General features: G+C 41.0%; 1 protein-coding gene across 1 annotated transcript; it reads left to right on the top strand.

Moving 5' to 3' along the window:
* Window positions 1–78161: 78161 nt before the first annotated feature.
* LOC134347036 (phospholipase DDHD1-like) lies at window positions 78162–143871 on the top strand. Its single transcript, XM_063049050.1, has 12 exons — window positions 78162–78766; window positions 91144–91317; window positions 105271–105399; window positions 107395–107542; window positions 113791–113903; window positions 115402–115508; window positions 125391–125650; window positions 128246–128321; window positions 129818–129967; window positions 131501–131774; window positions 138966–139154; window positions 143039–143871. Exons 1-12 carry the CDS (start codon window positions 78244–78246, stop codon window positions 143236–143238), a joined length of 2343 nt encoding a protein of 780 aa, XP_062905120.1. The 5' UTR covers window positions 78162–78243; the 3' UTR covers window positions 143239–143871.
* The last annotated feature ends 308 nt before the right edge of the window (window positions 143872–144179 follow it).

Raw genomic sequence — 144179 nt, 5'->3', positions numbered from 1 at the left:
GAGACCTGAGCCTTGGGGTCGACTCTCTGGGCACAGAGCTTGGAAAAAGCGACACAACAGACTTTTAACATCATAAATCAGCGAGTTGTTTGTTATGTCTCCACTCTCGCTGTGAAACTCTCCCTTATTAGGGAGAGAGAGAGCCTGTGGTATGTTAAATTACCGGGTGAACAAGTAGTCTTTAGGGTATTGCAAGCGTATGTCTTTGCTGCACGCTTGAGTGCTCGGTGGAGGGCATTGGTGCTTTTTTGCTAGTGGGGGAGGGAGGGGGGTCATTGCCTTGCTGCAGCTTGTGCATGGGAGGGGGGAGCTGGGTTGGCTTTGGGGTTCTCACATTTAACTGTCATTCATTCTTTGGGGCACTCCTCTGTTTTTGTAGATGTTTACAAAGAAAAAGAATTTCAGGATGTATATTGTATACATTTCTCTGACATTAATTGTGCCTATTGAAGCCTACCTATTGAATATTGGAATATCCTGAGGTCATAAAATGTCCGGCAGGAATATCAACTCTTCCTCTCCTAAAATAAAACAGAAACATGTCTAATTATGATAAATTCACATTACACTTGAAATAACTGTCCAATTTATGTCTATGATCAATCACTCTTAGGTTAATTTAACCACCCCTAAATGGTTAAATCACGTCTATGGAGTTCTTCACCAGCCCTGGTTTGTTCACGGACTGGTGATATATAGATCTATTGAAACATGAAATATTGAAATATATTGATGACGCTGGGTGGTAGCCTGCATGGACAAGTCTCAGATAGGAAGTTGACCCGAAAGGTTGGAGACCATGGGATACAAGATATTTTGGCAAAGTGGATTTAGAATTGGCTTGGTGATAGGACACAGGGTGATGGTGGAGAGTTGTTTCTTGTCATTGCAAGCTTGTGACCATTAGTGTGGCACAGGGATCTGTGTTGGAACTCTTACTGTGATATAGACTAATGATTTTGATATGAATGTAGAAGATTTGATTAGTAAGTTCACAGATGACAGGAAACTTGGTAAATTTGTTTATTATTATCACATGTACCAAAGTACAATGAATTTTTTTTACATGCCATCCATACAGATAATGTAATTACATCAGTATGTCAAGGCAGGAGAAGGGAAAAGCAATAACAGAATATAGATTATAGCGTTACAGCTACAGAGAAAGTATGGTGCAGGCAGACAATAAAGTGCAAGGTCATGAGTCCATCCTTTTGTAAAAGAGGTTCATTAAATAGCCTTATAATAACAGGATAAAGGCAGTCCTTCAGCCTGGTGGTACATCATTTCAGATATTTGTATCTTCTGCCTGATGTGGGGGGGTGGGGGGGCGGCGAGGAGAGAGAATGTCCCAGATGGATGGGGACTTTGATTATGTTGAATGCTTTACCAAGGAAGATGGAGAGGTGGCTGGTTTTCATGATGTTCTAAGCTGTGCACAACTCTCTGCAGTTTATTGTGGTCTTAAGCAGACCCATGATGCATCCGGATTGGATGCTTGCTATGGTGCAAGCCAATAGGGTACACCGTATTTCCTTAGCCTCCAGTGGAAGTAGAGGTACTGGTGCACTTTCTTACCCATAGCATTTATGTTGTGGGACTAGGATGGGATATTGGTGACATCTACATCTCGAAACCTGAAGCTCTCAAACATTTCTACCTCAGCACCATTGATGTAAACAAGAGGATGTACACAGCTCTAGTTTCTAAAGTCAATAGTTAGCTCTTTTGGGTCAGCTGACGTTGAGGGAAAGGTTATTGTCATGACAACACGTTAGTCAGTTCTCCATATCCTTTCTGTATTGCAACTCATCGTGATTTGAGATTTGTTATGAGATTTTTGAAATTGGATGTGTTGTTGACAATGAGAGGATTGTCATGGGCCACAGAATAAAACATAGACTTATCAAGTTTGGCCCATCGTCCATTCCAAGAAAGATGCCTACTTAAGCTAATCAAATTTCCCTGCATTTGCCCCATATCCCTTTAATCCTTTCTTCTCTATCTACCTGACCAAATGTCTTTTAAACATTATAACTGTACCTACTTCTACCAGCTCCTCTGGTGGGTCATTTCATATTACCCACCCTCTGTGCAACGTCTGCCCCTTGGATTCCCTTTAAGTCTTTCCACTCTCACCTTAAGCCAAATCTCTCTTGCCTTAGGCCTCTATCCTAGGAAAAAGACTGAGATGCCTATCATAAGAAATAGGAGCATAGTATCATAACTAGGCCTCTCAGCTTCCTTCTCTGCAGGGGTAACAGTTCCAGCATATCAGATCTCTGCTTATAACCCACACACTCCTGCCTGAACAACACCATTGTGTATCTTCTCTGCACTCCTTATCTTAATAATACCTTTCTTCTCATGTGGGGACTAGATATGTGCATAATACTCCATTCAACCTAAACAAAGTTATATACTACTTTATCATGACGTTCCAACTATGGCCAATGAAGGAAAGCACACCGTAACCCTTACTTACCATCATGTCCACATGTGTTGCCATGCTCACGAAACTGTATTCTTTTACCGTTACACTCGTCAAAGTTGCTGGTGAACGCAGCAGGCCAGGCAGAATCTCTAGGAAGAGGTGCAGTCGACATTTCAGGCCAAGACCCTTCATCCTTTGGAGACCCTTTGGAGCTCCAACTTTCAAATCTCTTACTCACCCTTCCTTTGGTTAGTCCTGACGAAGGGTCTCGGCCTGAAACGTCGACTGCACCTCTTTCTAGAGATGCTGCATGGCCTGCTGCGTTCACCAGCAACTTTGATGTGTGTTGCTTGAATTCCCAGCATCTGCAGAATTCCTGTTGTTTTCTTTTACCGTTAGATCCTTCTATTGTACAACACCCCCCCCCCCCGCCCAGTGCCCTGCCATTGACTGTGTATGTTGTGGTTTGGTTTAACTTCCCAAAATGCAATAGTTTACACTCGTCTAAGGTAAATTCCATCTGTCATTTCTTTGCCCACTTTTCCAGTTGTTCAATACCCTGTCGTAACTTGGAGCAACTCTATTCACTGTTCATTATGCCATCGGTTTTTGTGTCATCTGTAAACTTACTAATCTTTCCACATACATTCTCATCTCAACCATCTCAATGTTGCTAAGATGGGCAGTGAAGCAGCTGAATTTAATTCGGGTTGTTTGGTGTGAGGTGATGCACTCTGGGAGATCTACTAAGAGTAGACTATGCACAATGGCAGAGCCAAAGGGAATATTGAGGATAAAAGGAACCTTAGTTTACAGGAGCAGAGATCCCATAAGAGGAGAAAGAGTAGTAAAAAACCCCATGAGTAGAAAATGTAATAAGGAAAACAAATAGGACACTAGCTTTCATTAGCCAAGCAGAGCAGAGCACAGAGGTTATGGTACAACATCAGTCAGGCCACAGCAGGAGTCCTATACACAGTTCTGGTTGACAGTTTATAGGAGGACATGATTGTACTGGATTGGGTGCAGAGGAGATTCATTGGAATGGATTGTTTCGATTTAACGAGAGATTGAATGAGCCTGCTTTTAGTCCCCTTGCAGCAGATGAATTTGAAGGGAAATCTGTCTGTGGTATGCAAAATTATAAAAGAAACAAATAACGTAGATAGTAGGAAACTTTCCCAGAATAGGGATGTCTAAAATTAGGTTAAGGGTAATGGATAAGAGATATTGAGGGAATCTCAAGTGAAAATTTTAGCCAGGGATGGAACCTGGACTGCACTGTCTGTTTCTGGATTTCAGTTCAGCATTCAATACTATTGCCCCAGAAACCTTGGTTATCAAACTGTTGCTCCTTGGTCTAAATACATCACTGTGCAACAAGGTGTTGGACTTCCTAATGAACAGACCTGAGATAGTCAGGATGTACAACCGGTTTTCCCTCCTCATCATCCTCAACATGGGAGCCCCCCAGGGCTGTGTGCTGAGCCCACTGCCATACAGTCCGCTGGCACATGACTGCACCGCCAAACGTCCAAGTAATCACGTTGTATAGTTTGCTGATGACTCGACAGTGGTGGGGCTCATCACCTGTGACAACGAAACAGCCCACAGAAAAGAGGTGAGAGAGCTCGAGGCCTGCTGCCAAGCAAGTAACCTTTTCCTCAATATTAACAGGACAAAGGAGATGGTTATTGACTGCTGGAGAACTCGCACCCCTCACATCCGTTTTACATCGGTGGCACAGCAGTTGAAACTGCTGGCAGTTTCAATCTCTGGGTGTGTACATTTCACATAACATGTTATGGTCCCAGAAAATATCCTGCACAGTCAGGAAAGCTCACCAACATGTCTGCTTCATGAGGAGGCTGAAGAGAGCTGGACAATGCTCATCTGTACTCACATCCTTCTACAAATGTGCAGTAGAGAGCATCCTATCAAATCACATCACTGCATGCTATGGAAACTGCACTGCAGTGACGAGAAGGCTCTATAAACGGGTAGTCAAAACTGTCCAACACATCACCGGCATCAGCCTACACACCAGCAAGGACATACAGTGTATACAGAAAGGTGTCAGTAAAGGGTAACATAATCAGGTAGTTCAACCAGCTGGAACCCACTCACCTTGCTCATGGACTGTCTGTCCCACTCCCATCAGGGAGGAGGCTTTGAAGCATCCACGCTAGAAGCACCGGAACAGTAAATTCCCCAAGCAGTAAGGCTGAGCAAACTTCCACCCACTAACCCACCCCTCCATGCCTCCAAACCACCACTACATTATCACTAACAACAGGAATTCTGCAGATGCTGGAAATTCAAGCAACACACATCAAAGTTGCTGGTGAACGTAGCAAGCCAGGCAGCATCTCTAGGAAGAGGTACAGTCGACATTTCGGGCCAAGACCCTTCGTCAGGACTAACTGAAGGAAGAGTTAGTAAGAGATTTGAAAGTTGAAGGGGGAGGGGGAGATCCAAAATGATAGGAGAAGACAGGAGCGGGAGGGATGGAGCCAAGAGCCAAGAGCTGGACTACTTTATCACTTCCTGTCAGTCACCTTATGTACAGACACTCCTGCGCCTAGTGTCGTCGTCGTGGCTATCCCTCGAGGTCGAGGATGATGGCCGTTGTTCTGAAGAAGTGGCCCATAGAGCAAAGACACCTGTGCGTGTATTTATTTAACGTGTACTTGATGTTGCACTCCAAGAAGCACACGATACTTCACAAATCAACCAACTGATTCCAATGGCATGGAAACCACGACGATGGAGCTGATGGATTTGTTGCAGCCTTCATCCACCTTCACAGCCGTTGAGTTCGAAGTAACTTCATCCGCCTGTTCCACCGTTGAGGTCTTGGTTGGATTGTTCTTTGTCAGGGACCTCACCCTCGACCTTACTGCCATGGGTGACCCTACCAGGAGCATAGATCCAGACGGCATCGCTCTCGGGATCACAGGACCACACAACCTTCTCCACCGCGACAAGGTGACAATCCACGGAAAAGCCTGCGCCTAGCGTCTCTTTATGTACACACAATCATTCTATAAATACATAAAATCTATCTCATGCATTGATATTTATTGTGATGTACTATCATTATTATTATTATTATTATTATTATTATTATTATTATTATTATTATTATTGTGTTCTTTATCTTATTGTGTTTCTTCATGCTGCATCAGGTTTGGAGTAACAATCATTTCATTCTGTTCTGCACTTGTTTCAGGAAATGGTATTAAACAATCTTGGATCTTGAGTGTGTGGTGGTGGCAGGTACTCTCACGACATTTAAAAAGTTCCCAGACCAGCATTAGAAATGCCAAGGCATAGACAGGTACAGACCAAATGTCGGTCAATAAAAAAGGCATAGATAGGTACTTGGTCAGCATGGGGATGGAAGGCTGAACTCCGTATGTGACTCTGATACTGTGATAAATTTGATAGAGGGACTGTATAATATTGCATTTTCTTGCAAACTGGTATAAAGAAATCTTCCCAATTGCAGCAAGCATTCCTGCACTAAAATAAAGGTGAAAGAAAAATATACTGATGTTCCTTCTACAGAAAAAGGTGGGAAATAGGGTAGATACAGATCAAAGCTCCCTCTCACTGTCCCATCATGCATTCCCAGAAAAAATAGAAAAACTGGATCAGACACCAAATAGAGCACCCCTTACAAAAAAAAAAGAGAACTTCAAAAAAATCTGCTAGGGGATAAACAGCAGAAGAAATGCCCTCTTTTTTTTATTATTAACTTAAAACGTACAGTAGATGGAAGTACAGCAGCTCACTCTGAATATTAAAGTGGCCTCTGCTCACTGCATTAACTCTGCTTCCATACTCTTTTTTTTCATCTTTATTTCTCTCTTACCTGTCTTGCAAATGAGGTCAACCAGAATGTTTTGAATTTCTATATGTTGGCAAAATGCAGCTTAATCTAAAATGAATTCCTCTGACTGAATAATGGTCAGTAACTGTGTGGAAAATTGACTATTTCAGATGATTAAGTGCATCTTTGGCTGGAGCCATTAGGATTGGATCTAAATAGCTGGTCAACCATATGATTTCCTAACTCTGGGCAAGTGAGCCTGCTGGAAATGCCCGCATTGTTCCGGTTGTCTGCCTCTGGTAAGCCCACGTGGGTCAAGCAAATCTTTCTCCAGCACCATGATGACAGATGCTTGAGATCAGTTTGGGAAGCAGGTAAGTGAAGGACAAGGAGAACACAAAGCATTCACTAAAACGAAGAAATATGGCAGAAACTAGGAAAAGATCTGGAATATTTTGATCCCAAAACTGCTGCAAGTTTTTAATCAGGAAAAATTACATCTATTGACAGATAACTAAGGCCATTAATTTCTAGACATCACAGAAAGTTATGAAATATTTTTCCTGTGAACAGAATCTATCATAGCCTCTACAATGGAAGAGGATAAAGAGATTCAGAGTAGGCATAATTAATCACATATAATTCTACATTCTAGCATTCTATAACTTAGTAACCGAGGTTCCAAGTCAAATGATACATGAGCAAGTCCACTGACGAGACAGCTACAACTGGGAGGCAAGGAGTTTTGATGGATTCAAACTTATTAAATGAGGTGGATTTTGCTCAACTATGATTTAAAGCATTACAGAGACAATTATTTCACCAAGGTTAATGGGCGAAAGTTATAGATGAATTATGCATAAGTATGCAAACTGATAGCAGATCTGGAGATAAATCATTCAGATGAGACTAATGAAAGGAGCTGCCAACTTTAAGATGATCGTGGGGGAAATGGATGTAAGTCCATCGCTGACGTGCACAAAATCCAAACATTGACTTTGCATTTACTTAATTCTGCCAGTAACAGTAACATGTTAAGTGCAGATACACAGTTAAATGTTTCAACAGAGTTATTGAATTTTTTTGGCAGAATCATTGGAATACCATATGCTTTCCATCCCTTTGTAAAGTATTTGGGCTCTGTCATCATCTTGTCATTGTAATAGTCCTATAAGATTGGTGGCTCACATCTGGCTAGTTCATAATGTATGTTGTCAATTTAGAAATTTCATATAATTGATGTAAAAAGATATGGGACTGCAGTGAAAGATCTACAGATAACTGAAACAAAAGTATAGAGCAATATGGGGTCGATCTAAAGTTCCAGATTTAACTTGCAATAGAACACATACTGCTGGCAGAATGTTGTTTCTGAAAGACTTTAATATTTTCCAGATTTAGAGGAAAATGCAACCAAAATGACTGCCCCACTCTGCAGGATGACGGCAAGAAAACTGTGGTAACAGCACTTGATGAAACAATTTGTCCATCACTTCCAGAATGTAATCAGCAGTTAGGAAGTATGATTATAGGTATGTACACTCTAAAGGCACAAATGAATATGAAATTCATTGGAAAGACCAATAGAATAGTGAAAATCATGTTTGTCACTAAATGTATTTTCACTACATTTCAGTACATGCTATTTTCATTTAGAGATTAAAATAACATGGGAATATAGAAAAAAAGGTTGAGAAATGTGTAGAAATGTGGAGATATTTTAAACTGAGCTGTAGAAAAAATGATTAACTTGCACAGATAGAACTCATTTGGTGAACCATGATGCAATGTGTTCAGCAGAACAACCCTAGAAGGGATCCCAACTTCATATTTCAGTTTGTTCTCAGTAAAAAATATCAGAGAGGGGGTAGGTGAAGTTGTTGCTGTTGGGACAGTTAAAATTAGTTAAGTACCTACTATCATCAGTTGCTAGTCATCTTTATTTGATCCTCCTCTGTTACATTACACCACAAGGTTCACGGACCACCTTGGTAATGCAGAAAGACACAAACTCCTTTTACCTACTTATAACTACAAAACTTTGTTAGGGCAGAATAGCAAATATTAAAACATTTATCTAAGTGTGAGTGGGCCCTCTCACTGAAGCACACCTCCCACTCAATCCGTGGTGCAGTCCGCCACTAGCCCATCAGTGCGGCCTCGAAAATCTGCTTCCAACCACTCTACCTTTGTACCCATTCCACCGATATGAAATGCTGCAGTGTGCTCCCATACAATAGCACCGGCTCAAACCACTGAACCAGGTGTGTTGAATTCTCACGGCCCCAGTCACACACACTCAAGGCCACAGTGGTGAAGGTATTCGACAAGCACAAAGATTAGCCCTTTACAATAGATTCCACCCTTCGAATGTTGCAACCCCACTACATCTGCCCCAGAGGCTTTAATGCATCCCCCATGGATGCCCCACTTCATTACAACCAAAATGCAAAATTGCTAAACATAAAAGCAAAATGTCTACAGGAGCACCCCAGTGCACAACGGTAGCCCACTAGTCTCCAGGTGTTCCAAAAAGGCCACCAACTCCCTCTCAGGGTGTAATATTCTACATTACACATCTTATCTACTGACTGTTGGATATGGTCAGCCAAATTTGTTATATTCGCTGATTCATCAGGGATGTACATACAATGCTCCTGGCCCTATTATGGCACAGGTACCCAGGATATAATCCAATGCCATTGTATTCTCTCTGAGGCCATTAAGATGATCTCCCTATATAACAGGGCAATACCATATGGGGGAAAAGACAACATCCATAATCAGTTGGCCATTGTGATACCCTTTTTCTGATGTTTCGATTTGTGGGTTGGGTGGTCGACCAGATCATCAATGTGATACCCATAGAGCACAGCAAACCAGGTAGCAACAGCAAGACCAACCCGTGGGGAGCCAAAGGTAAGGACCAGAGCCACACACCCAGAGCGTGCCATTCAATGTGGGAAACAAATGTGTCTCAAAGCAGTATCTTCTCACAGTAGTAGTGCCACACTGCTTTGTACCATTAAGGTGCATAAAGGTACAAGAGCTACTTCCCATCAGAACCAGCCCTTCATAATGACAATCGCAATTATTCCTGGATTGCAGTAGTACATTCAACGTTGGTACATAGAACATAGAAATCTATAGCACATTACATTGTGCCGACCATGTAACCTACTCTAGAAGCTACCTAGAATTTCCTTGCTGCAGAGCCCTCTATTTTTCTAAGCTCCATGTACCTATCTAAGAATCTCTTAAAAGACTCTATTGTACCTGCCTCTACCACCGTCACTGGCAGTGCATTCCACACACCCACCACTCTCTGAGTGAAAAACTTACCTCTGACATCCCTCTTGTACTTACTTCTATGCACCTTAAAACTTTGACCCCTTGTGTTAACCATTCAGCCCTGGGAAAAAGCCTCTGGCTATCCACTCGATCAATGCATCTCATCATCTTATACACCTCCATCGGGTCACCTCTCATCCTCCATCACTCCATGGAGAAAAGGCCAAGTTCACTCAACCTATTCTCATAAGACATGCTCTACAATCCAGGCAATATCCTTGTAAATCTCCTCTGCACTGTAAGCTATCCACATCCTTCCTCTAGAGAGGTGACCAGAACTCCAGTGCTCCAAATGGGATCTAACTAAGGTCTTGTATAGCTGTAAAATTACTTGAACTCAGTCCCACAGTTGATGAAGGCTAACACACCATACGCCTTCTTAACAACACTGTCAACACCGTTGGCACCTTGGTCTTCGTCTGTTCAGATGCCAGTACATACCATTCCTAAAACAAGCTCATGGTGGATTTATTCCGTGCCCTGCAACTCTCAAGCTATAAGGTCATGGCACAAGTTTGGGTTGTGCACATATCCCTGGGGAAGATGACAAAAGGTATACTGTCTCCCTTCCCATGTAAAGGCAAACTGGTCTTGCAACCAGGGACTCAAGAGAATGGAAAAGAAAACATTGGCCAAATCTACTACAAAGTACCAATGTTTCCCGTCCCTACCTCCTATGTCCTGTGCAATGGTCACTACACCTAGGACGGCTGCTGTGAGGGGCGGGCGTGCTTATTCAATTGCCTAAAGTCTATCGTCACTCACCAGGTTCCATCCCCCTTCCGCACTGGCCACATGGGACTAATATAGGGGAACATTGCCAGCCGAATAAACTTCCCCCCCTCCTTCAACGTGTTTCTCCGATCTCCTTGATGCCACCTGGGATGGGGTACTGATGCCACCTGGGATGGGGTACTGCCTGATGTTCAGCACCTTGGTCAAGAGGCAGGTTATGAGAGGCTCCCACTTGGCCAGTCCCACCAGCACCGTCACTCCAGCCACCCCAAAAGTAAACTTTGCAGAACAAAAAATTGTTTTGCAGGGACCTATCTTTCAGCACATTCATAGGCAAAATACAATCGGGAATGCCACAACCAGCACAGACATAGGTCCTGGTTGTTCTGATGGCTGCGCTTACTGTAACTATCCAGGCTGAAATGAGTAACCCTCCCAGCCCTTCTATCATCACCTGGGGCTCTGGGATAATCGTGTGTTCAGCCTCATTATCAATGTGCCAACCGTCATTGTGCATTTCCCCTTCCAGTGGACCACAATAGATAGGTAAGGCCTCAGGCCTCCCGGCTGAGAAAGAGTCACTGAATATATACACTAGGAGCCCTGGCCATACTCCCATAGGAGCAGAGTGCCAGGTGTTGGGGAGCTATCTGCAATGCCTCAAGGGAGGTGTATCAGGAGCTGGAGATCAGCAGAGGTCTCCTTCTCTCCTGCAGCTCCTCTCCCTTCCTATTTTAACAATAAAGCACACAAAGCAGTAGCAGGTATCACGTCCTTCTGTTCCTTCAGGATGCCTGTCTTGAGCAGAGCTAAAAGCATCTCCATACCGGTCAGGTGGGAGCACCCCCCCCCCTTTCTACTTCTTTATCTTTCTTTGTCTTCCTCACCCGGCTACAAGCCCTGCTTACATGTACCAACCTCTCCAAGAGTTCGGTAGCCAAACCTACTGTCCTCCCTTCCACCGGCCCTGAAAGAGGCAGCATCTTTCCCTTCAAATGGAGGGCTGCCATTTTTACCAGGTACCCTACCACGGTCAGGGAGAACTTCTGATCCTCCAGCGGGTCATCCCCACCCCCATAAGCCCCAGTGATCAGGGCCCACTGACGAAGAGCCTCAGTCCCCTCCTCCACTGTGTTCCACAGTTCTTGACAGTCTAAATCCCAGTCTAACAGGGAGGGATGCTTACCCTTTACTGCAGCTGCTGCTCTCTACCACAAAGACTTATACTCTCTGACCATTCCCCCATAGGATATTGCTTGCCCCATGGTTTGATGGCAATCCTCCCAGGGCACCCATTTCTCCACCTCCTCTCACGGCTCGTATCCTTAACAAGTACTCTGCTAATGGTTCCTGCAATTACTGTCTGGTCCGATCCTCCAACTCCATCAATTCCTTGGAGGAGTAGTTCTTAGTCAACCACTGCGGTGGCCAAAATTTCGGATCTCCACTCTTGCACTTTCTCTAGCTGGATGACACATTGGCCCGGTGTATCAGGCTGCCCCACAGGATGACAGGGGCTTGGAGAGGGAGGTTGGTCAGGCCCGGTTTCTGTGGACATAATAACCCTAGTTAGTTGTGTTCTTAAGGACTTGGGGGGCAGAGGAAGGAAAGTGACTTTTCACCCTATAATCCCAATCCTCACCATCAAACCAAATATCTGTATCCTTGAGTATCTAGGTCATCGCCCCATAAAATAAGAGCTCAGATCTTCACTGGGTCCAATTGCTAATTGGCCCTTCGACCCATTTCCTGCTTCTGGATCTTGGTCAGGTAACAGGTGATATCGATACTCTTTTTCTCCATCTCTTTAATGCAGATCTGTGGTCATGCTGCACTGATTCAATCTCCCCACCTTGTGTTCAAGAATCTCTATCTCCTCCTCTTTCCAAGAGATTGGTTTATGATGGATGCCAGCAGCTCTCTCTGGCTGCCCTTCTTGTCCAGGCACCTTAACCCCTTTAGTATGGATATGAGATGGTGTCCCATCTTTACCCTTGTATGTCCAGCTTGTCTGTCCAGTCCACTAGCACATCATGTTCTGCGAGCAAACTGGCCAGGTTGCCAAACCCATGGTTTGATGGCAATCCTCACACAGCTCCCATTTCCCAGTCGGATAAGATCACTCCACCTTCTCCCAGAGCTCATATCCTTAAGCTCTCTGCTAATGGCTCCCAGTTATCAGTCCACCCTGGTACTCGGTATTCTTCACCAAGGGGGTCTTCCTTCTTACTCTTACTCCTAAACATTTTTTGCAAGCATATTTGCTTTCTCTCACACCTGCCAGATCCTTAGCCGACAAAGCCAAAATATTACGTTACACCAAAAGGTTCACAGAATGGCTCGGTAAGGTGGAAAGATACAAACTCCAATTATCTACTCAGAGCTACAAAACGTTGCTTATTAGGACAGAACAGCAAACATCAAAACATTTATCCAGGTGTGCATATGCTCTTGTCACTGTAGCATACCTCCCACTTGATCCACAGTGCCATTCACAACCAGCCCATAAGTGAGGCCTTGACAACCTACCCTCAACCACTCTACTTTTATACCCATTCCACTAATATGAAATGCTTCAGAAGCGGGCCAGTACATTAGTACCAACTCAAACCACCAATCCATAACCAATCGTCACTTGTCACCACAACTCACTAATCTTGCCCCTGTGTTCACCTGATTTTCATGTTCTAGTGGTTGTATTCCCACAGTAGTATTGAATTCTCATGGTGTAACACATTTTCATGTACACTCAAGGCCATAGCGATGAAGACATTCACCAAGCACAAAGGTGAACCCTTTACAATACACCCTTATGCATCAAGATTGGGGAAGGATTGAGCGTGACTGTTAGGCAGCATTCCAAAATTCACCATTTGTAGGGCAACTAACACTGGGAAGTTTGATGAGATATCTGAAAACCACTGTGCCTGTGAAACGTTTCTTGCCCAGTATCAGTGTTTCTTGAAAAGAAAGAGGAGAAATATGTTGTGCAAGGGACCAGAAATATTAGTTTCTAGTTACTTCAGAAACCAATTAGACCTTTTCAACTTGCCTTTCCCCATGTCACTGTTTTACCTTCTGTAATCACTCTTTCAGTCACCATACTCTAATCTGAAGCTTTATCCCTGAATCTCATACTTTCTAACTTCAAAACCTTCCAAAGTACTCTCTTGCACTATGTTTTTGACCTCACCCTTTTCTTATTTATCTCCTCTTCCCAGCTGTTTGTAAAGTACCTTTGCCGAGGAGTTCACCCAAGTCAACTATATGTGCTATATAATAATATAGACTCTGAGATTTTCCTTCATCATTAGCTGTTACTATTCATTATCACTGAATAGGGGTAATAATCTGGGCATTTCAGTCTACCTAAGGGCCATAAAAATATAAATACATTTATTCATTTGAAATACTAGCAAAACCCGCCTGGCAATGTTCATTGTCACAATGTGCACTGCCAAGTGTGGTGGAAAGACAGACTCCCCATGTAGAGACAGCAGAGTTAATACATAAGAATTCCAACAGAGCATCGGTTGCTCGACCAAGCGACACCAACGAGACAAATACCCTCCAAACTAAGACACAGCGATAAACCCTAAGGAATGACCACTTAATTAGAACAGGTGACCCAGAAACCCCAAGCCTATCAAAATAAAGTTAACAAGGTTAAACAATTAATGACAAACAAGATAAAATCTGCAGATGCTGGAAATCCAAGCAACACACACAAAATGCAGGAGGAACTCAGCAGGCCAGGCAGCGTCTATGGAAAAGAATACAGTCGACGTTTCGGGCCGAGACCCTTCATCATGAGTTTCAAGAGGATGATCTAACAGAGGAAAGTCACAGTGGTCAGGTCTGTGATACTGAATCTGACTCTGTGATTCAGAAAGGAAGGGGGTAGAAGAGGTATGCTGTGGTGATTAGTTAGGAATCAAAAGGTTGAGCATGGTGCAACTTGTGTCCTGGGCTGTCTATATTTAAATGCAAGAAGTAACATAGGAAAAGAGGATAATAGTACTGAAGATGGGGTAGCAGGTTTACATACAGAAGCAATTTGTAGTGAAGGGAGGCTGTAGATAGGGCAAAATTGCAGTCAACAGGATGAGTTGCAATGTGAAAGGCAGACAACATCGAAAAGAGTGAATACAGGGCTGAAGGTGTTGTATCTGAATACGTGCAGTACGCAGAATAAGGTTGATGAAATTGTAGCACAGTTGCAGATTGGCAGGTATGATGTTGTAGGCATAACTGAACCATGGCTGAAAGATTATAACTAAGAGTTTAATGTCCAAGGATACACATTGTGTCAAAAGAATAGGCAGGAAGGCATAGGGTGTGGCATTGCTCTGTTGGTAAAAGTTGAAATCAAATCATTCGAAAGAGGTGACATAGAGTCCGAAGATGTTGAATCATTGTGAATAGAGCTAAGGAACTGTAAAGGTAAAAAGACACTGATGGGAGTTGTATACAGACCCCCAAACAGTACTAAGGACGTGTCCTAAAAATTACAACAGGAGATAGAAATGCATGCCAAAAGGGCAATGTTACAATCGTCATGGGGGACTTCAATATGCAGATAAATTGGTAAAATCAGGTTGGTGTTGAATTACAGGAGGGGGAATTTCTAGAGGGCTTACATGATGACTTTCAGAGCAGCTCATGGCCGAGCCTACTAGCGAATCAGCTATTCTGGATTAGGTGATGTGCAATGAACCGGAATTGATTAGAGTCCTTAAGATAAAAGAACCCTTAGGGGAAAGTGATCATAATATGATTGAACTCACCCTGAAATTTGAGAAGGAGAAGCTAAAGTCAGATCATAGTCATAGTCATAGTCATACTTTATTGATCCCGGGGGAAACTGGTTTTCGTTACAGTTGCACCATAAATAATAAATAGTAATAAAACCATAAATAGTTAAATAGTAATATGTAAATTATGCCAGGAAATAAGTCCAGGACCAGCCTATTGGCTCAGGGTGTCTGACCCTCCAAGGGAGGAGTCGTAAAGTTTGATGGCCACAGGCAGGAATGACTTCCTATGACGCTCTGTGTTGCATCTCGGTGGAATGAGTCTCTGGCTGAATGTACTCCTGTGCCCACCCAATACATTATGTAGTGGATGGGAGACATTGTCCAAGATGGTAGCAACTTGGACAGCATCCTCTTTTCAGACACCACCGTCAGAGAGTCCAGTTCCATCCCCACAACATCACTGGCCTTACGAATGAGTTTGTTGATTCTGTTGGTGTCTGCTACCCTCAGCCTGCTGCCCCAGCACACAACAGCAAACATGATAGCACTGGCCACCACAGATGTATTAGTATTACAGTGGAGTAAAGGGAATTATGGAAGCATGAGAGAGGAGATGGCCAGAATTGATTGGAAAAGAACACTGGCAGGGATGATGGCAGAGAAGCAATGGCTGGAATTTCTGGAAGCAATTCAGAAGTCACAAGATATATACATCCCAAAGAGGAAGAAGTATTCTAAAGGCAAAATGAAACAACTGAGGCTAATAAGAGAAGTCAAAGCCAACATAAAATCAAAAGAGAGGGCATATAATAGAGCAAATCCTAGTGGGAATTTCAAGGATTGGGAAGCTTTTAAAAACCAACAGAAGGCAACTAAAAAAGGCATTGAAAAGGTAAAGATATAATATGAAAATAAGCCAGCCAACAATATTAAAGAAGAGAGCAAAAGTTTCTTCAGATACACAAAATGTAAAAGAGAGGCAAGAGTAGATATTGGACTTCTAGAAAACAATGCTGAAAGATAATAATGGGGGACAACAAAATGGCAGACAAACTGAATAAGTATTTTGTATCATTCTACACTGTGGAAGACACTCGCAGTATGATGGGATGTTCCAGGTGTCAGGTGGTATGAAGTTTGTGAAGTTACCATAACTAGAGAGAAGGTTCTTGAGAAACTGAAAGGTCCAAAGATAGATAAGTCACCTGGACCAGATGGTGTACACCACAGAGTTCTGAAAGAGGTAGCTGAAGAGATCATGGAGGTATTAGTAATGATCATTCAAGAATCAGTAGATTCCGGAATGGTTCCAGAAGACTGAAAAATTGTGAATGTCATTCTACTCTTCAAGAAGGAAGAGAGGCAGAAAAAAGCCCAAGTTATTCTGACCTCAGTGGTTGGGAAGATGTTGGAGTCAATTATTAAGAATGAGGTCTCGGGGTAGTTGGAGGCACGTGATAAAATAGCTGCAGAAGGCATGGTACCCTTGCCTGAGAAAGTCTTGCCTGACAAATTCGTTGGAATTCTTTGAAGAAATAACAGGCAGGATAGACAAAGGTGAATCAGTTAATGTTGTGTAGTTGGATTTTCAGAAGCCATTGACAAGGTGCCACACATGAGGCTGCTTAAAAAACTACCAGCCCATGGTATTACAGGAAAGAAGCAGTGGTTGATTGGTAGGAGGCAAAGAGTGAGAATAAAGGGAGCCCTTTCTGGCTAGCTGCCGGTGACTGTGGTGCTCCTCAGAGGTCTGTGTTGGGACTGATTCTTTTTACATTATATGTCAATGATTTGGATGACGTAACTGATGGCTTTGTTCCAAAGTTTGCAGACAATGTGGAGATAGGTAGAGGGGCAGATAGTTTTGAGAAAGTAGAGAGGCTACAGAAGGCCTTAGACAGATTAGGATGATGGGCAATGAAATGGCAGATGGAATACAGTGTTGGAAATTGTATGGTCACGCACTTTAGTAGAAGAAATGAAATGAAACCCTTTGGCAGGACTCAAAGGGTTTTGGCCCGAAATTTCAACTGTACTCTTTTCCTAGATGCTGTCTGGCCTACTGAGTTCCTCCAGCATTTTTTGTGTGCTGCCAGGATTGAATGGCTTGTAATATGAAGAGTGTTTAATAGCTCTGGGCCTGTATTCGCTCGAATTCAGAAGAATGAGGGGTGACCTCACTGAAATCTATTCAATACTGAAAGCCCTTGATAGAGTGGATATGGAGAGGATGCTTCCTATGGTGGGAGAGTCTAAGACCAGAGGACGCAGCCTCAGAATAGAGGAGCGTCCTTTTAGAATGGAGTTGAGGAGGAATTTCTTTAGCCAGAGAGTGGTGAATCTGTGGAATTCTTTGCCATGGACAGCAGTAGAGGCCAAGTCTTCATGTATATTTAAAACAGAGGTTAATAGATTCTTGATTGGTCAGGGCATGAAGGGATATGAGGAGAAGGCAGGAGATTGGGGCTGAGAGGAAAATTGGATCAGCCATGATGAAATGGCGGAGCAGATTTGATGGGCCAAATGGCCTAATTCTGCTCCATATCTTATGGTCTTATGGTCCTATAAATGAAAAAAAAAAGTTAAAGGGAAAAAGCAGAACAGCTTGGTAGCTCCTTCAGAGATCTGATAGGCATGGTCTCATTTTGTGCTATATTATTCTATGTACTTAACAGTTTTGAGCACAAATGAAGATATGTCAGACTGACTATTGTGAAGCAATTTGGTTATAATTGTATTACAATTGCTCCAATATTCCATCATTTTTATTGTTGCACACAAGAGCATAAATTGCGATAGTTGAGAAGTTACTGTTGTATGATGTGAGTTTGCAAGAAGTACAATCCAGAATGTTGTGAATTTTTGCACCTGATTTGTCACATTGACTGGTACTTCACAGGCTACTGTGATTGTGATTTCAATCATAAGAAAATAAATTTAGGCATGTAAAATACATTTGTTTCTGAGCTTGAGATAGGCAACAGGAATTGTAAAATTAAATTTTCTGCATATTCACACAACGGTACATCAGGTGTACCTCAACAACATATACAACTCCGAACAACCCAAAATAAATCACTATTAATCAGCTATCTCTTAAAAATCTTATTCTGAAGAAAGTGATTTCAGAATCTGCATTTTAGCATTCCTTTTTAAATAGCATTTCCTTCTGGAAAATGCTACTGGGATGATTTCTGATAAGTTCTTCAGATACTAAGGAGCCTCTGAAGGAGTTCAAACTTAGTCCCTGTGCCTTTCTCCCCTTTCCCTGGATCTTACTGGTTCTATATCTAACTACTTATTTAATGTATTTAGCAGTTTAGGCCCTTCTGCCTTCTTTAGGAGTGAATTCTGAAGGTGCACTACTCTTTGGGTGAAGTTATTTGTCCTCATCTCATTGTCTTAGGCTGTGAATCTTTGTTGTGGACCTTTGTTCCCCATGATCAGGAGAATCTTTCTTGCATCTAGTCTGTCAAGTCTCATCAGAATTTTATAATTTTCCAGGACATATTTTCTTCTTCTTCTAAACTAAAGAGAATATAATACCAATCATCCCAATCTCTCATCTAAATTTGTTAAATATTGTGAAAAGTTGTGGTGCAAGCACTGATCCCTGCAGTAGCCCAATAATCACCGTATGCTGTTTACTCATGTTCTTTATTTCCTGTCTGCCTCCCAATTCTCTATCTATGTCTGTGTATTACCTCCGGTCCTATGTACTGCACACTAATCTCTCATGTGAATCTTAACAGAAACCTTCTGAAAGTCCAAATACACCATATCTACTGGTTTCCCCAACCACTCTATGAGCTACAGCTTCAAATCATTCCTATAAACTTGTCAAATAGTACTTCTCCTTCATAATTCCATGCTTATTTTGATGGATCCTACACTTTACCAAATACTCATCTTCATCATCATTATGTTTCGTGTCATATGACGTGGGTGATGATCTTGACCAAGATTATTCTTGGCAAATTTTTCTATTGAAGTGGTTTGCCATTGCCTTCATCTGGGCAGTGTCTTTACAAGATGGGTAACTCCAGTCACTATCAATACTCTTCAGAGATTGTCTGGCTTCAGAGGTCACATAACCAGGACTTGTGATATACACCAGCTGCTCATATGACCATCCACCACCTACTTCCATGGCTGCAAGTGACCCTGGACAGGAGACTAAGCAGGTTACACCTTGAGCAAGGTTGACCCAGAGGAAGAGCATCTTATGTCTCCTTTGGAAGAGATGCATTACATCTCAATTACATCTGCTACTACATCTTTAACAATGTACTCTAGTATTTTTCCATTACTGACACTTAGCTAATTGGCCTACTATTCCCCTTTACTTTCTATGTTTTAATAATTATATTACATTAGCTGCGCTTCAAGCCATAAGAACTGATTTAAAGTCTAAAGAATGCTCACAATTTTTTGGACCATTTCCTTCAGCATTCTGGGATGTAATAGTAATTTTTTTTTAAAGCTAGAGAATTTGTAGCAATGATTAAACAATACACGTTTTTGTCTATAATTTTTCACATGGACAAGACACAGCATAAGAGCAGTACTAAATTAAAAGAAAAAATATATAATGCTTATATATTAAATCTTGAATTTAAAGATTAGGAGAATTTTAGAAATGAGGATAGGATTATCAGCAAAAAAGAGGTCAGCCTGTTCTAGAATTCTCAGACTATAAGTGGCGGGGAATTAATGCAATTTTACAATCCAGATCCAGTGAGTATGAGGGAACAGTGATATATAGTTGTCATCACATTTAATAGCATTACAGGAGGGAATACTGGCAGTTATCAAAACCTGGAACGTTATGATTTATCGGCGTAAACCTGTTCTTTTGTAATGAAGAGAAAATTGTCTGACAGTTATCATTTTTGAGGTTCAATCTAGTCTTCTGTTACGGAAATATGACTCAGATGAAGGGAGAGAATGCACTGTAGCCTAGTTAGTAACCAATGATACAAAACTAGATCAGACGCTAACCTGTGGTAGAAGTAAAGAATTTGTAAAGGGAAAGGAAGTGGCAGATGAGGTATGAAGTGGATGAGAGCGAGGCTACCCTCTTCAAGGCAGAATAGAAAAATGGAATATTTATCAAATGGTGAGAAACTGGTTGATATTGGTTTACAGTGTGACCTTCATGGATCATAAAATGCAGCAAGCTAACACTCAGATACAATAATCTGTTGGAAAGAAAATAGTATAAGTGTATTGAAGTACAAGAATAAGATTCAAGATTCAAGATTCTAGATTGCTTAATGACATTTCATGTACACAAGTGTAAAGAAGAACAAAATAATAATTAAACAACATAGTACATATAAATAAGACAGCTTATATTTTTTCACATAGATTGATTCTACAAAGTGCTACTCGGCTGTAAATAAGGTGACTGACAGGAAATAATAAAGTGGAGTTGGAGTTAATGGGTGAGGTGCTGATCAGCCTTATTGCTTGGGGAAAGAAACTGTTTCTGAGCTGGTGGCCCTGGTGTAGATGCTATGTAGCCTCTTCCCTGATGGAAGTGGAACAAACAGTCCATGAGTAGGATGGGCAAGATCCTTCATGATGTTACTGGACCTTTTCTGGCACATTCCTGTATATATATCCTTGATTGCAGGTAGGCTGGTGCCGTTGATGTGTTGGGCAGTTTGGACTACCCTTTATAGAGCCTTGTCCAGTCGGTTTTGGGCCAAAACCCTTTGGCAGTCAAGAGTAGATCTACGCCTCAGCTTTTTTTCTCCAGCCCTGCCAAAGGGGTTTGGCCTGAAATGTCGACTGTACTTTTTTCCATAGATACTGCCTGGCCTTCTGAGTTCCTCCGGCATTTTGTGTGTGTTGCCTGGATTTCCAGCATCTGCAGATATTCTCTTGTTTGTTATAGAGTCTTCCCGTCCAACACAGTGCAGTTTCTGTACCATGCCATGATACAGCATGTTAGGAGCATTGTAAGAAAGGTGGATGAGCTTAGAACATGGATTGATACCTGGAAATATGATGTTGTAGCTATTAGTGAAACATGGTTGCAGGAGGGGTGTGATTAGCAACTAACTATTCCTGGAATTCGTTGCTTCAGGTGCGATAGAATCGGAGGGGCAAGAGGGGGAGGTGTTGTATTGCTTGTCAGAGAAAATATTACAGCGGTGCTTTGGCAGGATAGATTAGAGGGCTCGTCTAGGGAGGCTATTTGGGTGGAATTGAGAAATGGGAAAGGTGTAGTAATGCTTATAGGGGTGTATTATAGACCACCTAATGGGGAGCGAGAATTGGAGGAGCAAATTTGTAAGGAGGTAGCAGATATTTGTAGTAAGCACAAGGTTGTCATTGTGGGAGATTTTAATTTTCCACACATAGACTGGGAAACCCATTCTGTAAAAGGGCCGGATGGTTTGGAGTTTGTAAAATGTGCGCAAGATAGCTTTTTGCAGCAATACATAGAGGTACCAACTAGCGAGGGGGAAGTGTTGGATCTCTTGTTAGGGAATGAGATAGGACAGGTGACGTAGGTATGTGTTGGGGAGCACTTCGGATCCAGTGATCACAATGCCATTAGTTTCAATATAATTATGGAGAAGGATAGGACTGGACCCAGGTTTGAGATTTTTGATTGGAGAAAGGCTAACTTTGAGGAGATGAGAAAGGATTTAGAAAGAGTGGATTGGGACAATTTGTTTTATGGGAAGGATGTAATAAAGAAATGGAGCTCATTTAAAGGTGAAATTTTGAGGGTACAGAATCTTTATGTTCCTGTTAGGTTGAAAGGAAAGGTTAAATTTTGAGAGAGCCATGGTTTTCAAGGGATATTGGAAACTTGGTTTGGAAAAAGAGAGAGTTCTACAATAAATATAGGGAGCTTGGAGTAAATGAGGTGCTCGAGGAATATAAAGAATGTAAAAAGAATCCTAAGAGAGAAATTAGAAAAGCTAAAAGAAGATATGAGGTTGCTTTGGCAAGTAAGGTGAAAATAAATCCAAAGGGTTTCTACAGTTATATTAATAGCAAAAGGATAGTGAGGGACAAAATTGGTCCCTTAGAGAATCAGAGCGGATGGCTATGTGCGGAGCCAAAAGAGATGGGGGAGATTTTGAACAATTTCTTTTCTTCGGTTCACTAAGGAGAAGGATATTGAATTGTGTTGTCATAAGGAGATGGCTGGGAATGGACCCAAGTGTAAGACACAGACACTAAAGTACTAGGGACAGGACTAGGATACAGGCTGAGGGCAAGGACATGGACACAAAAACCAGGAACCCGGAACAGGACTGAACAAGAGATCTAGGAGCCCGGGCTTGGATTCCGAGCCAGAGACTGAACAAGGACCCAGTACCTGGGTCTTGCCTCTGGCTCGGACCCCAGAACTAGGCAAGGACGACGCTTGGCAGGCAGGCAGGCAGGACGAGGCTGAAGTCTTAGAGACTTGAGACGAGGCTTGGCAGGAGGCAGGAGACTTGAATCTTCAGGCTTGAGGCTAGAGACTTGAGGTGAGGCTTGGCGAGAGGCAGGAGGCTGGAGTCTTCAGGCTTGAGGCTGGGCAGGCTCCTCTTGGGCAGGGTGCGGTACTCCTGGGCAGGGCGCGGATCACCACCCGACGGAGGCATGGGACAGGAAGGGACAGAACCAACCGCAGGTAATGGCAAGACGGCCTGACTTACCTGGGCGGAGGCAAGGGACAGGAAGGGAGCTAGGTACAGGGTGGCTCCAGGACAAGACTACAGGCAAGACAAGGCGAGAGTTACCAGCAAGACAAGGCAAGGCTTCAGGCAATGCAAGGCGAGACGAGAACTTCAGGTGAGGCAAGAGTTACCAGCAAGACAAGGCAAGGCTTCTGGCAAGGCGAGACTAGACGAGAACTTCAGGTGAGGCGAAAGTTACTGGCAAGGCAAGGCAGGGCTTCAGGCAAGAAAGCAGAAGGCAGGGAAAGGGATACAAGGAGTAAGGACAAGAACAATCCAGCAGTGACACCCTGGTCTCTGAAGGTATTTATGCAGCCAGCCCCAATGAGCATCAGCTGACTCAATTAGAGCTCAACAGGACCAGAAACAGGGTAGACAGGAAAAGCTGGAGCAAGGGTCGATGGACCGGACCGTGAACCGGAATGTGGACTTCACGGACCGGACCATGTCATGTGTAAGGTAAGGGAAACAAGTAGGGTAGTTATGGAAACTATGATGATTAAAGAGGAAGTACTGGGACTTTTAAAGAATATGAAAGTGGATAAGTCTCCAGGTCCTGACAGGATATTCCCTAGGACCTTCAGGGAAGTTAGTGTGGAAATAGCAGGGGCTCTGACAGAAATATTTCAAATGTCATTAGAAACAGGGATGGTACTGGAGGATTGGCATATTGCTCATGTTGTTCCATTGTTTAAAAAGGGTTCTAAGAGTAAACCTAGCAATTATCGGCCTGTCAGTTTGATGTCAGTGGTGGGTAACTTGATGGAAAGTATTCTTAGAGATGGCATATATAATTATCTGGATAGACAGGGTCTGATTAGGAACAGTCAACATGGATTTGTACGTGAAAGGTCATGTTTGGCAAATCTTATTGAATTTTTTGAAGAGGTTACCAGGAAAGTTGACAAGGGTAAAGCAGTGGATGTTGTCTATATGGACTTCAGTAAGGCCTTTGACAAGGTTCCACACGGAAGATTAGTTAGGAAGGTTCAATCGTTAGGTATTAATATTGAAGTAGTAAAATAGATTCAGCAGTGGCTGGATGGGAGACACCAGAGAGTAATGGTGGATAGTGCTTGTCAGATTGGAGGCCGGTGTCTAGTGGTGTGCCTCAGGGATCTGTACTGGGTCCAATGTTGTTTGTCATATATATTAATGATCTGGATGATGGGGTGGTAAATTCGATTAGTAAGTATGCAGATGATACTAAGATAGGTGGAGTTGTGGATAATGAAGTAGGTTTTCAAAGCTTGCAGAGAGATTTAGGCCAGTTAGAAGCATGGGCTGAAAGATGGCAGATAGAGTTTAATGCTGATAAATGTGAGGTGCTACATTTTGGTAGGACTAATCAAAATAGGACATACATGGTAAGTGGTAGGGCATTGAAGAATGCAGTAGAACAGAGGGATCTAGGAATAATGGTGTATAGTTCCCTGAAGGTGGAATCTCGTGTGGATAGAGTGGTGAAGAAAGCTTTTGGTATGCTGGCCTTTAGAAATCAGAGCATTGAGTATAGGAGTTGGGATGTAATGTTGAAATTGTACAAGGCATTGGTAAGGTCAAATTTGGAGTATTGTGTACAGTTCCGGTCACTGAATTGTGGGAAAGATGTCAACAAAATTGAGAGAGTACAGAGAAGATTTACTGGAATGTTATCTGGGTTTCATCTCCTAAGTTACAAAGAAAGGTTGAACAAGTTGGGTCTTTATTCTTTGGAGCATAGAAGGTTGAGGGAGGACTTGATAGAGATACTTAAAATTATGAGGGGGATAGATAGAGTTGACGTGGATAGGCTTTTTCCATTGAGAGTAGGGGAAATTCAAACAAGAGGACATGTTGAGAGTTAAAGGGCAAAAGTTTAGGGGTAACATGAGAGGGAACTTCTTTACTCAGAGAGTGGTAGCTGTGTGGAATGAGCTTCCAGCAGAAATGGTTGAGGCAGGTTCAATGTTGTTGTTTAAATTTAAATTGGATAGCTATATGGACCGGAAAGGAATGGAGGGTTATGGGCTGAGTGCAGGTCGGTGAGACTAGGTGAGAGTAAGAGTTCGGAACGGACTAGAAGGGTCGAGACGGCCTGTTTCTGTGCTGTAATTGTTATATGGTTATACGGGATGCTCTCTACTGTACAACTGTAGAATGATGTGAGTATGGATGTGCCCAGTCCAGCTCTCTTCAACCTCCTCGGGAAGTAGAAGCATTGGTGAGCTTTCCTGACTGTGAAGGATGTGTTCTGGGACCACGAAAGGTTGTGTATGATGTGCACTCCCACTCCACTGCTGTACCATCGACATAAAGCAGGTGTGAGTGGTGCGAGCTCTCCTGAAGTCAATAACCATCTCCCTTCTCATATTGAAATTAAGCAAAAGGTTATTTATATGGCACCAGGCCTCGAGCTCTTCCATCTCCTCAATGTATGCTGTCTCATCATTGATGGTGATGAGCCCCACCACCGTCGTGATATCAGTGAACTTGACAATGTGAGTACTTGGGCATTTGGCCGTGCAGTCATGTGTGAGCAGAGAGTACAGCAGTGGGCTCAGCACACACCCTGAGGGTACCCGTGTTGAGGATGATGGGGAGGGAGGAGTGTTTGCACAACCTGACTATCTTAGATTCAAGGTCCAAAATTGTTCACAATATTCTGAATGTGTCTGACCAGTTCAGCCTCCCCAGAAAGTAGAGGCGTTGATAAGCTTTCTTGACTGTGTAGGATGTTGTCTGGGACTATGAGACATTGTGTATGATGGGCACTCAGGAGTTTGAAACTTCTTGCTGCTGTGCCACCGATATAAAGCGTAGTGTGAGTGGTGCAAGTTGATGACCGTTTCCATTGTCTTGTTGACATTAAGGAAGGGGTTGGCACCGGGGTGCGAGCTCTTTCCCCTCCTCTCTATAGGCCATCTGATCATTGCTGGTGATGAGACCCACCAATGGTAAACCTGAAGATGAGGTTGCTCAGGTGTCTGTCCGTGCAGTCACGTGTGAGCAGACTACTCAGCAATGACAGGCTCAGCACATGGCCCTGGGGGGCACCCGTGTTGAGGACGATGGGGAGGGAGGAATGGTTGAAAATTCTGACAATCTGAGGTCGGTTTGTTGGGAAGTCCAACACCCAGTTGCACAGTGGTTCTTTTAGACTGAGGAGTAGGAATTTGTTCACCAGGTCTGTGGGACAACAGTACTGAATGCTGAAATGAAATCCAGAAACAGCAGTCTGACATAAGTGACCTTGTTTTCCAGGTGTGTCAGGGCCAGGTGCATGACAAATGCTGTTGTTCTGTTGATAATAAGAAAATTTTCCTACAATTGATCAGGATTTTGCCCCTATTTAGTACTACTCTAAGGATTTAGTTCTGTCTAAAACTAAAATAAATATTAATTAAAATAGCAAATACATATTCTTAAGATCACCAACATAAATTTATAACATGCTTCGCAGTTGCAGTGTGAGCTTTTATTTAGTGTCAAATCTAGTATAATTGAGTTTTTGCAAAGGATTACCATAACACCTACAGAAGTTGTCAGTAAGTTTCCTTTCAGAAATACTGCAGACATTGTCCTAGTGTCTGAGTCTACTAAGCAAGTGGTGCTGCTGGAGGTGACAGTCCCATGGGAAGATAGCTTGGAAGAGGCCTTTGAAAGGAAGCTCTCCAAGTACACAGGACTGGCCAGCAACTGTCAGCAGGCTGGATGGAGAGCGAGGTGTCTCCCAGTGGAGGTTGGTTGTAGGGGATTCGTAGCCCATTCTTTAGTTAGAGCATTCAGCATTTTAGGCATCGAGGGAGAGAGGAAGAGGAGAGCCATCCGCAGTACCACCGATGCGGCAGAGAGGGCCTCAAGATGGCTGTGGCTCAAAGGAGGGGAGCCATGGAGTCATAAGTAGCTAGCCATCTGGACACAAGCTGGGGTCTGATCAGCCCCGGCTGGGTCACCTGGAGGAGGTTGTATGATGTTGGAAGACCCGAAACACCCGATGATTCCAGGAACTTCACTGAAGATGTGTCCAGAAGCATCAATAGATGTATGTACACAGTAGATGCATTGGCCATTGGATTGTAAATATACAAGAGTGGAGGATGGCATAGATAGTACTTAACTCACTTTATTCATTCTTGTTTACGTAATCAGCTATCAAAGCATGACAGAGAAATAACGCAGAGGGAATAATACTGGTGATTCAGACTCACTAGAGACTCTAGAACTGATAACTGCAACCTGTTGTGAGAGCTGGCAAACTTCTGCCAATAATTAGCTAACACATGAAAGTCACTACTGTCCTCAATTGAACACAATAACATACTGTGTAAAAACTTTAAAAGTACAATGGGCAAACTATGATCAGACTTTGTTAGATTTGATAGACTATGGCCAAGAAAATGCACCAGTGCCTCTAGTTCCTCTCGGGACAAAGAAATTCATCATGTTCCATTGTCCTTCACTAATTTTTACAGATGCACCATAGAAAGCATCTTATCTGGATGCATTGCAGCTCAGTATGACAATTGCTCTGCCCACAAGCGCAAGCAACTGCAGGGAGTTGCGGAAACATCTCAGTACATAACTTGGCTACCTAAAACTTGACTACCATCCATAGCCTCTGTCTGCATTTCTTACTGCCTCAGTAAAGCAGTCAGCATAATCAAGCCACCCCAACATCCCCAGATACTTTCCCTTCTTCCCCCTTCCATCAGACAGAAAATACAAAAGCCTGAAAGATTGTGTCAGCAGGCTCAAGGACAGCTTCTATCCTACTGTTATAAGATTATTAAATGGTCCCCTTGTATGATGAGATGGGATGTTCTCTTGACCCTACAACCTACTTTGTTATGGTCTTGAAACTTATTTTCTGAATGTACTGCATTTCTCTGTAACTGTAACTCTTCATTCTGCTTTGTGCTATTGTTTTCCCTTGTACTCAATGTACTGATGTCATGAAATGATCTGTATGGATGGTATGCAGTTTTCCACTGTACCTCACTACATGTGACAATAATAACCAATTTACCAATCTACCAATTTTCCAACTTAGCTATTAAGATTATCGGTATAAATGCATATTTGAAATTTGTGGTGGGAGAAGTTAAATTTCCCATATAGTTTTATTACTTAGAAAACATTTTAACATGAAATTAATAGTTTACTTATTCCTACAGTAACACATACTTTGTGTGCACTTTGGAGACAGAGTTCACTGACTCCCAATCCTATTTGACAGAATGGGTATTATACTGTCCTGCTGGAAAATACTACAGACATGATGTATCATTGTATCATTTGAAAGCATTTCCTTTGTAAAGTCCGAATGCTTCTATTAACATTTTACCATCCTACAAGCTAAGTAACAATTTCTATATTTACCATTTCTATTGACATCCTCCACCCTCATGCTTATTATAATCACAGCCATATAAAATGAAAGTTTATCATTATATCCTCCATATTACACAACTGACTAGTAGGTCATATACTAAAACTCTTTTCCTCCTCTGAATTCATTACACATAAATGAAATTGAAAACAGTTTGAACCAATTTTTCAATATTATAGTGTTAAAAAGTAATCCACAAATCTGTGCAGGTTTTTTAAAAATTCTATTTAATTGATAACATTTCATTTGTTGTAAGAGGAATATAGCTGGTTTTCACATAGTTCTAACAGACTAAATCAAAATTCAGTGCATTTGTTACTTTGATGAATAGTTCTGATTGTGTCTTAGAAACATAGAAAACCTATAGCACAATACAGGCCCTTCAGCCCACAATGCTGTGCCGAACATGTACTTACTTTAGAAATTACCTAGGGTTACCCACAGCCGTCTATTTTTCTAAGCTCTATGTACCTCTCCAGGAACCTCTTAAAAGACCCTATCATATGCGCCTCCACCACCATTGCCGGGAGACCATTCCACGCTCTCACCACTCTCTGCGTAAAAAAACTTACCCCTGACGTCTCCTCTGTACCTGCTTCCAAGCACCTTAAAACTGTGCCTTCTCGTGCTAGCCATTTTAGCCCTGGGAAAGAGCCTCTGACTATCCACACAATTAATGCCTCTTATCATCTTATACACCTCTATCAGGTCACCTCTCATCCTCCATCGCTCCAAGGAGAAAAGGCCAAGTTCACTCAACCTATTCTCATAAGGCATGCTCCCCAATCCAGGCAACATCCTTGGAAATCCCCTCTGCACCCTTTCTATAGTTTCCACATCCTTCCTGTAGTGAGGTAGCCAGAACTGACCACAGTACTCCAAGTGGGGTCTGACCAGGGTCCTATATAGCTGCAACATTACCTCACAGCTCTTGAACTCAATCCAGCAGTTGATGAAGTCCAATACACCATACGCCTTCTTAACCACGGAGTCAATCTGCGCAGCAGCTTTGAGTGTCCTAAGAACTCGGACCCCAAGATCCCTCTGATCCTCCACACTGCCAAGAGTCTTACCATTAATACTATATTCTGCCATCATATTTGACCTACCAAAGTGAATCACTTCACACTTATCTGGGTTAAACTCCACCTGCCACTTCTCAGCCCAGTTTTGCATCCTATCAATGTCCTGCTGTAACCTCTGACAGCCCTCCACACTATCCACAATACCCCCAACCTTTGTGTCATCAGCAAATTTACTAACCCATCCCTCTACTTCCTCATCCAGGTTATTTATAAAAATCACGAAGAGAAGGGGTCCCAGAACAGATCCCTGAGGTACACCATTGGTCACCAACCTCCATGCAGGATCTGACCTGTCAACAACCACTGTGGGCAAGCCAATTCTGGATCCACAAAGCAAGGTCCCCATGGATCCCATACTTCCTTACTTTCTCAATAAGCCTTGCATGGGGTACCTTATCAAATGCCTTGCTGAAATCCATATACACTACATCTACAGCTCTACCTTCATCAATGTGTGTAGTCACATCCTCCAAAACTTCAATCAGGCTCGCAAGGCACGACCTGCCTTTGACAAAGCCATGCTGACTATTCCTATTCATATTATGCCTCTCGAAATGTTTATAAATCCTGTCTCTCAGGATCTTCTCCATCAACTTGCTCAGCACTGAAGTAAGTCTCACTGGTCTATAATTTCCTGGGCTATCTCTACTCCCTTTCTTGAATAAGGGAAAAACATCTGCAACCCTCTAATCCTCTGGAACCTCTCCCATCCCCATTTATGATGCAAAGATCATTGCCAGAGGCTCAGCAATCTCTTCCTTCACCTCCCACAGTTGCCTGGGGTACACCTCATCCAGTCCCGGTGACTTATCCAACTTGATGCTTTCTTGTATGTAAAACCTATTGGCTTTCCAGTTCTCTATCCATGTGCAAATATCTTCTTCTTCTTCTTCTTCTTCTTCTTCTTCTTCTTCTTCTTCTTCTTCTTCTTCTTCTTCTTCTTCTTCTTCTTCTTCTTCTTCTTCTTCTTCTTCTTCTTCTTCTTCTTCTTCTTCTTCTTCTTCTTCTTCTTCTTCTTCTTCTTCTTCTTCTTCTTCTTCTTCTTCTCATGCCTACTGGGGCATAGGCCACCAACAGTGGCTCGCCAGAGACTTCTGTCCTGGGCCAGTCCAGATGTGGCCCATCTTCTCGGTGTATCCTTCCACTCCCAGGGATGAGATATTTGGAGCTTCTGTTGGTGTTTCAGTAGTACTGGGTTTATATGGGATGGTGTTGCTAGCCCATGCCCAATCCTGCTCCATTTACAGCAAGGATTAGCACCATCCATGGCAGAGTTTAAATAATTTATTCTACTTGTAAATATTTTTATCATAAATATTTTTATCATAAATATTTTTTTCTTCAGCCTCCTGGTATTACAACTGCTTCTGTTCCTCCCTCTAAATAAAACCCAAATACAAAGGAGCAGATTAGGCCATTCAGTCCATTGAGTCTGCTCCACCATTCCATCATGGCTGATTTATTATCCCTCTCAATCCCATTGTCCTGCCCTCTCCCCAAAACCTTTGGCGCCCCGACTAATCAAGACCTTATCAACCTCTGCTTTAAATATACCCATTGACGGCCTCCACAGCCGTCTGTGGTAATGAATTCTACAGATTCACTGCCCTCTGGCTGAAGAAATTCCTCCTCATCTCTGTTCTAACAGGACTTCTTTCTGTTGTGAGGCTGTGTCCTCTGGTCCTAGATTCACCCCTAAAGGAAACATCCTCTCCAAGACCACGGTCTCTCGGCCTTTCAATGTTTATTTATTTGCTGAGATACAGAGCAGAACAGACCCTCCCAGCCCTTTGAGCCTCGTCACCCAACAACCCATGATTTAATCCTATCCTAATCACATGACAATTTATAAATGACCAGTTATACTACCATCCAGTACATCTTTGGACTGTGGGAGGAAACTGGAGCATCCGGAGGAAGGCCACACAATCATGGGGAGAATGTACAGACAGTGGCAGGAATTGAACCCGAGTTGCCTGTGCTGTGAAGCGTTGTGCTAACCACTGCAATACTGTGCTGCCCTATCTGATAGATTTCAATAGGCTCTCCCCTCGTTCTTCTAAACTCCAGCAAGTACAGTCCCAGAGCCATCAAACTCTCCTCATTCACCCTTTTGTTCCTGGGATCATTTTCTTGTACCTCCTCTGGACCCTCTCCAACGCCAACACATCCTTTCTTAGAATAAAGAGCCTGGTAAAGCAATTATTTGACTCCTACCACACTTTTCTTCAAGTATGACCCTTTACAGTAAGTGTACAAAATAATGTTTGTTTTCACTTGGTAAGCAGGGGTAGAGGGTTGATGGTGATGGGTGGTGCAGGTTAGAGATCAGAATGATTCTTTGGTTGAATCTTCCTCATATTGGCACTCACTGCAGACCAATCTATTTAGAACAGAGATGAGGGGGAATTTCTTTAGCCAGAGGGTGGTGAATCTGTGGAATTCATTGCCACAGACAGCTGTGGAGGCCAAGTCATTATTTAAACTGGAGGTTGTAGATTCTTGGTCAATAGATTCCTGGGTGTCAAAGGTTATGGAAAGAAAACAGGAGGATGGGTTGAGAGGGATAATAAATCAGCCATGATGGAATAGTGGACCAGACACTATGAGCTTAATGGCCTAATTCTGCTCCTTTGTCTTATGGTCTTTTTCACAATGACAAAATATGTGCTTTCTACAGGCATATACTTACAACAGAAAGGAAGTCGCAAAAACCTGCACAGAATGCAAGAGGACACTAGAAAGGGGAAAGTTTGCAGATCTGTATCTTCAGGAACTAACTATCATACCTGGAATTCCCAGGGCAACAGTGCAAGTAATGGGGCTGCATCTTGGGGTGCCGCAGTAGTGTAGAGGTTAGCGTGACACTATTATAGCATGGGGCAGGGGAGTGCAGAGTTCATTTCCGGCATCCTCTGTAAGAAGGTTTGTATGTATGTTCTTCCCATGTGCATGTGGGTTTCCTCCACAGTCCAAAGACGTACCGGTTAGCAGGTTAATTGGTCATTGTGATTAGATGGGTTGCTGAGCAGTGCAGCTTGGTGAGCCAGAAGGGCCAGTTTTGCGCAGGATCTATCAATAAAATAAAATAAATTTCAGTAGGAAGACCGTCATATGCACGTGTCCTGTGTCACAGTAAATATTGGAATCCATTACTGGGCCTGTGCACCTTTGCTTTGGCATTGAGATCACCATGACCATTAACGTTTAGACCTCTAGCTCCTCCTGAACTACCAGTCACAAATTCAGTTTACAATACACACAACCATCCAGCAGGTTTTGATGCATCATTTGTGAAACTGTAGTAGACTATTACCCTCCCCAGGAAGAAAGGCAAGCAGATTCATTGCAATCGAGAGCATCATAGGCTACATGCTCCTGGCTATGAGTTTGATCAATCCATTCACTCGTTGTAGAAATTCTGAGAAGTAAACCAACTTCTTTTGTTTGAGTTACCAAGCTGCAGAAACTTAGGGTTCCTCTTTGAGGAATTTTCATTCTTCATATTTAGTTTCTACTGATAGAATTATAAAGCATGGATGGCCCATCCAGCCTCATAAACCTGTGCCGACAACCAGCTGATCATTTACTCAAATCCTACATTAATCCCATCTTTTACCTCTCCCCACATTCCCATCATTTCCCCCAATCCTACTACTCACCTATACATTGGCTTAATTAACCTACTGACCTGTGTGTCTTTGGGATGTCAGAGGAAACACATGCAAACTCTGTGCAGAGTCTACCTGAAGTCTGGATTAAATTGAGCTTTCTGGCACTGAAAAGCATTGACTCTTCTTGCTGAGTCAACGCACTCTGATGCACGGTCTGTGAGAATTCTTAAAGGACCTATCAGTGAGATTCTAGATATGAAAGTAGAAATTCAGCCTAAATTCAATTCATTTTAAATTATTTTATGTTCATAAGGTTTAATCCAGTTTTTCCAATGTTAAATGTATATTGATAAATTTAGCTTATTTTTAACGTTAACTGAATTCATTTATGACAGATCAGTGAGCCAAACTCACACACTGCACACTAGATTATGCTTTGCATTTATACAGGCAGTTAATCATGACAGACAAAGGTTACGAATGAAGAGAATGACAACTTTCTGAATTTTCAAAGGTACAAAACAGTACAAACCCGTTGGCCTACAATGTTGTGCTGACCCATTAACCCACTCTAAAATCAATCTAACCTCCCACATAGCCCTCCATTTTTCTTTCATTCATGTGTCAGTTTGTTTGATTTGTTCTTTTGGATGAGACGGAGGGAGAACAGCAGCTGAAATATGGGAAAGGGGGTCCTCTACTGGCTGCAAATTAAAATTACAGAACAAAAATGGATTTTGTATAGGATCAGACTCTGAAAATGAATGCATAAGTACAAATTCTTGTTAAATGAAGCTATGATTATTGAAAGCATTGATATTTACTTCCATTAATCCATTCTGTATAAAATGAAGGACCTTTTTAATTTAAAAATTGTTAAAATTGATTAAATGTAGTGGTATAATGCAGCATTACTAAGGGCATGCTATATAATATAATTGAAAGAATACTATAATAAACTCAATTGACTTTACCGAATTATATGAATTACTTAGAGTGATACATGTTAAAATACACACATGATGATGCAACAAAATTTTGGTTGAATGTAATGTGCCATTGAATGGAAGCATGCAGTTGCCATCTCGTGATGCTTCGTGCTTACTAGAGACAGAGGCCCAAATGGTGGATCATTTCTTTTCTTGTCTGATGGATTATGATGAAGAGGAGGATTAGGATGTCTGCCTGTGCTAGTCAACGTATTGAGTAGTAAAAGGCAAGAGGCCCAAAAGATGGAAGTTTAAGAAATTGATCAGTTAGCAGTTTTATAGTTTAAAGTCCACAGAGGCTGAAGAACACCCAAAATAAAGAAGGTTTGGTGAAAAGGATATGTTCTCCATGACAGCCTATAGTTTGATTAAATTGCCTTGCATCATTGTGCATATGCATACGATGGATACCTCCATTACTCTGCCAAACGACACAGCTTATTGGTATACATCAAGTAGCTGAACAAACAACCAGACTAAAACTATTCATTAGCATTTCTAGACAATTTTATGAAGGTGGGATGCCTGGGACCAGCAACTGATTGTCTATTCAACAATTCCCCAACGTGACGTTTTTTTCTTTCCTTCAATGAATGTTCTATTCTTTAATTTGCTTTGTGAATCCTGCAGTAGAAATCTCTGTGCTATCACAGGAGGGTGCTCTTTCAACCTGGTTCATGTTAATCATTGTCTAAGGAATCTCTCTATCTTGTGTGAGAAGGAGATTATATTATAATGATTGCAATAAGATAAAACTGAGCCGTGCAGGACGGGATAGTTTAATATAATGCAGTGTATTTAGATAAATGTATGTATAAGGAAGTAACAAATGTTAAAGCAAGAATGAGCCTGGCTTTGTCATACATTTTTACTATAATGTTAGCATTCATTTCGAACAGGATATAATACTGATGCTTTATAAGTCAGAACAGATTTGGCGAATTGTGAGCAGTTTTGGGTCTCATATCTAAGAAGGGATGTGCTGGAGAGAGTTTAGGGGAAATTCTTGAGAATGATTTTATTTCGAGATCCCGCGTGGAGTAGGCCTTCTTCTGGCCCTTTGAGCCGCACCACCCAGCAACCCCCACAGCCCCAATTTAACCCTAACCTAATCACCGGACAATTAACAATGAACAGTTAGCCTGTCCTGTAAATCTTTGAACTGTGGGAGGAGACCCGACGACCCGGATAAAACCCATAAAACCCGAATAAAATCCGGATAAAACCTAGATAAAGCCCATGCATTCTACAGGGAGGACGTGCGAAGATGCCTTTCAGAGGACACCGAGATTGAACTCTGAACTCCAACACCCTGAGCTGTAATAGCGTCTCGCCTATCCACTATACCACCAGGGCCAAAACTGCTCACAATACTCCAAATGTCTGTTTCTTGGCAATAGCATCTGAAAACAAATGATACCTTTTCACTTGCATCCTGATAACATACAACACTACTTCACTATAATCTGACCTGACTCTTCCACTGTCTGTGGACTGCCTGTCTTTGATATTCATTACTGGATTTGCAAGTAACTTTTAACCCCAACAAAATACCAGGAAGCTCAAAGCCATTGTCTTCATTTGCATCACAAACCCCATTTCCATTCTGCCCTTGTCCTTCACCTGGGCATTTGTATAAAATTTATCCAGATTATTCACAGCACTAGTGTTCTTTCTAACCCCAGCAGAACCTATAGACCACCTATCTATGCTATCACTAAGGCCATCAATTTCCACGTCTGTAATGTATGGTCCTGCTTCAGCTTGCGTATATTGAAATCGATAAACTTGTCAACGTCACCACTGGATTTACTATTCAATATACCTTTGCATGTTCTACCCTCCACTGATCAACAAAAAATCATCTAAAGCTCTGCTCTGTCTGCCCTACTTCCTACCTTTCCATTCACCTTTGTGCTTACTGACCCATATTTAATCCTGGTTAAGGAATGCCTCAATTCTAAAATTGTCAAAAAATAAACCCTAAAAACAAATTGTAGGAGAGTCCAGGAACAGAGATCACAACCTCAGAGTAAAAGGATGTCCCTTTAGAGCAGAAATTTCTAAAATTTCTTTAACCAGAGGTGGTAAAACTGTGGAATTCCTTGCCAAAGATGACTGTGGGGGCCAGGTCCTTAGGGATATTTAAAGTGAATTACCAGGTTACCAGAATGGCTGATGACGGAAAGGCATTGGATATTCTCTGCATCGATTTTAGCAAGGCCTTCAATATGGTCCCGCGTCGGAGATGTGTCATAAAGGGTCAGATGCTTGGCCCTCAGGATGAGGAAGTAAATTGCATTCAACATTTGCTTTACGAGAGAAGCCAGAGAGTGATAATAGATGGTTGCCTCTCTGACTGGAGGCCTATAACTAGTGGTGTGCCACAGGGATCAATGCTGGGTCCAGTGTTGCTTGTCATCTATATTGATGATCCGGATGATAGACCTGTTCCAGAGGGGTTAATCTAATTTAGAAGGGAGATGGGAACTGGAGTGAAAGTGCTGAGGATGAGGTAGTTGGTTTTACAAACAAAGACGGTGTATAGTAAGACAGGCTGATGAAAGGGCAAAATTGCAGTCAACAGGATGAATTGCAATGTAAAAGGCAGACAAAATCGAAAAGGATGAATACAGGACTGAATGTGCACAGAATAGGGAATAAGGTAGATGAATGCAGCACAGTTATAGATTGGCATGTATGACACTGTGGGCATCACTGAATCGTGGCTGAAGGAAGATTATAGCTGGGAGCTTAACGTCCAAGAATAAACACTGTATTGAAAGGACAAGTAGGTAGGCAGAGGGGTTTGTGTGGCTCTGATGATAAATATCAAAATCAAATTAGAAAGAGGTGACATAGGGTCAGAAGATATTGAATCATTGTGGGTAGAGATAATGAACTGCAAGGTTAGACGATGGAAGTTATATACAGACCCCAAACAGTAGTAAAGAAGTTGTCTACAAATTACAATGAAATTACAATGGGAGAAGGAAAACACATGTCGAAAAGGCAATGTTAAGATAGTCATGGGCAATTTCAATATGCAGGTAGATTGGGAAAATCATATTGGTGCTGGATCCCAAGAGGAGGAATTTTTAGAATGACTGTGAGATGGCTTTATAGCACAGCTCATGGTTGAGCCCATTAGGGGATCAGCTATTCTGGATTGGGCATTGTACGAAAAAAAAAACAGAATTGATGAGAAAGCTTGAGATAAAGAAACCCTTAGAGGCTAGTGATCATGGTATGAAAGAATTCACCATGGAATTTGAGAAGAAGAGGCTAAAGTCAGATGTGGCGGTAAGAAGATTATAGCTGGGAGCTTAACATCCAAGAATAAACATTGTGTCGAATGTGATGTAACAGGGATGTGATGTTGAGGCTCTATAAGGCACTCATGAGACCACACTCAGAGTATTGTGTGTAGTTTTGGGCTCCTTATTTTAGAAAGGATATACTGACATTGGAGAGGGTTCGGAGAAGATTCACAAGAATGATTCCAGGAGTGAAAGGGTTACCGTATGAGGAACGTCTGGCAGCTTTTGGGCTGTATTCCCTGGAGATCAGGAGGATGAGGAAGGATCTTATAGAAACATTCCAAATATTAAAAGGCCTGAACAGATTAGACATGGCAAAGTTATTTCCCATGGTAGTGGATTCTAGGACAAGAAGGCATGACTTCAGAATTGAAAGACGTCCATTTAGAACTGAGATGCGAAGAAATTACTTTACTCAGAGGGTGGTAAATCTGTGGAATTTGTTGCCATGAGCGGCTGTGGAGGCCAAGTCATTGGGTGTATTTAAGGCAGAGATAGATAGGTTCTTGATTAGCCAGGGCATCTAAGTATATGGGGTGAAGGCAGGGGAGTGGGGATGACTGGAAGAATTGCATCAGCCCATGATTGAATGGTGAAGCAGATTTGATGGGCTAAATGGCCTACTTCTGCTCCTATATTTTAAGGTCTTATGTATCAATATTACAGTGGAGTAAAGGGAATTACAGAGGCATGAGAGAGCAGCTGGCCAAAGTTGATTGAAAGGGTAACTAATGGTGTTTCAAAGGGGTCTGTGCTGGGACTGCTTCTTTTGACATTATATGGCAATGACTTGGATGACAATGGCTATGTGGCCAAGTTTACAGATGATCTGAAGATAGGTGGAGGGGCAGGTAGTTTTCAGGAAGTAGGGAGGTTACAGAAGGACTTAGATATATTCAGAGAATGGGCAAAGGAGTGACAGATGGAATAGAGTGTCCAGAAGAGTATAGTTGTGCACCTTGTTAGAATAAATAAAAATATAGACAATTTTCTAAATAGAGAGAAAATTCAAATGTCAAAGGAGCAAAGGGACTTGGGAGTCCTCATGCAGGATCCCTTAAAGATTATTTTGCAGAATGAGTCTGTGGGGAGAATGGCAAATGCAATATTAGCATTCATTTCAAGAGGACTAGAATGTACAAACAAGGAATTAATGTTGAGGCTTCATAAAGCAGTGATGAGGCCTCACTTGGAGTATTGTGAGCAGTTTTGGGCCCCCTACCTAAGGAAGGATGTGCTGACATTGGAGGGATTCAAAGGACTTTCACAAGAATGATTTCAGGATTGAAAGGCTTGTCATATGAGGAGCATTTGATGGCTCTGGGCCTCTTCTCTCTGGAATTCATTGGAATGAGGGTGACCTCATTGAACCTTATTGAATGTTGAAAGGCCTCAATAGAGTGGATGTAGAGAGGATGCCTCCTATTGTGGATAAGTCTAAGACAAAAGGACACATCCTTTTAGAACAGAGATGAGGAGGAATTTCTTCAGCCGGAGAGTGGTGCATCTGTGGAATTCACTACCGCAGATGGCAGTGGAGGCCAAGTTTTTATGTATATTTAAGGCAGAGTTTGATAGATTCATGATTGGTCAGGACATGAAGGGATGAGGGGAGAAGGCAGGAGATTGGGGCTGACAGCAAAAATGGATGAGCAAAGAGAGCAGACTCGATGGGCCAAATGGTCTACTTCTGCTCCTATATCTTATGGTCTATTCAGTGTGCAATCAATAAAAAGAAGTGGAGGATGATGATGGATGTCTGTGTACAAACGTAGTTCTGGTCATCACACTATAGAGAAGGTGTGGTAGAGAACCCTACAGGATCACTTCACTCCAGGGAAGAGAGTCCCAGCCGATCCAGCCTCTGCTCATAACCCAAATCTGCCAGTACCAACAACGTCCCTGTAAATCTTTTTTGCACCCTTACTAGCCTGACACCGATTGGGGCATAGTAGACGGCGAGGAAGTCTATCAAAGCTTGCAACAGGATCAGGACCAGCTGGAAAAATGGGCTGAAAAGTGGCAGATGGAACTTAATGCAGATAAATACGAAGTGTTGCACTTTGGGAAGACCTACATGGTGCGCAATATAGGGCACTGAGGAATGTGGTAGAACAGAGGAATCTGTGAATACAGATCCATAATTCCTTAAAAGTGGTGTCACAGGTTGTAAGGAGAGCTTTTGGCACATTGGCCTTCATATAACAAAGTATTGAATACAGGAGTTGGGTATGTTATGTTGACATCGTACAAGACATTGGTGAGGCCTAAGTTGGCATATTGTGTGCAGTTCTGGTCACTAACATACAGGAAAGATATCAATAAGATTTAAAGAATGCCAAGAAGAGTTACAAGGATGTTGCTGGCTCTTGAGGACCTCAGTGAAAGGCCAAATAGGTGAAGTCTTTACTCCCTCGAGCATAGGGGAATGAAGTGAGATTTGATACAGGTATATAAAATTATGAGAGGTATCGATGGGACAAATGCAATCAAGATTTTTCTACTGAGGTTTTGTGAGACTAGAACTGGAGGTCATGTGTTAAGTGTGAAAGATGATATGTTTAAGGGGAATATGTGGGAGGACTTTTTCACTCAGAAGGTGGTGAGAATGGGGAACAAGCTGCCAGCAGGAATGGTGAATCTGGGTTTGATTTCAACATTTAAGAGATGTTTGGAATAGCACTTTAATGGGATGGGAATGGAAGGTTATGGTCCAGATGCAGGTCAATGGGACGAAGCAGAATAATAGTTCAGTAAGGAACGGATGGACTAAGGGGCTTGGTTCTGTGCTGCATTTATCTGTGTCTCTGACTCTTTGACTCTGGAAATAAAAACTGGTGACTTTTCATCACATGGGTTCTCATAATTTATCTAATTCTCAGTTTGACCCAATGGTTTAGAGAACATTCACTGCATTTTTTACAGTGATGAGCTTTTGCATTGCCTGAACAGATCGAAATAACACTGTTCAGATGCCAAATGGGTGTTTTTTTTTCATTCCCATTCAATTAGGATAGTTCTGAGCTGTCAGGACCTATGCTGAATAACTGCAGGACAACATCTCTTTCTGAGTCTCCCCAAGACCTGCCTGACACTATTCCAAGTTGCTCAGTATGACTAAGGGACCAACAGAGGCTGTGGTGGGGGCAGGAACAGAAACATGCTATTAACTGGAGCAGTGATAATGGGAAGCCAAGGCAACAATGACAGGGAATGGGAGTGCAAGATGCTTTATTGGCCTGAATCCAGCTGGGAACACATCGTATTTTGATTGAGTGCCCTGTCTGAAATGTCACAGGGACAGGCTGGTAGCCTGTTGCAACCTGTGCTCACAGGAACTGCCTTACCACCCCCAGGGATCTGGCTCATGCTTTGATGATGTTGAGTCTCTCACATTTGCAGAACCATGCTCAGCCAGAGTGCTAAGTGGATGATCCATTCTGGCTTCCTCCTCAGGTCTTAACTATCACAGGAGCCTGTCTTTAACTAATTCTATGTATATCATGGCAACAGGAAATAGCTGAGGATTCTGGATACGGCAAAGGTCACTCTCCCATGGTTTAGAGTTATACCTTGCTCAAAGGAAGATGGGCATGCTTGTTGGAGCTCAATCATTCCCATGCAGGACATCACTGTAGGGGTTCCTATGGACAGTGTCCTAGGCCCAACCATCTTCAGCTTCTTCATCAAACACCTTCTTTCTATTTTGAGATTAATATATTGGAAATTGGAATGTTCTCTGAAGATTGCATAACGTTCTGCTTCATTTGTAGCTTCACACTTGGACAGACTAAGACCAAGGCAACATTAAGGCATGAGCTGGCTCATATCAAAGTACTAGAAAACAACCACCTCAATAGAAGAGGGAACCTTTAACATTATCATCATCAAGTCTCAGTCAGTTGACCTCCTGGTGAATACCATTGAACACCAACTTACTATAGCAGCCACATAAATATAACAGCAAATCATAGGCTGGGCGTTCCATGATGAATAATTCACATCCTGACAGTCCAATCTCCTTATGCCAGCTATAAGGCACAAAGTCAAATATGTGATGGAATATTGTCCACGTGCTTGATTGAGTATTCTCCAACAGCATTCAAGAAGCCCAATGCTGTCTAGCATAAAGCAATGCACTTGATTGTCACCCTATCCTTCAGCCTAAAAATGTTCAATTCCCCCTTGTGATGTGAAGAAAGTCACCGGAGAGACACAGAAGCTAGTGGAAATGGAAATGTTTTATTCAACAAAAACGAGCAACAGGCATCATATTGAGACACTCTTGGAAGAAGAGGCCCATTCAACTCAATATTACATGACATTTTTATATATTAAATATTAAAGGTAACCGCAGGACAATTCTATAGTTACAATGCATCTACAATGCTTCCTTTGAATTACATATAGTTTTCAAACACTTCCTTCTTCACACCCAACCTGAATGGTAATTGTCACTGACTCTAGGCCACGTTCATAGAACCATTGAACACTACAGCACAGGAAACAGGCCATTCGGCCTTTCTAGTCTGTGCCGAAACTTTATTCCGCTAGTCCCATTGACCTGCACCCAGTCCGTAACCCTCCAGACCTCTCCCATCCATGTATCTATCCAATTTATTCTTAAAACTTAAGAGTGAGCCAGCATTTACCATGTCAGATGGCAGCTCATTCCACACTCCCACCACTCTCTGAGTAAAGAAGTTCCTCCTAATGATCCCCCTAAACCTTTCCCCTTTCACCCTAAAGCCATGTCTTCTCATATTTATCTCTCCTAATCTAAGTGGAAAGAGCCTATTCACATTTACTCTGTCTATACCCCTCATAATTTTGTAGATCTTTATCAAATCTCCCTTCATTCTTCTATACTCCAAGGAATAAAGTCCTAACCTGTTCAATCTTTCCCTGTAACTCAACTCCTGAAGACCCAGGCAACATCCTAGTGAATCTTCTCTGCACTCTTTCAATCTTATTGATATCCTTCCTATAGTTAGGTGACCAGAACTGCACACAATACTCCAAATTTGGCCTCACCAATGTCTTATACAACCTCGCCATAACATCCCAACTCCTGTACTCAATACTTTGATTTATGAATGCCAGGATGCCGAAAGCCTCCTTTACCACCCTGTCCACCTGTGATGCCACTTTCAGGGAATTATGTTTCTGAACTCCCAGATCGCTTTGTTCCTCTGCACTCCTCAGTGCCCTACCATTTACTGTGCACGTCCTGCCTTGATTTGTCCTTCCAAAATGCAACACCTCACACTTATCTGCATCAAATTCCATCTGCCATTTTCTGGCCCACTTTTCCATTTGGTCCAGATCCCTCTGCAAGCTTTGAAAGCCTTCCTCGCTGTCCACAATGCCTCCAATCTTAGTGTCATCAGCAAACTTGCTGATCCAATTTACCACATTATCATCTAGATCATTGATATAGACAACAAACAACAACGGTCCCAGCACAGATCCCTGAGGCACACCACTAGTCACAGGCCTCCAGTTTGAGAAGCAATCATCCACTACCACTCTCTGTCTTCTCCCACACAGCCAATTTCGAATCCAGTTTACAATCTCTCCATGGATACCTAGTGACTGAATCTTTTGAACTAACCTCCCAAGTGGGACCTTGTCAAAGGCCGTACTAAAGTCCATGTAGACAACATCCACAGCCTTTCCTTCATCTACTTTCTTGGTAACCTCCTCAGAAAACTCTACAAGATTTGTTGAACACGATCTACCACACACAAAGCCATGCTAACTATCCTTAATCAGCCCTTGGCTGTCCAATACTTGTATATCCGATCTCTCAGAACACCTTCCAATAATTTACCTACTATTGGTGTCAAGCTCACTGGCCTGGTTTACTTTTGGAGCCTTTTTTAAACAACAGAACAACATGAGCTACCTTCCAATCCTCCAGCACCGCACCTGTGGCTAAGGACATTTTAAATATTTCTGGCAGGGCCCCTGCAATTTCTACACTAGTCTCTCTCGAGGTCCGAGGAAATATCATGTCAGACCCAGGGGATTTATCTACCTTTATTCCCTGTAAAGCCGCAAGCACCTCCTCCTCTTTAATCTCTATATGTTCCATGACACTACTGCTTGTTTCCCTTCCTTCCATATATGCTATGCCAGTTTCCAGAGTAAATACTGATGCAAAAAACTGTTTAAGATCTCCCACATCTCGTGAGGCCCCACACATAGGTGACACACTGATCTTCTAGGGGACCAATTTTGTCCCTTCCTATCCTTTTACTCTTAACATACTTGTAGAAACCCTTCGGGTTTACCTTCACATTATCTGCCAAAGCAACCTCATTTCTTTTTTTGCCTTCCTGATTTCCTTCTTTACTATTTTCTTACATTTTCTATACTCTTCAAGTACCTCATTTGTTCCTTGTTGCCTAAACCTGCTATACACCTCTCTCTTTTTCTTAACCAGATCGCCAATATCCCTTGAAAACCAAGGTTCCCTATGCCTGTTAACTTTGCCTTTAACCCTGGCAGGAACATGCAAACTCTGCACTCTCAAAATTTCACCTTTGAAGGCCTTCCACTTACTGAACACATCCTTGCCGGAAAACAACTTATCCTAATCCACTCTTCCTAGCTCCTTTCTCATTTCCACAAAATTGGCTCTTCTCCAATTTAGAACCTCAGCTCGAGGACCAGACCTATCTTTATCCATAATTAACTTGAAACTAATGACATTATGATCACTGGACCCAAAATGTTCACCTACACATACTTCTGTCACCTGACCTGTCAGGTTCCTTAATAGGAGATCAAGTATTGCATCCTCTCTCGTTGGTACCTCTGTATATTGATTTAGAAAACTTTCCTGAACACATTTGACAAACTCCAAGCCATCCAGCCCTTTCACAGTGTGGGAGTCCCAGTCAATATGTGGAAAGTTAAAATCCCCTGCTATTACAACTTTCTGTTGCTTACATCGGTCTGCTATCTCTCTACAGATTTGCTCCTCCAATTCTCTCTGACTATTAGGCAGTCTGTAATACAACCCTATTAGTGTGGTCACACCTTTCCCGTTCCTCAGCTCCACCCATATGGCCTCTGTAGACGAGCCCTCCAGGCTGTCCTGTTTACGCACAGCTGTGATATTTTCCCTGACTAGTAATGCCACTCCTCCCCCTTTCATCCCTCCCCCCCCATCACGTCTGAAACGACAGAACCCTGGAACACTAAGCTGCCAGTCCTGCCCTTCCTGCAACTAAGTCTCATTAATAGCAATAATGTCATAATCCCCTGTGCCAATCCACGCCCTAAGCTCATCTGCCTTACCTACAATACTCCTTGCATTGATATAGATGCACCTGAGAACATTTCTATCACGTACAAACCTTTGACTTCTGTCTTCATATACAGTCCTCGCATGACCTTTATCCTCCTCCACCTCACTATCTGCTCTAACACTCTGGTTCCCCTCCCCCAGCAAATCTAGTTTAAACTCCCCGAAGCAGCACTAGCTAACCTACCTGCAAGGATGTTAGTCCCCCTCCAGTTCAGGTGCAAACCCTCCCATCGGAACAGGTCCCACCTTCCCTGAAACAAAGCCCAACTGTCCAGAAACATGAAGCCCTCCCTCCTGATTTGCAGGCATCTGAAGTATAATTGGTTTGCACTGTGTTTTAAATTCAAATTCAATCTGAAGATTGTTTGCTGATGGAATTAATATTTGGTGGATAGCCTAACTACAGAATACACCCTCACACCCTCCACCATCATCTGACTGCTCCATGTGCCATCTGCCAAGAATACTGTAGCTATTTTGACTCTACCTTCCAAACTAGTCTTTACTTCCAAGGACAAGAGCAGCAGGTACATATGAATACCACTACTAAGACACACCTTCCCAGATTTGAAATAAATCATTATCCGTTACTGTAGCTGGTCCTAAATTCTGGAACTTGCAACCCAGCAGCAATGGTTAAGATGTTGGCTCACCATCACCTTATCAGGTACATTTAGGGATCAGCAGTAAATAATCTGGCCTTCCCAGCAACGTCCACATTTTGAAAGAAGAATTTAAAAACCAAATAAAAATAATTTCCACCATTCAATTTTTTCCCTATCTGCCGTTATTCGCTTATTATGCTTGAACCATCAGGTAAAAGCCTAAATCTTGTTGTTGAAGAATGAACAAAGTGTCAATATCTGAACGGGGCTTGAATCCTGAGCCACAGTGTATGACCTATATGAGAGATTAAAGTTTTGTAGGAGGCTAGAACTGTTAAGATAAGAATTTTGACATTTTTAAAGGAGCTTATTTACGTAAATTTCATTAGATTATTCCCAAATTAAACTATTTTTCTCAAGATACACTCCAGGATTATGACATTAGGCATGCAGTCATTTTTGATGACTGTAATTTTAATGGGTATTGAATGCCGTGTGTCAGGGTTATATCAAAACCTGCCCTCTTCTACCCATCTCAGAAGAAAATAGCTTCCAACATGCTCCTTATCTCTGGGAACATATTCTGCAATCATCAAGTATGAGGTAACTAGAAAGCCACCTCTGGATTTCCCTCTCTTTCTGGAGTTCTGTGCCTTCTTCTGCAAGGATGAAAAGAAGGAAGCTGAATAAAGAAATATGACTTATGCAGAATGGGTGGGTGGAAAACATTTGATAACAGTTATTATAAGGGAGGCACATTGTGTAAAGTCAAAACTGGCCAAACAATATATGAAAATACAAAAGAGAATTGGTTTATGAACCATTTACTGAAGAAAACAAATTGTCATATTGAAAGGCTGGAATGACATGCATAGGAAGATTAGATAAATTACCTTCCTTTCTGAAAAGCTTATTAAAATATTTACCATCCAATTAAGGTGCTGAGGATTGCTTTTCTGTTACTCAATCTGGCAACCTTCAGCTATGTCGCCTTATTGTTACCAACAGACCAACTATCTGCAAAGTACATAATGTCAGCCCAAGCAGCAATGATTACAAGTACTTTGGGTACATCTGCAGACTATTCTCAATATTTACTGCTTATTTATTTATTATTATTATTTCTTTCATTTTGTATTTACACAGTTTGTGGTCTTTTGCATGCCAGTTGAAAGCTCAAGTTGGTGTGGTCTTCCATCAATTCTATTTGGTTGTTATCCTATTATGGAATTATTGAGTATGCCCGCAAGAAATTGAATCTTGGGGTTGTATATGATCACATATATGTACTTTGAAAATAAATTAACTTTGAATTATTTTCTCATATCGAGCAGCCACAATTCATCAAATTTCATGCTTGCAATGTGCCTTAACATAGCAGACTTGAAAATAGTGTCATGTGAGCTGAATATTAACCTTAATTGCTTCAGAGAGCTAAACTGCTGTCAAGCTTTAAAAATTTAGTTTCTTTCAAAGCTTTTAAATATATTTTTAAAATTCTAAAATGATGAGCCATATTTTATAAGCTTGAAAAGATAATCAGAAGTATTTTTGAATTAATATGCTGCAAGAAATATGTTAAAGGCTATCTTTTACTGAGAAAGTTTCTGTCAGAAGTTCTGCTTCCTCTGTTCTCTGACTAACTTGGCTTTGTTTGTTGTGAGCCAGACATATATCTCTGAAAATGGCAAGATGGTGAAGAAGGTATTTAGCATGCTTGCTCCAGAGGTGGAAGCATTGAATATAAGAGTTGGGACATCTTTCACATCTGTACAAAACAGTCGTGAGGCAAGACATGGAGTTTTGTGTACAGTTCAGTTACAAAGTGCTAGGACCACTACTGTTTTTCAGAGAGTCATAGAGAAGTACAGCACAGAAACAGGCCCATTGGCCCATCTATATACCAGTGCCTCAGAAGGATAATGTGGGATGCCTTAATGACTATTGCCCAGTATCACTCACACCAACAGTGATGAAATGCTTTGAGAGGTTGGTCATGACTAGACTGAACTCCTGCCTCAGCAAGGACCTTGACCCATTGCAATTTGCCTATCGCTACAATAGGTCAATGGCAGACCAAATCTCAACGGCTCTCCACTCGGCTTTAGACCCCTGGACAACACAAACACCTACGTCAGAATGCTGATCATCGACTATAGCTCAACATTTAATACCATCATTCCCACAATCCTGATTGAGAAGTTGCAGAACCTGGGCCTTTGTACCTTCCTCTGCAATTGGATCCTCGACTTCCTAACTGGAAGACCACAATCTGTGCAGATTAGTAATAACATCTCCTCCTCGCTGACGATCAACACTGGTGCACCTCAGGGGTGTGTGCTTAGCCCACTGCTCTACTCTCTGTATACACATGACTGTGTGGCTAGGCATAGCTCAAACACCATCTATAAATTTGCTGACAATACAACCATTGTTGGTAGAATGTCAGGTGGTGACGGGAGGGTGTACAGGAGTGAGATAAGCCAACTAGTGGAATGGTGCCACAGCAACAGCCTGGCACTCAATGTCAGTAAGATGGAAGAGCTGATTGGGGACTTCAGGAAGTGTAAGATGAAGGAACACATACCAATCCTCATAGAGGGATCAGAAATAGAGAGAGTGAGCAGTTCCAAGTTCTTGGGTGTCAAGATCTCTGAGGATCTAACCTGGTCCCAACAAATCAATGTAGTTATAAAGAAGGCAACACAGCGGCTATACTTTATTAGGTGTTTGAAGAGATTTGGCATGTCAACAAATACACTGAAAAACTTCTATAGTTGTACCGTGGAGAGCATTCTGACAGGCTGCATCACTGTCTGGTATGGAGGGACTGAAAGAAGCTGCAGAAGGTTGTAAATCTAGTCAGCTCCATCTTGGGCACTAGCCTACAAAGTACCCAGGACTTCTTCAGGGAGCGGTGTTTCAGAAAGGCAGCGTCCATTATTAAGGACCTCCAGCACCCAGGGCATGCCCCTTTCTCACTGTTACCATCAAGTAGGAGGTACAGAGGCCTGAAGGCACACACTCAGCAATTCCGGAACAACTTTTATCCCCTCTGACATCCAATTCCTAAACGGACATTGAATCTTTGGACACTACCTCACTCTTTTTTTAACATACATTATTTCTGTTTTTGCACATTTTTTAATCTATTCATTATACATAATTGATTTACTTGTTTATTTACAAACGTATTATTCTTATTAATTTTTTATTTTATTTATTATTTTTTTCTCTCTGCTAGATTATGTATTGCATTGAACTGCTGCTGCTAAGTTAACAAAATCCACGTCACATGCCAATGATAATAAACCTGATTCTGATTCTGATTCTAGTCTTTGGCAAAACCATTTGTAATGCCCTGAAACAATATGTTTTATTGTATTACTACTGTTGTGCTTTTAAGTGTTTATTTTCTGCAGCTTTCCTGTAAAACACAGTGTGTTCTTTAAAATTTATTTCACAGTTCACTATTTTGGCTCCTGCTAACATAAGGGTCCATTTGCTCAGGTTAGGAATGCTGTGTCAGGAATCAGGTTTGGCTTGGTAACATTCTGTCCAGTGGGATGCCATGGAATATTCAAGAGAGCTGGGTGGGATCAGATTTCTGAGGGACAGTGGGTTGGTTTGGGTTTTTTTTAGTTGGCAGGGTTGGAGAAGAAGGAGCTGCAAGGAGAACACAAGGGAAGATGATCGCAGAATCCCACCCAAAGCAAAGACCCCATTGTAAGAAGCACTTTGTGCAGATGAATGGTTCCAAAGATGAAGTGCCAATACTCCTGAGATAGCCAGTTCATTCGTATTGGTCTTCAAGAGAAGTTTGAAATGTGGCTAGTGTTTTTAATGCAGAACGTGGGTTCAGCGCATGAGTAATCAAAGCGAGGCACCCAACTGCTCCAGAAATGAGCTCCAGTGTTTATGTGCACGTTTAGACTGGCATTTAACAGTACTGGGCTCCTTTTTCCCTATTAACTGTTGGATAAAGTTGAAATACCTGTAAAAATATATATACTTCCACTTTAATTTTTTGCCAGTGTAAGGTCTGTTATTTCCTGGTGAATGACAACTTTGCATGGGGCAGTATTGCTAGAGCATTCACCACAATTTTCATTCCTTCAACGGAACATTCCAACTTTCCTATTTGGTTGAACCTGAATCATACCAATCCTAGAGATGGGTTGCTTATTGACAATGACTTTCTCACCATTACCCATGCAATACTGAGTCATGTGGTTGTTGGCCAGAGTTAGCTAACAAGCCTAGTTTGTTATGAGCCTCAGTAAGAGTGCTACAATTTTGGGGGGCTCATCTGGGATAAAATACTGCATAAGAATTGATTAAGCAGTTTATTTGTGTGTTTGAGCCAGAGTTCTGTGGAAAATAAGGTACATCACTATTAATGTTCTTTATTATGGATGTTGCAGAGGTTAAGCTCTGCTGCAATACGACTACCAATGACATGACTGAAGGCACACTGCTCAATAGGATGGGGTACCTGGAGAGACAGGGCCCTGTCCTGTTCTTATCTTTAGAGTTGATGGGAATGTAGCTAAGGGTGAAGATTTTAAAGGCAAATTGTTCTCTTTTCTGTGGAGTGAGGGAAAGACTTTATCTGATGTGATAAGTCTAATAGGTCCTTCAGCTTTTGATTTAAATTCTGAGATGGTCTAGGCTATTAAATCACTGGTCAATAAATGCCAAGTGTACCTGCAGAAGGCCAAAGTTATTGTAGGCTGAGGATGTTCTCTGGAGTCAAGCCCACACCCAAAGGGGAAGAAGAATATGAGGCTTCATCTGAGCCGACAGCTCATTTACTGGATGAATGGCAGTGCTCAGACAATATGAAGAACAGAGACTGGTAGAGAGTTTAATGGGTCCAGAGGCTGATAAAGTGAGGTTCTTAAAGGCAGAAAATCCTTTAGCCAGGAGAGCTAACTAAATGCAAGCTCTGGAAAATGCTTTTGGCACTACTGAAAGTTCAGCCGATCTTATGATGAAGTTTAGGCACACATTCCAGAAGGAAGGAGAGAAGCTTTCTGCCTAACTTTTCAGGTTGGAGAAAGTACTGCACTGCCTGCAAGAAATTGCTTGAGGGTGGAGTAAGTTGCGAAGGGCATGCTGTTACGTGATGTGATTGCTGTACATATTAGAATGACCTGCAAGATGCGTCCTCCTCCGTCTTTCACTGAGTTACTCAGAGAAATTAGAGAGGAGGAAAATATGATTGAGGAGTGGAATGTTTCCAAAAGCTGAGTAATGTCTTCAGTGGTAGCCTCTGTTGCTAAAATGATCCCTGATGCAACAGAGATAGAGCTTTTGAGGAATGAGCCGAAAAACCTTCGAGCTAAACTGACTCATTAGATGTCTGCTCACATTTCAGCTGAACATGACGTCAGTTAAGAAACTAAACCCACGTACAGGACTTACTAAACAGAGGAACACTGTTGAAAAAGGTCTTTTGACTGGGAGACAACTGGTATTCTCTGTTACAACTGTGGAGAAGCGAAACTGTGAGGGGCAAGAAAATCTTCAAAAAGTAAGTCAGCAGTTAATCAAACAGAGAAAAACAGAAGCAAAACCACAGAGGGACCCAGTAAAGGAACAGCCTAACTTCCTGTAGCAAACACATCCCAATCTGTGTATCACCAGAAATACTCAAGTGCAAAACACTATTCCTGAAAGCTTAGTGGGACCAAGCTCTGATGTATCCATACGGATTGAAGCTATTTATGCTACAGCCACATTTGACACAGGTTCTCAAATTACATTACTAGTGTTGTTCTGCCCAGATCCGGTCGAAAAAGGTGAAGCTTCCATTCTTGTGGGAATAAATACTCCCATTCTGAGAAGGTTTGTGGGAGCATGCAAAGTGAGGAATAGAGAGAATTTTTTTGAAAACCTTGTCCATTCATCCGATGCTCAGAGCTGCTTTTGAGAAGGTACAAGTTGCTCCTAAGCAGGATGATGAGCAGGAAATATGTGGTACTAACAGTCTAAACCTGTCCTGTTATGTACTGGAGGAGTAGCTAGAGTGACAGAGGGCACCCCTTTCTGAGAGAGGCCCTGCCAGTCAGCACCAGCAGAGGTTGAAGATGTTTGGCAGCTCCTGCTTAAACTGAAGGAAGCTCATTCGGGGGCAGGAGGAACTGAGTTGCCAGATTGTGTGGGTGATAGACAGCGTGAGGCATCCCCAAGTAAACCAGAAGAGTCACAAGCAGTGTGACTTAAGAAGCTGAAAATGGGATAAGGAGGTCTCAGAGAGTCAGGAAACCCCCAGATAAACTGGCATATGCTGCACATGGTAAACAGAGTGTTGTGTCAGTCCCAATGGTGAGATAAGTTACTTCCATTTACAAATGGATTGGGGATCCTGAAATCATGAAAACTATTTAATGCTGTTTTATTAATAATGTATTAACAAGTTCCGTTTTTGAAGGGGGGAAAATGTAATGCCCTGTGAGAATATGTTTTATTGTATTACTACTGTTGTGCTATTAAATGTCTATTTTCTGCAGCTTTCCTGTAAAACACAGTGTATTCTGCTAATCAAGTTTCACAGTTCAGTACTTTGGTTTCTGCTAAAATAAGGAACCATTTGCTCAGCTTAGGAATGTTGTGTCAGCCAATCAGGTTTGTCTTGTTAACATTCTGTCCGGTGGGATGCCATGGAACATTTGAGAGAGCTAGGCAGGATCAGATTTCTGAGGGACAGTGGGCTGGTTTAGGGTTTTTTTTAGTTGGCAGGGGTTGGAGAAGAAGGATCTGTGAGGAGAACACAAGGGAAGATGCTCACACAATCCCACCCAAAGCAGAGACCCCATTGTAAGAAGCACTTTGTGCAGATTGTTACCTGTCCCGTGAGTATCTTGTAAGTATGATGTAATTGTCTTATGCTATTGGAATGATGGAGTTGTCTTGTGATAGTAGGGTGACGTGATGTCATGTGACAGCATGTTCCGACTGGTATATAAGGGGAATCCACAGTTGTTGCGTAATTTGCTTTGTTGGGAGTCCACCGTTGGTACTTACGCCATCAGAGAAGAAAGAGTGAGAGTGAAGAATCCCCAGCTCCAAACAAACCCCAAAAGGATTGGGGTTAACCAGCGCCATTCGGTGCATTATGGGTGTGACTGACATTTGGAACCGTCCATACGTGGCATGCACGTTTTGTTATCCCTGACACGGTTTGGGTTGTGCGATGATCACTTTGTTGAAAGGTCAGTTACTTTGAGAAATCGTATTCTGCGTCATAACTTCAGACAAGGCATTTCGGCTGGGAGCTGCATCAGCAGTGACATCTTTACTTCGGGGACTGGTGAAGTCTCTCCCCTCGAATATTTCAGGAATCATTTGGACTTATTAAATTACCACCTTAAGACTGTGCTTAATTAAGATCTGTTAAGAATTATCTTTAAGTTCAACTGTTTGATAACTATAGATGCATAACGCTGTTAACATCCATTTAAGTTAATCGTTCATTTACTGTTCCATGATAATTTGAGTAGAGGTTAATATTGTTGTTTATTTTAAACATAGAAAATAGGTGCAGGAGTAGGCCATTTGGCCCTTCAAGCCTGCACCGCCATTCAGTATGATCATGGCTGATCATTCAACTCAGAACCCTGTACCTGCCTTCTCTCCATACCCCCTGATCCCTTTAACCACAAGGGCCATATCTAGCTCCCTCTTAAATATAGCCAATGAACTGGCCTCAACTGTTTCCTGTGGCAGAGAATTCCACAGATTCACTACTCTCTGTGTAAAGAAGTTTTTCCTAATCTCGGTCCTAAAAGGCTTCCCTTTTATCCTCAAACTGTGACCCCTCGTTCTGGACTTCCACAACATCGGGAATAATCTTCCTGCATCTAGCCTGTCCAATCCCTTTAGGATTTTATATGTTTCAATAAGATCCCCCCTCAATCTTCTAAATTCCAGTGAGTATAAGCGTAGTCAATCCAGTCTTTCATCATATGAAAGTCCTGCCATCCCAGGAATCAATCTGGTGAACCTTCTTTGTACTCCCTCTATGGCAAAAATATCTTTCCTCAGATTAGGGGACCAAAACTGCACACAATACTCCAGGCATGGTCTCACCAAGGCCTTGTACAACTGCAGTAGTACCTCCCTGCTCCTGTACTCGAATCCTCTTGCTATGAATGCCAGCATACCATTAGCCTTTTTCACCGCCTGCTGTACCTGCATGCCCACTTTCAATGACTGGTCTATAATGACATCCAGGTCTCGTTGCACCTCCCCTTTTCCTAATCAGCCACCATTCAGATAATAATCTGTTTTCCTGTTTTTGCCACCAAAGTGGATAACCTCACATTTATCCACATTAAATTGCATCTGTCATGAATTTGCCCACTCACCTAACCTATCCAAGTCAGCCTGCATCCTTTTATAAAAACTCAACTCAAATTCATCTCTGTTGCTGCTGGTTCATAACAAGATGAATGGTTCCCAGGAGGAAATGCCACTGCTCCTGAGTTAGCCAGTTTGTTCATAATGATCTTCAAGGGAAGTTTGAATTGTGACTGGTGTTCTTAACACAGAGCATGGGTTCAGCATGTGAGTAATCAAAGTGAAGCACCCGACTACTTCAGAAATGAGCTCCAGTGTTTATGTGCACATTTAGACTAGTTTAACTGTAATGGACCCTTTTCTTGTTCTATTAACTGTTGTTAAAATTGAAATACCTTTAAATATACTTCCACTTTAATTTTATTCCAGCGTAATCAATGTTATTTCCTGGCGAATGATAACTTTGCATGGGGCAGCATTTACACAGCATTCGCCACAATATTCGTTCCCTCATCGGAACCTTACAACTTTCCTGTTTGGTTGAACTTGAATCAAACCGACCCAAGATGTGTGTTGCTTATTGAACGTGGCTTTCTCACTGTTACCCATGAAATGCTGAGCCATGTGGCTGATAGCCAGAGTAAGCTAACAAAACTAGATTGTCACGAGCATCGGTGAGAGGGTTACACATTTAAACTGCCTACTCCCATTGACATACACCAGGACCATAGCCCTCCATACCCCTATCTATCCAAACTTCCTTGCAACATTGAAATTGAGCTCACATGCATCACTTGCACTGGCAACTCATTCCACATTCTCACAATCCTTGGAGTGAAGGAGCTTCCCCTCATGTTCCCCTCAAGCTTCTTATCTTTCACCCTTAACCCATGACCTCTGCTTGTAGTCCCACCCAACCTCAGTGAAAAAAGTCTTCTTAAATTTACCCTATCTATATGCCTCAAAACTTGGTATAACTTTGTCAAATCTCCTCTCAATCTTCTACATTCTAAAGTATACAGTCATACCCTATTCAACCTTTCCTTATAACTCAGGTCCTCCAGACCCAAAAACATCCTTGTAAATTTTTCTCTGTACTCTTTTAACCTTCTTTATATCTTCCCTGTAGGAGGATGACCAAAACTGCGCACAGTACTCCAAATTAGACCTCACCAGCATCTTATACAACTTTAACATAACATCCCATCTCTTGTACTTAATACATTGATTTATGAAGGCCAATGTGCCAAAAGTTTTCTTTACAACCCTATCTATTGTGACACCACTTTCAATGAATTATGGGCCTGTATTCCCAGATCCCTTTGTTCTACTACACTCCTCAGTGTGCTACCATTCACTGTATAAGACCTACCCTTTTGGTCCTCTCAAAGTGCAAAAACTCGCTCTTGTCTGCATTAAATTCCATCTGCCATTTTTCAGCCCATTTTTCCAGCTGAAGCAGATCCTTCTGAAGTTAGCCTTCCCCGCTATCCACTACACCCCTGTCTTGGTGTCATCCACAAATCTGCTGATCCAGTTAACCGCATTATCATCCAGATCATTGATATAGGTGACAAACAGGGGCATACCACTATTCACAGGCATCCAGTCAGAGAGGCAACCCTCTACTACAAACCTCTGGTTTCTCCCACAAAACCAATGTCTAATTCAATTTACTACCTCATCTTGAATGCTGAGTGACTGAACCTTCTTGACCAGTCTCCCTTGCAGGACCTTGTCAAAAGCCTTACTAAAGTTGGTTAAACATGACCTACCACGCACAAAGCCATGTGAACTATATTGAATCAGTCTGTGTCTATCCAAATACTTCCAAATCCAGTCCCTTAGAATACCTTCTAATATCTTTCCCGCAACTGATGTTAGACTCACTGGCCTATAATTTCCTGGTTTATGTTTAGAGCCTTTTTTTAAACAATGGAACAACATTGGCTATCCACCATTCCTCTGGTACCTCTTCTGTCGCCAAGGATGTTTTAAATATCTCTGCTAGGGCCTCATCAGTTTCTGCAATTGCCTCCCGTAGGGTCCGAGGGAACACCTTGTCAGGCCCTGGTGATTTATCCACCTTGATTTGCCTCAGGGTAGCAAACACCTCCTCCTCCGTAATCTGTATAGGGCCCATGAAGTTGATGCTGCTTTGCCTCACTTCTATAGACTCTGTATCTGTCTCCCAAGTAAAGACAGATGCAAAGAATTCATTTTCGAACTCCCCTATTTCTTTTGGCTCCCCACATGGATTACCATTCTGGTCTTCCAGAGGATCAATTTTGTCCCTTGCAATCCTTTTGCTCAGCATATCTGTAGAATCCCTTAGGATTCGCATTCACCTTGTCTGCTAGAAGCAACCTCATGCCTTCTTTTAGCCTTTCTGATTTCTTTCTTAAGTATTCTCTTGCATTTCTTGTACTCCATAAGCACCTCATTTGTTCCTACTTGCCTAAACCTGCTCTGCATCTCCCTTTTTCTCTTAACCAGGGCCTCAGTATCGCTTGAAAAACAAGATTCCCTACTTTGCTATCTTTACCTTTTATTCTGACAGGCAATCTTTGTACTCTCAAAATTTTGTATTTGAAGGCCTCCCACTTTCCAAGTACACCTCTGCCACAAAATAGCCTGTCCCAATCCACAGTGCCAAATCATTTCTGATTTCTCCAATTTACAATTTCAACCTGCGGAGCAGACCTACCTTTTTGCATATTTTGAAACTAATGGCATTGTGGTCACTGGATGCAAAGTGTTCTCCTACACTAACTTCTGTCACCTGCCCTGTCTCACTCCCTAATAGCAGATCCAGTATCACAGTCTCTTTCGTTAAGACTGCTACGTACTGATGAAGGAAACTTTCCTGAGCACATTTGACAAACTCTATCCCATCTAGACCTTTTACAATGTGGGATTCCCAGTGAATATGTGGAAAGTTAAAATCACCTACTACAACAACCTTATGTTTCTTGCAACAGTCTACAACCTCTTTACAAATTTCTTCCTCTAAATCTCTAGGAACTGTTGGGTAGCCTGTATTATAGTCCTAATACTGTGGTCATATCTTTTTCATTTCTCAGTTCCACCCATAACACCTCACTCATCAAGTTTTCCTGTCTGTCCTGATGGAATGCTGCCATGACATTTTCCCTGACTAGTAATGCCACCCCTCCTTCTTCAATCCCTCCCGCTCTGTCATGTCTAAAACAACGGAACCTCAGAATATTGAGCTGCCAGTCCTGCCCCTCCTGCAACCAAGTCTCACTAATGGCCAGAACATCATATTTCCAGGTGTTGATCCATGCCCTGAGCACACCCTCCTTCCTATGATACTTCTTGCATTGAAATATAGGCAGCTCAGGACACTGGTATGGGTTGCAGGAGGGAGGTTCAGTAAGCTTGTGGATGGCATGGATATTGTTGGAGTTGTAAATAATGTGGAAAGTACTCTTGGACTGCTGCAGAGAGATATCAATGTGTTGGTTAAATGAGCTGATAAATGACAGACTGAGTTCAATACAGACAAATGTGGCAAGATTCATTTTGGGAGCACTAATACAGTAGAGTGATGCACCATGACTGGTAAGGTCTTACAGAGTATTGTGTATCAGTGGGACCTTGGTTTTCAAGGTCATATATTCTTGAAGGTGACAATGCAGGTGAATAACCTGGTTAGGAAGGCATTTGAGATTCCGGCCTTAATGAGTCAAGGCATTGACTGCAGAAGTAGGAGTGTTATGCTCCAACTTTATAAAATCTTCGTCAGATCTCAGCTGGAGTACTGAGTGCAATTCCCACTGCAGATAAGATGCGATTGTGCTGGAGAGGGTGCAGAGGAGATTCAGAAGGGTATTGCCTGAGGAGGAGTGCTTCAGTTATGAGGAGAGACTGTGGAGAAGCACAGTTGTCCCTGGAGCAGAAGAAGTTAAGAGGGGACGTAATTAAAGATGCAGCTTAGAAGATAAGTGCACCTTCGGGGTTCCTGCATGTCACAACCCTGTGAATGTGCTGATTCTATGCCAGTGCTGCTGAATGAAGCATTGCGGGAGAAAAGCGGAACATCAGGAGCAGTGGATCGCTGTTGATGGCCCTGTACTCAGCGAATCGCACGCTCGCTCTCTCTCGTTAGTGGGGGAGAATTTGTTACTGATTCTCAAGTTGGAGAACTTGGAAAGAAGTGACATGACAGATGTTATTATCACAAATCAGTGAGTTGTTTTGTTATGTCTCCCCTCCCTCTGTAAAAGGAGATAAAGTCTGTGTATGTTGAAATGTGAGGTGAATGATTATTTTTTGTTGTACTGCAGATCATGGTCTTTCTTGGGGGCTTTGCTATTGCTTGCTTAATGTGTGGAGGGTGCTGATGCTTCTTTTGTGGAAGTGGGTGGGGGTGGGGGAGGGTCATTAGTTTGCTGCTGCTTGTGCGTGAGGGGAGTAGGGGGGCTTCAGGGTTATCATTCATTCTTTGGGGCACTCTTCTGTTTTTGTGGATGTCTGTAAAGAACAAGAATTTCAGGATGTATATTGCATACATTTCTCTGATGTTATATGGAACTATTGAACTATAAAATTATGAGGAGTATCAATAAGGAAGACTGCAATCAATTTCATGACTCAGGTGTAGATAAAATGAGAGAACATGGGTTTAGGGCAAGGGCATAGTGATTTAAAGGGGATATGAGGGAGACCCACTTCACTCAGAGAGTGATAAGTACTGGCATGCAATATCCAAGAAGATTGTTGAAGCTGGGACCCCCAACAACATTTTAGAAGTGTTTTGATGAGCACTTGAATTGATTACACAAGGAAACTTAACTGTGTGGATTCCAAATTGGCTTGACCACAGAAGGCAGAGGGTGGCAGTAGATGGAGCGAATCCTGTCTGAAGATCCATGACTATTGGTGTTAACAGGGATCTGTTCTGTGACCCTTGCTCTTTGTGATTTTTATAAGTGCCTCCAATGAGGAAGTGGAAGGGTGAGTTTGTAAGTTTGCAGGAGACACAAACGTCGGTACTGTTGTAGACAGAGTAGAAGATTGTTGTAGGTAATAATGGGTCAACGGATGCAGAGCTGGGTCGAGAAGTAGCAGGTGGAGTTCAATACAGGAAAATTTAAAGTGATTTATTTTGGAAGGTCAAATTTCAAGCCGGAAAACAGGGTTATTGGTAGGATTCTTAACTATGTGGACAAACAGAAGAATTTCCAGCTCCACGACCAAAGATCAAAGATTGAAGTTGCAGAACAAGTTGATAGGATGGTTAAGAAGGCATATGGTGCGTTGGCCTTTATTAGACAGGGCACTGGGCTCAAGAGTCATGAGATAATGTTCTAGCTCTATAAAGCTCTGGTTAGGTTACACTTGAAATATTGTCTTCATTTCTAGTCGCTCATTATGGGAATGATATGGAAGCTTTGGAGAGAGTGCAAAAGAGATTTGCCAGGATGCTGTGGATTAGAAGGCATGTCTTGTGAAGAAAGGCTGAGTGAACTAGGGCTTTTCTCTTTGGAGCAGAGGGTGAGAGGTGACTGGATAGATGTGTACAAGATGAGGCATTGATCAAGTTGACAACCAGAGACTGTTTCCCTGGGCAAAAATCATTAATACAAGGAGATACAACTTCAGGTTGTCTGGAGGAAGATATAGGGAGGATAGCAGAGGTATATTTTTTGCACAGACACACAGCCAGGGGTGATGGTAAAGGCAGATACATCAGGGCCATCATTGTTGAGACTAATCTCAAACATCTTTGCACAGTAAAATGGCATGCTCAGAAATGAGTTGTCTGACAGCATCTCATTGGGAATGCTGTGCTCCAGTCTGGGGCAAGTGACTGAAGAAAGAAGGAAGCAATTGGTGCCTTTAACAGCAGCTGTTATAGCTGCTGTTCAGGGATGATGGCAGCTGGCAGTTCACCGTGCATAAAGGAGCACACCAAATTTTTTATAAGTTTGGAAGATGCAAATTATAGGTTGCTGTAGAGTCTTTTATTGTATCAGGAAATTGTGGAATCCCTTAACAGATCAGGCAGCATCTGGAGAGAGAAATACGATTAATGTTTCATGACCGTGACCCTTAACTGTAATCCTCTGTATTTATACTTCTTGAACGAATGTATCTTTCAATTACAGTAACCGTAGTATTTTTCTTTAATTTCTATTTTATCTTTTGCATACACAACATGTGGGAATATTCATGTAACAAAGTTATATATGTTCTCTCTTCTACACATTAGTCTAAATACATCAAACTGTAGGAACGTGATTGAATCCCCACATATATCACTGAAATGCAAGCAATTTGCTGCAGGCCTGAATATTGAATAAAGGCAAAAGGTTTACCAAAATTTCACATTATAGCATGGCTTGGAAGTTGCTTCAGTTTACATTTTGCTTGTTTTTCCTTCTTACATTCATAGTCAACACGAAGTGTTCACTACAAATGTACAAAACATCACATCATTTGATTTATGGTAACATTTAAAGTTCATGTGATCGCATAAATTTAAGAGACTACTAGACAGGTATATGGAGGAATTTAAGGTGGGGGATTATATGGGAGGCAGGGCTTGAGGGTCGGCACAACAATGTGGGCTGAAGGGCCTGTACTGTGCTGTACTATTCTACATTCTATAACTGTTAGGTTATAGAACTAGCAGTTAGTGTTCTTGGCCTTTTGACTCAGACACATGGGTATTTATCCCACAATTAATTTTAAGTAATTTAATGAACTGGAATTTACATAATTTACATAAATTGTCTCAGACTGGTAACCATGAACCTGCTTAATTGATGGGAAGGCCTATAGCTTTGAAATGTGCATCCTTACACAATTTGATCTATATGTGGCACCTAGCACACTGATCTACTTGATTGATAACCACCTCAATTCATGGTCAAATGTTAATGGTTTGCCGGTGACATTCATCCCTTGAACTAAATAATAAAAAGAAAATCTATCTATAAAATATCAAAGAAGACCATGGGTGACTTGGAACATAAAATAATTTTTTTGTGAAGAAATAATGCACAACTGAGATATCTAAGAACTTTGCTTTGTTCTTCACAGGGAAATAGGACGAAGGTATTGAAGCATAGAAGAAGAGTATAGATACGTATATTGCATAAAACGTATTGTATAAATAGAGGGAAAGGAGAAGCAAATTAGCAAGTTACAGTACAGAAGGAGAACATTCTTGAAATCTGAGGGAAGAAAAGAGGACAAAATGAGTAACTATCTTTCATTGCAAAAGAACTGAAATATTGCATGTTTTATTCCTGTTCAAAACATCTGGCTTGTGGTTACCAAAGTGAGGCATGCATCTTGGGTAAACTAGCAAAGATCATAGAATATGAAAAAAAAATCTTATTTGGAGAATGGTTTGCAACAGCCATTGTGGATTTGTTAAGGTTGCACATTCAGATGGAGACATACATAAAGCTTTTTACTCCTCAAGTTGTGAAGGATGTAAGAAATAAAGTCAATTCAATTCAATTGAATTCATGCCTGAGTAATCTGATTGGGGTCTTGATTTAAATAGTGCAAATGGTGGGTAGATGATGACCAAACAGACTTCTAAAAGGCATTGGATAAAATGTGATGTAACAGGTTTATTCAGAAAAAAATATATATACACATCTTATTAAAGGGTGGTAATAACTTGGGTATCAAGTTGTTGGCTAAAGGATGGGAAAGAGAGTAGAGATAAGTACTTTTCTGACCAGAGAGCTGGTCCTCAGGCACAGTATTGGGACTGATTCCCTATCGTCATTTAAATCACCTTAAGTGTCATTTTTAAGGTTATGAGTGGTGGAAAACTTGCCTGTGTAGTGGGTTAGATTATGGCAGAGTTAATGAAGATGGAATTGGGCAAAACCGTGGTCAAATGATAAATGCACTTTAAAATTGGTAATAGTGATTTGATAGAATTTGAGAGAAACAGCTTGGAGAGGGAACGTAACCTAAATGATACTATTCTGAGAAGTATGCAAGATCCGTGGGTCCATTAGTAGATATAAACAAATCTTTTGCAAATGCAAAACAGGGTTAAAAAAGCACATTATCCGTGTAAATAGTAGCATTGATTAGAAAAACAAATCAGATATTTTACAAATCGTCCTTAAGCTTCAGGTTACGGATGGTGCCAAGTTCTAGATATGACATTCTAGGAATGATAACAACTGGTGCATAGCTTTTACGGTAATTAATTAGAGGTATCTAAACTTTATTGATTGAAAAGTTAGTGGAGGTAGGAACACTATTACAAAAGTACTTAGATGAATCTTTGGTGTGTCATAAGTTATAAGAGTATTAACTGAAAGTTAGAAAGTGGTAAGGATAGGGCTTTTTTTTAACTAATATGAGCACAACAGGGCGAATGACTTCTCACTGCTGTAAATTTCTATGATTCTACGTAGGATGTCAGAGCCTTTGGTTATATTATGGATGAAGAGCTAGTTATGTGAAGTGATTGGAATAGTTGGAATTTTTGTCCTTTGAACATAGGTTAAAGAAAGGCATAAGAAGGACATTGAAAAATTGAACAAACAAAGAGAAGTGGTTTCTGCTGGTAAGTGGATTAGTATCCAGATGTCATAAAATAATTGGCAAACGATCTAGAAAAACAAAGTGAATAACTGTTTACACAAGAGCTGTTAACATCAAAGACAGTCTTCCGCATTGGTGGTGAAATTAGATTTGTGCTTTTTTTAATAAAAGATAATTGGACATATACTTTAAGAGAACTGACTTAGGGTTGGTGGGAGGGGGAGGTGAAGAACTTGGGTGCATTTATTCTGTCTTGAGCAATTAAGATTCAGTGGTCAAATAGCCTTCTCTCTTCTGTATTCTATGACTCTCGTCATATTGTGCATGTGGTTTATTCATAATGCTCCTCACTAAAATTTGTCATGTGACATTTTTATTAATTGCTGTCAAAAGCAGTACTTATTGGATGCCAGGGTGGTGTACTAATTTTGCATTAGTATCTCCAGTGATTTTCTTCTGTACTGTCACTTAAGACAGATTCTATGCAAATACGTAACTGCCAGGACCATCAGAAATTATTTCAGAATTGTTCTCATTTTCCTCCTGCAATGTGTGCACTGGCTATTGCTTGACAATCCACAGGGGTATAACAGATAGTGGGCTCTAAACAACTGGTAAAAATAGGATATTAGGATATAAAGTTGTGGCAATATAGCAAGCCAGTCAATAGAGAGCTGTAACTGGGGTAAGGAATGGAGGGCGGTAGGAGTTTCATTGTAGTGCATGATACAGATAGTTGATCAGGCTATAAAGACTTTGGTGCAGAGATTCTGATCTGCAACCCAGATAATGGGGAAATGTCAAAGAAGATGCAGCAATGTTTCTATTTGATTTAACAAATTCATACCATGTTTGAGAGTCAGGAAAAGCAGCAATTTAAAATCAGTATGTGGATTACAAATTCCATATAGATGTCACTGGTGAACTCACTCTGAAATGCAATCCTTTGTGTAGAGGGTCCCGCAGCGTGAACTTGCACATGTGTTGTCTTTACTTGACTGCTGAGACCTTGACTGGTTTGGGACCTCATTGTCAACAGTTTCACTAAAATACATTGACAGCTGGTTTTGCTATGGTCCCTGATTTAAAGAAACTGAATGATTCTGAAGTCCCTCACATTCCAAAGCATTCAAAGGTTATTAAAAATTAGACATATCCAAGTTAACATTTGATAAAGTCAGATGCAGTTAATTCCCCTATCTCCATTGAAGTGAAAAGGATTACAAACCCGTACCTGTGGGAATTTGTGTAAGTGTTGAAAATCTGCAGATGCCCCTGATAACACAGGTACAGCAGGTTCAATAAGGATTCTAATGTTGCAGCATTTTTTGAATGCTTGAGAGGGGTGATCCGGACTTTATATATTTACGAGACAGCACAAAATTTCCACACAGTGTTAGAAGTTATTAGCTACCTGCTGAAATGTCAGGTCTTTAGCAGAAATGTGGGTCCAAAGGTTGGACTTTGAGAGTTATCATAGAGTTACTTTGAAACAAAATAGCCATGTGACTAAAAGATAGAACAACCATATTAAAATTTCTAATTTCTAATTTCAATGATACTCTTATTTATTATTGACATATAGCGCAGAGTAGGCCCTTCCTGCCCTTCGAACTGTACCGCCCAATTCAATCCTAGCCCAATCACGGGAAAGTTTACAACAACCAATTAACCTACCAACCAGTATGTCTTTGGAATGTGGGGGGGGGGGGTGGAACCAGAGCACCCAGAGGAAACCCACACAGTCACAGGGAGAACATCCAAACTCTTTACAGGCAGTGGTAGGAATTGTACTGCAAAGAGTTGTACTAACCACTCCGCTACCGTGGTTCTAGGTTTGATTATTTTTATTCTAACTCCACTTGCACTTTTCTTGATTTCACTATCAGGTACTCATGACGAAAGGTGCAAGGCTGCAAATAAGTGGAAGAGCATTACACGAGGAAATCTGCAGATGCTGGAAATTCAAGCAACACACACAAAAAATGCTGGCGAACGCAGCAGGTCAGGCAGTATCTATAGGAAGAAGTACAGTCAATGTTTCGGGCCCGAAACATCGACTGAACTTCTTCCTATTGATGCTGTCTGGCCTGCTGCATTCACCAGCATTTTTTGTGGAAGAGCATTACCGTAGGTTTGTGCTTTCCAGACATCCAATTCCAAGAATGAAGCTTAACGTTGTAAATGCCTGATCAGAGGATCATTCCTTATATTCTTTACGCAAATTAATTATCAGCTTTTATTGCATCTGTAGTAACTATTTTTCAGTCTGTTTGTCAGCCTTTGCAAGGTTCATATTTGACATAAATGTTGTTATGAGGTTCTTTTAGTTAAAACAAGGAGTCAAGTACAATGAAAAAAGCATAATCATTTTGGAGAATTGGAAACCCACAAATCTCAGGAATTTCCAGATACAAGGGTAAGAATTTGACTCTGAGAACAGATTACACTGACTGTGCTGTGGAATACCATCCTCATTAGCTGAGAGAATAGAATTGCTCAAAACGAGATTGCGCCACTACTCCAGTCCGTGCAAAACAGATATTTACAATGGATGTGGGATGGCTTAATTAAAAATAAATAAACAAATAAAAATTCCCATATTTACAGGCAGCAAGTAACTTCGATAGTCCATAACACTCAAAGGCCACTGTCAAGCTGGGGTGCAGCATTATTCAGCTTCACAATTGCCCTCAGGAAGAAGCTGTTTTTTGGTCTTGCAGTCCTAGTTTCTGTATCTCCTACAAGATGCAGGAGATTGAACAGACAAAGACAACAGTTGCAGTACCATAAAATACGAACATCATTACATTTAAGAAGTACCTATAATAAATGAAATAAAGTGACTAACAAGCAGCAGGATACTTAAGATTTGACAGCTTGTGATCGTGGTCCTCTTCATCATGTTTGAGTTGACCAACAGTATTGAGCAAAAGTCTTTAAGCACATGTAAAAAAAATTAGAACAAACATAGAACATAGAATAGTACAGCACATTACAGGCCCTTCAGCCCACAATGTTGTGCCGACCCTCAAACCCTGCCTCCCATATAACCCCCCACCTTAAATTCCTCCATATACCTGTCTAGTAGTCTCTTAAACTTCACTAGTGTATCTGCCTCCACCACTGACTCAGGCAGTGCATTCCACACACCAACCACTCTCTGAGTAAAAAACCTTCCTCTAATATCCCCCTTGAACTTCCCACCCCTTACCTTAAAGCCATGTCCTCTTGTATTGAGCAGTGGTGCCCTGGGGAAGAGGCGCTGGCTATCCAGTCTATCTATACCTCTTATTATCTTGTACACCTCTATCATGTCTCCTCTCATCCTCCTTCTCTCCAAAGAGTAAAGCCCTAGCTCCCTTAATCTCTGATCATAATGCATACTCTCTAAACCAGGCAGCATCCTGGTAAATCTCCTCTGTACCCTTTCCAATGCTTCCACATCCTTCCTACAGTGAGGAGACCAGAAATGGACACAGTACTCCGAGGGTGGCCTAACCAGAGTTCTATAGAGCTGCATCATTACATCGCGACTCTTAAACTCTATCCCTCGATTTATGATAGCTAACACCCCATAAGCTTTCTTAACTACCCTATCCACCTGTGAGGCAACTTTCAGGGATCTGTGGACATGTACCCCCAGATCCCTCTGCTCCTCCACACTACCAAGTATCCTGCCATTCACTTTGTACTCAGCCTTGTCCTTCCAAAGTGTACCACCTCAGATTTCTCTGGGTTGAACTCCATCTGCCACTTCTCAGCCCACTCCTGCATCCTATCAATGTCTATAAAGCAAATTCTATAAAGCAAAGATGTTTTCAAAAATAATGGAAAGTTTCTAAATACTAAAAAATACCACAAAGAGCAGTAAATGGTAAAAAAAAATTAATCAAATCAATATATGGTGTGACCAACCTTTGTCTTTAAAAGTGCATCAATTGTCTTAGGTGCACTGTCCTGTAGGTTTATAAGAAATTTGGCTGGTAGATTGTTCCAAGCATCTTGGAGAACTTGCCACAGTTCTTCTGCAGACTTTGGTTGTCTCACTTGTTTCTGTCTCTCCAGGAAATCCCAGACAGCCTCGATGATGTTGAGATCAGGGCTCTGTGGAGGCCATACCATCTGAAATCCTATTAAAAAAATCTAGCATACCTAAGACTTTTGAGTTTTAACTCAAGGTTTTTCTTTGGGATCCATCTCAAAGCTTTGGATTGTCTGCTGCCCTCTTACTCCTCACTCACAACACTTAAATACCCATTCTGAGTAGATGGTAAATATTTCCTGTCCATCATTCTAATTAGGTCACTCCTGTATAAACCAATCATTGATCTACAGATATCCTAATGAGCTTTTCTATGATGAGCAAATAAACCATCAGTGATTCCCTTATGCATGGCCTTTCTCGTCTCATGTCTTAATTAGTGACTTCCCAATTCATTATCAAGGCACTAATTAATTAGATTATTTTCCTTATTAGTTTTCTAGTTTCTCCCTTTCATTTGCAACAAGCTAAAAGGCTTTAAAATATGATTTTTTGCTAAAGCCCACAAAAGGGGGCAATATTTGCTTAAGCTGAAAGTATTTCCTTGGTTATTTTCCCTTCACCCTTCCAGAATTTATATGATTATAAAGCACTTTAGCTCATTGTCTTCCCTAGAGGAGCCTGCTGAAGGTGTCAATAGTTTTGCACTACAGAAATGATCATCTATTATGATTGGACTGACAAGGACTGAAAAAGTGAATGATAGGAATGGAAAAAGTGAGTGATGGTATCGTACTTGCTCTGGTAATTGAAAATGCTGTATGTGGAGTGGGTAAGCTCTTTCTGTTCCATCTTTGGGCATCTAGAAGGAAAAAGGAAATGCCGCTTGCATGGTTTACCAAAAAAGCAGAATTCAAGAGCAAACTTCACTAACAACCCTGTGAGTGTAGCATGCTAACAAGTAAAGGGGGTTGGGCTATAGTAGGATGTGAACAAGGCAGTACGAAGCTATTGAACTCAATATCTAGAACTATAAGGGATGCAGACTCAGTTGCTCAAACCCTGTTAATTCAATCTTGCTTTTAACTAACATCATTTTGTCTTTAATGTTATGTTTGCACTTTATCCTACTATAAAGCACTTTGAACTACATCATTTATATGAAAAGTGCTCTATCAATAAGTTATTATTATTATCATCATCATCCCCAGTTTTAATTTGAAGATCCACATTATCTTAAGGGCATCTTTCTTTAAAGTGGTGTAGACCCTGGATTTGATAGTTTCTCTATCACTGCCAAGTAACAATATATGTGATGATGGGTTTAGCCTGCCATAGGTATATCAAAACCAAATAAGCAGAATGTAATGGATCTCAGCTCAGGAACAACTACTCAGACTTTTGTTGGAATTTAAGATAGTGATTGAAGAAACACATTGAATGGAGGTTAAGTGACTAAGAGATGCTGTGTGACTTGTCTATTGTTGATGGTAAGCAATTCAAACACTTATTAAGTATGCAAGGAAAACACCATTTCCTTTTAGCTCCTAGATGTGCTTAAGAAGAATCAGGAATACGTTTGCCGCTGCATATCACCTTTTCAGAGCTAACAAGATAATTAAACCAAAAACGAGGAACACACATAAAAGTTGCTGGTGAATGCAGCAGGCCAGGCAGCATCTCTAGGAAGAGGTACAGTTGACGTTTCGGACCGAGACCCTTCGTCAGGACCAACTGAAAGAAGAGCTAGTAAGAGATTTGAAAGTGGGAGGGGGAGGGGGAGTTCCAAAATGATAGGAGAAGACAGGAGGGGGAGGGATGGAGCCAAGAGCTGGAAAGTTGATTGGCAAAAGGGATATGAGAGGATCATGGGACAGGAGGCCTACGGAGAAAGAAAAGGGGAAGGGGGGAAAAACCAGAGGATGGGCAAGGGGTATGGTGAGGGGGGCAGAGGGAGAAAAAGGAGAGAGAGAAAAAGAATGTGTGTATATAAATAAATAACGGATGGGGTACAAGGGGGAGGTGGGGCATTAGCGTCTGAGAAGTCAATGTTCAAGATAACTAAACCTTCCAACACCAAGTTTCCAATTTAGTTGACTGCCTTCTGCCACTGTTACTATGCTCTCTTCTTTTGTGTGATGGGACAACCTTGAGCTACACAATGCTCACTCAATCACAGTACAACCTAACAAATTGCTTCCACAATTGCCCCCTTGAGCCTGGGACCACTGGGACTTGACCAATGACACATAGCTAGAAGGAAACATACTTTATTATTCTGCATCGATATTTTGTGTCGTGCACCTTCCAAACCATGACAGGCTTGTACATGCTTTCTTCATCTGATCCTCAAAAGGTAGCCTTCTATTGGTTGTCACTCTAGTGCTTGTGGATGAGTGGAGAGAGGGAGTCATGGGAAAACTGCAGAAACTGGTGAGTAGGGTTCATTTCATCATGTGGACATGAACCATTCTGCAGCATTTTCCGTTTGGAAATTCATTTATGTAGTAAGGAAGGATGAAGTATGGCAAATCCCACTAAAAATTTACCACAGACAGAAATTTTGCCTGGGCTTTTGTCACATCCAGACTCAATTTTGTCAGTGGACTCATATCCTCCCAGCCTCAAAGCCTACAGTCATACAGAAAAGAAATAGGCTCTTAGGCTCACTGACTCCATACCAGCCATCAAGCATTCATTTACACTAATCTCATTTTATCCTCCCCATATTCCCATCAATTGAAACCCCTCCCAATGATTCCACAACTCACTGACACATTGATGGCTATTTAACTTAATGTCTACCCCCAGACATTTTTGAGAAGTGAAAAGGAACAGCAGCATCCAGAGAAAACCCATGAGAGAACTTGCAAACTCCACACAGACTACACCTATAATTTTAAAAAGGGATTAACGGAGGATTAGAGTAACTGGGTTGCTGATCATTCAATGGGCCAGAAGTCCTGTTTCTGTGTTGTATCTCTCTATAAACACCAGAGGTCAGTATTGAGCGTGTGCTGCTGGCGCTGTGAGAGTGGCTCGACTCGCTCTGCCACTTTACTGTTCATCATTCAAAACTCTACTGCTCATGCCCAGTTCTGCAAGTGTTGCTCATCCGCCTGCTCTGTCCCTGCTGATGAACACTGAGGTACTTTCGGGTAAAGAATCATTGATATTTACCTCCTTTCCTCCCTCACAAACATTCTCCTCAGACAGCGCTTTCCTGTGCCTTTGTTTGCATTGTGTCACCACTGGCACAAATGTCTCCAATTGCTCAATTCCATGCTGTAGGATCCATTTGGTGAGCCCTTCTGCTGCTCCACGTCCCTCTTTTCCTTTTAAAATGCTCAAAACTCACCTCAATCACCACTTGTTCTCTGCATGTATTTTTAAATCCTAAGCAAAAGTTAAAAACCTTCTGATTTCCTATGCTTACTGTCTGACTATCCATTTTCAATTTACTGTGACTACGTCTCTGTGAGGTATGGTGCATCTTTTTCTATATTAGAAGTGCTATCAATATAAATGCAAATTTTTAGTGGTGACTGCGTCCCCAAGAGCATGGTTAAATAGAAAAAGAATAGACAATGTATTGCAAAGCACTGATTAAAATAGCAGTATGGGGGGGATAGAAATCACAAACCAATCTAATAATGGTGATGAGCTTGGTTTATGTGTTTATTATGAACCAACAAGTTCATTGTATGTACATTGGATTCAACTTAATTGGGACACATCGGGACCAGTACATTTTGACCCAAATAAACGGCCACCCCAATTAGCCAGTTTCATGGAAATAGTTAAAAAGGTATAAAAAAGACAAAGTACTGTTTAACCGAGTAGCAAATTATGAAATAAAGAACAAATTAGGAGACTATCAATACTATTACAGTACTATAAAACTGTGTATTAGTTCTGCATAATTATCGACAAAGGAATTCATCCAGTGTATGCTGCCGTGTATGAGTGTCCAGGAAGGGGTAGCGCCTTTAGTGAGGGGGCCTGTCTAGTCTACTCTGCAGCAGCTCACTCACCTTTGGTCCCCACTGGACACCTCAGCTGTTGCTCCAAATAGCTGCTCGCATGTGACAGTGGCCACACCCTGGAACACCAGGTGAGGGTAGCTGGTGGGCCTCATACCCCAGTGAAATAGGGACATGCCTGTCCTAGCAGGTGAAGTCAGCTCCGGTGAACTGGGTGGATGAGATCAGCTGTGAGACCCAACAGCCAAGAGGGCTGTTCTGCAATGCTCTGTGGAGAGTGAAGAACATGATAAGGCAAAGAAGAAGTCATAGTTATCCACTGCAACCATGGGAGAACCCAGTTTGTGATGATTATTCATACCACCAGACCTGGACTTCCAAGGTCAAGAGAGTAAACCTATCCCAGCTTTTCCAGTTTAAAAATTCTCCCAAACAGATTTCACTGTCATTGTCAGATATGACAGACACCTAGTGTAGATAATGGACTGCCTTCATACATTGCTATCGACAATTGCATCCTCCAAATTCTCACTTACATTATAACATTCAAGATGATTGTAGATACCTTCAAAGTCTTTATAGTTGCTACCTTGTTAAAGTGCTGAAATAGTTTCTTTTATACACCTGGCCATTTCTGGCATTTCCAAGCCTGATTGCTTGAAACCATAGTGAGCTAAACTATTCTAAATTGGCTTACTACTTATTTCTCACCAACTGTCAGTGACAAATCATGCGTTTTGAACACAGACACATACAACTGACACTATTTAAAAACTGTTCACTCTAAGCATCGTGTAATGTCTAATAGCTACACGTTTATGTGACTAACACTAGTTAGAAACTGTTCAATGATGGTCTCCAGTCCCAATTAAGCGGCAGAGTGTCCCAAATAAATGATGGAAATCCTGACTACTTTCTCAATTTGTTGTTGATCTTTAAGAGTTGTCCCAAATAAGTGGCTTTCCTGATTCACTGATGGACCAATTAACCGAAATCCACAGTACTTAAAATTCCAAATTTCACAACAAGTGCCAGTAATATTAAACCTGATTCTGATTCCGGAATATTTATCTAAAGAAGAATAATTCTAAATATTGTAAAAATGAAATGTAATCCATTAATTTGGCTATGAAATAATGGCTTGCTCTTGATTAAATAGATTACTAGTATTTGTAACTCCAAAACATTAAACTAATTAAAAGTAAAACACCTGTTTGTGTTTTTACTTTAAGCGAGACATGCACACATCACACGGTAGCATGATTGTAATGTTTTGTTACTTCAAAACATAAAAACTAATTGCAATAAAAAGATGAGAGTCCAAACTGATGCAAGTATGCAACTCCTACCTTTCCTGACTGGGGGTGAGGGGCAGGTCACTCTGCTCGGCAGGTGAGACCTGTGGCTGTAAAGACAATCTCAGGTTCTGGGTCCTCCTCTGTGGTGGTTGTAGGAGTTCATTCTGAGACTGCAGGAAATTCTCCTGACAGCTCTGGACACTTTTCTTCTCCTTCCTTTTCCATCTTCGAGCTGGTGCATCAAGGTCTTGGGAGGGTGCATTTAGTTCACTGGAGAATTCACTTGTTGATCCTACCATTACTCCCTTTATGATCTGATTCCCCCACCCCCCACTTGGTTTGCTCATTCACAACATCATCCGATGAATCCTCTGTTTTCACATCTTCATTGACTCCTTTCTTTTTGGCCTTCCATTCATCCAGCTGGGCTTTGGTCTTTGTAACTACTTTTACAGGCAGTTCCACTTGAAGTTCATGCAATAATCTTAATGCAAGCTTGGTAAATTCTGGTTCCTTATACTCAGAAAAGATGAATGCTTGCAACTTTCCTGAACCTTCTTGAACTCTCTTCCAGCTTAAAACCAAGCCACATTTCGCAAGCAACTGCCTGATTAACATATCAGGAGCATTTTTTTGGATATGTTGCCTACAAAAACTGTTGTAGTTACACCACTGCTTTCGTCACTTTCATGATTCCTCTGAGCAGCGTGGTCCTTCCTTGGTTCAATGTGCTTTCCAACCAGAGGCACAGGGGTTGGCGCCAACACCCATTTACCATCTGTTGGGCAACGGTTCATGGTGTACAGGATGGAGATAGTTGATGGATCTCCAATCAAGTTGGAGTCTCAGCTACTCAAGTCCCCCCATTGCTGGCCCTCCTGTTTTTTATCCATATACAAGCCCAATATGGTTTGTTGGTTGTTATATTTCACTGTTATGAATGTCATTCCCACAGGAGTTATCTTTTCTCCAGTTTAAGTTTTTAGTTGGGTATCTACAGGCTTCAGTTCAGTATCATTGAAGTCCATTCAAACTAATTTTGTGAAATGGTTGAAAGAGCTGAGCCAATATACAATTCCATTTTAATTAATTTGCCATTCATCTCTGGTGTAAGCCATGTTGCTTGACTATAGTTACTTTTCACATTGTAAATCTCAAGGCTATACAGCCCTGTGTTACTCTCATCATTATCAACTTTTTCATCACCAGCATGCAGATTTGAGCTCTTTTTGAAACTGCAACTTTACGTTTTAGCTTTTTCTATGCCTTCCGTTTATTTTTGTCTGCCTGCAATGCCTTTGTATGTGTCCTACTTTATTGCATTTTCTACAAGTTTTACCTTTAAATCTGCATTGGTATAGTGTATGTGAGCTTCTGCCGCAATGGTAATACAATTAGCTCAGCCAGGCCGGTTTCTGTTTAGACATTGCAATTTTGTTCATGCTCACTTTCATTCCTGACTGCAACTCAATTGCATCTCTCGCTGTGGTTTCCATTGATAAAGCTATTTCAGCTGCTCTTTTAAATTTAAGTTGTGCTTCAGTTAGGAGCTGTTTTTGAATGCTTTCTTTTAAGATTCTACGAACTACATGATCTCTGGGTGCATCATTACTGTACTGACAATGCTTAGATAGCTCTTCTATTCAGCCATGTATGCTCAATGGACTTCCATTCCTTTTGATTCCATTTATGAAACCTAAAGCATTCTGCAATCAACAACGGTTTTGGTCTAAATGTTGCTGCAGTACTTTCACAATATAGGCAAGGCTCACTTCGGCTGGTTTGGTTGGAGCAGTTAAACTTCAAAGCAAACTGTAAACCTTTAAACCTAATGCACTCAGCAAAATTAGTACTTGTTTTATATTGCTATTCCATTTGCTTTAAAATACTGTTCAATTCGTTCAGTACATAAAATCCAGTTATCTGGTGTGTAACAAGTCGATCTTCCCAATGTCGCCAGCCATTTCTGTTTTTTTTAATGATTATTATCACCCAGTACTCACAAAATTCTGGAGGAACTCAGCAGACCAGGCAGCATCTACGGAAAAGAGTAAACAGTCGACTTTTCGGGCTGGCCCAAAATGTTCACTGTTTACTCTTTTCCATAGATGCTGCCTGGGCTGCTGCGTTTCTCCCGCATTTCGTGTGTGTTGCTTTGGATTTCCAGGATCTGCAGATTTTCTCCTGTACTCACTGTTCATAAACCTGTAAATTTTTACGTTTTTTGTCTTTTTTTTACCTGACTGATTCTGCACATAGTGCGCTACGTTTTTAAATTCGAACATGTCGTTGTGCTTTTTTAAATTCGGATGTCTCATAGGTAGGTAGTTGCCTCGGGTTCATTTTTAAAATATCTCATTGCCACTGTTATGTTTTGTAACTCCAAAACATTAAACTAATTAAAAGGAAAAGATGGGAATCGTAAATGTGATTCTAACTTCGTGTTTTTACAAATGGTACCGCAGCATTAAAGCCAGGACCCACAGGCTATGGAACACCTTCTTTCTACAAGCCATTAGACTTATAAAATCACATGTCCGTACATTGCGATGGAGTCAAAAGGCAAAGATTTTTACTCCCTTGCGTTGTGGAATGGATGTAAAATTTAAATAAATTCAAATTCAAAATTACTTTACGCAAGGCACGCATGTATGTCATGATGTATGCAATTCTCTTATTTTTTATATATAACCCATAATTATTTAAACAAATAATGTTTCATCAATAACATATTAAGAATATTACACAAATATTACTGAAGCATTAAATATTAAATATGCAACAGTATTCATTATTATTGATTATACATGAAGAGAAGATTTTGGAAGAAACACCCAAAAGCCATGAAGGCCTGAGGAGCTCTAACCTACTCCATGACAAATTTTAAAGTGTCCATAGTTTTAAACATATTGGACATCTATAATGCTGAGAAGACTTCAGAGATCTGATGTTATCCAATAAAAGCTGCAAAACCTTATAAAGAAGGCAAGATTTTTATAAATAGGTGATAGGAGAACGAGTTGGTTCAGCACACGATGAAGGTTAGCTCAAAATTACCATTTCAAAATTATGGTGTCTTTGACTTCAAAGTGAATCTGAAGGAGATACAGAAACAAGATTTATCAGAAACTAATAGCATGTAAGTATTAAATAAGTTCAGTAAACTTTTCTAAAGTAGGAAATTTGTTGTTATGGAATAAGATGAATCCCAGGGCTTTGAGGGAAGTGCAGGTGGAAACTGCAGGGACACTAACAATATTTCAGTGCTCTTTGAATACGGGATGCTGCCAGAAGCCTGCAGTATGGTGAATATTATTTGTTTCCCCTTAAAATATTGTTAAAAAAACTTCTAGAAACTTTGCTCTGCAATAAAACTGGAGAAAAAGTTTAATTAAGGCAAGCCAGCATAGAGTTATAACGGGTAAACTATGTTTAACCAATATAAATTTTTATGTATAACATAGTTGGTAAGCATAATGCAAACTCTGTATGTTATACAGGAGGCCTCTAATAAGGTGTAACTTATTAGCAAAGTTGAAGCGCTTGGGATAAAAGGGACATTGAAGCATGGATTCAATGGAAACTCAAGAGAGACTGCAGATTCCGGAAATCTGGAACAACAAATAAATGGAAAAACTCAGCAGCATCTATGAAGGGAAATGGGCAGTCAATGCTTTAGGTCAAGACCCTTCTTCAGAACGCAATACAATATCATCAATATAACATTGGCTAAGTAATAGATAGGAGAGGGTGGTCCTGAATGGTTAATTTTCCCAATGTGGAAGAAGGTGAAGAGCCACATTTCCCCAGGTATCAGTGTAAAGTCTGTTACTTTCTTTCATGTATATCCATAATCCAGCCATGGGTTGCAATCTACAATTTCAACGGCAAGGAAGCGTAAAATTGCAGCAATATCCAAAGCAGTTTATAGAATAGAATGACATCTCACAGATTAAGTTTAATGAAGAGAAAGATGAAGTGTTACATTTTGATAGAATAAGCTATAATATAGATATGGGGGAAGAGAGACCTGGGGTTAAAGAATAGACAGGCAAAGTTGAGTAAGTGTTCAATAAGGCATACACATTCTTGTACTTGATCAACAGTGCTGTGCGTGTAAATACAGGAAAGCAATGCTGAACCTTTATAAGACCTAGCCCAGCCTCGAGTGCCGTATTACATTCACTTCTGGTTGCCTCTCAAACTCTTTCATGGACTTCCATAGAAAGAATGAGGGAGCCCTTGGGGATAGTCCAGCGTAAATGAGTGACTACAATTACACGGACAGACTGAAGGGCTGAGACTGTTTTCTTTTGAGATGTGTTGCCAGGACTTAAGGGGCCAAGTTATAGGCAGTGGTTGGTTAGGCTAGCACTTTCTTTTCACCTGGAGCATGAGGTGATCTTACAGAGGTGTACAAAGTCATGAGGCACATAATAATGAGAATGCGCTCAGTCTTTTCCCCCATGGTTGGGGAATCAGTTCAAAGTAAATTTATTTTCAAAGTACATATATGTCAACATATACAACCCTGAGATTCATTTCCTTGTGGGCATACTCAATAACTCCATAATAGAATAATAACTATAATAGAATCAATGCAAGACTAAACCAACTTGGGCGAAAAACTAGTGTGCAAAAAACAAACTGTGCAAATACAAAAAGAAAGAAATAATAAAAAAAATAATAAACAAGAAATATTGAGAACATGAGATGAAGAGTCATTGAAGGTTGTGGGAACATTTCAGTGATTGAGCAAGTTGTGTGAAGTTATCTCCTCTGATGACTGAGGGTAATAACTGTTCCTGAACCTAGTGGTGCAAGATCTGAGGCTCTTGTACTTTTTTCCTGTTAGCAGCAGCGAGAAGAGAGCATGACATGGGTGGTGGGCATCCCTGATAATGGATGCTGCTTTCTTGCAACAACGTTTTGTGTAGATATGCTCAATGGTGGGGAGGGCTTTACTCATGAAGGTCTGGGCCATATCCACTACTTTTGTAGGACCTTCCATTCAAGGGTATTGGTGGTTCCAAACCTGGCTGTGATGCAGCCTGTCAATATTCTCTGCACTACATATTTATAGAGGTTTGTCAAAGTTTTAGATGCTATGCTGAATCTTCGCAAACTCCTAAAGAAGTGGAGGTGCTGCTATGCTTTCTTTTTAATTGCGCTTACATGCTGGGCCCAGGTCAGGTCCTCCAAAATAGATTCTCCTTCCCTTCACTTTTTTACTCTGGCATTTTACAAGAGGGCATCGGTTTAAGGTGAAGGGAAATGATTTAATAAGAACTTAAGGGCAACTCTTTTTTAAACACAATGGTGGTTTGTAAATGGAATGAACTTCAGGTGAAAGTTGAGACAGGTATATTAACAACTTTTAAAGGACAAGGATAGGAAAGGCTTATAAGGATATGGGAACAATACTGGCAAATAACACCACCTTAGATGGGCTTCTTGGCCAGCATGGACCAGTTGGGCAGAAGCTACTGTTTATGTGCTGTAACACATTATAACTGAGGGGAAGATCCGACAGGTTGATAATGGGAGGCTGTCCCCGTTGCTAAAGGGGCCGAGGATTAGAAGTCACAAGTGCAAAATAAAGAGGGGAATTAAAAGTGACTTAAACAAAACCCTACAATACATATTTGTTAGGTACACTCCTGCAGATGTGGTGGAGACAGGTTTCATTGTGGTCATCCTGTGAGTAAATGGCATCTGAGAGAGAATAGGCTGGGGAATGGGATTGATTTGATGGGCTAAATGGCCTCTATGTCATAGCGAAATAAAGAAAATAATATGGTGAGAAAAGATCGCGAGGTAATGGGCAGCATGAAAGAGTGTCGCTTGGTCAAGAGCTAGCATGTCACAACGGGCCAAATGGCTTCCTTTCTACTGTAACCATACTATGATAAAGAGTCATTACTTTTCCAGTTATTTAATAAAGGCATGGGTCTGTCAATTTAAGATTGTTAACCAATTAACTGTCCAATAATAATATTTTTGCAGAATTTACTTATTTTCTGCATTTTACGTGGAAATGTCTTGATAAAGACCATCGTCAGCAGTTTTGCTGGTAACATCAGCAGTCAAAATGCCAAAACTGCAGCAATGTGCCAGACCCATCCCTAAACTCGTTCTAACAGCATGTTGGTTCATAAAAATTGAAAGGGCGCAACATATTCCCTTCGTAAAGTGCTTTCTAATACTGTAATAAGGAGAATGACCCAAAAAATTGACAGTCACAGAAGGATATAGGGTTGATGACCAAAAGCAGCAAGTTTCCGGGAACCTGTCAAGAGCAGAAGGGTAGAGGAATTTCAGAGATGCGATTTGCGCTGTTGACAATGAAGACATAATTCGTGGATGCACATTAGGTATAATTTCAGAGAGGTGGATGAGATAACACAGATAAAGGGTTTTGAAAACAGGGTAGAAATTTTAAATGTAGACGGTGGGAAAACGGGAGCCAGCGCCGGTCAGAACGCACGGGCGAGTTAAGTCAGCAGGAATTCTGGAGAAGGTGTGTGCTGGAGGTCCCCCTGCGCCCCAATTCATCCACTGCGGGCCGGACCGGCCTCACAGCGGCATAACCGACACTAGTTCGGCCGTTACCCCCAGCCCAGCCACGGCCTCACGGCGAGTCGGGCCCGGGAGCCTCGGCCCGCTTGTCCGCGCCGTTTGTGGTCTCCAGGCACTGACGTTCGGCGCGTTGTGACGCGGGCAGGAGCGGGGGTATGATGGAGCTGGGGCGGTTTCTGCAGGCGCAGGCGGAGGCGGGCTGAGCGCACAGGAAGCCCAAGCAGAGGAGCGGTGTCAGCCTCCGAGTGGGAAAGCCGGACGGGCAGGGCAGGGCAGGGCAGGGCAGGGCGGCGCAGTGCACTCCTCCCACCCCGGGCTACTCGGCTCTGCCCCTCCCACCCCACCCCGGCACGGCACGGCACCGCCACCGCCTTCATGACGGGCAGCGAGGTAGGCTAGGGCTCAGCCTCCGCACGTCGCTTAGTGTCTGAGGAGCAGGATGGAGCCGCCGCCGCCACCACCACCACCCCAGCACGGCGACAAGCCGCCGTCTCCGCACATGTCGTCCGGTTCACCTCGGCCTCATCAGCGCCGGCGCTCGGGTCGTCTCGGCCTGGAAATGTATCACTCGCTGAGCGGCACCAACTTCGACCTGTTCACGGCCGACTCGGCGGCGTCGCTGCCCTACCTGGACAGCGGGGAGGTGGACTTCAGCGAGAGCGACATCTCGGTCACCCACAAGCGCAGTCACTCGGGCAGTATCCGGCACCGCTACGACGTGGTGGGGGAGCTGGGCTCCGAGGAGGTGCGCTGGTTTTACAAGGAGGATCGCAAGACCTGGAAACCCTTCATCGGCTACGACTCGCTGCGCATCGAGCTCATGTACAGAGAATACACCGAATTTGTCGCCAAGACTGGCTCGTCAGATCCAGCCAGACCCGCTCTCGACACCGTGTGTGTCCGCGGCGGTCTCTATGAAGTCAACGTGATAGACAAGGAATGTTATCCCGTGTATTGGCTTCGTAAGTATTGCTTCTCCTTATGAACTCCACTTGCTTGTTACAGAAAAATGTGCCTCTCAAATGTGCAGTAAGCAGTACATGGCCTCCGTTAAACCTGCCGATGCTGAACTCCGGAGCAATTTTTAAAAACTGATTTAGGTCTATCTCTTTGCCCCCACTGATACTGCTTGGCCGGCTTAGTACTTGTCTTTTTTTGCTTAATGCGATAACTCGCCTGCTTGACTCTAAGGGTACCTGAATTACAAATGTAACATTTAAGGCATTCAATCAGAGTTGTTATAATTTCTGGAATGTATTTCATCGAGGGTTTGGGACTAAACTCTCCAGTCAATCTTGAATCAATCTAACTCCCTGGATTCCATGGACCTAACATTACAGACCAGTCTGTCATTCAGGACTTTGTTAAAGGCCTTGCTAAATAGACAACATCCACTGTAATACCCCTTAGGTTACCACCTCAAAAAAAATCTCTACAAGGTTTGTCAAGCAAGATTTTCCACTCTCAAATCCATACCAACTCATTTTAATCACACTCCATCTATCCAAATAATGGTAGATCTTGGAATTTTTTTCCAGTAATTTCCCCACTACTGACATCGAGCTGACTGAGCTGTAGTTCCCTGGTCTGTCCTTGATACCTTTCTTAAAAACAAAGCATTGGACACCATCTACTTTTCAGGAACTAGTTTTCAGGAGTTTAGGACCAGAAGACACAGCCTCAGAATAGAGGGATGTTGGATTAGAACAGAGATGAAGAGGTATTTCTTTAGTCAGATGGTGGTGAATCTGGAATTCATTTCCTTAGATGGCTCTGGAGGCCAAATACCGGGCATATTTAAAGTTGAGGTTCATAGGTTCTTGATTAGTAAGGATGTCAACTGTTACGGGGAGAGGATGAGAATGGAGATGAGAGGGAAAATAAATCAGCCATGATTGAATGGTGGATCAGACTTGATGGGCTGAATGGCCTACTTCTGCTCCTGTGCCTTATGGTCTTTCTTCCAGGAATCATCACCTTGTCGTGGTGGGGAGGCTTGTGAGATCCTGAGAGCAATGCTGTCTGGAATTTGGGCATCTGGCACTTGGCTCCTGGTAGGGTTACCTGCGACAGTAAGGTCAAGGAGGAGGTTTCAGACGGAGTGATCTAACCAAACCCTCAACAGTGGAGCTGGCGGGAGATGATGACACATCACGACGGCAGCAAAGGCAGTGGAAGGGGCAGTAGCAGTGAAGAGTCCTCAGTTGTCTTGCATTCCATGCCACTGGACCCTGGTCCCAGTCTGTCAAGGACCAGGAGGTGACTGCCTGTGGATCAGCCTCTCCACCTTAAAGTCACGCACAGATGTTCTCCATTAACATCCCCGTTACGTGGGTCCCAGATCGACTTCCACAACCACCGATAGACAACCCCTCAGGAGAATATCATACTTGACTCCGATAAACACGCTACTGCTAGGTCTAAGTGCAATTACTTGCCATATTGTAAAAGTATAACTTCTGTTTTATTTTGGAAATACAAGACTGCAGATACTGAAATCTGGAGTAAAAATACAAACTGCTGAGGGAACAGTTCTCCAGCAAGTTTTTTTTGTTGTTCATCTTTGGTGGAAAGGTTTGAAAACAGCTGCATTGCATGCTTCAAACTGGAGGAAACAATCATGCATGGAGATGGGGAAATTTTGCTTAATCTAAAGAAAAGGAACAGAAACTTAAATACTGTGATTAAAGGTAACAAATAGTTTGGTGAAAGAAACCCAGTGATCAGCAGTTTTGGTGCAGGTGATGTGCGAGGACAACAAACACCTACGTAGAGCACACTTCAGTGGTGGTCTTTAAGCATCCTTAAGGCTTTGTAGAAGATTTGCTGAATTTCACAGATGATTGGTGGACTTGTTGGATGTGAGAAGTCAATGAAAGGGGAACTGGGAAAAACAATCAATTTTGGTTGCAATGTTCCATAGGCCACGGTGACAACAACTCAAGGGATTAACAAAATAATCCTTGGATCAACTTCTGATTGAGAAACACATGTCTTAATCTTAAAAGATTCCTTTAATCCTTAAAGGAATCTGATTGTAAGCACATTAACAGTGGGAGGAGGCTGAAGGATTGCTTTGACTGGAGATGCAATGAGGTGTAGTGACATGAGCTAAAGAGTCAAAGTCAACACATCCAGTCCCTTGGATTTGTGGCAGCAGTGATGGGCATTCAAAGTGAGACTATTCATTTCAATGGCTTTACAGGCACTGGTTTTCAAAAGGAGTTTTATTTAATTTTTATTTTACTTTAACTCACTATTTCTTGATTAATTTCTAGTTTGAGTCACATTTAAGTACATTTTTACAAAATAAGTGTATTTAAATTTTTTAAATCTAGTGATGAAAGATATTCTCTGTTTCCTGGTCCTGAGCCAGTGCTCACACTTGCAGGATGGTCGTGGCATCGCGACCTTTTTCCTGGTCCTGCATCAGTGCTCATGCCTCTTGCAGGATGGTCGTGGCAGCCAGGTCTTGATTGGAGCCATGCTGCTGCAACTGGTAATTGTGGCCACAGGAAAAGAAGAGGGATGGGCATTTTCAGGAAGCAAGCCTATTAATTTTCCAACCAAAGGCATCAGGCTAGCTTATCCTTCCATCTTTTTCTGCTCACTGTTTCTTAATCCAGCCTTTTCCTCTTTATTTATGTTTGAATTTTACCATTATATTCCATTCTAAGCCCATGATCAATTAATTTGCTCTTGATTAAATGAGATGTACTCTTGCTTTTCCTGTTGAGTCAAATCCTAGATTAATTTTTCTTCTGTTACTATTCTATTCCAAATTTGCACCTTCAGCTGTTGCCATGCTTTTTAAAACAGAATCTAAAGAAGATCAAGTATAATTGGTAAAAGACACCATTATACATTACTTGTTAGTGTGAAATCTGACTTAAAATGCATAAGTACAGTACTTGTACACGGAGACTAAGATGGCAAATGTGGATGGGAAGGGGGTAGTTTAATTGTGATTAAAGATTTTGTACAGCCATCCCAGATACTTTCAAATTTGGGAATAAGAAGCCACCTGCCATCTACAGGGGAGATTAAGATTTTGCCATTGTCAGGATGGGTGCATGTTAGAGATGTTTCAGATGAGTTGAAATATGAGAATGGAGACGATTAAGGGTGGATAAGATGTGTAAGAGATAAGAGATAGAAAATAATGCTGGAAACCCATTAGTGAGAAATTGATGTGGGTGTGTATAGTCACAATTAATCTGAATCTGAAGAAAATTATGGACCACTATGAAGATAACCAAGAGAGCGTCGTATTTTTTAAAAAAAGCACACTGGCCGTGATGCAACTAGAATTTTTCTTTAATATGCTTGTTGTCTGACAATGGAGTAAATGTTCTTCAATGATTTTTACTTCTGACTTCAAAACCATTTTTGTTTTCATGATTTGTTAAATATTGCAAAATATGAATACATTGTGTTAGTACGTAAATAACTAATTTTTAAACTATTTTTGTTTAACAAAATGGAGTGTCTTCTATGTGAAGGCACTCCATTCTGTTTTAATAGGGAATTGAACTGTTTCTTTCATTTTGAGCCAGAAGACATGACAATTTTGAAAATGTCACTGTCAGTGTATACAATATGAGTTATTCTATCCATTGTAATTTATACAAATGATTGTTTTTATCTGCCCCACAACAGCTGCACTATGTAACTGGTTTTGCAATGTTCATTGTCCTGTATAACATTTGTTAAAATTAGTAAAGAGGTAGACAAAGTAATGCATCCATGAGATGGTGTCATGCTTCAATGACTACATTCAGCAGAAGAAATTTGCAACAGTTAAATAAATAATTGAAGCATATGCATGGTAAAATTGTTGTCATCCAGTATACTGTACAGCTATTTAAACAGAATGGCTCGCCCCAAACTGGTCTCTGTAACATCAGTGTGCTTGCAGGTCAGATATTAATGGTGATTTATTTGGCACAGTAGATAACCTTTCAATACCCTTAATATTTAAATTATCATCCCATTTTAAATGTAAATAAGTGTTAACACATTTTAGTAAGTGTGCTGAAGACTCCTGTGGAAGCGCATCAGATTTTTGTTTGCTCTTTTGACTCGTTAATCAACCCATTTATGCTGTGGTAATGCCTTTGATGTAGTAACTGTTAAGAGTCTAACAGCAGTGCATGGTGTTCAAAATTGCTTGTAACTCTGGCTGTAAATTCATTGAGGCTTTTGGAAATTGCTACTTTTGTTACAGCCTTATAATGCTTTCAAAATTATTTCATTCATTTTATTGTGCTGTACAAAATTGGTGTCAAGTGAAGGTTGCAATATTGGTGTCGGCTGAAAAATTCATTCAATGAGTCATTGTAAAATCACATTTCATAATTCTGCAGAGGCTCATTTTTGATACAACCCAAGTTTGGCGGAAGCATTTCTTCTTGAATTGCTGTTTTGGAGTAATTTTCCTCCTAATTGTGAATTTATACTAGCAACACACATCAAAATTGCTGGTGAACGCAGCAGGCTAAGCAGCTGCTTGGCCTGCTGCGTTCACCAGCAACTTTGATGTGTGTTGCTTGAATTTCCAGCATCTGCAGAATTCCTGTTGTTTGTGTGAATTTATACTGTATGTTTTTTATTATATCTTGTTATTTATCATTTCAGGGTTTAGAGTTGTACAGCATAGAAATGGGCCTTTTAGCCCACTATGGCAGTGTAGATCTGTTTGGCCATCTACACTCATCCCATTTGCCCTGCATCCTCCAATGCTTTGCCTATTCAAGTGTCTGACTAAATGCCTCTTAAACTTAGCAATTATTTCCAGTGGCAGCACAATCCAAATACCAACTAGTCTATATGGGGTGGGGGGGGGGGAGTGGAAGAAGAGAAAGAAAATTATCCCTCATTCCATTTAGATCTCCTACCTTATGTTTAAAACTATCTTGCCTATTTATACCTCTCATAATCTTATACATTTTTATCAGTCACCCTTCAATCTCATTCACTACAGGGAAAATGAGCATAGCCAATCTAATCCCTCTCCATCCTGTCAATCACCTTGGAACTTCCTGCAGTCACACTCTTCATGTAGTGTGTCGACTACAACTGCACAGAAAACTCTAAGTACGGTGTAATCAGTGTGTTTGTAAAGTTACAACTCTTTAAGTTCTATGCCCTGCTCTTTTAAGGTTAGTATTTCTTCATCACCCTCTCTTCCTGTGCAGCCATTTTTAGGCAAAAATGAACTTAGGACTCCTGGATCCCTCTGTACATCAACATGACTGAGTGGCCTGCCATTAATGACATGTGCCATACCCTTATTTGTCTTTCCAACGTCGATCACTTTGTACTTGTTGGGATTAAATCCCATCTACCAATATTCCATCCAGCTTTCCAACTACAAGGCTGTATCCTGCTGTAGCCTTAGACAACTTCCTTTCTATCCACAACTTCACCAGTTTCTGTGTCATTCCTCCTACATTCACATCCAAGTCATTAATGTTCAAGGTTGAAAGTTCAAGATAAATTTATTAACGAAGTACATGTATGTCACTACATACTACTGTTGCGTACCCCGTAACTGGGTTGCCAAACCAGCAGAAATGGATCACTCAGTTGGAGTCTGGATTACTAGAACTAAGAAAGTTTTATTAAAGAAACAAGCAACACAGTACTCTAACCAAAAGGATAATGAATGCAACAGTTCGGCAATGATAAACATACATGTACAGAGAATTCAGATAACAGGATCAATCAAGCTCTATCGTTGTCTAGGGGCAAATGACCAGTTTCAAAGTGACGCAAGGTTCAGTTCAGTTCGCAGTAATCGCTGCCGTGGGAGTTGGACAGTGTGGGGGAAGGAGAGAGAGAGCAAAAACGAATGAATATTCAAACGGCTTCCACACACAGACCTTCGCAGTCAGCTGTCGGGCGAGTCCTTTGTGATGTCATCTGAGGTCACCGACCGTGACCCCTCCGTTTCCAGATACGATTGTTTCCCTGCACTGAACCTGGCACCCAGGCAAGGGTGGACACACACCAGGTTCCCGCCAATCGTGCCTTTCCACCCTGTGCATTTATGGCCCAGTATTTTCCACCGACTTGTGAGAGACGCACCGCTTCCAGGGTCTTGTTACCTCGGGTGTCGTGTGTGTCCTGCCTTAGCGAACCTGTCCCTTTTTATCCCCCTGCTGGGGTATCGCCTGTCCATCACTTCAGACAGTTCAGGGTTCAAAGGGGGAGCCGCTCTCGACAGCTCCCGCCTTCTGTTACTCTCTCTCTCCCCCCCCCCCCCCCCGTCCCTTCATTACACATCTCCAAATGCTGCTCCATTGTTTTCCTTATCTCTCTCTCTCTCCTGAAGACAGGTGGCAGACCAACTGCTGATCACACAGGACAGCTAACATCTTAATCTATGTGTATTCTTGTCACACTACCCTGAGATTCTTTTTCTTCCAGGAAATCCACAGTAAATACATAGAAACACAATATAATCAATGAAACACCACACACAACAAGACAGGCAAACAACTAACGTGCAAAAGATAACAAATGGTGCAAATACAGAAGAAAAAAAGAACAGTAAATAGCACTTTCACTCCTTGAAAGTGAGTCCACAGGTTGTGGGAACAGTTTAGTAACGGGGTGAGTGAAGGTATCCCCTCTCTTTCAAGAGCCTGATGGTTTAGGGGTAATAACTGTTCCTGAACCTCATGGTGTGGGTCCTGAGGCTCCTGTACCTTCTTCCTGATGGTAGCAGTGAAAAGGGTGCGTGGAGGTCTTTGGGTGCTGCTTTCCTACGACAGCGCTCCTTGTAGATGGATCTGCTCAACAGTGGGAGGGCTTTACCTATGATAGATTGGGCTGTATCATTACTTTTTGTAGGATTTTCCGTTTAAGGCCATTAGTGTTTCCACACCGTGCTGTGATGCAACCAGTCAACATACTCTCCACTATAGAAGTTTGTCAAAAAGTTTTAGATGACATGCCGAATCTTTGCAAACATCTAAGAAAATACAGATGCTCCTGCCCTTTCTTTGTAATTGCACTTATGTAATGGACCCAAGAAAGATCCTCTGAAATGATAAAAATGATTGCATCTCCCACCTCTGATCCCTTGATGAGGACTGGCTCACGGACCTCCAATTTCCTCCTCCTCTGCTCAATAATGAGCTTTTTCACTTTGCTGACATTGAGTAAGAGGTTGTTGTCGTGGCAATACTTGGCTAGATTTTCAATCTCCCTCCTATATGCTGACTTATCACACAACCTTTGATTCAGCCTAAGACAGTGGTGTCATCAGCAAACTTAAATATAGCATTGGAGATGTTCTTAGCTTCACAGTCATAAGTATAAAGTGAGTAGAGCAGGAGGCTAAACACACAGCATCGGATGCACCTGTACTGATGGTGATTGTGAAGGAGATGTTGTTGCCAATTCAAACTGATTGGTATCTGCAAGTAAGGAAATCAGGGATCCAGTTACGCAAGGTGGTACTGAGGCCTATAAGGTCTTGAAGCTTATTGATACATTTTGAGGTGATGATGGTGTTGCATGCAGAGCTGTAGTCAATGATGAGCATCCTGATGTAGGCATCTTCACTGCTGAGGTGCTCCGAGGTTGAGTGAAGAGCTAATGAAATGGCATCTGCTGTCGACCTGTTGTAATCATAGGCAAATAAGAGCAGATCAAAGCCATTCCTCAGGCAGGAGTTGGTATGTTTTATCCCCAACCTCTGAAAGCATTTCATCACTGTAGATGTAACTGTAATTGGACGATAGTCATTGAGACAGTTTACTACCTCCTTGGGTGCGAGTATAATTGAGACCTGCTTGAAGCAGGTGGGTACTTCAGACTGCTGAAGTGAGAGGTTGTAGATATCAGTGCACACTCCAACCAGATGATCAACAGAGGTCTTTAATACTCGACCTGGTACCCTATCTGGACCAGATGTTTTCCATGAGTTCACCCTCCCGAAGGATGCTCTCACATCAGCCTCAGAGACTGAAATTACAGGGTACTCAGGAGCTGTGGGAGTTCATGAAGGTGCCTCCATGTTTTGTTGGGCAAAGCAAGCATAAAAGGCATTGAGCTCATCCAGGAATGAAAACCTGTTTTCATGTATGTCTCTTGGTTTTACTTCATAGGAAAAGATGGCATTCGGCCTTGTCACAATATCGAGCATCTTTCTGTGATTCCATGCCACTCTGCATGTGAAATGGCTTTCCAGAGGTCAAAGCTCTGGACCTCTTGTTTTTGATTTGGTCGCTAGACCTGAACGCCACTAATATGGCCCTTAGCAGATTACAGATCGCTTGGTTCATTCAGGGCTTCTGGTTGGGAAAGACTCATAAGTTTTACAATGAGTAAAGGAACCAGCAATAATTTTTATGTTAACCACTGGTCATGGGCTTTTAATCAGAAAATTATCCTTCCACCACTACTCCCTGCTTCCAAGCCAACTTTCAATCCAATTAACTAGCTCACCTTGGATTTCTAACTTTAAGGCAAATAAGAAAAATTGTACCAAATTTTCTTGTCCTGTTTTTTACCAAACGTGTGTTAGTTTAATCTTCTGGGGTGTGGGGAAAGCAGAATCCATTTTCACTGTTAGAGCATAAAAAAAGTTGAGCATAATGACTGAGAAATAACGGTGTATGAATGTTATTAATTCAAAGTCAAGTTAGCATAGAAGGAAATGCATATTCAGTGAAAGTTTATTTTATAAAGTACAGTCAGAAATGGCATTTTAAAAGTGTTCAAGAACAATACTTCAAGAGTACCCACACATATAAAAGTTAGTTTACACTGGCGCTGGGATTGGTAGTAATCTATATTTTTTGTTAAACTGGTATGCACATGAAAAGGTGAAGATTAAGACCTTTTAATGGCAAGTTTAATTCTCATTCACCAGATGGATACTGCAACTTAACAAAAGTAAATGTGCATTTGTTACCAATGTCTGAATTTATTTCAGTCAGACAGCATGGGAGCTGCCCCTTTGGCCCATCTGTTCCATGCTGACCAAATGCTTATCCATTCTTGTCTCACTTTGAAACCATTCCTATCTGTGTACCCAACCGTCTTAGAAATTGTTTTTGGAAGTAAAAAGGAAAGAAGGAAAATTTCTTAAATATCAAACTATATTGAAAGCTTTTCTATTTTAGCAAGGTATTTCTCAATAGTGGTTCATTTCGGTAGGTCATATTTGAAGACAGAATATAATATTAATAGTAAGACTCTTGGCAGTGTGGAGAATCAGTGAGATCTTGGGGTCACCTCATTACAGAAAGGACGTGGATACTATAGAGAGAGTGCAGAGGAGATTTACAAGGATGTTGCCTGGATTGGAGAGCATGTTTTATGAGAATAGTTTGAGTGAATTTGGCTTTTTCTCCTTGGAGCAACGGATGGTGAGAGGTAACTTGATAGAGGTATATAAGGTGATGAGAGGCATTGATCACGTGGATAGCCAGAGGCTTTTTCCCAGGGTTGAAATGGCTAACACGAGAAGTCATAGTTTTAAGGTGCTTGGAAGTAGGGGGCTTTTACAAGGGGGATGTCAGGGGTAAGTTTTTCACACAGAGAGTGCACTGCCAGCGAAAGTGGTAGAGGCAGATACAATAGGGTCTTTTAAGAGTCTCTTAGAAAGGTAAGTGGAGCTTAGAAAAATAGAGGGTAGGGAAATTCTAGGCAATTTCTAGAGAAGGTTACATGGTCGGCACAATATTGTGGGCCGGAGGGCCTGTAATGTGCTGTAGATTTGTGTTTCTATGTTTCACACATTTTTACATAACTATTCATTCATGGTTGATTAATTTGCAAATCTAATTGTCTTCTCGCAGAACCCCTTTCAAATTGGGCTAAGGAGAAATTCTCATTTTGCTATAAATAACGAGATATTCAAAAGCAAAATATAAATTTGTAAATATTTTGTTAATATGTAAAGAGACTGGCACAGATCATAGCCATTGATTTGATGTACCTGGTAGGGCACTGAAAACCTGTGCCAACCAACTATCAGGAGTGTTCAAGGACATCTTCCACCTCTCACTGCTGCTGTCAAAGGTTCCCATCTGCTTCAAAAAGGGTCCAGGAAGAGCAGGCTGAGCTGCCTCAATGACTATTGCCCAGTGGAACTCTCATCTACTGTGATGAAGTGATTCAAGAGGTTGGTCATGGCTGGAATCAACTCCTGCCTAAGCAAGGAACTGGACCCTCACAGTTTGCCTATTGGCACAACAGGTCTAAAGTGGATGCAATCTCGCTGGCTCTCCACTCTGTCTTGGGTTACCTGGTCAATAACAATGCCAACATCAGGCTGCTGTTCTTTGGTCACACCTCAGTGTTCAATACCACCATACCCTCAGTACTAATCAACAAGTTCCAGAACTTAGTCCTCTGTACTTCCCTCTGTAACTGGACCCTTAACTTCCTCATCGGGAGACCACAATCGGTGCAAATCAAAAATAACATCTCTTGCTGAGAATCAGCCTCAAGGATGTGTGCTTAGCTCACTGCTCTACTTTCTCTACACCCATAACTGTGTGGCTTGCCACAGCTCAAATGCCATATATAAATTTGCCATCTATTGTTGCCGGGATTTCATTTGGTAACGGGGAAACGTACAGGAGTGAGATTGATCAGCTGGTTGAATGGTATTGCAACAACAACCTTGCCCTCAACATCAGTAAGACCAAGGAATTGATTGTGGACTTCAGAACGGGGAAGTCAAGGGAACACACAGCAGTCCTTATTAAGAGATCAGTAGTGGAAAGGGTGTGCAGTTTCAAGTTCCTGAGTGTCAGCATATCTGATGAACTATCCTAGGCCCAGCATATTGATGGGATTACAAAGAAGGCACGACAGCAGCTATATTTCATTAGGAGTTTGAGGAGACTTGGTATGTCAGCAAAGACTCTTGCAAATTTTTACAGATGTAACGTAGAGAGCATTCTAACTGGTTGGATCACTGACTGGCATGGAGGGGCCTCTGCACAGGACTTGGAAAAAGCTGCAGGAGGTTGCAAACTAAGCCAGCTCCATCAAGGGTGCTAGTCTCCCCAGTATCAAAGACCTCTTCGAAAGGTGATGCTACTAAAAGGCAAGGTCTGTCATCAAGGACTTCCATCACCCGAGAGATGCCCTCTTTTCATTGCTATGTCAAGGAGGACCTACAGGGCCTGAAGACACACACACTCAAAATTTTAGAAATAGCTTCCTCCCCACTGCAATCGGGTTTCTGTATGGACAATGAACCCATGTACTTTTCTTTTTGCTGTCTTTTTGCACTACTTATTTACTTCTCCTATTTGGAACATTCACATTTTTTTTTGTTATGTTGCTCCTGCTGCTAATTCCTTTTCTGTCTTTGCCATTAATATGTAATTTTTGCAAGTATTTCGTCAGCCTCAATTTGATTCCAAATTTAGTGATTGTTTTACTTGCGTCTTTGTGATTTTTAATATTCACAATTTTTGAGTATTTGTATACTCCTTTAATGCACTTTATAATACAGTATTGTGAGTTTCTTTGCATTTCTCTGTTACTGATCTTTCTCCACCAAAATTTAAAATTCTACTGTAAAAGACAATATGGGCATTCGTTTATTATTGTCACATGTACCAAGATGCAGAATCTTACAGCATACTGTTCATTACAAAGCATCTGCAAACTGAGTTCTGAAGCTCACTCTTTCAAATTTCCCCATGCTACATATTGAGGAAAAGATCTGAAGATGACATTTTTTGCATTGGTTGATGAAAGATAGCTCATCCACACATGGTATATATAGTTTAAAATCCTCTTATCAGGAAACAATGTTTTGGAAGATTATTCTTCAAAGGATCGCCAGTTTGCACTTTTATATATGGAAAAGTCATTTCTTACCCTTATATTTAAAATAATATACCTTGTCATGAACATAGGAAGAAATTTTAATGATAAATTGAAGCAGTGCAGCTTTAGGCCTCTTGCTATAGTTTGTGGAAATATTACAAACACATTAAAATCAAAATGGAATGATTAGAACAGAAAGGTTATTTGTACTGACTATTCTGCTATTTTTTGAAATACACAGTGCAGTTTGGTTGGTGATTCCCCTTCGATCGCTTTCCTTTTTTACTTTTCTTTCTTCCATTGTCCTTTTAGCATGAAAGATGCAGGAAATCAAGGAGATGTCATTCAGATCAAACAGCCATGTAAAGACATCTGTAATAATTTGCAGCTTGTTCCGGTACAACTAAGGAAAAAAAATGTTAAGTTTGTTTTGTGGCATGCAAAATTTGTATCTTTTTTTCTTTAACTTTGTTGACCATGTTTCTATTGAAATTTTTATTAATTATATCTGTACTGTTTGATTTTGTAGAACCAGATAAAATTTTAGTCATGCGTGGCCAATGGTTTATTGATGGTACCTGGCAGCCTTTGGAAGAGGAAGACAGTGATCTGATAGAAGCTGAACACCTAAAGCGATTTAGGGGTCAACAGATCCAGGATATATTTGAGCTGGATGTAGCTAAATCTATGGACAGTAAAGATGGTAAGGCAAAGCCTATAATCCTATTTCCTGTTTCATAATCCATTCTGAAGGAAATGGAGAGAGATTTTTCATTTATGCTTGCTATTTGACTATACAAATCATTCAATCTTTATAAATTACTGTATTTAAGTTGTTGTCCTGACCTTTGAATATTCCATGAGGTTAGACGTTTTCTGTAAAACTTTAAAAGCCACACAGGGCAACAAATGTGAATTGTAGCTTAGTATAATCCACTAGTGAAATAGAATTTATTTTCTTTTTTTAATGTGGCTTTATATAACCCGCATTGATTTTTAACCAAAAATAACTTTACTTTCTTGCCTTGTTTTATTAACTGACAAAATATTGTTAAGAAATAGGAAAATCATAATCTCTATGTCCTAACATCCTTTCCAGTTTGTTTCTCTCCCCCCCCCCCCCCCACCAGTGCAAACAAATGGATTGCAGACTTCCAGACTTCATTACCCTATTGGGCCAGTAATTTGGCCGGCTTCTCTTGATTCACTAATTTAGTTTACTGGTTTCTCAGCTAAAGCTCCCTTGCCACTCAAAGCCCTAGGACAATGGTAGAAATATAACAAGTTTGTAGTTCAATAATTTTATAAATCTGAAAGTAGAGATGAGAAATTCTTGAATTTCTTTAGAAATTTATATTAATCCATTGATTTGCCATTTTAAAAAAAAAGACCAATTCACAAATCATTGCAATCTTTGTGTACTGTGCTGGATTGGGGTGTACTGAAGACATGTATGCTTAATGGTGTTAACTTTCACGCACTATGTTAAATGGCTTCCTAACCCAGCTCTCAACAAATTAGTTCCTCTTCTTCAACCTGAAATTGTTGTCAAGAAGACTATTCACATGAGTTGATCCTCTGGGTCGAAAGTGCCTAGGTTACGGTATCAATTAGTAGTATTCTTGCTTTAACTGTCACTAGTAGCAATTACACTTTAATTATCAATTCATGATCATAAATTAGCATAACATTAAATTCTAGTTTTACACTTGATGCAAGGAATCTTTGTTTTAGGATTTATATTGAACTGGTTGGCTCTCTATATAGAAGGAAATCGACAAAATTAAAGTGTCTGAAAGTTTGAACTTGTGTTATCTAAGCACATGTTTATGGCAATGCATCTTAATATAAGAACATGGAAGTTGACTCACCTATCCATCCAGTAAGCTTGATGGATTTTGTGGAGACAGAACTGGTAGCATTATTCCAGTATCTTTACTTGCCTGATGTATGGTTCATGTGTCAGACCATATAAGAGATGGGGATCACTGCTGCCGGGGAGATAGAACAGTGCAGGCCCTTCAGCTCATGATGTTGTGCTGACCCTTTAGCCTACTCCTTGATCAACCTAACCCTTCTCTCCTATGTGACCTTCCATTTTTCTTACATGCTTGTGCCTATCTAAGAGTCTCTTAAATGTCCCTACCGTATCTGCCTCTACCACCACCCTGGCAGCACATTCCATGCAATCACCTCTCTCTGCAAAAGGAAACCCTATCTCTGACATTCCCCCATACTTTCCTCCTTTATGCCCCCTTGTATTAGCCATTTTGCTCTGTGAATAAGTCTTTGTACACTCTATCTACACCTCCTATTTATCTTGTACACCTCTATCAAGTAACCTCTCATTCTCCTTTGGTCCAAAGAGAAAAACCCTAGCTCACTCAATCTTTTCTCATAAATCATGCTCTGTAGTCCAGTTGTACTTACATCCTCAGTGATGAAGTGTTTTGAGAAGTTGTTGATGAAACATATCAACTCCTGACTGAGAGGTGACTTAGATCCATTCCAATTTGCCTACCAGCGCGACAGGTCGGCAACAGACATCATCTCATTGGCTCTTCACTCAACCTTGGAACATCTGGACAGCAATGATGCATATATCAGAATGTTTTTTATCAATTACTGCTCAGCATTCAATACTATCATCCCTACAAAACTATCAATAATCTTCAAGACCTTGGCCTCAGTACCTCCTTGTACAATTGGATCCTTGATTTCCTTACTTGCAGACCTCAGAGAGTTCGGATTAGCAACAACATCTCCTCCATAATTTCCGTGGGCACAAGTGCACCTTAAGACTGTGTACTTAGCCCTTGCCTTACTCATTTTACACTTATGACTGTATGGCTAAGCACAGCTCTAATGCCATATTCAAGTTTGTTGATGACACCCCTGCCTTAAGCCAAATCAAAGGCAATAACAAATCAGCATATAGAAGGAAGAGTGAAAATTTGCTTGAATGGTGCCCTCTCACTCAGTATCAGCAAGACCAAGAAGCTGATTATTGAGTTCAGGAGGAGGAAACCAGAAAATCCTACAAAAAGTAGTGGATGCAGCCCAGTCCATCACGGATAAAGCTCTCCCCCACCACTGATCGTCCATGTCATACGACACGACAGCACATGATCAGAGATAGATGATGATTGTTTCTTTCTTTGTGTATTTGCACAGTTCATTGTCTTTTGCACACTGGTTGAATCCCCCATTTGGTGCAGTCTTCCAGTGATTCTATTATGATTATTATTTTGTGGATTTATTGAGTATGCCCACAAGAATCTCAGGGTTGTATATGTGACATATATGTACTTTGGTAATAAATTTACTTTGAACTTTGACCCATGAAAACAATTGAATTTCAGGAAGGTCAGGGAAAGGCTGAGAATGAGACTCCAAGTTCCTTGGAGTGAACATCACAAATAGTCTGTCCTGCTCCAACCATATTAACATCAACCGGCATAAAACCTCGTCAATGGTTCTGTTTGGTTAAGAATTTTGAGAAATTCAACGTCCCCATCCACTGTTACTAATTTTTGTCGATGCACCATAGAAAGCGTCCTATCTGGGTGCTTCACAGCTTGGTAAGGCAACTGCTCGACCAGTAATCGCAAAAAAACCACAGAGAGTTGTGAACACAACTCAGCAGATCATGGAAACCGGCTGCCCTCTGTGGGCTCTGTTTATACTCCTCACTGCTTCAGTAAAGCAGCAAAGTAATCAAAATCCCCACCTATCTTGAACATTCTTCTCCAATCAGGCATAAGATGCAAAAGCTCGAAAGCAGGTACCACCTGGCTCTAGAACACCTACCCCTCTGTTATGACGACTGAATTGGCTCCTCAGTACGATAAGATAGAGTCTTTGTCTTACAATCTACTTTATTATCTTGTACCTTGTGTCCCTGACTGCAATTTCTCTGTACCTGTTGCACTTCACTCTGCTTTCTGCAATTGTTTTACCTTGTACTACCTCAATGCAGGCTTTTTCACTGTACATTAGTAGTCATAGTCATACTTTATTGATCCCAGGGGGAAATTGGTTTTCGTTACAGTTGCACCATAAATAATAAATAGTAATAAAACCGTAAATAGTTAAATAGTAATATGTAAATTATGCCAGTAAATTATGAAATAAGTCCAGGACCAGCCTATCGGCACAGGGTGTCTGACCCTCCAAGGGAGGAGTTGTAAAGTTTGATGGCCACAGGCAGGAATGACTTCCTATGACGCTCTGTGCTGCATCTTGGAGGAATGAGTCTCTGGCTGAATGTACTCCTGTGCCCACCCAGTACATTATGTAGTGGATGGGAGATATTGACCAAGATGGCATGCAACTTAGACAGCATCCTCTTTTCAGACACCGCTGTGAGAGAGTCCAGTTCCATCCCCACAACATCACTGGCCTTTTGAATAAGTTTGTTGATTCCGTTGGTGTCTGCCACCCTCAGCCTGCTGCCCCAGCACACAACAGCAAACATGATAGCACTGGCCACCACAGACTCGTAGAACATCCTCAGCATCGTCCGGCAGATGTTAAAGGACCTCAGTCTCCTCAGGAAATAGAGACAGCTCTGACCCTTCTTGTAGACAGCCTCAGTGTTCTTTGACCAGTCCAGTTTATTGTCAATTCGTATCCCCAGGTATTTGTAATCCTCCACTATGTCCACACTGACCCCCTGGATGGAAACAGGGGTCACCGGTACCTTAGCTGTCCTCAGGTCTACCACCAGCTCCTTAGTCTTTTTCACATTAAGCTGCAGATAATTCTGCTCACACCATGTGACAATGTTTCCTACAGTAGCCCTGTACTCGACCTCATCTCCCTTGCTGATGTGTGACAATAAAAAAAACAGTTCTAACTCCAATGAAATAGAGAATAGTGACTATATTTGTGCTTCAGAATTGAAAGATATTTGTACAGTCATAATGGATAGAATCAATCTGTTAGGCACAGCTTGTTAATGCTGACCCAGCTACCTACCTCTGAGTTACTCCCATTTACCTGTGTTTGGTCCATATCCCTCTCAGCCTCTATCCATCGGAATGAGAATGAGGTTTATTATCACTAACTTATCTAACTTGAAACTTGGTATTTTGCATCAACAGAACAGTGCAAAGATATTAAAATTACTCTAAATTACAAACTAAATTGTGCAAACAAAAAGGAATAACTGATGTTAATGAGTTTGTGGACCATTCAAAATTTGATGGCAAAAGGGAAGAAGCTGTTCCTAAAATATTGAGTGTGGGTCTCGGGTTCCTGCACCTCTTACCTGATGGTAGTAATGAAAAGAGGGCATGTCCTGCATGGTGAGAGTCCTTGGTGGTGGGTGGCAGCTCCTCTTGAAGATGTCCTCAATGATGTGTTATTCTCCTTTTCAAAGTGTGCATGAAAGTAGTTAAGCTTATTACAAAGTGAAGCATCACTACTATTTGTACTGTTCGGTTTTGCCTTGTTGGAAGTAATGTCATGCAAACCATGACACTAGCTATCATGCATTTGATTATGCCTCTAACTTCACACGGAATTACCTTTTGCTTCTCACAGTGGTCTTCCACAGGTTGTGCCTGAATATCTTGTAGATTCTGGTTTACCAGTCTTGAACGCCATGCGTCTTGCCCTCAGCAGATTGCAAATTTCCTGGTCCATCCAGAGCCTCTGGATTGGAAACCTTGGTATGCTTTCAAAGGCACTCGTTCATCCTCGCGGGTCTTGATGAAATTGGTGACAGCTGTGGCGTATTCATTCAGATCTGAAGGTAAATTCCTGAATATGGTCCAATCTGCCAATTCAAAGCAGTCTTATAAATGCTACTCTGCTTCTCGACCATACGTTTGCAGTCCTCAGCCAGGAGTTGAATGGCAGCCAGTGATCAGACTTGCCAACGTGTAAGTATGGGATGGTACAGTAAACATTCTTGGTGGTGTAAAAGTGATCTGGTTCTGCATCATGTTGATGGTAGTTGGTAAGAGAATGGGTGTATAAAATCCACCTTTCTTAGCAGTACTTCACATAACTATTGGTTTCTCTTGTTGATGAGTATTATATCATACTTCACCAAGCACATTGGTACAGAAGTCCTCTTTCAAAGTTCTCAAAAGTCTGAGGTCATTGAATATGGAATAAGTTGAGCAAGATATTTTGCTGCAGTGCTATGGGTGTTCATTCAGCTAGCACACAGACCATAAACAAATCTTCCAAATAATAATCACAGTAATCCTAAGGGGCAAACCAAGACAGGAAATAAATCAAACCTAGTTTCTTGTATTTTTCTGCCCCCTGCATTTAGTTCCTTTTGAATAATATTGTTAGCCTACAAAACGAAAATTGCATTAGAAAATTCTAATGTAATCCTGTAGAAGGGTCTCGACCCGAAAGGTCAACTGTTTATTCCTCTCCATAGGTGCTGCCTGACATGCTGAGTTCCCCCAGCATTTTGTGTGCGTTAGTTTGGATTTCCAGCAGCTGCAGATTTTCTTGTGTTTTGGAAATTGAAAGTTATCAAAGATATAACATTAGTCTCCCTTGAAGGTGGTATTCCATCTTTCCAACAAGTGCTGTAAACCTTTAAGTTGTCATATACACTCAGTGGCCACATTATTAGGTACACCTGTACACCGCTGTAATGCAAATATCTAATCAGCCAATCATGTGGTAGCAAATCAATGCATAAAAGCATGCAGACATGGTCAGGAGGTTCATTTATTGTTCAGACCAAACAACAGAATGGGGGAGAAATGTGATCTAAGTGAGTTTGTCCGTGGAATGATGGTTGGTGCCAGGTAGGGTGTTTCAATATCTGAGAAAATGCAAATGTTCTGGAATTGGTGTGCACAACAATCTCGAGAGTTTATAGAGAATGGTAGGAAAACTCCAGTTAGCGGCAGTCTGTGGCCAGAAATGCTTTGTTAATGAGAGGTCAGACGAGAATGGCCAGGCTAGTTGAAGAAGACATGAAGGTGACAACACAAATAACCATGTGTTCTGGTAAGACGGCGTGTTTGGTCGCAGCAGCCTCTCCAGGTCCAAACAAAGGTGTGATTGTTCGTCCTTTGTGTCTTTTGTGTTATCTTAAGACACTCCCTAGATATTGAGAACTTCAGTTGCTGTAGTTCTGCCCCACTGGCGAGATGTTCGATGGCAGTGGAGCTGGAACTGTTGTGTACCATGTTGCCTCCTGCTACAGCCACTAAAGGAGGAAGGTGTCCGAGGCAGCATAAGTGATCACCTTGGATGTATTTTGTGATCACGAGACCCTGCTAGACATTGGTAATGTGGAATACTGCATGTCCAGTTCACTGTTCATTAGCAAAGACTTCTGTACAGAATGTGCTGGGTGAAGTACGATACATTGCTCATCAATGAGAGAAACCAGTAATGCACGGCCTTGGTTGTTGCGCAGACCTGGTCCTCGTGATGCGGGTCGCCTATTGCAGCCACCCACAGAAGGAAACACCAGCGGTGGTGTGGGAGAGTGCTGCTCTGAGCTGGGTTGGGAGCTGCCCCCTCCCGTTGGTGCTGCACCCCCCCCCCCCCAGGGTACAGTCAGTGGATTCCATCCTTCTGTGGCTGTTATAGTGCATGATGTGCTGTGTTTTACACCTTGTCCCTGGAGGAAAGCTGCTCATTTGGCTGTATTCATGTGAATGTTTAAATGATAGTTGTACTTGTTATGACAGTAATGTGCAGCACAGAATCTCTGAACACGTAACATGTCAAACCTTGAAATTGATGGCCTACCGTAGCAGAAGTCCATGAATAGCCACTCAGTGGCTACTTTATTAGGTATAGGAGGTACCTCATTAAGTGGCCACTAAGTGTATAAGGGATAATTTTTACCAGTTGGATTTGAAAAACATCATAGCTAATCTGACTATAAAACTGTATGCAGACCTATACAGCTATCTACAGTTTTCATAATTTTAGGTAATTTATTTTCAGGCCATTTTCAAAATAAATGTCTGTAGTCATAACCCTATTTGGCTTATTAAGTTAGCAGGGTTCTTGTTCCCCATTACAACTTCCAGCTAAATAATGTTTTCAAAATCTTGCTCATCTGGTCTTCATTCCTCTTGGTGTAAATTGGAACTTGACATTTAGATCTAAATTAGTTACTAACTAGTTTGCACTTATCCATCTCATTTTCCAATTATAATTTAACTTGCTATGGAGTTTATTTAACACTTTTTACTATCTTCTACACCTCTCTCACTTCTGTAGCTTCCTTGAGCCTGTCATGCACCCTATTACAAGATGATATGTAAAAATATTCTATCAGATAGCAAGCTGATCTTGCAGCTTGTCTTTCTGTAATTAATGTAGAAAGAGCATCTGTCAGATGTGTTGCTTTTTCTCAATATTTGCACATCTGGACATCCTTTTTAAGGAATAAATTGAAGTATCTTGTGGAAAGAATTATTCTGACTTGAGTGAAGAGTTCTAATCTTGGAGAACAAGACAGTGTATTCCTGTGACTTCATTTTCATCATTTGAAAAATAGAACATTTTTTGCAAGAGAAATAATCAACATCCCCTAGGATTTCAATCTGAGATGTCCCTTAAAATGGCAAATTAATCTGCTGGCCAGAGGAATTTTGTTCCTTTTAATATTGTTATCTAGCTGCTGATTGAATAAATTGTGCTTCATTAATCAAAAAAACTACAGAGACTAGAAATCTGAAGTTTAAGAAATAAATGCTGGAAGGACTCAGCAGGTCAGGCACCATCTGTGGGAAAAGAAATGGAGTTAATGGTTCAGGTTCAGGTCCAAGTCCCTTTGTTAGTAATGATTTTGAAACATTTTTTGGGGGGTGGGAGGAAAGTGGTTTTCTTTTCTGAATCGATTTTTACTGATGTTTTTAGTCGCATCTCCAGATTAAACATAAGAAATAAGAAGTAGGAGTAGGCCATACATTCCCTGAACCTACCTCACGAATCAATGAGATCATGACTGATTGTGAGGTCTTGACTTTGGTGCATCTTCCAACACTAACCTCCTGTAATTTGATTTCCATAATATCTGAAACTTCTTGTTATCTCCCTCCTTGTCTTAAATAGACTTGTGACCAAAGCTCCCTCAAAATTATGTATCTTTCAGTGAGGTTTTTGTATCATGTTGTACCTGCATGTTAACTTTCAGTGACTCGTGTATAAGGTACACAAGGTATTTCTGAACTTCATACCTTTCAAATTCTCACGTTTTGTTTACCAAGCTAGATAGCCTCATTTTTTCGACATATTCCATCTGCTTCATGACAGCCCCTAATTTCCCTGCCACCTAATTTTAAACCTCAGCAAACCTGGACTTATAGTTAATTCTCTTGTCCAGATCATTGATACAGATTGCTGAAAGTCCAAACACACCACATTAAATGGTTTACCTCTATTTGTTTTGCTGGTCAAACATAAAAAAAAATAAGAGATTTGTCAAATCTGATTCCCCTTTCATAACTCCATGGTGATTTTTGCCCAGTCCTATCAATATTTTCTAAGTACCCTTTTAACCACTATAATAAATTCAGACATTCTCCTTAATACACCTCCGTCAGACTGATTAGTCTATTGTTCCCTGTTTCCTTCTCCCTTTCTTAAATTTTATCCCACTGTTTTATTGCCTTCCAATCTATGGGAGCCATTCTAGAGTCTTTGGAACTTTGGAAGCTCATGGCTGAAGAATCCACCATCTTCATAGCTGCCACCTTCAGAACATTAGGTCATCAAATTCTAGGTATTTTTTCATCTTCCAGTCACATTAATTTCTCCAATGCTATGTATTATTTTTAACCAATGCTAATTTCTTTGGGTTGCTCATTCATACTAGATCTGTAGTTCTCTGCAGTTTCACAGGATTTCTGATGGCTGACAATAAACGGTTGTTTAATTTCTCTGCCACTTCCTTATTCTCCATTATAATATCTCCTGACTTAGTTGGTAAAGGAATCCATTCATCTTTTTGTTAATCTTTACCTTATTACCTATCTGAAGAAACTTCAACATTGCTTGATAGACTACTTTCATAAGGTGCTTTCCTTCATCGATGCCTTGGTCCTTTTCAACTGTTAAGTTTTCCCAGTTTTCTATATGCCTTGTCTTTCTGCTTGCATGTTTTCACTTAACGCATCCAACCTTTAACCCGTTGGCCATGACACGACTATTTTTATGCCTTAAAGGGATAAGCATTTCCTTAAACCATCTATTACTTTGTTAAATGTTACCCATTGCTTGGCTATTATTATGTCTTTTTAATGTTGCTTCCCTATCTGTCATTGCTAACTTGCATGTCTTGTCTTCATAGTTTGCTCTGTTTGATGTTAAAACCCTGTTGGTGTACATTATATTTTCAGATTTGTTTTTAATTTTATTGACAACGCAAAGTTGAAAGGCAAGAAAAAAAATAATGCATTGCCTTTTAGTAAAAAAAAATGAATTCTTGTTCTCCTCAGGAATTGATATATTGAAATATCAGTTAGCTCCTAGATTTACTTTATTTCTTAGAATCTGGCTGCTGACAAAAGGGAATGGAAGGGAAGAAATTGAAAAGTATCAATGAACTACCATTTGGCCTGGAATATTAACTCTTTCTCCTTCGAAGATGCTATCTACCCAGTTTAGTTTTCCAGTATTTTCTGTTTCTGCATAATGGAAGATACTGCATATTTTGTATAAAGCTACATCAAAATATTTTTTATATTTGTACCAGATAGGTTGATGTAACCTGTTGCTATTCCTTTCTTTCAGTGAGTATTATTTAGAGAAGTTGAAATCAAGATAGCTAAGGATGTGTTCGTTTGGATTATTGATGTGCTGATTATATGATTTTGATTAATGTCTATTTTAACTAGCTATTGCTAATAGATCTTCAAGTTTATCAATATAGTTTTTCTGTGAAGCCATTATTTTGGACTGTTTCTAGTGACTTGGCAATTGTAGAACTGAAGTCATAATGTGACAACAAAAATAAGCAAATAAAGTTTCAGATATGGATCTTGAAACAAAGTCATATCTGTATCCTGTCTTTAATTTGTATTTGTCGTTTCAGAAATAGTTCAGAATATGGTGCAAATACTTTAGAAAATGGTGTGAATGGTTTCCTGTTCAGTATTGGAAAATTGTTTTAATTGGAGAGCCTAGAACATATTTTGATTTTGAGATCGATACATTCTGGAGATCAAGAGAGTGTTCACAATATCCATAAAGTTGACCTTTTTTTTTACTTTGTTAGTTTTCTACCAACTCCCTTCCTTCTATTTTCCCTTTCTGTTCAAACGGAGAGGATGTAAGAAAATTGCAGGCACTGCATGTTACAAAAGAAAGTGTTCCCAAGGTATAGTATGAATTGTTCTCTACACCTAGTGTTGGTTAGAAGAGTTTTTCAATTAGCATTTACTCTCTTCCTCTGCTGCTGAACTTAGACTAGTGCCCAAAGTGGAACTGTTTCTGAATCTCAAGTGTTTCCTGCTGCCTTCAGTGCTTTGTCCATGTAACAAAAATTGGCCCTTGAATTCATTCTCATAGACATGAGGGACAATCTTTAGAAAATCTGTGACTGAGAGCTAGGTTCACCTTTTATTAGTGCATACTTCCCCCAGTAAATTTGTAGAATTTTTTAGAAAATATAAATCAGTTTAGTAGAAATAAGAACTCTCAAGTGAATTTTTTTTTAATTGGTATAAACCTTTTGCAAAGAGAGCTACACATTATGATCTGTTCAACTTGAAATCTGTAATTTGTTTGTCACCCATTGTAACAGATCCTTTCAGGCTGAAAGTCCATTATCAATGGCATTGTGTATAATTGGAGAGCTAGAGATTTGCACTGCCGGAACAACTTCGGTAGCAATGGACAAAAAACTCTGTTGTGCACAGGAACTCATTTAACCACCACATGAATTTTCTTATACAGCGGCATGCAAAAGTTTGGGCACCCCGGTCAAAATTTCTGTTACTGTGAATAGCTAAGCGAGTAAAAGATGACCTGATTTCCAAAAGGCATAAAGTTAAAGATGACACATTTCTTTAATATTTTAAGTAAGTTCGCATTTTTACAGGTCCATAATCCCTTATCCGAAATTCTGAAATCCAAAAAGCTCTGAAAACCGAAGTTTTCTTCGCCAACAGCTGACGTCACTCAGGTGTGACGTGGCAGCACGACGTCAGTTGTGGCTCAGCGCTCGTACTGGTTACACGTGCATTTGCTGTTCGCTGATATTTTGTGTTCACTGTTGACTTTGTGTTTAATTTCACTGTGAAAAGTGAAAATGTCAAAAAGAGTTGCAGATACCCCTATGGGTAACAATGAGAAAAAGAGAAGGAAGCACCTATTGTTATCAATAATGCAGAAAGTGGAGTTATTGCAGAAGCTTGATCGTGGTGTGTCTGTGTGGTGTCTTACTGAAGAATATGGTGTTGGAACTACCACTGTATATGATTTAAATAAACAGAAAGACAAGTTACTGAAGTTTTACAGTGACGTTCTACATTTATTCCAATAAGTCATTTACCATGTGATTGATTCGGTTCATTTGAAGCTGTATATTTTTATGTTTTATTGAATTTTTTTTCTTGTCATTATTCCCTAAACAATACAGTATAACAACTATTTACATAGCATTTACATTGTATTAGGTATTATAAGTAATCTAGAGATGATTTAAAGTATATGGGAGGATGTGCATAGGTCCGGAGCTCTGCTGGGTCCTAAGGTCCACCGCATTGAGATGGTAAATAAGGGACTTGAGCATACGTGTTTTTTTTGGTATCGGCAAGGGGTCCCGTAACCAATAAGGAGGGATTCTGAAATCCAAAAAATTCTGAATTATGAAATGCAATTGGCCCCAGGGATTTCGGATAAGAGATTGTGGACCTGTACTTCCATCCTTTACGGTTTCAAAATAAGTAAAAAGGAAAAGGGCCTGAAGCAAAGGTTTAGGCACCCTGCATGGTCAGTACTTAGTAACACCCCCTTTGGCAAGTATCACAGCTTGTAAACACTTTCTGAAGCCAGCTAAGAGTCTTTCAATTCTTGTTTGGGGGATTTTTGCCCATTCTTCCCTGTAAAAGGCTTCTCGTTCTGTGAGATTCTTGGCCTGTCTTGCATGCACTGCTCTTTTGAGGTCTATCCACAGATTTTCGATGATGTTTAGGTCGGGGGACTGTGAGGGCCATGGCAAAACCTTCAGCTTGCGCCTCTTGTGGTAGTCCATTGTGGATTTTGAGGTGGGTTTAGGATCATTATCCTATTGTAGAAGCCATCCTCTTTTCATCTTCAGCTTTTTTACAGACAGTGTGATGTTTACTTCCAGAATTTGCTGGTATTTAATTAAATTCATTCTTCCCTCTACCAGTGAAATGTTACCTGTGCCACTGGCTGCAACACAAGCCCAAAGCATGATCGATCCACCCCCGTGATTAACAGTTGGAGAGGTGTTCTTTTCATGAAATTCTGCACCCTTTTTTCTCCAAACATACCTTTGCTCATTGCGGCCAAAATGTTCTATTTTAACTTCATCAGTCCACAGGACTTGTTTCCAAAATGCATTAGGCTTGTTTAGTTGTTCCTTTTCAAACTTCTGACGCTGAACTTTGTGGTGAGGACACAGGAGAGGATTTCTTCTGATGACTCATCCATGAAGGTCATATTTGTGCAAGTGTCACTGCACAGTAGAACAGTGCACCACCACTCCAGAGTCTGCTAAATCTTCCTGAAGGTCTTTTGCAGTCAAACAGGGATTTTGATTTGCCTTTCTAGCAATCCTACGAGCAGTTCTCTTGGAAAGTTTTCTTGGTCTTCCAGACCTCAGCTTGACCTCCACCGTTCCTATTAACTGCCATTTCTTAATTACATTACGGACTGAGGAAACGGCTACCTGAAAACGCTTTGCTATTTTCTTATAGCTTTCTCCTGCTTTGTGGGCATCATTTATTTTAATTTTCAGAGTGCTAGGCAACTGCTTAGAGGAGCCCATGGCTGCTGACTGTTGGGACAAGGTTTGAGGAGTCAGGGTATTTGTAAAGCTTTGAAATTTGCATCACCTGGCCTTTCCTAATGGTGACTGTGAACAAGCCATAGCTCTCACAAGCTAATTAAGGTCTGAGACCTTGATAAAAGTTATCTGAGAGCTCAAATCTCTTGGGGTGCCCAAACATTTACATGGTGCTTCTCTCCTTTTTTCACTCTAAAATTGTACAAAACAAAAATAATACACTAATCTTGCTTAAAATGTTGAAAAGAATGTTTCACCTTTAACTTTATGACTTTTCGAGATCAGTTCATCTTCTACTCACTTAACTATTCACAGTAACAGAAATTTTGACTGGGGTGCCCAGACTTTTGCATCCCACTGTAACTTTAATTTTTCAGCATTTTTTGCTCATGTATTACGAAGCTACCTCCAATATACAAGCTTGACTTTATTCTTACTTTCTTTCTCTCTTTTTCTGAGCATATTTATCATCTGAAATCTTTTTAAGAAAGGATGTATTTGAAAAAGATTATCTCATTCTGATGTTCTTTCAGAATTTTATCATTTTTTTCCCTCTCCCCCCTTCCCCCTCTTCCCCCTCCCACTCCAAAACATCCCTGCTGCAGCTCTGCACTTTTCAAATTTTATAAGTATTAAATATTTTTGATTAATGTTTGAAATGTCTATCGGTTGCAGCCATACACAGCTTAAAGCTGAGTCGCAACCATGTGGACTGGTATAGCGTGGATGAAGTTTATTTGTACAGTGATGCAACCACATCGAAAATTGCAAGGACAGTTACCCAGAAATTGGGATTTTCCAAAGGTACAGCATGATTAAAATAATTGCTGAATGTCAGTATCTTAATTGTGAGCAGCTCAATGTAAGAGTGCATGTAAAAGTATAAGTTTTACAATCCTTAAATGAAGCAAATGATTCAAAGTGAAATTTTAGGATAATTCTTTACTTTCAGTAAGCACACATCTATTTTACTCCTGCCCAGTTATTTGCACAACCTCCCTGTGAACAGACAAGCAAATGATGAGTTCAGCTGTGGTAGGTCCAAAGTTGCCTTTTATTTTCCTTGTTCCTGGTCCTTTCAATTTTCTGTGTTTTCACAGAATGAGTGACTGGTTCACCACTGTAAGGCATCCCCCTTCTTCCCTGACCAGCAGATGAGGCTGGTCAATTGCACTAAAGTCTGTTTGCTCTTATTTCCTTATGGGTTAAGCGTAGGTTAATCGGTTTTGTAATAAGGGTGTCAAAGGTTGCAGGAGAGGCAGGGTTAAGGGGGAAAAATAACTCAAACATATTGAATGGCAGAGCAGACCTGATGGGCTAGATGGCCTAATTCTGCTCCTATGTCTTGAAGTGTAAGCCTTGACCTGTGGGGTGGTAGTACTTTTTTTTAAACTAGTTTCAGAATAAACAGATTCCTAGCATCAGTAAGATACCAGTCAAATTTTTATTGAAAAATTTGATCTACTGTGTACCTTTATGGTCAAAAACCCATCGTGATTCTGACTCACAAATTGCTTCCAAAATTGTGCACTCACGTTCTTTTTATCTTCCACATCTGCAAATTTGATCAAGATGACTTGTGTAATACAGTCAACATTGTTACTAATGTAATCTTTCACAAAAAAAAATTGTAAGCCATTGTTTGGTGTTAAGTTTAGAATTCTTGCATTATATAATGTTAATTTCATTTCCCAAATTATTAAAACTGCTGAAATGGGGGGGGGGGGAGGTGTAGGGGGAATGGAATTCTGTAATGGTTATAAAATCAATCTGTAAGGTTAACAATCTGTTGTACTTTTAAAATATTATTTCTGCCTTTTCCACTGATACTGTGAAAATTTATGAAAAGCAGTTTGCCACACTCAGCAGCTGGGTTATAGCTATAATAGGCGGCTGACTTGTAGCTATCACAGATGGCTGAGTCATGGTGAAGAATTTGGCATCAGAAAACTCTCCAGAATAGTTTCTCCGCATAACAGAAGCTGACTCGAGACTGTTCTGCTTTGACTAAAAAACATGTTGTTAGGTCTCAACAATTCAAAGAAGCGGTGGAGCAGTTCACTATTGGTTCTGTCAAATGGAATTAATGGCCAGACTGGTAAATTGGAGCGATACAACTTGGAAGCTTAATCCCTTGTGGTCTCTAATGATTATAGATTAAAAATCGTGAGGATTGTGTGCACAAAAGGTATCCTGATGGAGGATCCCAGACCAAAATGTCAGCTGTTTATTCCTTTCCATAGATGCTACTTGATGTGTTGAAATTGTCCAGGATTTTGTATGTACTTTTCTGGATTTCCAGCATCTGTAGAATCCCTTGTGTTTAGCAATTTTAGATTTATTGGCATGATATCTAAAGCCACTTAGTTTAAGAGAAATTGAAGATAATAAAGTGGGAATGAAGTAACTTCCTTTTGCCATAACCGTTTAAATACAGTCAATATATATTGCTGGCTATCATAAAGCCATCTAAAGCTGCCAAGCTTGCTATTAAACCCATTTTAATTTAAGTTCTATACATGATGGTAGGGAAATGTTAGAGACATTCCAGAATTAAAAGACTGTGGGGAGGGGGAGGAAATTGAATTAATACATTTCTTTTAAGTGATTGCTACAAATTCTTTGAGTATTGCATATTCTTGCATCTAATTTGAAAAGTAAACTTATAGTGGCAAAGTATTAAATAGTTTTTCAGCTTGTAGAATGAGCCTGCCTGAAATTTTTATTCGCTCGCTTTTTAATACCAAAGTTATAGGTATACCTACAATTCCATTCATACTGTTGCTTTTGTTAATGCAGCGTCAAGTAGTGGGACAAGACTTCATAGAGGATATGTAGAAGAATCATCACTGGAAGACAAACCTCCAATCCCCACCCACATAGTCTTTGTTGTACATGGAATAGGGCAAAAAATGGACCAAGGTCGTATTATTAAAAACACGGGCATGTAAGTACCTTCTTCATCATTTCACCCACAGTTTATGAAGAAATAAACTATTTCAGAGGAAATTATAATCACATTATAATTTATAACATGCAAAACTGACAAATGGCCACCTTGGAAGTTTATTGTAAATTTATTTCAGTATTGTGCATATGAGTTTGCTCACTGGTTGTTTATTGTTTCTGAAGGAATCAGTGTTTACAAGTTTAATCTGTTTAATTCAATAGCATACCATAAGGAACCACTTTCTGTTATGGTGGCATGTATCAAAATAGAGACTCCCTAGTGTTCAGAAATCTGCTACAAAAATTTCTCTTTTTTTTATTTCATCATTTGATTTTTTTTTATGGTTGATCCATCTCCTTTTCTTTTATCTATTTGATATTTTTAGTTCTTAATTTTTGTGCATTTTATAGGCTTTTTTGTAAGCTTTTTGTTAAACTATGTTGCTACTAATGCTAGCAGTCATCTTCTCTACTGCCAAAACTCTAATTCATCTTTGTGTTGCCTGTATATTCTATAGTTTTAGTATTTTTCTAATGGCTTTTTATGCCCATTCTGCCCAATATTAATGTTCTAAAAACAAAAAATCTGATGGCATCTATCCTTGCCATCAACAAATCATCACATTTTTCGCTCACTGGCCTCAGAAGCTTCCAAATCAGCACTGTTAGAGTCATGACTCAGTGCCTTCCTAATCTCTATTTCACTCTCTATTTCTCTACTGCCTTCAGATTTGCAATTAAGTGAGAACACTGCATTCCTGATTCTTTGGCTTTGTAACCAGTCCAAATCGGACGTTGCCTTTGAAGGATATGCTCTCGGCAACATAGGCCCCATTTTCTGAAATCCCTTTCTAAGTTACTCCACCTCTTCTCCTCCTCGTGCGTTAAAGCTAGATTAAAGAATAAAATTTTGAATTGCCAATCTAATTGCATTCCTTCGTGTGAATTTAATCTCATTTTTATTTCTATGTCTGTGAAGCACCTGGTAATGTAGCCCTGCATTAAATAGGGAAATTGTTAACCCTAATTTTTCTGCTAACTCTTCTCTGGCATTGTATATGTTAAATTTCACTTCCTTTTTTTTTATATACAAGAATGGATTTTTAAGCTTTTGTTTGTCATTAGCTTTTCATTTTCTTGTTCAAGTGTACAATGTTTTTAATCTTGGTCTAATGTACAGCGCTTTTTTTAACTGCAACAATTAGCGGACATTTAAATCCTGCATGACAACTTAAAGCAAAAGCAAATAAATTTGCTTTTCTTACATTATGTAACTTCAAAGATCACTCTTTTTCCCCTCGTGAAAATAATTTCTTAGCAATTCTGTTCAATTGCTGCAGTAGCGTAGTCATGAAGATGGCATACCCCTTTTCGTAAATAATCCAGATCCACTTGTGACCACCACCTTTCACCCTGCTGGTCCTTCTGCTTTGAGGATGACTAGCTTCCACTTCACATCTGCGACATGGTTGATGAGGCCAACCTGCAGGATGCCACAGGAGGGGTAGGAGTGCTCGATGGGGTTGAAGGGTTGTTAATTTAGGGTTTGTTCTGTTCCTGCTGTTTTAGCTGTGCTTCAAGTTCAAGGTTAATTATCAATCAACCATACAGGTATGTAGCCAAACAACAAAGTGTTCCTCTGAGGCCAATATGCAAAACACATTACCAACAGCACAGAGCGCACTGCACATAAAGCACATAGCATAAATTCATAGCATAATCTCAGAAAAATGTCCAGTCACAAAGGGGGAAAAAAAACAATATAGCCCAAAATAATCTGCAGATGCTGTAAAAGATCAAAGCAACACTTTCAGTACGCTGGATGAACTCAGCAGGTCGGGCAGCATCAGTCAGAAATGATGAGTCGACGTTTCGGGCCGGAACCCTTCATCAGGACTGAAGAATGAAAGATGGGGAAGGATTTGAAGAATGCTTGTAACGTCAGTTGAAAGATCAGTAATTTGAAAGACAAAGGGTTGGGGGAGGGGAAGCATTGACGTCATAGCCCTGAAAACAATGGGTAGTAGAAGAAGGAGGCGGAACCATGAGGGAGCTGGGGGAGGGGGCAGAGTGAAATAGGGATAGGGAAGGGAGGGGGAGGGAATTACCGGAAGTTGAAGAATTCTATGTTCATACCAAAGGGCTGGAGACTACCTAGACGGTATATGAGGTGTTGCTCCTCCAACCTGAGTTTAGCCTCATCATGGCAGTAGAGGAGGCCATGTATGGACATATCTGAATGGGAATGGGAAGCAGAGTTGAAGTGGGTGGCTACCGGGAGATTCTGTCTGTTGTGGCGGACAGAGTGGAGGTGCTCGAAGCGGTCCCCCAATCTGCGTCGGGTTTCACCGATGTAGAGGAGGCCACACCGGATGCAATAGATGACCCCAACAGACTCCAAGTGAAGTGTTGTTTCACCTGGAAGGACTGTTTGGGGCCCTGAATGGTGCAATAGATGAGGTGTAGGGACAGGTGTAGCACTTACACTTACAGGGATAAGTGCCAGGTGGGAGATCAGTGGAGATGGACAATATAGATAATGGACAATATAGCCCAAGTCCCTAACTGGCATGACTGCCATGATGTAGTAAGCTGTCCTGGTCCAGCTTGTTCTTTCATCAGTATTCTGATAAATAGACTCTTCTCAAGTTCAAAGTAAATTTATTATCAAAGTAATATATGTCACCATATCCAACCCTGAGATTCATTTTCTTTTGGGCATGCACTGTAAATCCAGAAACACAATAGAATCAGTGAAAGACCACACCCAGCAGGACGACAAACAACCAAAGTGCAAAGGAGAGCAAACTCTGCAACTACAAAAGAGAAAAAATAACCAGTAAACACTGAGAACATGAGATGAAGAGTCCTTGAAACTGAGTCCGTAGTTTGTGGGAACAGTTCAGTGATGGGGCAAGTGAAGCTGAAGGATGTTATCAAGAGCCCGATGGTTGAGGGGTTTTTACTGTTCCTGAACCTGGTGGTGTGTGAGAAAGGGGATGTAGTGATTAACGCAGTGCTGTTACAGCTTGGGCCATTCCAGAGTTTGGAGTTCAGTCCCGTGGCCATCCTGTAAGGAGTTTCTATACATCCTACCCCTAGTTACATGGGTTTCCTCGAGTACTCCAGTTTCCTCCCATAATCCAAAGATGTACTGAGTAGGGTAATTGATCACTGTAAATTCTCCTGACATTAGGTCGGGGTTAATTGGTGTGTTGGGGGTTTGCAGGGGCAGTGTGGCTTGAAAGGCCAAAAGGGCATACTTTGTGCTGTATCCTTAAACAACTACATGTGCTCGATGGCAGGAAGGATTTTACCTGTGATGCCCTGGGCCCTATCTACTTCATTATATACTTCCTGCTGCCTCAGTAAAGCAGCCAGCATAATTAAAGACACCGCTCCTCTTCTCTCTCCTCCCCCCCCCAACATTCTTTCTTCTTCCCTCTCCCATTGGACAGAGGATACAAAACCGTAAGAGCACATACAACCAGGATCAAGGACAGCTTCTGTCTTAACTCTTAACGCTTCTGTCAGACTCTTGAACAGACCTTGTGAAGTGAAGCAGACTCTTGGTCTCTCAGTCTACTTTGTTATGATCATTTACCTCCACTGCCCTCTTTCAGAATCTTTTGCACTTTTTTCTGCAATGTTATTGTTTATGTTATTCTAGCTATAATGGTTTGATCTGTGGGAGTAGTACACAAGACAAGCTTTTCACTGTATCTTGGTACACATGTCAATAATAAACCAATACCCATCTTGATTGATGAACTGAGTCTATACTTTCTTAAACACGAGAAAACCTACAGATGTTGGAAATCCGAGTAACACACAAAATGCTGGAGGAACTCAGCATCTGTGGGGGGAAAAGTACAGTCAACGTTTTGGTCAGGGCTATACTTTCTTACCATTGTTTTAATTCCAGGTCAGTGAATAGTAGGGTTGTGACACTAAAATGCCTATTTCTTAATGAAGGATCATCAACCTGAAATATTTTTCTCACACATATGTTGTCATGCCAGCTGGGAATATCTAACATTTTCTATTTTTATTTCTCCATTTCCTGGATACTTAAAGCATTTTTTCCTCACATTTCATACTAATTTTAAGCAAGAATCTATTTACTGAAAATTCACCTCCAGCTTTAATGATAGGCTTAAGATAATCCTTAATTTGGCTTTGCAGAATGATTTTCATAGCAATGTAAAATCTTTTTTGAAGGGTACAGATATAAAGGAAATTAATAGCTGAATATATTCCTAAGCACGAGGAAATCTGCAGATGCTGGAATTTTAAGCAACACACGTAAAAATTGCTGGTGAACGCAGCAGGCCAGGCAGCATCTATAGGAAGAGGTACAGTCGACGTTTCGGGCCAAGACCCTTCATCAGGGTCTCGGTATTCCTACTTGTCTTTGATCAACAATCCAGATTAATTGGTTACTTGAAGTATTTTGGTGGAAAATGGTGGTTGCATGAAAGTGGACAATCAATGCCATCAAGCAGCAAGGATTGTGGTGCTTCCAAGAAATAGTCTTTGACATTGGATATTATTTCATCTCCTTGATTTTTTTTCTGAGCACTGAAACTAACTTATTAGCTACATGAAGCAATACACACAAAGTGCTGAAGGAACTCAGCAGGTCAAGCAGCATCTTTGGAAGTGAACAGATAGTTGATTTTTCGGGCCGAGACCCTTCCTTAGGACTGAGAAAGAAAGGGGAAGATACAAGAATAAAAAGATGGGGGGAGGGGAAGGTGATAGGTGAAGCCAGGTTGGTGGGAAAGGTCAAGGGCTGGATAAGTAAGAACCTGATAGGAGAGGAGAGTGGATGAAAGGAGAAAGGGAAGGAGGAGGGGACCCAGGGGAAGTAATAAGCAGGTGTAAAGAGATAAAAGGTCAGAATAGAGAATAGAGGAAGGTGGAGGGGAGGGAATTTGTTAACCAGAAGGAGATATCATGCCATCAGGTTAGAGGCTACCCAGACAGATTATAAGGTGTTACTCCTCCATCCTGAGGGTAGCCTCATCTTGGCACAGGAGGAGGCCAAGGACCGACATGTCATAAAAAGAATCAGAATTAAAATGTTTGGCCACCAGGAAGTCTCGCTTATGGCTGATGGTGCGGAGGTGCTCAATGAAGCGGTCCCCCGATTTACACAGGGTCTCAACAATATAGAGGTGGCTCATCAGGAGCACTGGACACCATCGACAACTCCAGCAGATCTGCAAGTGAAGTGTTGCCTCACCTGAAAGGATTGCCTGGGGCCCTGAATGGAGATGAGGGAGCAGGTGTATGGGCAGGCACTTGGCCACTTGCAGGGATAAGTACTGGGAGGGAGATTAATGGGGAGGAATGAATGGATGGACAAGGGAATCGAAGAGGGAGTGATCCCTGCAGAAAGTGGTGGGGGGGCGGTGGTGGTAAAGGTTTGTTGAGTAGTAGGATCCCTTTGGAGATGGTGGAAGTTGTGGAGGATAATGTGTTGGATGCGGAAGCTGATGAGGTGGTAGGTAAGGACAAGAAATGAAACAGCCATTAGGCTTCTAGGCCACTACCTTCGGAAGTTTCTTTTTACGTCGTATCCGGAGTTTCTCCAGTTAGTGGGCGGTTTCCCTCCACGCCTCTCTAACGTAGTGGGGAACCATGTACGAGGCAAGTTACAGCAGTGGTTTGCCATTACCTTTTGCCGGGTGAGTTTCCAAAGAGATCATCAGCTTGTAACCCAGCACAGATGGAAAGTGTGCAGGGGAGCCGGCTGGATTCGAACCTGGAACCTTTCATCCCGAAGTCCGGCACTGATGCCACTATGCCACCAGCCAGGTCTTCAGAAGTATTATTTTGCTTTTTTTTTTGTCTTATTAAGAATCTTTATATTCTGCAGAAAATCATGATTAATGGCAATCAGATTACATGTATTAAATAGAAAAATAAATGGGCAAAAGTTAATTTTCTTTAAATTCAACTTCAATAAAGTTCCATCAGGTTTCTGAACTTGGTATGCAAATGAAACATGATTAATTCAAATAATGTACGCACAACCCTTATACAGTGCATGATAAAGATTTATATTGATGTGAAGTTAGTGATGACAATGTTATGTCAAATATAATTCAGTTATTTTTTTTGCCAAACATGTCAAAGACAAAAGAAAGAAATTAAATATTTTGATGGTATGACTTGTCTCCTATATGCTTTCACTTTTTAAAATTCATAATAACACAGATTTTCTGTTATATTTGGTAGGATGCGTGAAGCTGCAAGGAAAGTTGAAGAGAAACACTTTCCTTATGCCAGCAATTTGGAATATGTTGAGTTTCTACCTGTGGAGTGGAGATCGAAGCTCAGCCTGGATGGGGGTAATTAAAAGTAAACAAGAGTACTATTTGGTTGATGGCTTCTTGCGGATCTTGGTTGAACTAAAAATTTGTATATTAGGTACTTATGTGGATAGTATTGAAAAACATTTCTATTTCTGACACATATTAGAAATAAATTTAAAATAATGTAGGGAATTCAAGATTGTTCATCCACCTAAGCCACTCCCTCTAGTCTGTCACGCTCACCGGATTATTTCATTGTAACCCATTTGATACTCCTGCGGTTTAATTTTCTGCTTCATTCACATTCAAGTCTATGTCTCTCCATTTTGTGAAACTTTGAAAGTTAAATCTCATCTGACATTGGCAGTAAACTTGGTTGAAAGGGTCAATTTCACCAGCAAGCTTCCACAAGCTGAAAGGTAATGATGATTGAAGAATAAATTTTGGCTGGAATCCCATAAAAATTTTAAATGAAAACTTCCCTGCTCCCTTTAAAATAGTATTATCATGTAATATTTTACAACTGGCTATTTAATATCTTGCCCCAAATATAAGGTCTGAGTCCTGTGTTGCTGTAATAATAATTCCAATCTGGTCTGTGTGCACAATTAAAGTCTTACTTAATGAGATTGTAGTAACGACCTCTGAGTTGAAGCCTAAAGTGACAATACAGTTCAGAGCTTGTGGATCTTGTTTCAGATGCAGTTTGTTATTAGAAGTAATAATTATATAATTTATTTTACCCAGTGATAATTATCAGAGCTTAGAAGAATAATGGCTGAATTATGTGAGTGGGAACATAGCTGATATGAACATTCTTTATTATTACAAAATATGCACATTGGACAAGAAACAGAAGGTGATTATTGCTATGGGTGCTAAAGTATAGATGTTAAAGGAACATCTTAGGCAAAAATGTTTTGCATAAAATTGGCTACTACAAACTGTTCCTATCTACTTAAAACTGGTTGCAAGGAAATTGATAGCTTGATACAAAGGGTAAATATTGGTCCAATACTCGGGTAGCTCCACATATTATCAAATGGTCTGTAACTTATTTTAAAATGTTTTTCCCACAGGAAAGGAAATTAAAGTCACAAGTTCAGCTCCTGCATGTTAAATGACAAAGTCAAAGTAAATTGTATTGTCATATGTACACATACATGCATGCGCTGATTCAAAATGCAGCAGCATCACAGACACGTAGCATCGTAAATACAACATTCATAAGAAAAAAAGCAGGTTAAGCATAAATTGTACAAAAAGAATACAATTACAAAAAAACCAAATAAGCCTGTCATCACAAGACTTGATTGTTTCATTCTCCTACCCTGTCACCCCTCATTTACTTGTAGCACACATGAAAAGCAGGCTTTTGAACAGGAAACAGAAGACTGTTATTACTATGGTGTTATACACAGTAAGAATTCCTGATTATGGATATGATATTGCAACAGGACTGTAGATTCAAATTTCCTTTGAAACATTTCGTTTAATTGTTCAAATGTCTATATGTTAACTTTTGTATTTCCAGATACAGTTGAATCTATTACCCCAGATAAAGTACGTGGGCTTCGAGACATGTTAAACAGCAGTGCCATGGACATTATGTATTATACTAGCCCCCTTTACAGGGATGAGGTACGTCGGTTTGTGGTTTTCTTTCAAGTATGTAAGTGCATGAATTTAAATGGGTATTATCTACAAGTAATACAGTGGTTTAAGTTAATATTAGACCGTAATACATAGGAACAGAATTAAGCCATTCAAGTCCAGGGGTCTGCTCCACCATCATGACTGATTTATTATCCCCCTCAATCCTATTCTCCTGTCCCCTCCCCATAACTTCTGGTGCCCTCACTAGTCAAGAACCTATCAGCCTCCTTTTAAATATACATAATAACTTGGCTTCCACTACTCACCTGTAGCAATGAATTCCACAGATTCGCTACCCTTTGGCTCAGGAAATTCCTCCTATCTCTCTTCTAATGCTTTGGTCCTAGAATTCCCCATTAAAGGGAACATCCTCTGCACGTCTACTCTATTAGGCCTTTCAGTATTCAATAGGTTTCAATGAAATCCTCCCCCCAACCCATTCTATTACACTCTAGGCCCAGAGACATCAAATGCTTCTCAGGTGTTAACCCTTTCATTAAGCCAAAATAAGTATTAAAATTATTGTACTGCGAGTTACTTCCAGGAATAAGGAAGTCAGTTATGGGCATTATGTTTGGAGGTAGACCATTCAGTGCTGGAATTTGCAGTAGGATCTGTCTCAGTCATGGTTTTGAGGTCTTTGAAGTATCAGTTCAGCAGAAGAGATTATGAACAGTTGCAGATGAAATTAGATGGATATCTTAGAGGCACAATTGGTTCTGCATTTCAAGTGTAATCATGCAGCAAACCGCTTTCAAATTTGATTGCTCATTTAAGTAAAAATGCTGTATACAGGCAAAAAATACTAAGAATAAACTTATTTCTAGACCATATTATTTAAGTAAAGTTTGTCTTTAATGCCAAGTAGGGATTAGTTTAGAGTAAACAAGACAAAATCATTGATATTTACAATGCCGAATTGTATAGTGAAAGTCATGGTGGTTGCCAGTGATTTAGCCACTTAAACATTTTGTTGTTTCATGGCCCTATGCAAAAGAATCAAAGGAAATATATAGAATTAGCATGAATGAAAGATATTGACAAGGTACATGGGGGTATTATGTGAAAGAGTAAGATTATTCACTTGAAAATTTTTGCTGAAGTTGAAGAGAGGCTTCAGAATGCTGTTGCACAGAGCAACCTGTGTGTCCTTGCACACTGAAGGAATTTAGAATGTGGATATGGCAAATACATGCAAAGCCAAATTGAATGTTGGAATATACTTTGAAGGGATGGGGTGTTGTAAAAAGATAAATTGGGGAAATCCTGCATGGGTATTTGTACATTCCATGAGGTCCAAATGAGACCTCAAGACACTTGAAGGATACTGTCAACTCTCTCTCCAGGAGATCCTCTCATTTCACTGAAGATGAGTGGACTGACATCACTGTCCTTCCTCGGGCTCACATCCACAATTATAATCAATTAGCTTAGTGGGCCATGTCATTCGATTGCCCAATGATAGATTCCTGAAATAGACTCTATTCCAAGATTCATGAATGTGCTCAAAGCCTCCTCTTACTCATGTGAATCTCTGGCTCCATAATCTCTCAAAGTGAAGAAGGAGCTTTCAGAATAGTCTGGTAAACTGACCCCGTTCATCGGGAGCATACAGAAGCCCATCATAAACAGCATCCTCTGTGCTCACCTAACAACCTACCCCACTGATGTGCCCTGTTAGACACAATCTGTCCCATGTGTAGAGGAATCTGCTGTTCCTACATTGGCCACATCAGTAAATTCAGAACCTACAAAATTGGAATGAAAGCAGATTATGCTCCATACTAAAGAGGCTGCCTTACCAGAGAAGCACTAAGACATGCTGAACAAATCTGCATAAAATTAGTACTATCCTTTTTAATGTGGATTGTAATTCCCTCACATTTAATAAAAGATATTTTTATGATGTTTCATTATCTGCTCAATGTTTCAGTTTTAATTTCAGTGCTTCATTAAGTGTTTTAAAAGAAAATGCACTTTTTTTTCCCTTTCTAATTGCTCTCTTCAATGTGATCGATTGCTCAAGCAGCTTAAAGCTGGTCAGCATTGATCTCATTTAACTGATACATCAGCAACCAGTATCAGAAAAGGGGATGGACAATTAAAGTAAAAGGCAGCTCAGGATAACCCCTACAAACTGACCATGGGTTCTCTGCAGAACCATTACCCAATCAGCATTTGGTTTCTCCGTTGTTGATCTACATTAGATTGGAAAAAGTGCTATTCATTACTCTTTCACCTGAAAAGACCATCTGGCAAGATGGTGGTAAAAGAACAGGTAGTGTATCTCCTGTAGTTGTTTGGAAAGTGCCATGGGAAGGGCAATGGCTAGAGATTGAAGATTAGAACAGGAAGTCACGAAGTGAACGGTTTTTTTCAGAATGTTGCTTTGAGAGGACGGGGAGGATGTCTGGTAGTGGAATTGCATTGAAGATGGCAGAAATTGTGAAGAATATTCTATTAAATATGGTGAAAAGCGAGGAACAGAGCAGCTCTACCCTGTGCTCTGTCCAAGCAGAGAACGGAAAGGATGTGAACATACGTGTGAGAAATAATTTAGTTATAGTTGAAATCTCTGTGAAATATGCAGTGGGGAAGCCATAGTTGAGGGAGAAGTGACATTATTAGAACAGAGACAAAGGAAGTGGGAGAATGGAATAGTGTTCTTACTGAGAGCAAACATGAGGGCTGTACCAATACAGGAAGCAGCAACAGGACAATCATCAATTTGGACCAAAATGAAGATTGTTTCATATTTCCTACAAATAAATGAACATAAGTTGAGCCCATGTGAGTTCCTGAGGCTACACTTTTCATGTAGATCAGAATAGATTATGAGGACACGCAGTCCTCCTTTATTGCCATTTAGTAATGCATGCATTAAGAAATGATACAATTTGTTCCTCCAGAATGATATCACAGAAACACAAAACAAACCAAGACTTCAAAAAAAACTGACGAGAACCACATAATTGTAACACAGTTCCAACAGTGCAAAACAATATCGTAATTTGATGAAGAACAGACCATGGGCACGGTTTTTAAAAAAGTCTCAAAGTCTCTCGAAAGTCCCATCATCTCACGCAGACGGTAGAAGGGAGAAACTCTCCCTGCCATGAGCTTCCAGCGCCGCAAACTTGCCGATGCAGCATCCTGGAAGCACCCGACCACAGTCCGACTCTGAGTCCGTCCGAAAACTTCGAGCTCCCAACACCAAGCACCATCTCTGCCGAGCGCTTTGACCCCGGCAATAGGCAAAGCTGAGGATTTGGGGCCTTCCCCTCCAGAGATTCTCGATCACACAGTAGCAGCAGCAGCGAAGCAGGCATTTCAGAAGTTTCTCCAGATGTTCCTCCATGCTTCTCACATCCATCTCCATCAAATCAGGATTGTGTACGGCCCCTACTTAACAAATACAATATCCATTCAGAGCGGCCGCACGGGCTGCGTCGCACCGCCATCTTCTCCTCCCCTCCTACTAAATAGAACTGAAGTAGAAGTTGCTCATTGTCAGAAAGAGTTCAGCCAGATATTGAATATGTTGGTAAAGGGGATCCAGTTGGACTTCACCAAGGAAGAAGCAAAGAGCCCCAGGAGCATCGTGGAGTGGGATGGAGCTATGTGGAGGGATTGTAATTCCATGGTAAAGATGAGCCAGTTGGGACCAAGAAATTGGAAACTGTCAACGTATCAAAGGTGTCACAGTTGTAAGTGGGGGGGGGGGGGAGAGAAGAAGCATGTTTACTGAAAGAAGAGCAAGCCAGACCCATGAGACTGTGTGGACAGTGCTACTTTTGGGTTGTATGAGGCTAGGAAGATATAAGGCTAGAGCTCTGGTGGGAAATACAGGTCCATTTTGGCAAGTCGGATCATTTGTCTGTACTCCTATCTGCATACAGATAGAACCTAAAGAGAAAGACTCCAGAAATTAAGACAACCAAGAGGTGGTCGCGGGAGGCTGAGGAATAGTTACAGGATTGCATTGAATCAGTCGACTGGGCCTTGTTCAAAACTCATCTGAGGACCTGAATGACTACACCAAGGTGGTTACAGACTTATTAAAACAGCTGTGGATGAGTGTGTTACACAAAATCATTCAGTGTTTCCCCCAATCAGAAACTCTGGATGAGCAATGAAATCTGAAACCTGCTGAGAGCCAGGTCAGAGGCATTCAAGTCTGGAGATCAAGAATGCTACAAGAGGTGCAGGTATGATCTCCGGAAAGCATCTCTCGGGCAAAGTGGAGATTCCAGACTAGACTGGAATCAACGAGAGATGCTCGACAGCTTTGGCAGGGTTTGAATGACATAACCTGATACAAAGCTAAATCTTGCAACAGAGGGGACAGCAGAGCTTCGCTTCCAGATGAACTCAATGCCTTCTATGCTCACTTTGGTCACCAGAACAGGGAGGAATCATCACACATCTCCATGTCTCCTGATGATCCTTTGGTCTCAGTATCTGAAGATGACGTGCAGGCTGCCTTCAAGGTGGTGAATCCAGGGAAAGCATCCAGTCTGAACAGAGTACCTGGCTTAGTACTGAAGACCTGTGCTGACCAAATGGCTGATGTATTCACAGATAGCTTCAATCTCTTGCTCCAGCAATGTGTGGTACCCACCTGCTTCAAGCCGGCTTCAATCAGACCGGTGCCCAAGAAGAGTGTGGTAACTTCTCTGAATGACTATCACCCAGTGTCACTAACATACACATTGATGAAGTGTTTTGAGAGGTTAGTGCTGAAACATATCAGCTCCTATGCGAAAGGTGACTTGGATCCGCTCCAATTTGCCTACCAAACCAACAGGACTACAGCAGATGCTGTCTCATTGGTTCCTCACACAACCCTGGAACACCTGGACAGCAAAGGTACATATACTAGGATGTTCTTTATCGATTTACAGCTTGGCATTTAACACCAGTAACCCCTCAAAACTAATCAGTAAGCTCCAAGATCTGGGCCTCAATACCCCCTTGTGCAACTGGATGCTGGGTTTCCTCACTTGTAGACCCCAGTCAGTTTGGATTGGCAAAAACATCTCCTTCACAATCTCCACCAGCACAAGAGCACCACAGGGATGAGTACGTAGCCCCCTGCTCCACTCACTTTACACCTATGACTGTGTGGCTGAGTACAGCTCCAATACCATATACAAGTTTACCGACAACACCACTGTTGTGGGCTGTATCAAAGGGGGTGATGAATCAGCATTCAGGAGAGAGATTGAAAATTTGGCTGAGTGGTGTAATAACAACAACCTCTCACTTATTGTCAATAAGACTAAGACTTGTAGACTTCAGGAGAGGGAAACCAGAGGTCCATGAGCCTGTAATTATCAGAGGATTGGAGGTGGGAGAGGGTCACCAACTTTAAATTCTTGGGTGTCACTGTCTCAGAGGACCTGTCCTGGACTTATCATATAAATATTATTGCAATGAAAGTACGACAGCACCTCGACTTCCTCAAGAGTCTGTGGAGGTTTGGCATGTCATTGAAACCTTGGTAAACTTCTATAGATGTGTGATGGAAAGTGTGCTGACTGGCTGCATTACAGCCTGGTATGGGAACACCAATGCCTTTGAATGAAAAATCCTACCCAAGGAGGTAAAACTTTCCCAACCATTGAACACACCTACATGAAATGGTGCTGGAGAAAAGCAGCTTCCATCATCAAAGATCCTGACCACCCAGGCAATGTTCTTCTCTCACTGGTGCCATCAGGTAGAAGGTACAGGTGCCTCAGGACTTGCACCACCAGATTCAAGAACAGTTACTACCCCTCAACCATTAGGCTCTTGAACAAAAGGGGATAGCTACACTCATTTAAGGACTCTGTTATATTGTTATTTCATGCTCATTATTTATTGCTATCTATTTATATCTGCATTTGCACAGTTTGTTTACAGGTAACAGTTCCTGATGTTTACAGTTATTCTATAGATTTGCTAAGTATGCCTGCAAAGAAAAAATCTCAAAGTTGTATGTGGTGATATGTATGTATTCTGGTAATAAGTTTTACTTTGAACTTTGAGCATGTCTGCGTGGTTAAGTGTGTGTGTGTGTGTGTGTGTGTGTGTGTGTGTGTGTATATGGGGGGGTGGGAGGGGAGGTACGGGGTGGGGGGGGTCCAGTTCCAAAGCAAGCACAGCCTTTTCTCTACAGCAATGACAGACACCTAACCTATAGAAAAGCAGTGATCAAAATATGTTGGAACTTTTAAATTAAACGTCTTTGCTTTTCTGGCAATAAAACTTGGATGTTAAAAATACTTTTGAAAAATAACTGCACCTTGACATCAAATAAATCAATTATGCTAGTTTAGTTTGCATACATTTGTGTATATTTATAATAATATTGGCCTTAATAATTATAAATGTACTTTGAACCCTTTGAATCTCCAGAAGCCTTCCTACAATTTTACAAGCGTAGAGTGAGTATTAAAAAACAATGGAAACTGCTGTTGTTCAGGCTGGAAGATAGATGTCTTACAGCTATAATAACAGAATTCAAGTGTAGTGACTCAAGTTTTAAGTCAGTCTTGATTTATTGAGACAACCTGCACACAGAAAAGATGGATGGAATTAAAGTTTCATTGTGCAAGGATATAAGTAGGGATAAGACCTGTTGATTAGGAAGTTAATAGGATTTGGGTTGGATTTAAGTCTGTTTGCTTTCTATGCTGTCAGTAATCCTCGACTTTAAATTGGTAATGCCATACAATTCTTCATTCTTGTAGCGCCCAAGAACAACCAGACAGCATGTGTATTTAAATTTCTCTAACATCAGTTGCTAAAACAAACCTATTTTGCCTGCAGTAGTCATTTAATGGACTGAATTAAGCTTATTAAAACACATTAGCTAGAGGAAAATAATATTCAGAATTTTTGGATCTGTTAACTCTGAGGATAAATATTTGAGCTCTGTCTGAACAGGAACTAGCTATTAGGCTGTATCTTACATCTGCTTATTGATGTAATTTGAGTCTGCCGATAAGTGCACAAAAATATGCTGTTGTGTTGGTTCCAGTTAATCAACAGTTGACCAAGATTGGTCATAGAGATGTACAGTGTGGAAATGGGCCCTTTGGCTCGCTGTCCTTGCCACTCACCTACACACTAGGAGCAATTACAATAACCAATTAACCTGCCAGTCGTCATGACTTGAGGTGCATTAGAAAACTGGAGCATGTGGTCACAAGGAAACCATGCCAACCGCACACATTATTCATGGTCTTAATTTAATTCCAGTCTCTGGCATTGCAAGGCACGAGTTCTACAAATTAGAAACGTAGAAAACCTACAGCACAATACAGGTCCTTCAGCCCACAATGCTGTGCCGAACATGTACTTACTTTAGAAATTGCCTAGGGTTACCCATAGCCCTCTATTTTTCTAAGCTCCATGTACCAGTCCAGGTGTCTCTCTAAAGACCCTATAATATCCGCCTCCACCACCGTCACCAGCAGCCCATTCCACGCACTCATCATTCTCTGCGGAAAAAAACAAGCAACTTACCCCTGACATCCCCTCTGTACCTACTTCCAAGCACCTTAAAACTGTGCCCTCTCATGTTAGCCATTTCAGCCCTGGGAAAAAGCCTCTGACTATCCACACGATCAATGACTCTCATCGTCTTACTCACCTGTCAGGTCACCTCTCATCCTCCGTCGCTCCAAGGAGAAAAGGCCGAGTTCACTCAACCTATTTTCATAAGGCATGCTCCCCAATCCTGGCAGCATCCTTGTAAATCTCCTCTGTACCCTGTCTATTTTCCACATCCTTCCTGTAGTGAGGCGACCAGAACTGAGCACAGTACTCCAAGTGGGGTCAGTGAAGGTCAATACACCGTATGCCTTCTTAACCACAGAGTCAGCCTGCACAGTTGCTTTGAGCATCCTATGGATTCGGACCTCCAAGATCCCTCTGATCCTCCACACTGCCAAGAGTCTTACCATTAATGCTAAATTCTGCCATCATATTTGACCTACCAAAATGAACCACCTCATACTTATCTAGGTTGAACTCCATCTGCCACTTCTCAGCCCAGTTTTGCATCCTATCGATGTCCCGCTGTAACTTCTGACAGCCCTCCAAACTATCCACAAAACCCTCAACCTTTGTGTCATCAGCAAATTTGCTAACCCATCCCTCCACTTTCTCATCTAGGTCATTTATAAAAATCACAAAGAGAAGGAGTCCCAGAACAGATCCCTGAGGCACACCACTGGTCACCGACCTCCATGCAGAATATGACCCATCTACAACCACTCTTTGCCTTCTGTGGACGCCAATTCTGAATCCACAAAGCAATGTCCCCTTGGATCCCATGCTTCCTTACTTTTTCAATAAGCTTTGCATGGGGTATCAAATGCCTTGCTGAAATCCATATACACTACACATCCTCAAAGAATTCAATCAGGCTCATAAGGCACGCCATGCTGACTATTCCTACTCATATTATGTCTGTCCAAATGTTTTTAAATCCTGCCTCTCAGGGTCTTTTCCATCAACTTACCAACCACTGTAGTAAGACTCACTGGTCTATAATTTCCTTGGCTATTTCTACTCCCTTTCTTGAATAAGGGAACAAAATCTGCAACCCTCCAATCCTCCAAAACCTCTCCCATCCCCATTGATGATGCAAAGATCATCGCCAGAGGCCCAGCAATCTCCTCCCTCGCTTCCCACAGTAGCCTGGGGTACATCTCGTCTGGTCCCGGTGACTTAGCTATCTTGATGCTTTCCAAAAGCACATCCTCTTCCTTAATATCTATATGCTCAAGCTTTTCAGTCCACCTTAAGTCATCCCTACAATCGCCAAGATCCTTTTTCGTAGTGAATACTGAAGCAAAATATTCATTAAGTACCTCTGCTGTCTCCTCTGGTTCCATACACACTTGTCCACTGTCACACTTGATTGGTCCTATTCTCTCACTTCTTATCCTCTTGCTCTTCACATACTTATAGAATGTCTTGGGATTTTCCTTAATCCTGCCTGCCAAGGCCTTCTCATGGCCCCTTCTGGCTCTCTTAATTTCATTCTTAAGCTCCTTTCTGCTAGCCTTATGATCCTCTAGATCTCTATCATTACCTAGCTTTTTGAACCTTAAGTAACCTTTTCTTCTTGACTAGATTTTCAACAGCCTTTGTATACCACAGTTCCTGTACCCTACAATCCTTTCCCTGTCTCATTGGAACATACCTATGCAGAACTTCATGCAAATATCCCCTGAACATTTGCCACATTTCTGCCATACATTTCCCTGAGAACATCTGTTCCCAATTTATGGTTCCAAGTTCCTGCCTGAGAGCTTCATATTTCCCCTTACTCCAATTAAACGCTTTCCTAACTTGTCTGTTCCTATCCCTCTCCAATGCTATTACAAGGTGAGTTGTACCACCCAATCTATTATTGAATTATAGTGTATTTTAAAATTTGTATATGAAATCTATTGGATTAGGAATATCATTTACATTTTCATATCCAGTTATAATTCCATATTAAATTAAATAGCTGCATGCTTTTTTAACATAATACTACATCTGGAATTGATGAACAGCAGCATATCATTCGGAGTTAGCGTATTTACACTAGTATAGAATTAAATGAATGTTGATAATGTGGGCAACATACATCAAAGTTGCTGGTGAACGCAGCAGGCCAGGCAGCATCTGTAGGAAGAGGTGCAGTCGACGTTTCAGGCCGAGACCCTTCGTCAGGACTAACTGAAGGAAGAGTGAGTAAGGGATTTGAAAGTTGGAGGGGGAGGGGGATAATGTGGGTCTCATTGTATTTGTATAATTTGCACAAAACGTGATTAATGAAGAGTAGACAGATCATTTATGTTTTTTTTTGTCCCCTACCAGATTGTAAAAGGTCTACAGCAGGAGCTAAATCGATTATATGAGCTGTTTTGTTCTCGAAACCCAGACTTTGAAGTCCAAGGTGGGAAAGTCTCAATAGTAGCCCACTCTTTAGGTTGTGTAATCACTTATGATATTATGACTGGATGGTATCCAGTGAGGTTTTATGATAAAATGGTCCATGAGGAAGAAGAGAGAGCAGAAAGTTCCATGAGTTTTGAGGAACGTGAACTTCTGGATGATATTCTCAAGACTAAGCAACGGTAAGGACTTCTAAATGGTTGATGGCTAGAATTGTGGAAAAGTTATGATTTATCAATGTTAGGTGTGTTGACATTCTAGATTGGCAAATGTTAGTAATAAGTAAAGTAAAAATCATTGGCACTTATGGCTTTGAATATGGTTTATATTGGATAATGCAGTTGGAAAATGTGCTTTCTCATGTTTGCTTAGCCTGGATGCACGTGAGATGATCAGAGTACAAAAAAAGACATTGCAGGAACAATTTTTTTTATTATTCATTAAATTTATGTTTTGCTTTTTACCAAGTAAAGCCAAGGAAAAGTGTTTATAAACTACATAGCACAAAACTGACAGCTATGTTTTCCAAAGAATGTAAATACTTTGAAAAATTGTGTCAGTGCAATTTAGGATTTTGCTAATTTGATACATTTGAGGTAATCTGCATGATCTTGACAACTCTGCTGTTTGCCTTCATTATTGGCATCAGTCTGGAAGGTACTGATCAGCAGATTATCTTTTTGCCAAACAACAAAAGAAGAGGAGAACTTAATAAAGCCTGGATGTCCCAAAGGTGTTGCCAACAACTGAAGTCTTTTAGCATTGTAGTTGCCATCGCATTGATGAAAATATGGCAGCCAATCAGCAAGCAGCAAACTTCATAAACAGCAACAAAGTAAATGCTCAGCTCATCTTTTGAGTGGTGCTACAACAACATCCTCGCACTCAATGTCAGCAAAATCAAAGAGCTGATTATCAACTACATGCGGAAAAACGCTAGAAGTCCATGAGCCAGTCCTCATCAGGAGATTGCAGGTGCAGAGGGTCAGCAACTTTAAATTATTTGCTGTTAACATATTGGAAGACCTGTCCTAGGTCTAGTACATAAGAGTCATCACAAAGAAGACACGACAAAGCCTCTATTTTCTTAGAAGTTCTGTAGATTTGGTAATCACCAAAAACTGACAAACTTCTGTAGATGTGCAGTGGAGAGTGCATTAACTGGTTGCATCATGGTCTGGCATAGAAACAGACTGCAGAAAGTAGTAGATACAGCCCAGTCCATCACAGGCAAAGCCCTCTCCATCATTGAGTACATTTATATGGAACACTGCCACAAGAAAGCAGCATCCATCAGCAAAGGCCCCCATCATCTAGGCCGTGCTCTCTTCTCGCTGTCTCATCGGGCAGGAGTTACAGAAGCCTTAGATCTCTCAATACCAGGTTCTCAAACAGTTAATACCCTTCAAGCATCCGGCTCCAGAAGTGCTGTGGGTAAGTTCACTTACCACTATTCTGAACTGATTTTATGACCTACAGGCTCACTTTCAAGGACTCTTTTCAACTCCTGTTCTCAGTATTATTTTTGCAATTTATCTTCTGCACGTTAGTTTGTCAGTTTTCTGTTTAGGTCTAGTTTTTTGTAGTATCTTTTTCCTGTAAATGCATACAAGAAAATGAATCTCAAGGTAGTATTTGGTGCATATGCACTTTGATAATAAATTTATTCTGAACTTTGATCTGTTTTGGGAAGTGGTTCAAGCAAAAAATGTTAGCCGTGAATAGACCAGTGCTTGAAATACAGTGATGGGAATTCAAGTTTACTAGAGATGGTATTTGATTCCTTACACATTTTGCCTCAATGGAGAGGTCATCAGTGGATAGCATTCACTCAGTGATGCACTGGTGTCAGTCTCGATTTTGTGCTCAATTCTCTGGACTAGGACTTAAACCCTCTGTCTCAGAAGGGAGAGTATAATTGATATTCCAGATTCTCCTGAAATAGGAACCTCAAAGAATATATTGTTTACAAAAACAAAATAATTAGTACTTAAGAAGGGCCAACTGAGGACAAGGAATCTTTACATGGAGGTTGCAGAAATGCCTGAGATATATATGAGTTTATAACTCTGTTTTTCATTAGAGTGGAAGAATTCAACAGGGGAAGATGGCAAATAAATTGGGATAATTATAGTTTAGGAAGCAGGATTAAAATGTTAACAGAAGAACTACAGGATTCTGATAGAATGAATGTTAAGATTATTTGGGGAGAGAATAAGAGACTTGGAGCAAGATTTCCACGTTTCCTTGCATAGGAAAATTATATCAAAAGATTGGTAATTTGTCACTGTAATGCTTTAATTCAAAGAGCAAGAAAATGTAAATCATTTAACCATGAACCAGACAGCTTAACATGGGTAATGGAACAGCTTCTAGGAAATGTATTATGACATAAAGTTAAACACATTGAGAAAATTATATGTACTTTCCAGTGACAAAATGAGTTTGCTGTGTGAGTAATTTTTGCAAATCTTGCCACTAATGTGATATGATTTTGCATGTATGATGCCAGGAAGACTAAGAGAGGGATCTGTAGGTTTTTATATATGCTGAACTGTTTAAATACAATAATTATTATACCACATTTGTTACGAACTTGAACATATTTCTAAGAAATGGATATAGCTGCAACTGTAGCCATATTTTATTGATATCTATTGACAGCAAAGAACAACAATTTGAAGAACTTCTAGGGAGTTTGATTTAATAGCAAAGCATAAATATTTGCAGTGTGTTTCTATTTGGGCATCCATTGATATTAAAATATAATTTCACAGATTAAAACAATTAGAGCACAAATTACTGCAAGTGAAAGCTTCAGCGCCACTCAAATTACCTGCCTTGAAATTTAAGGTGAGTCTAGTGATTTATAATTTGAATAACGGACTTTGTGAGCTGGCATCTTTTTTTGTCAACAAGTTTTGTTTTAAAGTTAAGCATGGCTATATTTCGGTGACTGGTATAAAGTCTCTCTGTATCATACCATTGTTAGCTTGTTGATAGTTTGTGTTAAGACTGCAAAAATGACTTCAATCATCCATTTAGTTTTGCTGATTTGAGCTTAAGGCTGCTGTAATTAATTGCATGTCTCTGAGACATGGGTGAAAAACAGACCCCCAAAGAGAAACTGATGCAGATGTAAATAAGCAAATTTCTAACGGGCAGCACCACAAGTCAGAATTGAACACAGATTGCTTGAGCTGTGGGACAGCAGCTATACCAGCTGTGTCAATTTGCCGCAATTTGTCAATTTGAAAACAATGGCATAACGAAATTTAATTAGGAAGTCACAATTCAGGATTCATTTCCTAGAAACTGCATCTGCAAACATTCTTGAGTTTAATTAACTGCAGCAAGTATTTTTTTTCCATTCCCTGGGCACCGCAGTAAAACAAAAACAAGTATTTTAACACAAAACAATTAAAAATGGGAAGCTAAGCAATAACCACTATAGCTATAGCACAATGAAGACAATTTTCCATATCCGTTAACAGTTGCAGACACAATTAAAACTGGAATCATTTTTAATGATTTCGCTATTTGTCACTAAAGCTTTACATTCTTCCACTGCACTTGATTAAAGTTTCTAGTTGACACTCACTGTTGTCTTGTGTCATGCTATTAAGAGAAATACAGGAATAGGCATGATTGTGGTTCAGGAAAATCCTGGAAGGTCCAACATGGTGTGCATAAGAAGGAGCTGAACTGGCATTTTACATGCCCAGTAGTTACTTGCACTTCCTGAACTGTTGAATTAGTGGTTCCGATGGAAAACCGCATTACAGCTAACTTAATTTCAGACTGGATAATTCTCTCTGATTCCTGAGATACCTGAGGTTTGCCCTTGAAAATAATCGTCATTTTATCTTAAATGTTTAAAATTAGGTTCCAATTTCTACTCCAGTTTCTATTTCTCGTGTGGCCTCACTTGAATTGGGCAAGGTGTTATTCAGTATATATTCATTAATATGTTCATTAACATAGCCATTCAAATAATGAGGAAATAAAAACACTTGTATTCTCATTCCAGTCCAGAATGCTTGCAGTTACAGTTTCCAGGAAGTGAACCCTGCAGTACCAGCAACCTGTGTTCAATTCTGACTTGCAGTGCTTCTGGTGTGGAATCTGCATTGGTATCTGAATGGGGGTCTGATGTTCACCCACATTTTAAAGACAAGCCAGTGCTACACCATAACTTACTTCAATAATAAGTGACCAGTGAGAGAATTGAGTAGCGTGAGGTTGGAACTAAAGGGATTTTTCAGTGTCATCTGCAAATTCAGAAATGGCTTCTTTCTGCATTATGAGGAGAGATTCTGTTTGTAACATTCAGAAACTCTTTATTGCAGGTTGAAAATTTTTTCTGCATGGGATCCCCCTTAGCAGTTTTTCTGGCACTCCGTGGCCTCCGTCCTCAAAATAGTGGTCAACAGGATCACATTCTACCAAAAAGTATATGTGGCCGGTTATACAATATATTTCACCCAACCGACCCTGTGGTGAGTTCCCATTCCATTTATATAGTATGCCTTTGCTTTGATTGTAATTTCGTGTAATCATTGGAACAACACAAGAAATGGATATCCTGTTTTTCTTTCTCCTTCCTAGTCAAGAAGTAATATTCTGCCAGGCCTTCACAATAATCTTGATAGTGACACATGGTTAAATACAAGAGTTTTAGAGAGGAACAAAGAGATATAATGATCCATATGGTGAAACAAATCCCTTGAGCATGTGCAGAACTGCTAGTTATATATCTGACTTTCATGAATGGATCTTGTTCTTAAATTCATAGAATAGTTATAGCTCAGAAGGACACAGTTTGGCCCCATTGTATCCATGCCAATTCTCTACTTCCAACCCTTGGCCTTTTTCCCCATGGCTTTGCAAACTTGTCAGTAGATTTCCACATGTTCATTGATTTTTTTTTCCTGAAGACCAGAATGGAGCCTGCCTCCATCACATTTCCAGAGGACACATTCTAGATTCCAAACATCCATTGCATAAAAATGCTTTCTCTCAAGCCACTCTTAATTCCCATCTCTTTATTTAAAACTTGTGATTTCTAGATCAACCTACCCACCACAGCCTCCCACTATCCACACTGTTCAAATCCTTCATCAGTTTATATACTTCTATTAAATCTTTTACCATCTATTTCTTCCAAGATAATTGTCCTAGCATGTGCAATCTATCTTTGTAGACCCTCATTACAAGAACCATTCTCGTAAATCTTTTCTGGATGCTCTCTAACACCTTCACATCCTTCCTAGGATGTGATCAGAAGGATCTTTCATTTGAAATGTAACTCTGTGTCGCTCTCTCTACAGATGCTGCCTGACTGCTGAGTACTTCTAACATTTTGTGCAATTGTCAATGATTCACAGTTATAATCCCAGATTCCTCTGCTTTTTATTTGCCATTGAGAAGGTGCAGTAAAAATTCATTAGATTGGTTCCAGGGTGGCGAATTTGCTGAGTGAGGAGACACTGAAACTATTTTCTTGAGTTTAGAAGAATGAGAGTTGATCATAGTGTCAATGGATATTTGATAGTTAGACTTGGACAAGGTGAGCTTAAGAACCACTTTCTGTGCTTCATAAATCTATGACTAAAATTTGCAAAACTGATAAAAGGCTTGACAGGTAGGGATGCAGGGAGGATGTTTCCACAGACTGTAGAGTCCTAGGATCACAGGCACTGTTCGCAAATAAAGAGTAAGCAACTTGGGAATGAGGTGAGGAAAACTTCCTTCACTCAGGGCTATGTAGTTCAATCAGAATAGAGGTCAATAGATTTCTGCTTGTTCAGAAAACCAGGTGATAAGGCTAGAAAATGGTGCTGAGATTGAAGGCCCACCATAATCTAGATGAAAAGTGGAATGGGCTCGAAGGACCAGATACCGTACTGCAGTTCCAATTTGTTGTGTCCTTAGATAAAGCATTTAATTTCTTAACTATTCATGCATAGACAGTTATTCCACAATATATTGTGCTTCACAAAAATGAATGATGAATCTTCATTTGCTTGTAGGCCTATCGACTAGAACCACTGATCCTGAAGCATTATAGTAATATTGCACCATTACAGATACATTGGTACAACACACCAGTCTTAACAAAGTACGATGACATAAAGCCAACCTTCATCAAGCCTGCCAAAGAGTCACAGAATCCCTCACCGGCTCCTTCCACAACTACCTCAAATGCAGAAATGGAAACCATACCAAGTCCAAGTACCTCGCCGGTAATGCCTCGCCGAAACTATGGGGAATCAATAACCAGCCTAGGAAAAGCAAGTATAATGGGTGAGGTATTCAAAGCATGTTTGTTTAAAGTAACTGTAGAGAATGAAGTGTACCAAAATGGGTGTACATAGTTGATCTTGAGATGTTTATTGCAAGCACCATTTTTATTTAATTTTGCAAGATGTAAGCAATGTCGGTGAGGTCTGCATTCATTATTCTTTCAGAATTGCCCTTGAGAGCCTAGTCTTTCCCCCATAAGACCACAAGTCACAACAGTAGAATTAGGCCATTCAGTCCATCAAGTCTTCTCCACCATTCCATTATCCTTCTCAACCCCATTCTCCTGCTTTCTCCCCAAATCATTTGATACCCTGACTAATCAAGAACCTAGCAACCTCTGCTTTAATATACCGAGTGACATGGCCTCCACAGCAGTTTGTGGCAATGGATTCCATAGATTCACTGCTCTCTGGCTAAAGAAATTCCTCCCCATCTCTGAGCCCTAGGCTCTCCCAGAATAGGAAACACCCTCTCCACATCCACTCTATCTAGGCCTTTCAATATTCGATGAGATGCCCCCTCATTCTTCAAAACTACAGCCATGACTGGTCCAGTGCCATCAATTGCTCCTCATATGTCAACCCTTTCATTTCTGGAATCATTTTTGTGTATCTCCTCTGGACTCTCTCCAATCTCAGTACCCCTTTCAAAAGATAGGGGGCCCACAACTTCTCTCAATACTCTGAGTCATCTGACCAATGCCTTATAAAGCTTCAGCTTTTATATTCTAGTCCTCTTGAAATGAATGTTAACATTACATTTGCTTTCCTTACCAGTGACTCAGCTTGCAAATTAACCTTTAGGGAATCCTGCACAAGGACCCTTTTCACCGCTGATTTTTGAATTTTTCCCCCATTTAGAAAATAGTCTACAGGTTTATTCCTTCTACCAAAGTGCATGAACATACACTTCCTGATTCTGTATTCCATCTGCCACTTCTTTGCCTATTCTCCTAATGTATCTAAGTCCTTCTGTAACCTCTCTACTTCCTCGAACCTACCTGCCCCTCCACCTATCTTCATATCTTCTGCAAATTTTGCAACAAAACCATCAATTCCATCATCCAAGTCATTGACGTATAACCTAAAAAGAATCAATCCTAATACAGACCCTTGTAGAATACCAGTAGTCACTGGCAGCCAACCAGAAAAGGCTCCCTTTATTCCCACTCTTTGCCTCCTGCCAATCAGCCAAACCTTCTATACATGCTGCTGCCATTCCTGTAATACCATGCGTTCTTACTTTGTTAAGTAGCCTTGTGTGCGGTGCGTGGTCTAAGGCCTTCTGAAAATCCAAGTGAACAACATCCACTGATTCTCCTTTGTCTATCCTGCTTGTATTTTCCTCAAAGAATTCCAACAGGTTTATCAGGCAAAAATTTCCTTAACTAAACCATGCTCACTATAGCCCTATTTTATCAAATGTTCTAAGTACCCCAAAACCTCATCCTTAATAATGGACTCCAAAATCTTCCCAACCACCTAAGTCAGTGGTCCCCAACCTCCGGGCCGCGAAGCATGCAGGGGTGCAGCGGTAGCCGGGATGCACCCAGCACATCTTTAAGAAAAAAGCCAAAATAAATAAGCTAATTAAATAGGTGCCGCCCAGCACGTAAATGTCAGCCCAGATTAGAGTCGAAATCAGCAATTGCCTCTGATCTGGGCCGACATTTACATGATGGGAGGCACCTAGTTAATTAGCTTGTTTATTTTGGCTTTTTTCTTAAAGATGTGCTGGGTGCGTCCTGGCTACCGCTGTACCACTGCATGCTTCGCGGCCCAGTATCGATCCGTGGCCCGGACATTGGAGACCGCTGACCTAAGTCATTTAAACTTATAATTTCCTTTCTTCTGCCTCTCTCCCTTCTTGAAAAGTGGAGTGACATTTCAAAATGTCCAGCCCTCCAGAACCATTAAAGGATTCTTCAAAGATCATTATTAATGCCTCCACAATCTCTTCAGCTACCTCTTTCAGAATCCTGTGGTGTAGTCCATCTGGTCCAGGTGACTTATCTGCCTTCAGAGCTTTCAGCTTCCCAAGCACATTCTCCTTAGTAATAGAAACTACACTCAATTCTGCTCCCCGACGCTTTGAAATTTCTGGCGTACTGCCAGTGTCTTCCACAGTGAATACTGACACAAAATACTTATGAAGTACATCCACCATTTCATTGTCCCCCATTCCTACCTCTTCACTGTCATTTTCCAGTGGTCTGATATCCACACCCTCCTCTTTTACTCTTGATACATCTGAAAAAACTTCTGGCATCTTCGTTTATGTTATTGGTTGGCTTATCTTCATATTTAATTTCTTTTTTATTGCCTTCTGTTGGTTTTTAAAAGCTTCCCAATCCTCTGCCTTCCAGCCATTGCTGTTCTGTCATCATCCCTGCTAGTGCCCCCTTCCAACCAGCTTTAGCCAGTTCCTCTCTCGTGCCTCTTTAATTCTTTTTAATCCACTGTAATACTTATACATTGGACTTTAGCTTCTCCCTTTCAACTGCAGGGTGAATTCTATTATATGATGATTACTGCTACTTTTTTGTTTCATATGGCAGGCGATTTTTCTCTTCATACTTCCAATTCATTTTTGTCAATCGTTGTGATAAAGTGTGGCCCAGGAGGGACAGGCACCAGTCTGTCCATTCAGGAGCTGGGGTTGGATCAATCTTCATCTGGCATCTTGTCCACAACCATTCCAACATCGGTGGCCCTGAGTTGGGATTGCCTGATGGAGTTCTTGAAGCACACAAGCCTCCACACGATACTAACATGTTGATCCAGGTCATGGTGCAGTGGCATCAGCACCAGACTTGGAGGCGAGTGGTTTCAGGTTCAGATCGGGCTGGCACCTTCAACTCAGCCGCGTAAGAAACAGACAAAAATGCTGAAGAATCAGCAAGGTTGCCACCTGATGCACCACAAGGTGTGGAGAGGAATAACAATAACTCTCTTCCAAGGGTTCCATTACCTTGAGCTCCCTCATCATATGTGATTCATTAGCACAATACCCAATCCAGAATTGCCTTTCAACTAATGGGCTCAACCACAAGCTGCCCTAAAAGGCCAGCTCATAAACATTCTATTCTTGCACGTGCTAGCGAGTGCAAGAATAGCATGATTGGGTGTATTAATGTGTGGCTGAGAAACTGATGTGGGGGGCAGGGATTCAAATTCTTGCATCATTGGGGCCTCTTCTGGGGGAAGTACGACCTGTACCAAAAGGACAGGTTACACCTGAACCCAAAGGGGTCCAATATCCTAGCAGGCACATTTAATGGAGCTGTTAGGGAGGGTTTAAACTAATTTGACAGGGAGATGGGAACCGGAGTGATAGGGCTGAGGAAGGGGAAAACAAATAAATCAAAGATAGCGTGCGACAGAGATTTTAGAAAGAACAGGCAGTGGCATGAGTTACAGGGCAATAGAGGCGTGGTGCAGTTAAAACAGAAAGCAACAAATACTGGACTGAGAGTGTTGTATTTGAATGCACACAGCATAAGGAATAAAATGGATCTTGAAATTCTGTAATCAATAAACCAATTGTTTGAAATTGTTTTGCTGGGTGTCTCAGGGCTGGCTGTGTCTCCATCTGACCCTGGTACTCCTTCCCTGCCACCTGCCAACACCCCTCCCGTGGTGCTCCACCCTCGCTGTTCCCAACACCTTTGGTTCCCACCAGATTTATAAACTCGCTCTCCGCTCCACGTTGACAAATACAGTACTGTGCAAAAGACTTAGGCACCTTAGCTATATGCATGTGCCTAAGATTTTTGCACAGTATTCTTTAGGCCTGTTTCCTGTGTCCTCCTTGGTGATAAAGGTGGTAAGTTTCTTGGGTTTGCTGGTCATAATTTCCTAGGTGAGTAACTGCAAGGCCTTTTGTTAGATGCTCTGCCTTATAAACATGATGCACCAGTAGTGAAAGGAATAAGTATTTAGAAAGGTGAACGAAGTGCTGATCAGGCAGATTGACCTGGATAAAGTTAGGATTTGCAGTTATCTAGGCAAGTCAATAGTGCTTTTGGTGAAAAACTTTGAATATCAGGTGTATTGATTGCTGTCGGTTTCCACCCATAAGGTATTAGAGGCTTCATCCTCAATCACTGTAACTAAAATTAAATGAGTAGCTTTACTCTTCCTAAAGAGGTGTGGCTACTGATAAAACTTGAAAAATTCAAAACAGGAACTTTATATGTTAGCTTGAAATGGCATTGTGTTTTTTCTGAAGATCGGCTGCTTTAATCTGTTTGACAAATTGTTTACATCTAATTTTTATAATAAATAGTTGAGCCACAAGTTTTGCTGTATTTACCATTCTGTTACATGTTAAAGTCAGTGGCCTTGAACTTCAGTAAACTACACACTGGTATGGTCTGGTGTTGCTACTGCATGGTGTGTGTGTGTGTGTCTGAATCATACAGAACCTCAGGCAGTTAGGATGTGCCAAGTTGCAGAATTTTGACAATTAATTGCAGGCATCATTTGAAACATGATTTGGCCATTTGCATCATACCTGCACCCTTTAAAGGGAATTTGAGCATCAAATTCAAAACATCTTTCATTTGGGCACTAGTGACAAGATGGTGGTATCTCAGACTTTGAACCAGACATTCTGCTCACAGAGTGGACTTCTGAGGAGAGTTCCTGAATGTTTGGGGGCCCAGTGAGCTACTAGAGGTAGTTTCAGGAGTATTTTACAAATGTTAAGTGACTAGCTGGATAAAGGAATAACCACTCAATAGTAAAATAGTGAAGGAGGGGTGGGGCTGGGTAGATGAAGCAAGTTGTGTATGAATCTGAAAGTGATAAGAGTTCAGATAAGGTTGTAGGGCAGAGGTTAGGGAGAAAAGCATTGTTTTTCAAATTTTAAGCACTCTTAATGCTAACTGTTCCTTGACTTTTGATCCTACTTTTGAACCACAAGGTGGCAGTGTTGTTCGCAAACTGAACTCTGTTCCGAAGAATGAGCCCAGAAACACAAGTACTGTAGTGTGATTATTCTGTCTGATTTTAAACAGCAGTAAATCGAAATATTGTTTTATTAGAATTTTGAAATAGATTATGCTACTTGGAGAGAAAACTTCATTGACAGCCTACTTACTTTCTGTGGAGAAATTGCAGATGAGTATCATCACAACTGCAATCCAAAATCAATGTTTTCCAAGTTTTTACCAACTAGTAAAGACCGTGAGTGTCTTCTGGAAAATGCTGTAAATCAGCAAGTTTTACTGCTGCTTTACATATCTATTTGAATGTTTGTGTTGTTAAAAAAAAACTTGACCTTTCTAAGATTCCAGATTATTTATTGTCATTCTTCAGTACGTAAGTGTAAAGGAGGGTGAAATTATTGTTACTCCAGATCTAAAACAGCACAAAAAAAAACCACTAAGCATAAGAAACACATTAAGTATAAAAGTGATCCTATAAAACACAATGTGCAAGTTTTATGCACAGACTGATTATACATACATAACCAACACTAGCTATGGGGATTGGTGGGCTGGACATGTTGATCAACTTGAGTGACTTAGGGGAAGTAACTGTTCATGAGTCTAGTAGTCCTGTTGTAGATGCTGTGTAGCCTTTTTCCTGATGGGAATGGGGCAAACGATTCATGAGCATATTACTCTCTGGGAATATCGGGTGAGAAGTACTTGCAGAAGCATAAGATATCAGAGGAATACAGACCTAAAGCCAGCATGTTGGCTGGGCATGGATGAAATGGGCTGAAAAGGCTCGTTTCTGCACTTTGCCGTTCTCTGAAGGGAAAAGGCATTCCTGCATGTCCCCTGTCGTCCCATCGTTTCAATGAGACCACCTTTCATTCTCCTAATGAGGGAGAGAGAAATAAGCTTAGTCTACTCAATTTCTCCCTACGTAACCATTATTACGTAGGTTCCAAGGTTGTCAAACCGAGGAGTGGTAATGGGGACAAGCTCCCACTATCTAAAAGTGCTCCTCGTGGCATGCACCTCAAATAGCCTCTGACAACCAAGCCCAACTCCTGGCCTTCTCGTGTGGCTTAGCCTCTAAGCCCGGCGGAACTGTTTCTACTGACAGGAGAAGGGGCGAAGGCGGGTCCTGGCGCCTTAAAACCAGTGCTTCGGGTAGGTGAAACTCGTCAGCCTGGGAAGGCAGTCCATCTAAGAGAGGGAAAACTCAGATTTCAAACCTCCCCTGCCTTATGGAAAAGGCTTCGGGAGTAAACCCTGAGGAGAAATTCAGAGCTGGAGTCCCTAAGGCAGTCCGACATTGCCTTCAACCTCGTTCTGGCAACTCCTGCAATGGCACTAGTGCCAAGCTGTATCGGCCCTTGCCCTTGCCCTTCCCTTGAACAACATCAGTGTCATGGAGAGGGGAGACTTGCTGCATGGGCAACTGCCGGTCTTCCTTACAACCTTGCCCAGGCCTGCACCCTGGGAAACCATTTCCAGGCGCAGATCAATGGTCTTGTGAGACTAATGGATGCCACCAACCATTATTACTCCTGCCCATCTCCAAATCCTGGGATCCAGACTGGTGAACCTTTTTTTTCATCCCTCTACTGGAAATATATGCTTCCTTGGGTAGGAATAACAGTTCACTGTACAATAATACACATACAGTATAATCAGGCCCTAAAACATTGGAGCTAGAGGTCTTCACTAATGTTCTCAAATCATCTTGCAGTAAAGTCCAATGTGTCCTTTGCCTTGTAGTTGTTCACTGTAACTGTATGTTAACCTCCAGTAATGTATTTGCAAATTTTTTTAACAACATTCAAATAGATATGCAAAGCAGCAATGAAACTTATTGATTAGGGTATTTTTCAGAAGGCACTCACTGCTTTCTAAGTAAAACTTAGAAAATATGATTTTGCATTGCAGTTGTAAAGAAACACCAAATACTTCAATTTCTTACATTCTATATCAAAGTGCATGATCTCTCTCTCTCACACACACACTCACACTCACACTCTCACACACCCCTCTCCTCACCGAGTTTGAGGCCTTAAAATCTATATAACCCCAAATCCCTCCTTGAATTCAAACAGCTACATATTATGAAAATGTTACTATCTCTTGTTTAAAAAAGATGAGCCATAGTGTCTTAAAATCAGGTAGAACTGGTTTATAAGATTTTATGCCTCTTTCAGAAATTAAGACTACTGCTATCATGAACTGATTTTTACTTTTTGTACTACTTTTAGGAGCTGCACATATAGGAAAAGGTATTGGTGGAATATTGTTTGCAAGGTTCTCGCGAACTCCCTCAGTGAATATTAGTACAGTCGGTGAAGATGTGAAAGAAGTAAGTGATGAAGAAAAGAAGCCTCTTGAAGTTCCATTTAGTCCAAAGATACTGTCACGTAATGACTCTGGTCTTTTGTTGGGTGCAGGTTAGTAAATGAATGCATGTTTTGTAAAATAAAAGTAATTGCAAAGATTGTTCCTCCAAAGTTTTAAATTGTATTTAATGAATTGGTAGTTAAATTACTTTTTTCTATAATCGTAACAAATTTGCAAACAATACATATTTTTAAAATCAGAATTCTGCATTTTATTCAGTGTTAGGTGGTTTTCATTAGTGTTGTGTGACAATAATTCCCTTGTCGCTTTCCTGGGATTTTGGAACGACAACTAGGCACTTCTGGACATGAATTACCATTTGTTCTCCAGTGCAATTTGCCTGTTAGGTTTGCACGGTATGGAGGTGTTCCCCTTATGCTGCTCCTTTTCCAGCACTTGGAGAAATAGCTCATAGAAAAGTACACCACAGAAACAGGCCCTTAGGCCCATCCAGTCCATGCTGAACTATTTATCTGCCTAGCCCCATCGACCTGCACCCAGCCCATATCCCTCCATGCCCCTCCCATCCATGTACCTATCCAAATTTCTCTTCAATGTTGAAATCGAACTGGCATCCTCCTATTGTGCTGGCAGCTCATTCCACACTCTCACCACCCTCTGATTGAAGTAGTTCCCTTTCACGTTCTCCTGAAACATTTTACCTTTCACCCTTAACCCATGACCTCTTATTTCTAGCCTCAGTGGAAAACACCTTGCTTGCATTTATCCTATCTATAGCTCTCAAGATTTTGTATACCTCTGTCAAATCTCCCCTCAAACTTCTACATTCCATGGAACGAAGTCTGAACCTTGTCAGTACAGATTAGAGAAAGGAACAACTTTTAACACAAAACTGAAATGAGAAACTGAATAGAGGACATTGCAGCAGAGGTATTTTGCTCAAGTCTTGCTGTGTAAATTATATCTGCAGTAATGGACTACCTTTGTAGGTCATGCTGAAGCCTCCCAATAATATTTTATATTCCTTCACTGCGGAGTATGTTTAAAGCATCTGGAAACATTTGCTTTTGTCTGGCATAGAATGATGAAATGATAATTATTGGACTCTAAGAATCAGTGCTAATTACTAAACTAGCCTAATTTTATCTTGTATTTCAGTTACATTAAATTGAGGTTCTGAAAGAATAAGGTTTAAAATGTCAATTTTGGCGAAACGGAAGCTAACTGACATTGCTTAAATGTGCAATTGCTTAATTTGCAGATCTTGTGATTTTCTGAAGTGCAGTGTTTTGCAGGAAAGACCATTTATTGCACCATTTAAAGCAATTGTGAATTATTGGCAGTTGATTTTTAATCACTCTGGTGGGAGTTGGTTGGCATCCATGGATCTGGCATCTGGGTTACCCTTTCTACATGCTCTGACTATAGGTCTATTCATCACAGGTAACTCTCCAAGTATAGATCCTGTCTTTAGGTGGTATCAGCAATGCACAAAACCTGGCTATCTGAGGTGCCAGTTAATGAAAGGTTGGGTTATCTTCAGCTCAGGAAAGATAAATAAATAAAACATTTGATAAGGTCTTGTTACGGAGATTGATTAGCAGCATAACAACATGTGGAATTGGAAATAAGATGTTAACATTGATAGTGAGTTAGTCATTGGTCAAAAAGGAAAAAATAGAAAACTGTGGCTATTGGGGACCAGAGCGATGGGTGGTTGGGTATCCGTTTTCACACTATATTTATTAAAGTCCTATATCCAAGTTTGTTGACAGTAATACATTAGGTGAAATTGTGAGAATTGAGGAAGATGTTTTTTTTTTAAAAAAAGCTTCAAGGTGATATAGGCAAGTTGACTAAGTACATGGATATAATGTGAGATCATCCACTTTGAGGCATTGAACAGAAAATAGAGTATTTATTAAATGGTGAGAGATTTGGGTCGTGTTTATTTTCAAAGGACCTAGATGTACTGGTGCACAAATCACAAAACACACCGATTTTAAAAAAAAAGACTGGTAACATGAGAGGATTTGAATAAAGTGCATTAATGTAATTGTATAGGGCCTTGGCGAGACAACGCGTGGACTGTTGTGTACAATTTTGGAACTTTCTTCTCTCAAGTTTAGAAAGGAAGGGAGGAAATCTTATAAAAATACACAGAAGTCTTAGAAGAGCTTGACTGGGAGTATGTTTCCTCTGGCTGAGGAGAATAGGACCGAAGAGCACAACTTCAGAATACAACTTAGGACGGAGATGAGGAAAAATTTCTTTACCAAGGAGATGTCCTTTTGGAATTCACTACCCCAGAGGGTTATAGAGACTCAATGGTACTGCTCATTCAAATCACAGATCAATAGATTCCTGGGTACTAAGGGTAATATAGGGATGGCGCTGGAAAATGGCACCAAGGCAGAAGATCAGTTAAATAGAGAAGAAAACTTGAAAGGTTGGATGGCTTACTCCCCTGCTGCTATTTCATTATCCTAAAGCTGTGTTGTTGTTTCTACTTAATTATCTGATGATCTTTCATCAGGCCATTAACCTGAAATGTTTTCTGATTTCCATTCTCCAATGATCTACTGATTATCTCCACAATTTCCGGTTTTCATCTCCGATTTCCAGCACTTGCAGTTTTCTCTTTTGATTTATTTTAAACCTTCCCTTTGGCTGCCTTTCTGATCGGCTTCCCCAGGCCGCTGGGACTTCCTGGCCAGATACTAGAGGAGGTTTACAGGAGGGAAGAATATAAATGAGAAGGACTTATATTATACTACCTGCAGTTTTACATCTGGATAGGGCCATGTAGTGAGGAACAAATAGGAAGACTGGATAACTGCATTCTGCCTTCTTAAATATTCTGAGTACTGCTCTTTGCCACAAACTTTGTAACTGCCTCCACTCCTTGTCCTTGATCGTGTGTCTTCCATTTGCTTCATTTAGAATGTGCCCAGGGAGCTTTGTTGCTGCCTGGGGATAAATAATCCCCTCGTCTCCCCCCCCTCCTCTCCCCCCCCTCCTCTCCCCCCCCTCCTCTCCCCCCCCTCCTCTCCCCCCCCCTCCTCTCCCCCCCTCCTCTCCCCCCCTCCTCTCCCCCCCTCCTCTCCCCCCACTCCTCTCCCCCCCCTCCTCTCCCCCCCTCCTCTCCCCCCCCTCCTCTCCCCCCCTCCTCTCCTCTCCTCCCCCTCCTCTCCTCTCCTCCCCCTCCCCCCCCAAGAAAACACAAAATGATTTAATATAGTGCTTCCTGCAATGTGGAATAATAGTGTAATTTTGGATGGTTTAGTGAGAAAGACCCTACTGTATCATATAAATAACATCAGGAATTAATGACATCAGCATCATAAAGATCTGGTTGGATGTCCCCCTCCAGAATGTCCTTCCCCCAATAATCACCATACCCTCACAACCCTCCCTCCACACACTCCTCTCTCACCCATTTAGTCTTTGAAGTAATAGGTTTCAGGTCAACAGTTGGGGCTCTACCACTGACCTCTATGAATCCTTAAGTGGAAAATAACGAGTATTTTGATTTTCGGACAATTTACTTCTTTCTGTGTGTGCTTTTATCAGCTCATCTGATAATTACAGACTGGACTTGTTTGTGATATTCTACACCATTAAGATAGCTATCAGTCCATGCTGTTTAAACGTGCACCCAGAGTCAGTTCTTTGGGGGTTAGGTGGTACAGGGAGATATTGGAGAGAAAAAGGAAGAGAAAGGAAATTTTCAGGGGAACCATCTGGTGGAGTAAGTGCAACCCATGATTATGGAAAAGTCTGCAGGGTTGATTGTTCACTTTAAACACTTTCCTCTTGGTCCTTCAATTATAGCTGTCCTCGAAGTATAACTGAGAACATTATGAGCATGTATTTACAACAAAGGAAATTACGTCAGCTTAACCTAAAATTTCTATTGAATATTTTGCTTGAAAATTTTAAAGTCTTGACAGTGCTTTTATTTCTCTACCAGAGTTAGAACATCGCCTTGACTTTGAACTGCGGGAAGGCCTTGTAGAAAGTAGGTACTGGTCTGCAGTGACATCACACACCTCATATTGGTCATCTCTAGACGTCGCTCTTTTCCTTCTCTCATTTTTGTACACCCAGAGACCACCTGGAAATGAAGACCACTCAGAAACCACCGATTTTAAGGAGAAACCGTACAAATGAGAATCTGTATGGAATTAATAATGGAACTGCTGTTAAAGTGCAATGAAAACTAAGAATTACATTTCTGTTTGTTTTTATTTTTGTTTTTATTTAATTATTTTTAGGATCCACGTTAATACTGGAAGACCAATTTCTAAATAAAATACTCGAACTAGATAAGTTTAAAAACTTTCCAATTGTTCAGTTTGTCCCTATTCACTGTATTTCAGATGTGTAAAATGCATAAGTTTATAATCATCTGGGTTTGAGACTAACACTATGGTGGAATTTATAATTTTAAGCTTGATTGTATTTGTTTTGAATGTGCAAACTACATATAATTGAAAAATTGTTTTGTACTAAAAGCATAATCCACTCTGAATGTTGAAGTTTCTACTTATAGTTCCACCCTCCAGTACTTGTCTCACATCTAGGCAGTATAGTTAATAATGAACTGTTTACACATTTGAAGTACAAAATGTATTTTGGTGCTTATAATTTTATTAATATATCTCTAATATTTTTCACTTGTTTACTGGGTCATGTATAAATATATATAAGCTGAAACAACTACACTGTGCTATTGTATAGTACAGGAGGCACCACATTGTCATTTTCTGTGTTTCTTGTTTTATTTTACAGTCAATAAATGCCCTGGAGGTTTTATATAGCAATGTGTTTGATTATAATCTCAAATATGTTGCAGCTAAAAATTATTTTTCCTTACATTTCAAAACGCTGCTGATTGGATCAAGGGCAATCATTTTAAGTTGAGATAGATAGTTGAGCAAGCACAAAAAGAGAAATAATGTATGAGATCATGAAAAGGCAATGTGACTTCATTGGACATGTGATTAGGAAAGAGGAGTTAGAATGCAAGGTAATTATGGAAAAGATTGAAGGGAAGAAAGCAAAAGGAAGACAAAGACAAATGATGATGGAGACAGCAGCCAGAGAACTGG

The sequence above is a fragment of the Mobula hypostoma genome, chromosome 1, assembly GCF_963921235.1.
Source record: "Mobula hypostoma chromosome 1, sMobHyp1.1, whole genome shotgun sequence".
NCBI lineage: Eukaryota > Metazoa > Chordata > Chondrichthyes > Myliobatiformes > Myliobatidae > Mobula > Mobula hypostoma.
Note: the sequence above shows the minus strand (reverse complement) of the source record. Positions and strands in the feature narration are given on the sequence as shown.

Excerpts from the sequence above, each read along its gene's own strand:
- LOC134347036 (XM_063049050.1), top strand. The coding sequence starts at position 78,244 with ATGGAGCCGCCGCCGCCACCACCACCACCCCAGCACGGCGACAAGCCG. Across the intron at positions 78,767-91,143 it reads TTATCCCGTGTATTGGCTTC|AACCAGATAAAATTTTAGTC; the intron begins GTAAGTATTGCT and ends TTGATTTTGTAG. Across the intron at positions 129,968-131,500 it reads TTCACCCAACCGACCCTGTG|GCCTATCGACTAGAACCACT; the intron begins GTGAGTTCCCAT and ends ATTTGCTTGTAG.